Below are 144,179 nucleotides of genomic sequence, written 5' to 3'. Positions count from 1 at the left end.
ACACTGGAGAGGCTATTGGGCACCTCCCCAAAAGGGAGCATCTTAAAGGGCCGGGTCTTTCATTAGAATTACACAGTGCCATCAGTGTGCTCCTCATACTTTGGGCAGAGAGCACAGTAGCTGCTCTCTAAAAGAGGGTGCCTCTTTGGCCTTAGAGCTTAGCTCTCAGGCATCACGGTAAGCTCAGTGGGAGGACCCTCAGTTGGCTTGGATGACTGTCAAGCTTATTGACAGTAATCAAACAGAATCACCTGGAAAAAGATACAGAACAGTCGGTCAAGACTAATCAGACCCATGCAGTCGGCTCTCCCTCTAACAGTATGAAATTACAAATATGAATGTATCACATCGATAATACTATATTAAAGCATGGCAGTAGATAGCAAAGGCTGTGGATGCTGTCTTTCCAAACGGAAATCCCTGGACCAGCTACACTTCCCCTCTATTTCTGATTTCTGTAATTTTGCAGGCCGGAAGACGAAGGTCATCATAGTTGCCATGGCCGGACTGGCCGTAGCAGGCACCGGGCGTTTTCCCGGTGGGCCGGAAGGGTGGGGGCTGGTTTTGCACCGGTGGGGGCCGTTTTTGATACAGAGGGGCGGTTTTGTAGCAGTGCTGCAATATCGGCCCCCTGTACCAAAAGCAGCAGCAGTGTTTTCCATGCGCACCCACACCACCCTCCCTCCCCCTGCAGCCGGTCTGACTCAATTGCCAGGGCCGGTTTGCATTCCCAGTCCGACCCTGATAGTTGCTGTTCACTGCATGGTGAACTTCATGTGGTTCCGGAACTTTTATGGTATTTCATTATCCTGCTCTCCTAGACTCTGAGTCTTCTTTGAAGCCTAATGGGGTTCTCTCATCTTTTGCTGGAGAAAGAAGTTTGGAGGCTGGTAGCATCAGAATTTATGGTCTGGATGAGATAGTTAGGGTCTCTCAGTGGGGGCTCTTTTTTACCTTGGCCAATTTTGCATTTGAGCCACAAGGACCAGGAATAAGCCTGCATAGTGGATCTGGTCACTGGAGTCTTGAAATGGATCAGAATCTCATTATACCAGAAGTGGCAGACATGTTTAATTTCCTCTCATATTTTGTAGAGTTGGGCATGGTGTATCACTTGATGAATACCTTCAGATCTGCAATTTCAGCAGGACGCAAGAGATCACTGGTGGGTGAGCACCCTTTAATGTGTAAGTTATTAAATGGAATTAAACAGGAGAAGTCTTCAGTTGGATAGTATTTTCACATGAAGAATGTTAATAGTTATTTATTTATTTATTATGATAATGTGTTAAACACAAACAGCGACGCCGGGGTGATTTCAGCACGAAGCAAGCCTACTCTAAAGAAGAATAGAAAACCACAAAATAAAGACCAGGACTAATTGAAGATCAGTCCTTAAGTGAGAATGATTAGATATTTTTTTTTTATCTCTAGTGGTACAGTAGCAAGCTTTGGCAATGCTAAAGTAAAATACTCTTCCACTTGTCTGTGTCTTGCGGATTCAGGAGACCTGATAAAGGAGGGAAGAATTTATCTTAAAAATTAGGACAATGGTGGTTTCGATTGTTTTCTGAAGAAAAATGGGTCCCTGATCCAAGACATCTCTATGTCCACCACAAGCCATTTAAACCAGACACATTTCTGGATTGGCTCCCAATGAAGGCTGACCAAATGATGGGAGATAGGCTCCTTCCTATTGAGATGTGGGATAAATCTGGCAGTCAGATTGCAAACAGTCTGAAGTCTAGATAGCAAATACTTGGCATTATGAGTATCCATAATGAGTTCCAATAACCCAAGCATAGAAAAACGTCCTTTAGGATCACTGATTTATGATAATTTGTTGGTGGGGGAGATTTTCCTCAAAATTGTAAGTGTCATGAAGCAGGTGGAAGTGGCTTTAATAACATGAGGGGAATGCAACACCTTTGAGTCAAATTGGACAGCAATGTTCTGCTAATCTTACGGGGAGTGGGAGCTTCTCTGAATTTTTTCAGGCCACCATAATTGTTGTTTTATAACCTCTAACCAGTAGTTCGGTCTTTGACTAGATCAACTGGAGTTCCTTTTCTTCCATCCAGTATGAGACTGCAGTCATGCAGTTTTGAAAATTGTTTGGGTGTGGTCCCAGTTGCTATCTAGTCTAGTGGGCAACCGTGTGTTGTCAGGGTAGCCAATGAAAAGTGATGCCAAAGGAATGAATGAGAATTTGAATTGTCTTCATATACATATCGAAGAGTGACGCTTATGGACAAGCCCTATTGAAAACAACACTTCAACTTTATAAGAGTATATTTAAAGGTGCCAGGCACTAATTGATGTGTACTGTCTTGAATGAAAGGCCTGAAACAATTGCAAGACATTGCCTCAAAGCCCACTTCCTGTAAGCGACACAGAAGAAATGGGTGTGCCACACTGTCAAAGGCAGCCAAAGGTTCCAAGAGGATCAGGAAGACTCTCTTATCCGTGTCTGCTCACAGCTGAAAATTTTCTAGGACAGACGTAAATACTGACAGACAGGTATAAGTACTGATTCCATATAGTGAATAGGTCTAAAGCCCGAATAAGACTAGTTTTAACCATGGATCTACTCCCTTTCTTACTAGTACCAGAGCCACAGGAGCAGACTTCCAATTGGAAGACATCTGGCCACTCCAAAGGGTGCAGATAATGAGATTGGCTAAATTGTAACTAATGGTATTTGTGGTTAAATAAGATGTCATCCTAATACATGGATCTAAAAAAGAACAAGACTAAGTGTGCTCTGTTTGGATTGCCACAGTGGTGAAAGTGACCACCACAAAATGTTCAACGGTGTTATTCTTACAGGGAAAAATAATAGAGTCAGACGGAATATGTGTAGTTTCAGAGGCAGGGTTAAAAGAATCTGATCTTGCTTATTTTTTCATCAACACACACTATTGGTTATCCCTGCACGATAGATATTTCTGAAGAATAGGACATTCAAGTGTAACGTCCTCTGCACTAGAAACAGAAATGTTTCTTTTGTTAGACCCTTGCCCACTCTAGTAGTGGCATGCCTCATCACTGGGTTTCATACTGGTCCCTAAAAACCAGCATGTGCTAGACCATATTCCAGGGAGCACTTTGGATATAAATAGAAGCAGGGGTCTTGTTTTAGAGAATAAAAATACCAGTAGTGTGTGCTGGTGATGTATTAGAGAGAATGTATCTCTTAGCCAAAGATATTCTCTCTTCCCCTCCCTGTGCATCCCCATTGAGATTCTTGTGATTACTATTGTTTTCATCAAAACGTCTGAAAGTTGAGTACAAAATTCCTGAGAAAATGACATTTCAAACCTTTCACAATAAGGAGAAGCAATTTCGTTGATGAAATTCCTGAGAATTCCTAAGAAAATTATGTCTTGTGCCCTGACACAGTGTTTGATCAACTGCCTGAAAATTACCCACACATATAATCACTTATTTTTATATCAGAGGTCCTCCCACAAATGCTAGTAGGTGCTCGGGAGAGAAGCCAGGACAGCACAGGGGACATACCATGAAGGGTGCCGGCAGACAGGCAGATTGTCGACAGGTCAGAGTAAGCCAGGAAACCGTGTGCGCAGGCAGTCTGGGACGGAAAGTATTTTTAGCAGGTAAACAGGCTGTCCAGGTCATTGTTTAATTTGAGCCGGTGGTTTCTGGTGCTCGGCACCGGCACTTAAATGTCAACACAGGGCTTGCAACAGTCTGCCACATGGTGGAGCTGTCTGTCTAATTTAAAGATGAGCACAACAACAGATATTTATTAATTCAATATACATCACAAATTACTATTGACTACCACCCAAACCATTCATATAGCTTTGGGGGCCTGGAATAGGCTGAAGTGTCACACTTGAAGGAGTGTGATGGTTAGTAGTTGTATTGGTACTGTCATCAGCACCGCTGGGAGGGCAATCAATGGTGCTAGCTGAAGTCGCCTCCTGACGAGAGCCCTGGCACTTGTTTTTTTACACATTAAATACTCGTTCAGGTTGGACTTTCTGGGCTGGCTGGGAAACTGGACGCGGAGGTTCAGGATGTTCAGACCAAGTGGTGGGATGGGTAGCTGCTGCTGAGTGGTGCCAGTCTGCCTCTGCCCTGATTTTTAGAAACCACCTGAGGCGCTTACCTGCTGGCCCTTTAAAACAATGTATGCAGAGGTGCGAGGCGTCAAGCTTCATAACTTCCCAGACTTCTGCCGATGATGCAGTCCTCCCATGTACAAGAACCTCTATAGATCCAGGACCCCCTCTCTCTTTCTTTCCTGGTTCCTAAGAACACATGGAGCTGAACGTATTTCCTATGTTACATCAATTTACTTTCGGCATCTTTAAGAACTAGAAAATATTTGGTTACTTTACATCCTCTTCCCAATCAACAAAAAAATTCTCTCTCAACAACATACTTTCAAAAAGCTCTTCTCTATCACCCCGTGGGATGGGTGGGATGTTCGATCAGGTGTCCGTTAAAGAATTCAAAATGACAGCTAAAAAAACTAATTTTTTGTAAAGATCTCCAAACTTTTCATGGTCAGGAGCGTAGTTTTAGGGAAGGAAACCTTTTTAATTACGTTTTACCCACTTAAGACGTGGGGGCAGATTTACAAGCCCCTTGTGACACATTTACGCTGCCGTTGCGGCACTTCTGTGTCGCAGCGGTGGCGTTAACCTTGCGCCATGTTGCACCTTATTTACAACATGGCGCATCTAGGGAGATGCGTCACGTTGTAAAGCCCTGCGCCATATGAAACCTGTATTAGGTTTCATGTGGGCGTTCCGTCGCAGGGTGGGCGTTCCGTCGCAGGAACGCCTCGTAAAAGTGACGCAGTGAAATCTACAAGATTTCACTGAGTCACTTTTCCGAGGTCGCTGCAACAAAACCTCACGCCTGGAGTAGCGCACCACGTTAGGTATGGGCGGCCCCTGTGCATTGCTGGAGTTGCGTCTCCAGCACTGCACCGCCCTTACGCCACAAGATACGACACGCATCTGCCTATCCTTGCGCCACGGTGCGTCGCATTGTAAATGCGACGCATCCGAGGTGGCGCAAGGGGAGACTTGCGTGTCACATCTGTTCTGGCGCATCCCTGCTGATTTGCAGAGATGCGCCAGACATTGTAATTATGCCCCGTAATTTACTGATAGAAAAAGAACATGCCAGCAAAAACCTGCTAACTCTACATGACTTGCTTTTTTGGCAGAGAAATCACTGTTTCCTATAAGTAGTAGATGTTATGTTTGGCTCTGCGTAATCCGAGAGAAAAGGTTTCTGCCAATTATCATCAGATGTGATGAAACCAGGTTGAGGAGACCCCATTGCCAACTTTTTTTCACAACAATCCATTATCTGAAAAAAACGTTCATTTGAATGCACTGATTGTCCCCGGGAAAACACCAACTGTAATGTGGCACACTTCCTTCTAATGCATTTTTATAACACATCTTCCTTTTGCCTACATGTCGATGTTACCACTTTACTGATCTGTGGATTTATTTTTGTGCCATGATGTTTATGATTCATATCACACTCACTCCTCCTTCTAAACTTGCCTCGTTATTATCCCAGCTCATTTTTCATGCTTTCCACTCTTCCAGCCAGGTTTTGCAAGTTTGCATTGTGGTAGACACAGAAGACAGACTAACACAACCCATTGTCTTCTTGTTTCCTCTGAATCCTCCTATCAATCTTTTTTGATGAAATATACTGTAGTTCCTAATAAGTAAGTAATCGAAAAAGTGCTCTTGCTTTCTCTTTGTTTTTCAAAGTGAATTTGCTGAAAAAGCAGAGAAGAGGGATGTCTTGTCATGTAGTTTCCACTCTACTGAAGTAACTGCACGTTTGTGGACAGCATAACCTTTGGGATGGTGCCATGCACCCCTTCAGGATATGTCGTCCTATAGGCCAGCTAGCTCACAGTTCCACCATAAGCCACCCTAACCCTGGGCGGGTAGCAAATGGTTCTGGCAACCACTGAACATGACAACCCTGTTCCCCCAGGAATCATGTAACAGATCTAGAACCCTTTTGCTCAGTCTCATGCTCTCATTCTATAATATACAAGGAATACACAGTGGGACTTTTTCAATATTTATTGAACCAACGTGATTCTTGTATAAAATATATGTGCTGCAACGATCAATGACAGAATCAAATGAAAGTTATTAGAAGTACAAGGACAGTGAACAGAATAAAAAAGTTCCACCATCATGCTGAAACAATATATATAAATGCAATCATACAACACAATATAGAAATCAGGCATACTCCTACTACTCGTCCCCTAACCTAAGTGGTGTCTATGGCGTGTGTGTGTGTTCTGCCAAGAATCCTCGTACTAGATGATCCAACCCCTGTTACCTGAAGGGAAAGAATGTAGGTACCCATCTTGGTCACGAGATGGACACCCTTGTAGAGATATCAACAAGCTGCTGTGCCAAAGCATCAGCATGTGGAGACCTCACAAATGACAGCAAAGTGCTCCTCTGCCAAAACCCGAAATGGATGGTTATTTAGAACAAAAGGAATCCTTGCATTGGGCCGTGATCTTGAACAGGCTGCCACTGTTTGTGTGTTATAGATAGCTATGTCGCCATATGTATGAAAACAACTAGCACATTTGCACAACGTATGTATAAACCTTGTATATAGTGTCAAGGTAGCATGATAGTGTTCTTGCGAAGTTGATTCTGTAAGAAAGTTTAGTTTCCAATAAACTAATCCAGACTGCCATGGAGGCAAATGTATGTCAGGAGTCATCGTGTAAAAGTGAAGTCAACCTTAGGAAGGACCAGTGTATATGTAGAATGGCAGTGTTTCCCTCCAGGCCCAACCAAAAACATGACAGTTTACACCGGTATCTTTGGAGTCAATAGTCTGCTGTGCTTCCTATAAGGAGGTAAGTGTGTGTCTCTGTACTAACAGGGCAAAGCAAAACAGCCCAAAATGACACACCTCAGGGAAATTAAAACTTTTCTACACCCCATTTTATGCATTGCTGTCCATATGCAATAGTAGCAGGTTTATACCACAGATATTCATCCTGCGCTTTGGTAAATGTGGGGTCCTCCTGTACACATGAGAATGCCTGACCTGTTTTATGCATCACTCCTTTTACCATGGTTGATTGTTCAATTTTTTTTTCCATTTAACAGAAGCATGTGAATGGTTCAGGCATGTGTGTAGGCCCAGTCTTTAGTGGAGGTCAGAACTGGTGTACAAGAAAACTACAAAGTCTGGATACTCAAATAAAGGAAGGTGGCGCCTTACACTGGGTCTACTGTCCGGCATTGAGAGGTATGGGCATATCCATTCTGTTCTTCACTATAAATCCTTTCTTTTTAACTTGGGAAGCAACAACAAGAATTTGAGGCACTTCCTGCATCTATTACTTTTTTGCATTGATCAACACATGCACTCTATCATTGGAACGCAGTGTTCACAGAATAAGTTGCTTCTTAACCATGTCTAAAAAGAGGTCATAATTAAGGCCCCCATTTTTCAATTTTAATTGTTTTTTCCAGAAAAATACAGGCAGAAAATCATATATTTCGTTTATTAATTTATTTTTTAATATGCTAAAATACAGAAAATATGTTTTTTGGGGCGATTTTGCATATTGTCAATCAAGAGTGCTCGGTCAGTGGCTATGCAGATAGACAGGCACTGGAGTTCAAGATAAAATATTTCCTAATGAAGCCTAAAAAATGCAGAAATACATCTGTTTAAGCGGAGCAACAATGAAAATGTTTTTAGATGATTATATTATATTGTACATGGCTAAAACCCATTAAACATTCAAACATGAGCATACATTTGTTGGTCAAATGAATGTGGACATACACCCATTGCAGCTTCATTTTTACAGTAAACACACAATTATAGATTCATACAGCTAAAATGAACAAAATATAAATATGGATAAATGCAAATGGAAATGGAAAGAAAGTCAAATAAAACCAGGAGCACTAGTTATAACATACATAAGTGTGTAGTATAGCTATGATGTCCAGAATCTATTAATCTTTTGTTGAATTCGTTCTGATGCCATAATTTGCCCCATGTTAGACAACGATCTTAAAATCAGCATTAATAACTTACTGCACATGACATCCTACGTCACAGAGCACTCGCCATACCTGGCAATGATCAGGCACCATTTTTTTCACAGACTTAGGGGCCGATTACGATCTTGGGCGGAAACTTTGCGCCCGACACTGAATCAGGACCGGCTCACTCCCGGTCGGGGGTTCCGCCTGCCTGATTACGATGCGACTGAACACTGTTCGTTCCGATTCCCATTGTTTCCTATTGGAGCTTGTGTTCCGCCCGACAACACAGACTCCTATTGGGAAATGAGGTGTATGTGTAAAACTCTGCACCCTGTCGCAGGCACCCCACAGTGCCTGCCACACAGGGCAGGGTTTTACAGGGGTGTCCCTTAGGTGCCCCTTCAGTCCCCAACCGGAGGCCTCAGGCTGAAGGGGGCCCTGCTATGGGCCCCCAAAGACACTTCTAGACAGCTTTAGCATGTTGGACAGGCCGACTTGCAAAGGCTGTTGGAAATCGACATCATAATCGCAAGGGTGGAAACGCTGTCCATAGAGGTGTGCGATGCGGTTCCAACCTACATGAATTCTCCGAAAGCCGGACGAAACCGATTCGGAATGACTGCGGGGTTTACCTTCCGACCGCGAACATCGTAATCGGTTGGGCAGTTTATAAACCCACCAAGTTGATCGGAAGGGTTCTGACACGGTTGAGGAGATTACGAGTGTCGGGAGGAGGCTTTCCGCCCGACATCGTAATCAGCCCCTAAGTGTGAGCATTACCTGTTTAGGTGTCTTCACTCGCAGGCCGCATCTATTGTAAGTTGGCAGATGGTTAGCCATGCACTTTCCACACAGATGTGTTGATATTGTCTGGTGTCCTTTCACAATGTTCAATCACCTGTCTGATAATTACCCACTTATAATCACTGAAAGAAACTGGGAAGGTGCTCTTTGCCTGCTGATGACCACTAATTAATTTCTACATCAGGGGTCCCAAGTTTCCACCTCCCGCTACCTATACTGCTGTTCCTGTCACCCCATGTAGGCCACCCACACAAGTGAAGGACCTTTCATGCTCATGCTCCTGTCTTGTGCCCTGGTTAGAGTCACCAAGTCTTGCCATGCTCAAATCGTGTGGCCTGATGCTTAAGATTGGTCTGTTTTGGTGCCATAGAAAGTAGAGAATCCCACCCAGAGTAAAATCCTGTCAATTTTAGGGGTTTAGCTTTGTCATTGTGCTAATTTACTTCCTTGAAGTCTTGTTTGTACTGAGATTCCAAGCTTTGAAGACCAAGAATTAAGAGAAGGCACATTCCACTTGACAGCTGAACAAACGTTTTAGATGAATACTGTATTTCAATCATTTACTCCATACCAAGATGTTTAATAGAAGAAATTAATTGAATTGTAGCATTTCGATAATGTTGTACTACAGGACACATTTACTATTACAAGGGAAGATAAAAACTGTTGATATAATAGACTGCATTACAGTCTATGTTGTTTGCCCAGTGGCCTGCTTATCGTACGACTGTATAGCCTTATGGTTCTACAGATTTACACTGGGGATCACCCAATTTTTGCTTCCCAGTTTTTATCCAGGGGAGTTAGCAATTCCACTGATTAGGCATTTCTACTGATTCAGCCCCCTTGAATGTAAACCAGTAAGTAATACATTACTTCAGAACCTTTTCACTTCTAGTCTCGTGACTCCTGAGCCTATGTTGTTGTAACATTTTGTTGTTGTAAGTTGCAGAACCCACTTCTCTTCTTTTGAAAGTTTCATCAGATGCTAGTGGTAAGTGTTGCCTTAGCAACGCCACGCGGTTAGGACTCTGGCAGAGAAGGGTGGGGTATAGGCCTCCTCTGTGGTTCTGCCCACTTCCTTACACTAGTTTCCTTTCTGCTGGCAGGTTCCTGTCTTGGCTGACATTTTTCAATGCAAGCTTACACACAGACCCAAACACATGCAGGCTGCTGCTCCTGTAAGCAATTCGCAAGATGAGATGCTAAAATTAGCAATTAACCCAGCAACAGTACTGTACATGTCTGAATTAATGGCAAAGAACTGTGTCTGAGATACATTTTATCTTATAGCAAATTAGAATACTCCAAAGTACAAACCTTGCATATAAAAGCAAAATGTGAACAAATGTGTGTGCCAGTGTTATGTTATGTTACGTTATGTTTTGCATTCTGTAGAGCACAGCAAATACACCTAGCGTACTAAAGAAAGGAGAGACACAGCGGAAAGGAAGAGGGCAAGAGAGAACATGTGGAGGGTCGAATGAAAAAGTTGCACGGATTTGCCTAGGTTTTCGTGTCCAGAGTGCCCTGTAAACGTCAAACTTTGGCAAAAATGACTTGCTTATTTTTAGGATTCATCTCTGTGATCTTCTCATGTTATACACCCTCACAAAAGGGCATTGTAACCGAAAAAGAGGACAGCCAACCATTTTAGTTTCGCAAACTGGAAGCGTAGGGCTCCCAAAAGTGTCTGTCAGGAGGCAGAAGGCCTCATTATTATAGGAATTGTAGGAGGAGGAGAGAGTAATGGACATTACTACATGTAATATCATCACTGCATTGTGGACCAGCCACTTTTATAAACTGGGCTGCAGCTCTAGACTTGTTTCTAACATTCTTTATTTAGAGCCACTTGGTATACATCACAATGCTATTGGGTATAAAGCATGGCAGTGAAATCCATGCAATTGTTTGTACTGACATTGGTTCTTAGTTTATCAGTTAAGGAGCTAATGTTCTCTTTATGGTATCAGAGACAATACTTTGTGCCTCTTGGCTTGCCAAGCTCTAAGAACAGTAAACTAGGATGTAAAAGGGCTCTTGTTCTTCTGTCATTGCTTTGAATAATTTTTGTTCATGGTGAACCTTGAACTCTCAGAGGTTTATACCACTATTGTCTCCTACTGGACTAATCTTATCACCTTCAACTTTCAATGACTCTTTTAGGGTGTGAGAATTTCCAATGCTGCTTCCTGACCAACAAAAGCTTTCTGTGTCATCATGAAGATTACTCAGTTTAAAAAAATAAGTTATTGTTCCTGTGTTTGTTACCTTAGTATATAAAAATATGACTTCTTTGTGCTTACTCAGGAAATTGCGTATTCAAAATTATTTTTTTAATACAAGCCCTTTTTTTTATTCCTTCACGATAATTTAGGGTTCAGGTTTGTGCGTATAAGAAAAACACAAATGGTTTAGTTTCCAGTCAGTAATAAAGAGGTGCAGTGTAATGTATTGTACAACTATGTCACCAGTGGTCTGAATTGTGGGGTAAAATGCAATGTGCACATAAGTCTAGGAATACCACAATGATGTCTAATGTCGATTTATTCTCATTTTAGGCAAGTAGCATAAATGGTAGCCTATCTCTATGAAATGCGTTCTCAAAGAATTATAACGAGGGCTACCAGAATTATGCAGCAGTGGAGGGCCATATTATGTGGCAGGGTTGAGCAAATTATGCGCCAAGAAAAGGGGAATTATGCGGCATAACACAGCACATTTTGTAGTAGTATTACTTCTTTTATTTCATCATTTTTAAAGTTGGTAATACTCTCTGGGCATTGGTTGCACCTCATTATTGTCATTTTAACATCCAAATATAGCAGTAAGCAACAGAGAGATGTACAGTCCAACTTTGCAAAGGGCCTTCCACTGCAGGTCAACATATGTCATCGCATTTTAAGTACTTTTTTAACCGTTTGCGAAAGAAACATTTAAAAAAAACGGTAGATTATGCAGCAGATGGATTATGTGGCAAATGCGGCAAATCTATAATTATGTGAAAATCGCAGCACAATCACATAATTCCAGTAGCCCTGATTATAACACAATTTGTCAAGACATTCATTGGCTACCTATAGGGAGGCAATCAATGCTCAAGACATTGTACATTGTTCACATAGCCTCCAATGGAAAAAGAACCACTATATTTACACTGAGTTTTAAACAATGCTTACTGAACTGGACACTGCATTCAAAACTAGCACTGACCTATCGTCATACCCTCATAAGGAAAGAAATTCACAGGAGGTTCTGCATTCTGGGTCCAAGCAGCAAAACTCTGGAACTCCTTGCCCAGAACAAGTGAAAGTCAGAATCATGTACAATTCAGACAAGTGTTGAAAACCTGGCAATTTCGAAGCCAAGATTTTGTACTCCTGGCAGACAGCCTGTAATGACAACTTACTGCCAGCATAACCAATGGCAATCGTGACTTATACAGGTAAGCTACCTGTACTAGAAGCTCCTGCCCGACCGTGTGATACCTACTGAACAAGCAACTAAGGGCCAAAGAACTCTGCCGCACATTTCTGGCCACTGGAGGACTTCAATATAGCCCACACCTGCAGGTCCCGACTAGCTATGTTTTCTATTTATTTATCTATTTATATTTTATGTGTGTGGTCTGCTGTCCTTGTTTGCACATTTTTATGGATTTGCTGCTGTTCTGTGCTTTTATGCAAAGAACCGAATGAAGCTGGTGTGAATTTGAATTTGATATATTCTATGCATGATATATTGTAATTGGGATGCTATAATAAAAGTGATGCAAGGGATGGCTGTCACCTGGTCCATCCAGTCACATGTCTGTCTCTCACCTCCTTCTTTGTGTCACTGATTCGCCCAGATCTTTGTAATCTGAAAAAGTGCCTCTTGCTGTAGTGAGCACTTAAATCTGGACCCTGAATGTTGTGTACTTGTTTTGACTACTTGGGGACACCGTTGTGTCACTTGCTCTTGCGTGTCCCTGCGAGGACACCGTATCATAGTTGTTGACAGCTGTGACATCACCAGCTGGCAGTTGATGACAGTTGACAGCTGGTGATCCACAGCAGCGGATGCATTCTTGCGCTCCACTTGTGGAGCTGTGTTGGCGAATAAAGAACTTATACTTACTCTACAGATCCGCTTTGTTCTTTACAAAGTGGCGACGAGCGCCAACACCGGAACCCACTACCGGTATTTTTTTTTTTATAAAAAAAATAAGAAAAACCGGCGAAAAGGAAATCTGCAGTCCCTGATCAACTACCTTCACGTTGAGGAGTGGACAGACTGTGGAGAAAGCTGTTGTGAGGAAAATACGAAATACAAGAAGAATTCAAGGTGCGTTCAGCGACTGATACGTAAAAGGAAAATAAGGCAACAATAGAAGACGAAAGAAATGTCGAAGGATCTGTGAAGGAAAAGCATCAACGAGCAAAGTGGACACTGTGAGTAACGTTGTGCAACAATTCAAATCGACGTTTTAGATGTCAAACATCGTTATTGACTCTGTCTAAAAGGCTTCTGTGAGGAAAAACGCTTCGCACTCCCCAACGGCAAAAATATGTCAGTTTAACGAAGTAAACTGCCAGCTGACCAAGCGTCACGCATGCAAATTAGGTGTGACGTAGGCTGACGCGCATTGGAATTCTTCAGTACAAGCAGTGACGTACTGCGTGATCAACGTGCGGCCATTTTGGAATTTGGAAAAAGTAAACAAACCAGTGAAACTGAATCTCCTGGGCAACGCGCGTAACGCGCAAAGGAAAAAAACATCGGGAAGCTGACCTGAACTTCAAATCAGCTGCCGGAAGTAATCAAAAGCTGAATTTCGTATGCCAGCAACACTATTTAATAAAAAATATATATATACACCAGTATTCAAAGACACTGTCATCACAGTTACTGCACTGTATTTAAACATAAAAAATAAAAACGAATTAGACACAGAATGTCATCAGGTTATTTGTGGAATCTTGCCCCACCACAATCATTCCTACCTGGCAAAGGAGAACCATTACTAAAATGGGAAGAATGGAGGGAGTATTTTAATAATTATATCTCGCAATTTGATGATGATGACGAATTTACACCAAAGAAGAAATACAAACTCCTGCTACATTGCCTTGGAGCAGGTGGAATAAAAGTGTACAACAGCATCAACAAGAAAGCGAGAGGTGAGGGAGAAGACGACGTTTACGCAAATGCTATAGATGACCTGAATGCGTATTACAAGCCTAATGTGTGTGTTGGTGTGGATAGATATAAATTCTTCCACAGGAAGCAAGGGAAAGAAGAGTCGGTCGATGACTATGTCTCTGCACTAAAGGAGTTGGCTTTGAATTGTCGTTTTGGGAATCTACACGACGAGTTCATTAGAGACCAAATTGTCATGCAGGGGTCAAATGCTGACATACAGGACAGCCTCTGGGCAAAAGGAGAGTATCCACTCCAGAACATTATCGACGTTGCAAGAAAATCTGAATTGACAGTACGCTGTGCAAAAGCAGTGATAGCCGAAAGCAATGGAAAAAAAGATGGCGGAACTGTCAGCAAGGTGTCACGTGTCAAGCAAAACACGAAGGATACATGGAACAAGTCAGCAAAGAAAATAGGCAACAAATCTACGGATAGCGATACAAGGCGTTGCTACAGATGTGGGGACAATACACATTGGAACGACGACAAAAAATGCCCAGCACGGGGAGCAAAATGCACATACTGCGGAGTCATTGGGCATTTCCAGAAGGCATGTCGAAGGCGTAAGGCACGCTCTGTGAAGAACATCTATGAAGCAGAAGAATCAGAGAGTGAAGAATCGGAGGATGACGACGTCAACATGTATGTCCTCAGCATCGAGGAGGAAATGATAAACGAAGTCAGTACAGACGGTGTAAATAAAAAAAAGAAACCAACATGCAACATGGCAATTGGAGGCGTGGATATCAACATTGTTGCCGATTCAGGCTCACCATATACTATAGTGAACAAAAAAGTGTGGGAAGAAAAGTTTACACCACATATTGGCAATCACCTTGAGAAAGCTGACATCCTGATCAAGTCATTTACTGGAGAGGCAATTGACGTGTGTGGCTACAGAAAACTAAATTTCGCCTACAAAGGGAGAGAAGCAGAAGGCAAACTCTATGTATCCGCTGTGGGGCCGTCGGTCTTGGGCTGGATGGACCAGGGGAATTTGAGCATCATCTTGGACCCCAGCAGCTCTGACCCTGTCCTAGTGGTGCAGAACGCGTACGACTACAACAAAACTATTCTAAACAAGTTCCCCGATGTCTTTAAGGAAAAAATTGGTGCACTTAAGGGATACCAGCATAAGATAATCGTCAAACCAAATGCTACACCTGTGGTACACAAGACTCGCAATCTACCTTTTGCAATCAAGGATGAAGTTAAAAGACAAATTGAAAAGCTCCTAAAGGAAGGAATAATTGAACAAGTGGAGGCAAGTGAATGGGTCGCACCTTTGGTGGTAGCCAAACGACCAAATGGAAAATTGAGACTCTGTGTGGACTTGCGGGACCTAAACAAGAGTATAATAATTGAGCAGTTCCCGTTACCTAAAATAAGCGAAATGCTTGCAACAACCAAAGGTGTCAAATGGTTTTCTACAATTGACCTTAAGTCTGCTTACCACCAGGTGCCACTGCACCGCGAGAGCAAACGGCTTACAACGTTCATTACGCCGTTTGGGTGTTACCAATTTACGAGAGTACCCTTTGGATTGGCATCCGCAGCAGCGATGTTTCAGAGACTAATGAACAACATCTTCAAGGGAGTAAAGGGTATTCTGATGTTTCAAGACGATATCCTTGTCATGGGAAAGACAAGGAAAGAACACGATGACAAGGTTGAGCAAGTGCTAAAAATCCTGGAGACGAAGGGACTCACAGCTGAGTACAGTAAATGCAAGTTTGCATGTGAGTCAGTAAACTATCTAGGGCACGAAATCAATGGTAAGGGAATCTACCCGAAGAAAGACTTAATGGAAGCAATTAAAAACTCTCCAGTACCCAAAAACAAAGAAGAGTTGAAGTCTTTCTTAGTCCTTGTAGAATTCTATGCGAAGTTTGTAAAGAATTTTTCGGAAAAAACGTACGATCTACGACAACTGTTAAAAATGAGAAGCGAATTTGTTTGGACCGACACGTGCCAAGCTGCCTTCAACACCATTAAGGAAGACCTGTGCAATGCGATACCCCTTCAAGGATTTGACCCCTCACTCCACAACACCATAACAACGGACGCAAGCTCAAAGGGTCTGGGAGCCGTCTTGACTCAAGGAGATGACAAGGGTCCACAGTACACCATAGCATTTGCATCACGGTCATTGACACCAACGGAGGAAAGATTCTCTGTTATTGAACGTGAAGCATTGGCGTGTGTGTGGGCCTTGGAGCATTTTCGGAACTATGTGTGGGGAAATAAGGTCACACTATGCACGGACCATAAGCCACTCACCAAGGTGTTCACCACTAAGGGACTGTATTCGGCTTCACCAAGGCTGGCGCGTTTATCGGTACGCCTATTTGACTTCAATTATAATATTGAATATGTGCCAGGGGTGAAGAACGTTGTAGCGGACTATTTGAGCAGATTGCCGATAAAAATCGAAAACCAGGAAAATGGAACTGACGAGGTAGAATACTGTATTGCCAGCCTTGACGACAATATCCAGGGAATCTCTAGGGAAGAGTGGCTCACTGAGCAAGAGAAGGACAAGGACATCTGCCAAGTGATTAGAATGTTAGAAGGAGAATGGACACACAAAAATAAACTCACTGAAGCTATGAGACATTTCTATGAAGTGAAACAGGAACTGTCACACGAGAATGACTTACTGTTGAGAGGTTGTAGGGTGATACCCCCAGTCACGTTAAGAAAAAGAATCCTAGATATCTGTCACGAGGGGCATTTAGGCATAGTTAAATGTAAAAGGAGAGTCAAGGAAAGCTACTGGTGGCCCGGGGTAAGCAAGGACATGGAAAGAGTAGTCAGAAACTGCAACATGTGTCAGCAATCAGACAAGACCCAGGTAACTCTTAGACCACCACCACACCCCATTAGTTGTCCGTCTATGCCATGGGAAAGAGTGGGGATTGATATCATGGGCCCCATAGAAGGAAAAGAGGAACAATGGTATATAATAGTACTCATTGACCATTTTACCAAGTGGCCTGAACTCACGTTCACGGTTAAACCTGATTCCAGGGCGGTGGTAGAGTTCCTAGATTCTGTTTTTACGCGAGAAGGGCTCCCCAAACAAATAACCAGTGATAATGGCCCGCAGTTCCTCTCAGACCTGTTTAAAGCCTACACTTCTAGGAACCAAATTGCACACAAAACTACATCAGTGTACCACCCTGCCGGTAACGGAGCGGTGGAACGCTTCAATAGAGTACTCAAAGGCATTATCCAGTTGTCCAACGACAACAGACTGTGTTGGAAGAGTGAGATCCTAAAAACCGTGTGGGCCTACAGGATCACACCGTGCGAATCTACTGGTCACAGCCCCTTCGTACTTATGCGGGGCAGAACGCCTCTCTCAAAGGATAATGTGGGTTGGGCATTAGCTTCAAAGAGTGTACACTGGTCCAGTGACCAAGTAAGAAGGAAGGTTGGGCAGGTTCAGATTAGAACAAAAAAAAGATACGACCACAAACATGGTTGCAAGGATGTACAACTCTCCTTAGGAGAAACCGTTAAGGTAAAGAAAAGTGGCCACATAGCTAAGGGACAGAACAAGTTCTCTCCACCCCTAACGGTTAAAGAGGTGTATTGCAACTCCGCCCTCTTAAGCGACGGTAAGGTGCATCACTTCTCAGCCTTATCTGTGTGCAAGCCTACCATGGGAGTCACTAACGGGGTGCACTGTAAGCCAAAGGATAACAAGCACCACGTTTCCCTATCTGACTCTTCTGACAGTGAAGCCACCCAGTACCCTCTTACTACACATGCTGAAGCTTCTAACCCCGAGACACGCACCCTTAGCGCAGATCCTGGTAGAGTAGTCAGAGTGTTGCCACCCACTCCCAGATATGAAGTGTCAGTACCTTCTAGTACCAGCAGGTGTGGCAGAAGAATAGTACCACCTGCGAAACTTAATGATTACATTTGTGACTAGGTTTTTTCTGTTTAGTTTCGTTAGCCATTGTCACTCCGTTCATAAAGAGGGAAGATGTGTTGTGTACTTGTTTTGACTACTTGGGGACACCGTTGTGTCACTTGCTCTTGCGTGTCCCTGCGAGGACACCGTATCATAGTTGTTGACAGCTGTGACATCACCAGCTGGCAGTTGATGACAGTTGACAGCTGGTGATCCACAGCAGCGGATGCATTCTTGCGCTCCACTTGTGGAGCTGTGTTGGCGAATAAAGAACTTATACTTACTCTACAGATCCGCTTTGTTCTTTACACTGAATATAATGGAATCGAAAACATAACAATGGGACCGGCAGAGCCAATCACAGATGGCAGCACACTCCGAATCATGATCTGGGTGTCTGCCTCTCACCAATAAAACAGCTAGGATAAGAGAAGAAGAGGACCTCACTGGTCCCTCATGCATGTCTAGAAAACACTTCCCACATTGGCTCAGCACAAAGAAAACACTTCAAACCACACATCCCACAGGCTGTAACGTGCATTGTATGTTTAAGCACTTTCACGCCACACATAAGGGTACCTAGCGCTATGTAACTGCTACAAAAAGGCACATTCTAAACTAGATATAAACACAAAGAAATGCTGATTACAAGACCACGCCTTTGAAGATATTCTGGGTGTTTCATTTGTATCGTGTGCTCCTGTTTATTCAGTTACCTGACCTGCAAGGGTGTGAAGGGATGCTCCAGGAGATACATGTGGAAGTGCCTCCTTAAAGTTACACAGATAGTAGAGGGGTACATCCCACATAGCAGTGGTAACCCTGAGACACTTGGTGACTTGAACCTGCTGACACAGATCTGTATTCAGAGTAAGATCCTTCCAATCAAGGCTATATGGGGTGAGTGCAGTATTGAAATGATCTGACTGAGAAGACATGCACATGGCACAGATTCTGACCTGAATACAGTCTTGACGTGGTCTTCCTTAAAAAGCGTTATGGGGATAATAATTATTGATTTACAGGACAGTGATAAGAGTAGGGAATTACGGACAATGCCAAAACATTCACAAAGTTCAGGTGGGAACTACAGTCTGTATATTTTAACCTGCTCTGAAACAAAATCCATATTTCCTTTTCAAGATAGCTAACGCACCATTCACGAATAGGTTCTCCAAATGCAGAGGAAACTACTTGGAAATGCAGAGAAGGGCTGTCTACACTCTGGAAACGTGGATAAACCCATCTGCAAGTATTACCTGAAGTGCAGTGTCTCCTTAGCACTAATAAGGGGGGTCTATCACTCTGTGATTACAAGACTGTGGCATGGAACAGGAAGATGCACTGTGCCTCATGCTGTGTATCAGGCTGCTATGCACATCCCTGTAAGCTTTGCTCACTGATCCGCTTATATGCAAAGTGATGCTTATTAGAAAATAAAGGCATTTAATCGGCCAATCGGCCATCATGGCTACCACCTGACCTGTAATTCGCGGGTCTGGCTTGATAGAGTGTTACTTGTCCCACCATAATCCTCCCATTAAGCCCTTTCGGTTCTCGATTTGTATTCATTTCCCTTTCAGGCACGCGTTCCAAGCTCAAGCCATGTTTTGGTTTGTCAGCCCTGGTTATTTCTGTTGTGGTCCCCGTGGTCCCTCCTGTTCACTTGTGCGTCCATCCTGTCTTTTATCATCCCTCTCTTCCGGCCTCCTTCGTCCTTCTCCTATGGATCAGTTGTGCATGCCAGCGCCTTGTTGGTGACGTGGAAGTGGAGGCCATCTTTGATTCTCATGTTTTTGGGCTCAGCTTAAGTAGCCGATTGACTGGAAGTGCTTCGCTCCTCTGACCCTGACTCATCTGTTATTGGCCTTCGGTTAGCTCATTGTCATTAGTAAGATACTCCGTGGGCCTTTCTGGGGTGGGGATACTGTCAACACATACGCTTGCTCTCCTCATAAGGACTCAGAAAGGCAGCTGTTAGTTCAATGTTGAGTTTGGCGTTGTGGCCACAGACAGCAAGTCTAAGTTAGAGTGCTAGGGATTTGGGGGAGCTGGCACCTGAGTCTGGGATGGTGGTAGAGCAGGTCATTGGGATGCCCTCATTTGGAATCTGCTCAAAGAAGACAGCCTTCTTTCTGTAATACAAAGTCTGTACATAGAGAGATCCCAATCCAATATGGTGCTCAGTATGAGGAACTTGCTCCTTCCTGTTCCAGGTCATAAGTAGCACTGGCAGTGTAAAGGTCCAGGGACAGAGAAGCACATTGGCTAGCAACATTGAGATCTGGTGGGTGTTCTTCTGCTCTCCTAATCATCCAGCTCCTCCCTTGCTGACATTTGTTGTTATCCTCGTACCCCTTCCCTCTGGTTAGTCCTGGCTAGGCTTATTCATTGTGTTTTTTTGGTGCTTGCACTTTATATTTAATTACACTTTCCAGTTTTTCGCATGGGGGCGAGTCCCCTTCAATTACTCTGGGCCACCATTCCCCAGGCCTTGTAGGCGGTGAGCAATATTCAAAAGCCTTTTTTTCTGCGATCATTGCATCATTATTTATATAGCCTGTATTAACTAACACCACATCTCCTGAATGTGTTTCAAGGCTCTGGGATGTACTGCCTGGTCCTGTTTTATTACGCATTTTCTCCTTCTTTTGTTCCCTCCCTTCCCCATGGCCAACCTTTTCTCAGTACACTGTATTTACATATTGTGTCCTGAAGGGCATTCTGGGAAACTGGGAGTAATCTGCTCCGTTCTCTTCCCCTATCCCTGATTCCTGACACCTCCCATCTGGTGTATAATCTATGACAGGTTGTTTGTAGAATTACTTCACACTCTTTGGCGCTAGTACGCAGCAACTGTATAATCAGTAACACATAATCCTCTACTGTTGCTGAAATCACACATGACATGGACATTGTTTTAGCCTCATTGCCTTTGACCCCTATTTTCTGGCCAGACTTGGATCAGATCTTACCCAGGGTTAGCCTAATCCTGTCCCTATTTTTCCATTGCAAGGGAGACACGCCTCACTCTCAGCACAAACAGCTAAATAGGTGAGACTGAATGTTTGGAGCAATGATGGCTACAGCTATATTATTGTATTAAGAATAAAGATTCAGGGTCATTTTTTCTCCTAACCGGACCGGACATGGCTCTACATCGTACAGAGAACAGCCATCCACATATAGAACAAGCATTGGCAAAGCTAATAGGTCTCGCCTATACAAAAGCTATCGGCTTTAGCAATGTGTTTTTGCCATGTTATAGTAGGCAGGTGCGGTATCCTGCTGTGGATGCATTCCCAAATCACTTTCACGGGGGACTTTCGCTCCATTTTTTGCATTTACTGTTGTCTGGTGGTGGACATTTGCTGTTTTCAAATTTCTTCTGTGTAGTGATGGGTACTTCTGATGCTGTTACTGAAACTACGTTTGGTGGGCACTTTCGCTCCATGCTTGCATGTTTGATGTGCAATTTTGCAGTTTTAACCCAGGTTCATGGAAACGTTCGTAGACCAGTTGCCTATTATTCAGCTACTTTAGATCCAGTAGCTTCTGTGTTGCCCGGATGTCTCAAATCCGTTGCTGCAACAGGTGTCAGTATCGAAAGATGTGAGAGCATTGTAATGGGTCACCCGCTTACTGTTTATGTACCACATTCTGTCGAACTGTTGATGACCAGGACTAAAACACAGCACCTCACGAATAATAGGTTGACGCGTTATGAACAAGTCATCCTTGCTGCAGAGAATGTGACGCTGAAGAGGTGTTCTGTTTTAAATTCTGCTGCACTGTTGCCTATTCCAAATGCGGATGATGAAGATTGTGAGGACCATGATTGTCTCGATGTGACTGAATTGTGCACCTAACCGAGACCTGACATTGTCGATGAGCCGCTTCCAGTCTCAGATGAGACTTTCTTTGTGGACGGCTCCTGCTTAAGAGACAGTGCTGGGAGACTGAAAGCAGCGTTTGCTGTATGTACCATCACTGGAGTGGTTGAAGCCGCTTGTTTAGAAGGAGTATACTCTGCACAGGTGGCTGAACTTATTGCTTTGACCCGTGCCTGTTTGGCTGCTGACAAGATCCGTATAACGATTTATACTGATAGTCAGTATGGGTTTGGTGTTGTTCACGACTTCGGACAGCTATGGTCACAGAGAGGGTTTATGACATCTTCTGGTTCGCCCATTAGAAATGGGGATTATGTGAGGCAGTTGTTAGAAGCGTTGCAAGGTCCAGAGGAAATCGCAGTTGTTAAGTGTTCGGCACACACAAAGGGAAATGATTTTGTGTCATTGGGTAATAACTATGCAGATGAAGTTGCTCGATTTTGTGCAGAGCAGGGATGCACATTCACTGAAAGGCATATTGAGGAGAGCCAAGAAAGAGCCAATTTCAACGTGATGCTAGCCATGGCTGATACATGGGAAGAACTGAAACGGTTGCAAGATGAGGTTTCTGATCAAGAACGGGACAGTTGGATGCAAGCTGGATGTGAGAAGGGAGACGTGAATGTGTGGGTTTCGAATGATGGAAGAGCTGTGCTGCCGGAATGTCTGTTGAATACAATGGCAAGACTGATACATGGTGCTGTACATCTTGGCAGAGATGCAATGGTGCGAGTGTTTCGCCAAACATGGTACAATCCAAAGTTTCGTGCAGTAGCTGAAGCTGTGTGTCAGAGATGTGTTACGTGTCAACAAATGAATGTAGGGAAAAGGACCGCGGTGACTCTGAGTAATACTGGGAGGTCAGGTGGGCCTTTCAACAGAATGCAGCTGGATTTCATCGAGCTGCCGAGGTGCAATGGGTTGAGGTACATATTAGTTGTAGTATGTGTCTTTTCTAGATGGGTGGAGGCTTACCCAACTCGTAGATGTGACACACTCACTGTAGCCAAGCTACTACTGAGGGAGCTTATCCCGAGGTTCAGTTTCCCGACCTCTTTTGAATCAGACAGATGAACGCATTTCCATAGTGAGGTTATGAAATTGCTTTGTGCGGCCTAGAATGTGGACCAAAGGTTGCATTGCAGTTATCGACCAGAGGCTTCTGGGATTGTGGAACAAGTTAACGGGACTTTGAAAGCCCGAATGGCTAAACTGTGTTCTTCGACCTCTTTGAAATGGCCAAACGCATTACCCTTGGTTCTCATGAGTCTCCGAAGTGTGCATGATAGGAGGACTGGATTGTCGCCTCATGAGATCCTCCTGGGGAGAGTGCTGCGTTTGCCAGCGATACCTGCCACTGCTTTGATTAACATCACTGATGATTTGATTCTCGACTACTGTAAAGGCCTGGCTGACGTAGTCCGTTCTGTGTCTCAGCAGCTGCAAGCAGCAGCTGTTCCAGCCGCAAGTGACCTGTGCCACGAATTGTGCCCAGGGGATTGGGTACTTGTGCGTAAACACGTGAGGAAGAGTTGCCTGGATGCTTGTTGGCGTGGGCCATACCAGATAATCCTGGTAACGAATACAGCAGTGAAGTGTGGGGGATTGCCGAACTGGGTGCATGCCTCCCATACCCGTAGAGTTCCAGCACCCTTGGAAGATACAGCCCCTCTCGTGAATGAAAATCCAGCTGAGGTGGCAGAGCCATCTGGGAGGGCAAGTCAAGCTGTAAGGGTTGCTGATGCAGTTGGTTGTGCAATAGACAGAGCTGAAAGGGGAAGTGCAAGTCGAAGCCCCGAATCTGACTCAGATGAAGAAAGTGTTGCTGTGGGTGGAGTAGTGTCAAACTCTGCCGAAGAAGAAAATAGTGCACAGGGTATTCGAAGGGAGAGCAGAAGTGTCACAGAAGCAGAAAGAGTTTGGCCCGTGGGTCAGAGGCGGGTGAACTTGCGAGTGGCACCGGGAAGAGATCTTGCCCCAGTTTCTGAAACGTCCGAATCAGAGGAGGTTGACGAAGAGCAAGCTAAAGGTGGCCTGAGAAAGTCGAGGAGAGCAAGAGTGCCGTGTAGAAGGTACGCCTCACCAGAGTGGACATACGCTGTGACTGATGCCAGGCATACCGAGCACGGGGAGACTGAAATACTTGACGCTGGTCAGCAGTTCTCCGAATCTGAGGGTAGAAGTGTTGCTGAAGATTCCAGGATTGGAGATCGAGGGGATATTGACCCTCAATATTCCGAGTCCACCGCTTCTGAGTAAAGTTCGTGAACTGATTTTGGAAACCTTAGCCTTTCCGACTTTTGTTGTCATACCAGCACCTCAGGAGTTGATGACACCTCGGAATTGAAATTCTGCAGGGGGTCCTGGAGCTTTTGGGATCGTATATTGTTATGGACTAATGGTGAACTTTTGTTGTATATAAGTCTGAAAGAAGATAACCTAGACCCGAGTGGAAGTAGAACAAATTTAGGGACCTTTCCGTTAGATAAACGAAAGAAGGCTAGGGAAGTCTTTTTCTGGATTGTGTAAATAAGGAACGGAAAACTGCTAGGGGTTTTCCAGCTTCAGGGTGTGGTGGTTGAACTGATCTGATAAGAGACACTTGAATGAGAAAGAGACTTTTACCTGTTGTCATCGAAGTGAACTCTGAGAACTTTTTGAAAATGGCAGAAGCTGGAAATACTCACCGTAGGGCTAAATTAGTGATAGGTACACTTTTAGGGGTAGTGATAGCTGTTATAGTTGCGGTAGTTGCAGCCTCATATATAGTGTCACACGAGCAGGAGGGGGAGGTATAGGGGACACCTACACCTACCACTTCCAGCCAAAAAGGGGTTTCTGTAGGAGCTCAAAAAGCTTTGACACTTGAAGAAAGTCGTAGATTTCATGTAGACTTATCTAGGGGTGATTTCAAACTTAATGCTTATGCGAAGCTGTTGTATGAGTATGTTGATGCGATGGATGCGAAGGATTGCTATGTGTGTATGCAGTTGCCTTCTTCTGTAAATGAGGGTATTAGATACCATCATCTTCCACTAACATATGGGATTTCTTGCAGCTTATTGCTTAGCCTGTTTTATGAAAGGAAACAGTTAGAGTATTTATTTTCTAATTATGATGCAGTACTTCCTGAAGTTCCGGCATTTAAGCATTTGAATAAGTATGATTATTATAAGTCAGAAGACAGACTTCGGACTTATTTCATACCGACTACAAGTCTAGACACAGCTTATGCGCATAGACATAATTTGACCTGCTTGTTGTTCGAAACTGAAAAGAAGTTTATTGGCCAGATTGAGGATAGATATAGAAAACTAACCCAGACACGAAACGCAGGAGAGAGTCCAGTAGATTGGACTGAGGAGGAGAGATTACACAGATCCAAGGGAAGTTATGGACCTACAGAATTAGATCAAGTGCAGAAGGGGAATTTGTTTGTGGGACGTCCTCAGACCTACTATGATAAGGTTTCAGTGGGACATAGTACGTGTGATCATACCTTTACCATGGAAGATTCCGCTAAGAACTTTTTGCAAGGTCCGGTGCATGTGATTACAAAAGCTTTCGGCTTTAGCAATGTGTTTTTGCCATGTTATAGTAGGTAGGTGCGGTATCCTGCTGTGGATGGATTCCCAAATCACTTTCCCGGGGACTTTCGCTCCATTTTTTGCATTTACTGTTGTCTGGTGGTGGTGCTGTTTTCAAATTTCTTCTGTGTAGTGATGGGTACTTCTGATGCTGTTACTCAAACTACGTTTGGTGGGCACTTTCACTCCATGCTTGCATGTTTGATGTGCAATTCATAGTGGTGGTGGGTTTTTCTTATACTTATACTCAAACCACATTAAGTGAGGTTTTACTGTTGTGCGCATTGCATTGTTCCGGATGTTGGGACACTTCTGAGGGCTCAAACCCACTTGCTTTTATGTTTATTGTGTTGCTTTCTTTATTGCACACATATCTCTTCTGTTGAAAGGGTGTGTGTGTGTGTTTCGTGTCTTTTGACCTGTTTTTTCCTTTCTCTTAACTTATTTGTTCTAACTTCCATCCCTCTTGCCTCTTTATTTGTTATTGTCTCCGTTAGGGAGGGAGGTGTGTGGTATCCTGCTCTCTTCTCTGTCTAGTTCTTTCTCTGTGTTCGGTACTCTGCTGCTCAGCCAGTGTAAGTGATGTCACAGAATGTTCCCTGTGTGTATGAGTAGAATTATGAGTTGCTGTATGTTGGCTGAGCAGCAGGGAATCTGCTCCCGGTGGGGCTGATTTTCCTGATGCTACTTTCAATACTACTACAACCATCTTATCCTCAAATGTTCCTGTCCTGATTGAACTAAAGAATAAATCTACCATTTGGATAAAACCACATCACAGTCTACTTCATTTCTTGAATTTCACAGTAGGTTTGACTGGACTGGAGGGGTGAGTTGGATTGGAGTGGAGTGGATTGATGCAGGGTGGATTGGACTGGAGTGAGGTGTATTGGAGTGTGGTGAGCCATATGCATTGGATTGGGTGGGGTAGGCTGAACTTGGGGTGGATTTGATTGGAATAGAGTTAGTTCCACACACTCCAATCTACTCCACTCCATGGCAGCCCAACCCCCCCCCCCCCCCTGGAGTAGAGTCAGACTGGTTGGACTGCCATGGTGTGGAGTAGATTGGAGTGCGTGGGACTTGATGGGGTGGATTAAAATGGGGTGGGCAGCTTGGGTAGGGTTGGGTGGGGTGGATTGGAGTTGAGCAGACTGGAGTGGTGCAGACTGGAGTGGTGCAGATTGGAGTGGGGCAGATTATTTTGGATTGGCGCTGATTAGAGTTTTGTTTGAGATTTGAGTGGGGAAGATTTTTTGGATTGGAGTGAGGCAGATTATTTTGAATTGGAGTGGGACAGATAGTTTTGGACTGTAGTGCAGAAGATTGTTTTGGACTGGAGTGGGGCAGACTGTTTTGGACTGGAGTGGGGAGATTGATTTGGAGTGGGGCAGATTGCATTGGATTGGATTGGAGTGGGGCAGATTGGAGTGCGGAAGATTAGAGTGGGGGAGATTGTATTGGATTAGAGTGGAGCAGATTGTTTTGAAGCGGGGATGATTGTTTTGGATTGGAGTGGGGCAGATTGGAAAGGGGTGGGTTGGGAAGATTGGAGTATGGTGGATTGGAGTGAATTGGATTGGGGTGAGTACTTTGGATTGGAGAAGGGTGAGGTGGATAGGATTGGTCTAGGGTGGATGGATTGAGTGGGGCGGATTGGTATGGGGTGAAGTGGGCTGGATTGGCATGGATTGGAGTGAGGCAGATTGGGGTGGGTGGATTGGCATGCACGGCACGATTATGTGTTAAAGTATAATTTGAGAAATTACACATTAGAAAGAAAATATGTTGCTTTGTCATGGCACAATTATGTGTTAAAGCATAATTTGAGAAATTACACATTAGAAAGAAAATATGTTGCTTTGCAATAAGATAATCAGCTGTGGACCATCCATTAGGGCGGAAGAGTGCTGCCTCCCCGTCTCCACCCGAAAAATAAAATGATAATAAAAGGGGTTTAAACCCGTTTTACTATCGTTTTATTTTAATCCCCCTGGACCTGTCCCTAGGACTCTGATGAGTCTTGGGGACGAGTCTTGGGGATGACACTGTGGTAGGGGAGTGGTAGTGCACTATCTTGTCCCTTCTCTGCGCATGAGGGTTTGACGGCCATTTCAGGCCCGATTGAACCCGCAGTGAAGCTTTCTCCAGCTCCAGCTGCAGTGGTGGGGCTGGAGAAAGCAGGCATAGACTCCCAGATTGCCTGGGAGCGCAAAGTCCCAGCGCTCAGACCAATCCTGATGCTGCTTTCATGCAGCGTCAGGATTGGCCGCAGTGCATTCTGGGAGCTGTGCCCGGAAAAGCTTGATGCAGCGGAAATCAGCAGCGGTGATCAAATAAGTTATTTTTTTAAATTATTAATTTGTATCCCGATCCCTCCCTCACCCTCCCTCCCCAGCACCCTCCTCCGGCCCGTCCTGCCACTTTGGCAGGGGACGGGCCACTACTGAAGATAATCCTCATCTTTTGAGAACAGCACCCACAAGAAAAACAAATAAAAAACATGAGTGCAAAGCGAGAAAAAAAAACGTTGCAAAATACATGAACCTTAACTATTGAAAAGAACTCTTTGCAATTTTTTTTGTCCTGTTGGACATGTTTATGCCAGTCAAATGTTAAACAGAACAATATAGTACCTCAATCACGTCAGAAACAATGGATGGGCACTGATTAAGTTGGATCAATCAATTCTTGGTCCCTGCTCAACAGAGAGGAACGGAAATTATGTTAGGCCTGCCTTGATGAATTACGAGGCTTTAAAGAAGCCACGCAAGCCAACAAATGGGAAGCAATGGGTGGGCTCCAACCCCTTTTAAATATACAACAGTGTCTTGCAGGCACGACCTCATAAAACCAAGCAGAAGAACTGAGTGAGCTACTGACTCTATGATTTTACAAAACATATTTTTATGTGCAAGGGTAGTGAAAGATATATTTGTAATATTTGATACTTTAACAACATATGACATATATTTGCAGTAAATAATTGCATTTATTAGTAAAGATTTTTATATATCCCTGTCATTAAAATTGTATACAATAGATGTTATGTTATGTTATGTTATGTTACCAGATTTCTAAAGCGCATAGCTGCCCGTAAGCGTCCCAGCGCTGAACAAGTACAGGTGGAGTCAAAAAGAGGAAGCTCACGGGAACAGCCAGGTCTTCAGAGATTTACGAAATGTCAGAAGGTTGGGTTGTGCGCGGAGGTCGAAAGGGAGGGAGTTCTACAATTTGGAAGCATGGTGTGAGAAACGTCGACCTCCTGAGCGTGATCTCTTAATTTTAGGTGGCCGAATAAGGTGGGCATTAGAAGATCGAAGGGATCTAGAGGTGGAGTAGGGAGTCACAAGGTCTTTGAAGATGGAGGGTGCTTTTCCATTGAGAATTTTGTGCGATATACAGAGTGCCTTAAACTGCACTCTTTCCACGACTGGTAGCCAGTGCAGAGCTCTCATGGCTGGTTTGGCCGAAGAGCGGCTCTTAGTGTTGGTCAGAATCCTGGCTGCCGCATTCTGCACAACCTGAAGTTTAGTAGTAACTTTCCGCGGTGCACCCAGATACAATGCGTTTCCATAATCCAACCTTGACAAGATGAGGCCCTGGATCAAAAGTTTCCTTGATTGGAAAGGGAGTAATGGTAGGATTTTCCGGATGGAGCGCAGGAGGCCAAAACAGACTCCAGCCGTTTTCCTAGCTTGGGTATGCATGGTAAGGTTTTGGTCTAGCCATAAACCGAGGCTTTTAATCTCGGTTTTGGGAGTAGGAGGCTTGCCCATGCATGGGGGCCAGAGAGAGTCTGGATGAAAGTGGGCCTGATTCCCCATCACCAGAATCTCCGTCTTGTCGCCGTTAAGCTTCAAGTGAGATCTGTCCATCCAGCTGACTATGTCTCTCAGGCAGGAGTAAAGATCGATGTTGGGATTTTCCTGCTGAGTAAGAGACACCACCAGCTGCGTGTCATCTGCATACGTCAGGAGTTTGATCCCATAAGGGGTAACTATCTTTTCCAGGGGGGACATTTACACGTTGAAGAGCGTGGGGCTCAAAGAAGAGCCCTGTGGCACTCCGCAGCGTATGGGGGTTTCTTTAGATGTATAAATGCCCTCAATCACCTGGAATGAACGGTCCTGAAGGAAAGATTTCAGCCAGGACAGGGCAGTACCTGAGATTCCAAGATCTTTGAGTCACTGGGCTAAGATCTGGTGGTTTACCGTGTCGAAGGCCGCACTTAGGTCCAGGAGGATCACTGCCACTGATCCTCCTGCATCCATGATCTTCCTGGCCTCCTCGACCACCGTAACCATCGCAGTTTCGGTGCCCTGGCCCGGGCGTAAACCTGTCTGTGACGATTTAAGAAGTTCGTTAATTTCGAGGTAATTAGACAGTTGGGAATTGATGAATTTTTCTGCTATCTTGCTGATACATGGGAGAAGGGAAATCGGCCTGAAGTTGGAGAGGTTAAGGGGTCTAAATTTGGTTTTTTAAGTAGGGCCCTGACCTTTGCCTTCTTCCAGCTAAGGGGTACTAGTCCGTTAGTCAGAGAGGCATTGATCACATTAACCATTCGCGTAAGAATGGTAGGTGCTACCTGCTTTAGAATTTTTACTGGGGCGGGGTCCGCTGGTGAACCACTTTTGAGTGAGAGGAGAGTGGAGGAAAGAGTGTCCGGACTAATGGGGGCGAATGTATCAAAACTCGTGTTAAGGTTGTTAACCTGTATTACATACTGCGGTAAAGGGTCCATCGGGAAGAGGGGCAGAAGTTGCTGCAGAATATTTTGTATTTTTTGATCAAAGAACGTGGCCAGCTTATCACAGTGGTTGTCCGAAGGATCAATTGAACCTGTGGGTTCTGGTGATTTTAGAAGTTGTTTTACAATATTGAAGGTCTCCCTGGATGAGCAAGATGCCGCACTAATTTTCTGTTGGAAAAAAACGGTTTGAGCAGTTTTAAGGGCTTTTTTATAGTTACGAATGGACAGCCTGTAGTCCTTTTTGCTATTAGGGTCGAAGTTTTTCCGCCACACTCTTTCCGCCCTTTTACAGAGTTTCTTCAAATGGCGAGTTTCCTGGGTGAACCATGGGGAAGAGGTTTTTTTACGGGAAATCGAATTCGGTTTTTTAGGAAGGATCAAGTTAAGAGAATTTTCAATCCACGAAGAGAACTCCATATCTGCTATAGCAGGATCTATTTCAAGGTTAGGTTTAAGGAGTTCCAGAGCCTGCTTCCATTTCTCAGTGTCCAAATTGGCCCAACGGCGTGTCAGTTTACTGGGGGGATTGTTGGGAGGAGAGATATAAGGAATCTCCCACCTAAAGGGGATGAGCCGATGATCCGACCATGGCAGGGGGATCGGGGCATTAGTTTTCAGATCATCATTATTGCATATGATTGGATCAAGTAAATGACCCAGCGAATGCGTAGGTTGGTCGCTCTGAAGATGGAGATGAAGAGCAGCCAAATCTATAAGTAGTTCTGATGCAGTTTTATCCTCGTTGTTGTCGAAATGGATATTAAGATCCCCTAAAATTAACATGTTGGATAAAGTGCTAGACATGGCCATAGAAAATTCCAAAAGGGAGCTGCAAAATTGACCCAGAGGCCCTGGTGGGCGATAGATGAGGACTCCTGCGAGGGAGTTGCATGGAGACAATTGAATGCTAAAATTTACATTTTCGCAGTCCGATAGGGGATAATCGAGGAATCTACATGGAAATTGGTCTTTGTGGATAATAGCAATCCCTCCTCCCTTTCCCTTCGCCCGGTCCAAGTGTTGTAGGAGGTAGCCCTGTGGTAGTGCCTGTACAATGTCAAAGTCTGAGCCTGGGGTGAGCCATGTTTCAGTGAGAAACAGAATCTCAAATTGCTCCTCTTCTAGTAGCATGTGAATTTCCTGCGCATGTTTAGGCAGAGACCTGCAGTTTAGCAAAGCCATTTTAATGGTTTTTAGAGGTGCTTGGTTCTTCAGTGCAGGAGTAAATTTAAATGGACAATGAGGGAAGTGGGCAGACAAGCTTTCGCCTTTAAAAACAGTAGTACAGGCAGGCTGTAAGGATTGATTCAGTTGGAGAAGGAAGTCTCTGGGATATGACAATCTTACTTGAGTAGAGAGGTCTATAGTCCCTGGCCCTAGGCTCGTCGTGGCGCGGACGGGCGCAGACGGGCTTGCCTTAGGCATGCCTTCGTCGCGCTGACGGCGCGCCCGCTGCGCTCGTCCGCTGCGCTTCCGCCAAAGGCACATATCCATTGGTAGGGGGAGGGCGCTAATGGGGGGTGTAGCCTCGAAGGGGCGTGGCCTCGGTGCACGCCTGCAATGGCGTCAATCAAAGTAGATTGTTGACAGAGACCGCGATCAGCGATGGGATCCGCTGTGCGGGTTGTCAAGTGGGGTGCCAGCCCTAGGAAGTGCCCAAGATGAAGTAAGTTTTAAAAAACAGTCAAATTACAGTGACACTCAAAAGTTAAAAGAATACAATTCCGCTCCCGGCTTCCGCCTCAGGAGTATTTGTTCTGAAGGCACGCTAGTTCTCAGCGCCTTTAAACGTTGGTGGGGGGGTGTGGCCTCGAAGGGGCGTGGCCTCGATGCACGCCCGCAATGGCGTCAGTCAAAGTAGATTGTTGACAGAGACCGCGATCAGCGATGGGATCCGCTGTGCGGGTTGTCAAGTGGGGTGCCAGCCCTAGGATGTGCCCAAGATGAAGTAAGTTTTAAAAAACAGTCAAATTACAGTGACACTCAAAAGTTAAAAGACTACAATTCCGCTCCCGGCTTCCGCCTCAGGAGTATTTGTTCTGAAGGCGCGCTAGTTCTCAGCGCCTTTAAACGTCGGTGGGGGGCGTGGCCTCGAAGGGGCGTGGCCTCGGTGCACGCCTGCAATGGCGTCAGTCAAGGTTGATTGTTGACAGAGACCGCGATCAGCGATGGGATCCGCTGTGCGGGTTGTCAAGTGGGGTGCCAGCCCTAGGAAGTGCCCAAGATGAAGTAAGTTTTAAAAAACAGTCAAATTACAGTGACACTCAAAAGTTAAAAGAATACAATTCCGCTCCCGGCTTCCGCCTCAGGAGTATTTGTTCTGAAGGCGCGCTAGTTCTCAGCGCCTTTAAACGTCGGTGGGGGGCGTGGCCTCGAAGGGGCGTGGCCTCGGTGCACGCCTGCAATGGCGTCAGTCAAAGTAGATTGTTGACAGAGACCGCGATCAGCGATGGGATCCGCTGTGCGGGTTGTCAAGTGGGGTGCCAGCCCTAGGAAGTACCCAAGATGAAGTAAGTTTTAAAAAACAGTCAAATTACAGTGACACTCAAAAGTTAAAAGAATACAATTCCGCTCCCGGCTTCCGCCTCAGGAGTATTTGTTCTTGTTTATTTCTTCTTGTTTATTGAATTGGCATAGAAGTGCTAATCAATTACAGTGAAAGTATTTTATTTACCTTTTACACAAATCCAGTTTAGGCAATCCTCAACAGTTCATCCACTAGTGTGCCAATACCATCGAAAATCTCATGCAGAGGGGCCTTGCACATAAAGGCACATGTAGTTACTATTCTGTTAGCTTCATCCACATGGCATTTATGAACATCTTTACTAGTTTGTTTGGCTCCAATTTGTTCTATAGCTAAAGCAGTCGCAACATCAGGAAACCGTCCATCAACATTCTCATTCTTGCCAATTGTCACTTCACAGCCTGGGAAGATCTTAGCCGCCAATACTGGAGAAATGCAGCACAGTCCAATGGGCTTCTTTGCTTTGTGGAAAGCTTCAAGTGTGGACTTCACTTGGTCATTAACTGTGCATGCATTTCCCTCCACTGCCCAGGAGGACAGGTTCTTTGCCACACCGAAGCCACCAGGGAAGATGACAGCATCAAAGTCATCAATTTTGATGTTCGCTAAATCTTTAAAATCACCACCACTAAAATCACCACGTGCTAGCCTGACACTTTCAACAAGGACGTTTCTCTTCTCTTCTGTAGGACTTCCTTTCAAATGATCGACTACATGCATCTGGTCAATGTTTGGTGCAAATATTTTTAGCCTCCCTGCGGCTGAGGTGCACGAGCACGGCCGACATCTCATGGATTTTGCTGCCATCGAACACGCCGCAGCCAGCCAGCACTACAGCCACGAGCTTCTTCGCTGCCATACTGCCTGCACGAAAAAATAAAAATAAACAATAAAATTGTATACAATGGATTCTTCTTGTTTATTGAATTGCCATTGAAGTGCTAATCAATTGCAGTGTATTTTGTCTCCACTCAGAGGTAAGCTAGTGGGAAATCAGTAGATGTCCTGTTTAGTCAGGCAACCTGTGCACCGGCATGGGCAATATATTGTCGAAGTGAACTGGACGACAGGAAGCTGTGGATATCCTGGCAGGGCAGTCACCGCTTCAGAGTGAATAGATTTGGGTGATTCAGTCATGCAGAACCAAGTCATGAAACTACCACAGCCATTCAGCCTTCAGAGCTGCAGACCTTTGCAAAAATCTTATTTGCTCTTCCTGTATTCCTTCCAGCGTCTGGTCAGATGTGTTCCTCGTCTATTGAGTCTGGACTTCCACAGCACTGTGTGAATGTGTACGGCCAGGCTAGTTTCAGAGTTCCACTGGTCTACACGAGAGACAGTGCATTTTATGATATGTTTGGGCCTCTGAAAGGGCCAATAGGCTTGAGGCCGACAGTCTTATAGTGCCTGGCAGGTGCCAGTCTCAGGCACCAGCCTGCTGACATATTTTTTGATTTTTGTAGAGACCAGAATGCCAATAAAGACAAATGCCACGCCACATGTGAGCTGGTCCAGACTGGCCTAGAGTGGCCTATAGGGAAATTGTTGACTGCCTCTGAACAGACAGCTGCGCTCGAGTAGTAATCTCACAGGCCATATCTGACTGACAGCCTATGCCAAAGTCCGTCTAGACAAATAAATGCTGCAGACGCTGATTGAATTTCTTTATGGGCCACTTCGCCCCTGAAACCTAGCCGGCCGTACGTTTCACTAAAATGTTAAGCATGACCATCAAGTCATTGTGGTGCTTGTGTGAAAGGGGAACAACCTTTACAACGCAACTTTTACAACGCACTACACTTACAACGCATTTTTTACAACGCAAAATCCATTACAACGCACTACACTTACAACGCATGACACTACAACGCATTTTTAAAAACTACCTTTACAACGCATTCTATTACAACGCCTACCATTACAACGCATAATATTACACTACACTATCCAACACTTACCCTACTGTTGCACCCCCTGGAGTTAGAATAGTAATTTTTACCCCTATACTATCCAACACTTACCCTACTGTTGCACCCCCTGGAGTTAGAATAGTAATTTTTACCCCTATACTATCCAACACTTACCCTACTGTTGCACCCCCTGGAGTTAGAATAGTAATTTTTACCCCTATACTATCCACCACTTACCCTACTGTTGCACCCCCTGGAGTTAGAATAGTAATTTTTACCCCTATACTATCCAACACTTACCCTACTGTTGCACCCCCTGGAGTTAGAATAGTAATTTTTACCCCTATACTATCCAACACTTACCCTACTGTTGCACCCCCTGGAGTTAGAATAGCAATTTTTACCCCTATACTATCCAACACTTACCCTACTGTTGCACCCCCTGGAGTTAGAATAGTAATTTCTACCCCTATACTATCCAACACTTACCCTACTGTTGCACCCCCTGGAGTTAGGATAGTAATTTTTACCCCTATACTATCCAACACTTGCCCTACTGTTGCACCCCCTGGAGTTAGAATAGTAATTTTTACCCCTATACTATCCAACACTTACCCTACTGTTGCACCCCCTGGAGTTAGAATAGTAATTTTTACCCCTATACTATCCAACACTTACCCTACTGTTGCACCCCCTGGAGTTACAAAAGTAATTTTTACCCCTATACTATCTAATACTTACCTTAAATGCAATTTAATATTATGCGTTGTAATGGTATGCGTTGTAAAGGTAGTTTTTAAAAATGCGTTGTAGTGTCATGCGTTGTAAGTGTAGTGCGTTGTAATGGATTTTGCGTTGTAAAAAATGCGTTGTAAGTGCATGCGTTGTAAAAGTGTGCGTTGTAACGACATACATCCGTGTGAAATTGTGTAACAAAGAGAGCCAATAATAACATTGCACACATGTATGTCTGCTTTCTTGTAACTGGTGCATTTAATGATCAAGAAATTAACTTTATGGATAATTGGCCGGCTGTGTCTCCCATGACTTTGTTTAAAAGTTCAGTCAAGGAGGTGATTGCAACACTGTGCAACAGAGAACCAAGTTAGAGTGAATTAGGTGGTGTTGGCACACCCTTCATTTCTAATGTGCAAACAATCATCACTTAAGCTACAGCTTCACACTAAGCAGTGTTTGAGGTCTCACATTACAGGCAGCTTTAGGTTTTGGCAGCCCTACAGTAACCAATATACCTAGAGAGGGTTTTGGGTCTGCCGTTTGTTCATGATTACATTTATTTCTTGTCTATTGCAGCTCAATGCACTGAATTGATGGTGTCAAAAGGCAGATGTGGAGACAGAGCTTAAGGTTAGTGATTGGTGAGGCACGGGGCCACCGTGCTCTGACCCGCCAGTATTTTGTTTATTTCTTGGGTAGACAGACTGAAAGTATTCACATACTGTCAGCTTAGCCTGTCAAAGGCTTCATGCATGTGGAGATTCACAACAACACCAACAACATAATTCCATTTCCCAGGAATCCTTGAACTCTCACGATCATGGGGGCCATCTTGGATTATCAGGTATAACTTTACTTGTGTTTCACTGAGTACTAGCTAGGCCATCCTGCTACAAATATTGCCACAGCCAGGACCCTTGCTTTGGATTTGCGATTTGTATTGGGAAAGCAGTTACTTCTTCTGAAGCTAGCTGAAGAACAATTTCAATATAGAGACATATTCTGGAAATCAACTTGTGTTGTAAAGAGAACTTTGAAAGCAACCTTTGAACTATGTTTCTGAACATTTGGCCTTATTTGTAAAAGAGTTCAGAATTTAATTCATTTCATAGACTTTGTTTTTTATTGTAAAGGGACAAAAAGATTTCTTGCTCCAAAGTATCACTGATTATGACATGTTTATATGACTGTGCATTTTTCGAAATACAGATGGATGAAAAGGTTTCAGCAATTGTTCAATGGCCTCAACCTACCACAGTCAAAACTATTCAAAGTTGTTAAAGCTTTGCACATTTTTATAAGAAGTTAATTCATCCAGGTTCGGGAATCATAACACCCATAACCAAGCTACTATGTAAGGGAGCAATTTTTGCTTGGTCAAAAAAAGCTAGTCGCACCTTTGCTTCTTAAAAGAATGTCTTTCTTGTGCTCATATTTAGCAACATCCTAATGCACAACATCCGTGTACTGGGGAAGCAGAAGCTTCCTATAACTCCATGGGAATGAGTGTTTTTTCTCAGAGTAACCTGAACAAGACAGATTCACCTGATAGGTTCATTTTCTTGAACATTCTCACCGGCAGAGTTAAGGTATACTATCGCAGATTGGAGTGGGGCAGGCTGGAGTGATGACGATTGGAGTGGAGCAGATTGTTTTAGATTGGCACTGATTGGAGCTGATTGGAGGGGGCCACCTTGTTTTGGATTTGAGTGGGGCAGGTTGTTTTGGATTGGAGTGGTGCAGATTGGAGATTGGAGTGAGGCAGATTGGAGTGGGGTGTATTGGATTGGAGTGGGCTGGATTGGATTGGAGTGTGGTGGCTTGGGGAGGGAGTGGGGTGGATTGGATTGGGCTGAGGTGGATTGGAGTGGAGTGGGGTAGATTGGTGTGGGGTGAATTGGTGTGGGGTGGATTGGATTGGAATGGGGGAATTGGGATGGAGTAGGTGGATTATGGTGAGGTGGATTGGAGTGCAGTGGTATGAATTGGAGTGGGATGGATTGGAGTGGGTTATTTTGTTTTGCATTGAGTGGGGCAGATTGTTTTGGATTGGAGTGGGGCAAATTGTTTTGGAATTAGAGTGGGGCACATTGTTTTGAATTGGAGTGGGGCAGATTAGAATGGGGCAGATTGTTTTGGATTGGAGTAGGACAGATTGGAGTGGGGCAGTACTGTTTTGGATTGGAGTGGGACAGATTGGAGTGGGGCAGACTTGAGCAGTGCAGATTGGAGTGGAGCTGATTGTTTTGGATTGGCGCTGATTGGAGTGGGGCAGATTGGAGTGGTTAAGGTATATCATCACTGGGAAAGACCTTCAGCTATCATACGATGTTTTGAAGACTTAAGGCATTACCTGTTAGGGGCAAAACACTATAGACAAATCTGAAATTTCTAAAAACAGCTAAAGCATTGGCTCCTTGAAAACTAAGTTGGAAACTTTTGTTTTCTGATTATGTTTTTGTGATAACCTACATACCAAGTCTCAATAATTGTACAATTGGCTCGATATAAAAGAATCAACTAAAACAGTCAGTCAATTAACAGATGATCCACCATTAGTTCTGTCCACAACAATTTCAAATGATCATTCTATTGCTTTGATTAATATGGAATCATTTTTTATTAGAGTATGTTTAGAAAATCAATCTATTGACACAAAGAAGTGTTAAAAGACAGGAAGATAAATATGAAAAAAAAAAAATTGTGTCAAGATAACGCTGTATATTTGACATCAGTTCATTTAAGACAGCAGGCTAAGAACTGGCTTCATGTATCGAAGGTTGCTTGGTGTCCTTGAATAGCTAAGACCCTAGCAGCAGTCAGAAGATATTTTTGGTGGTCACATTTATTCAAGAATATAAGACATTATGTACAACATATTACACTTGTGCCCAGATTAGGATTTCCCATGGTAATTCTATAGTTTTGAAACCATTACTTGTTCTACCTAGACCTAGGTATACTGTGTCAATGGATTTCATTGTAGAATTACCCAAAAGTCCTGGTTGTCATGATTGTATGGTAGTAGTCCTAGTAGATATAGATCAATAGACTAAAATTAGTAAGTTTATATCTTTACAGGATTCCCCAGTATGAAAGAGCTGGTGCAAATTTATGCACAAAACATTGTCTGATTGTGTGCTATTCCACAGTTTCTGATTACTGATATAGGGTCTAGATTTACTTCAAGATCTTTGTTTGCCTTTGTAAGAGTTAGACATGGACGACCATCTGCCCACCAATCCATCAATATTTTAACAGTATTTGAGATGTCAAGTCTTGCAGCAAGGTGAGGACTGAAGTAAGACATAGTTCACAGAAGTAACATGCAAGAATACTGACCATTCATGTATTTGAATGTCTTGGTCTGTATGGCCATCAATGCCAAATATTACATTTGGACTAGTCCTTATGTACATCAGTACCTTCAGAGCAAGAACATTTACATTGAAGGACAGAGGTGTGCACAAGAAGCATTGAAGAAAGCAAAAGCTAGTTACAAATTCTATGGTGATCGTAAAAGAAATCCAGCTCCTCACTATGGTACGGGTGAGGTGTGGTTCCTCGCAAAATATTACATCTTAAGAAATCTTCTAAATTGCAACCCAAAATTGCTAGTTCAATTGCCAATTGATCAACTTGTAAATGCATTTATTATAAGATTGATATTGCATCCTTCTCTGCAAATTCATCCGATAGCCATGTATCTGTTTTGAAATCCTGTTGTCAGGATTGGCCACACTGATTCTGATACAAGACACGCAGTCCCCACTTTCAAAATTAGGCAGGTGTACAGTTCTGGGTACTCACCCCCTTGTTGGAGCCACAGGGTTGCCAAAAGGTTTGCTGCCATAGCTCAGGCTTGAGTTTACTCTCTTTCCCCCCAAAAAAGATACTTTAACATGGAGGTCGCTGAATGCAGGTCAGCGTTCTAGTGTTCCTCTTAGCTTTCTGTAGTGTAGTGTTCAGGAGTATCGCGCGCAGGCACTCTGTGCTCCGCGCACTTCAACGGTCATTTTCCAGGGAAGAGTCGAGTTTTTCTCCTCAGCGCTCAAGGCTTTCCCGGCGATTCAGTTAGCGAGTATTCTCTAGCTCGCTATTTCCAGGTTTTACTTAGCAGTGAATTTACTCGTAATTACTGCCATTCAGGTACAGTCTTTTTGGTTGAATTATTGTTTCCAGTTCGTTCCTGTGATAAGAGGCAGTAGTCATCTTGAGTATTGCTGCATATGGTAATTTCCTCAGTCCTAGCGACTCATCAGCAGTATGTGAAGCAAAACTATTCAGTCAATAGCTATTCTAGTGACGTCCGCCTTGGTAAGCGCTAGACTTTGAATTCCAACTTTTAAGCGCTAAGACTTTGCACACAAACTACAGAGGCGTTAGACTTTGAACTCAATAACTAGACGCTTCTGACCTTTCTTACTTGGTCAATCAGTTTAACAAGTTTAGTCAAGTTACCTACTCTCATAAGGCACGAATTTCTTGCCAGCATTAACCTTCGAGAAAGACTCTTCAAGTAAATACAAATATATATATATATTTCTACTTACCATCTTTACCAGCTGCATCTTCTATTCTGCTGAGGGTACAGAGTCAAGTTGGTATCCTTTTCACAGTTGAGCTCCTTCCATCCTGCAACTAAAGAAAAAGAAAAGGATTTATTTACACTGACTATCTACCTACAAGGTCAGCTAGAGAGAGGCAATTCCACACACACATTAAGGTAACAGGGTTAATTTGGGAAGAGTACAAAGTTGACTTAAGAAGTCTAGAACTGTTTGCTTATATTTTCAGGTGCAGGCATTCCAGTGGCAACACCAGTGTGGCAGTCTCTCTAATATCCCCATTCCCCTTTCCCCCGTGATTCTGGAGTCAGAGAGTCTTCTGGTTCTAGGAGTGCAGGGGAGTTGGGAAATGTTCAGCAAGAGTAGACGTCAGCCATTCGGCTCCTGTGGAGGCACCAGTTCAGGTACTTGATTAACACCTGTTCTGCAAAAACACGCCTTACTCCAGATCCTGTGTTGGTTCAGGTGAATGCCATAATTAAGATTACAAAAGGGGGTGGTGATGGACAGAGCATCAGAAACAATCAAACTCTCACACCCAGTCAACAGATCTGGGTTTGATCCATCACCGTTCTTTAGCCCACTCTGCCACCCCAGTTCAGACATGGCCATATGCAAATCAGTCTGACCCTGTGCCTCATGGGAACAGTCCAACCCGAACTGCCAAGCCATGCATTCCCTGGACCGGAAACAAGCTTCCTAGGACCGGTTTCTGGCATTTCAGCCGTCTTCAGCCAGGCTTGCTTGAATCCAGTGGCAAAGTGAGCAAGGGACTCACGTCTGAGCATACCCTGCCAACTTATGGCAAACAAAGCGGTACAAAAGGGGGTGGTGATGGAGAGAGCATCAGAACCAATCAAACACTCACACCCAGTCAACAGATCTGGGTTTGATCCATCACCGTTCTTTACCCCACTCTGCCAACCCAGTTCAGACATGGCCATATGCAAATCAGTCTGACCCTGTGCCTCATGGGAACAGTCCAGCCCAAACTGCCAAGCCATGCCTTCCCTGGACCGGAAACAAGCTTCCTAGGACAGGTTTCTGGCATTTCAGCCGTCTTCAGCCAGGCTTGCTTGAATCCAGTGGCAAAGTGAGCAAGGGACTCACATCTGAGCATACCCGGCCAACTTATGGCAAACAAAGCGGTACAAAAGGGGGTGGTGATGGACAGAGCATCAGAACCAATCAAACACTCAGACCCAGTCAACAGATCTGGGTTTGATCCATCACCGTTCTTTAGCCCAATCTGCCACCCCAGTTCAGACATGGCCATATGCAAATCAGTCTGACCCTGTGCCTCATGGGAACAGTCCAGCCCGAACTGCCAAGCCATGCCTTCCCTGGACCAGAAACAAGCTTCCTAGGACCGGTTTCTGGCATTCAAGCCGTCTTCAGCCAGGCTTGCTTGAATCCAGTGGCAAAGTGAGCAAGGGACTCACGTCTGAGCGTACCATGCCAACTTATGGCAAACAAAGCGGGACAAAAGGGGGTGGTGATAGACAGAGCATCATAACCAATCAAACACTCACACCCAGTCAACAGATCTGGGTTTGATCCATCACCGTTCTTTAGCCCACTCTGCCACCCCAGTTCAGACATGGCCATATGCAAATCAGTCTGACCCTGTGCCTCATGGGAACAGTCCAGCCCGAACGGCCAAGCCATGCCTTCCCTGGACCAGAAACAAGCTTCCTAGGATCGGTTTCTGGCATTTCAGCCGTCTTCAGCCAGGCTTGCTTGAATCCAGTGGCAAAGTGAGCAAGGGACTCACGTCTGAGCATACCCTGCCAACTTATGGCGAACAAAGCGGTACAAAAGGGGGTGGTGATGGACGGAGCATCAGAACCAATCAAACACTCACACCCAGTCAACAGATCCGGGTATGATCCATCACCGTTCTTTAGCCCACTCTGCCACCCCAGTTCAGACATGGCCATATGCAAATCAGTCTGACCCTGTGCCTCATGGGACAGTCCAGCCCGAACTGCCAAGCCATTGGTTTTGCTATAATTAAGATTAGGCACATAAAAGTTTAGCTGCAAGGGTAGTCAGAAACAATAGAGATTGGAGGGGTTTTGTGCCTGGGAGCAATCATGGCTACCAGTTTCTAAAATTCATGCTCCACATTTATCATGTGAATTTTATATCAGACATCCCGACAAACCAGGAGCACCACTGCAGAGATAGCGTCTTTTAGGAGGCACACCTGGAAACAGGGCTTACCTATGGTGACAACCAGGTGTGGAGTGCCATACTCTTCCACACCAACATTGGGGGATATTCTCAAGAACGTGTGATAACTACCGCCAAATTAGCTTAACGCAACTTTGCCTATCGCAGTCTGTAGCGGGAAAATAACGCTGTGTTAATATGATATCCCCAAGCCGGCGGCACCATGCGATAGTCTCACAATAACGCATCAAATGCCCGCGATAAAGTCAATGCGACGCCGCAAAAATGTGAAACACGAACGCAAAAAAAGCTGCGATGAGGCATATGGCGATACAAAATCCAGCGAAGACCAGCAACAGGCCTGCAATTCTCACGCGTCAGGTGGGGAAATGCACCATAAAAGCAGACTACAAAAACAGTGAGATGACAATGTACGAGCACAAAACCACATCCGTGACGTAGAACCAATGACCATTGTCCCGCATCACATACGCATCTCCTCACAGTCACAACGTACATTGACATGCAGTCTGCATGTAAACTGCTCCAATGCTGAAACATGCATGGAACATGTGAAACCGCATCTCCCCTTCACATCGCCGAGGGACAAGCCACCCCTCCTGCACACAGACGTGTCATGACCATGATCAATCAATTATGACAGCGCGGACGAATGTAGGGGCAGTGACTCCCGCTTACGTACATGTTGCCCATGTTGTGGGACTTGAGTCACAGGGGGCATCCCTGCATCATGGTGGTACATAACTGACCCCAAAAGGAGACCTGTTGTCACCAGAAGGTCACAAATGGCAGCCAAAATGGAATGACCTTGGACACATGTGAAACGCCGAAGAGTGGGATACCCTACTAACTGTGTGATACACAGGACTGGCAGTTCGAATACGTGACACCCCAAACAGCCTCTCTGCACAGAGGTGACACACCCACCATCCATGAACACATCAGAAAATCGTCATCAACACATGTCGCACTCACACTTGTCTGAGTGATGTGCCTGTACAGATGAGTGACATGCACTTAGTGAATGTAATTTTGGAATGCATTTATTTGCACATGCTGTACCTGTGGTCATTCTGTACTGTCAGATGATTTCCAAGGATAGTCACAATGTGATGTGCTCATCTGAAGAAATTTGCAATGATGGTGTCCCTGCGGGCTATTCCTGCATCGTCCGGTGCCTCTGGAACTGGTATCTATGGTGCCGTGCTGCGTACACGTATGTTGTGCAACACACGACATGCAACGATCATCTTGCACACGATGTCTGGGCTGTACAGGAGCCTTCCACCTGTGACATCCAGGCACCTGAAACGTGACTTCAACATGCCAAATGTGCGTTCCACGATTCCCCTGATGCGTTTGTGGGCCACATTGTACTGCTTCTGGGGCTGTGTGTTCGGGGCTCGGAGGGGTATCATCATCCAAGCGCAGAGTGCATATCCTTGGTCACCTGAGACAGTGCAGAGAGACATAAGTCAACAGTTGGTTCTGCATGATGTGTTGGCAGGCTCACTGGTTCATTTGTGTGTAATATGTGTGACTTTGTGATTCCTGTATGACATGTACTGCTTGTTGCAAATGAGCGGCATCAATGTGTAGTACGTAGCCTCACTGCTGCTCCTCCCTCTCCCCGAGCCTATTCACTAGTGTACGCAGCGCGTTGCATCACTTGCACCCCTACGGCATACCATTGCCATGCACGTCTGCGCATGTCCACAAGCCAGACAACGACACTGTGATGTTGTGCGTTGAAGGTGGGTGGCCACGTGTGTGTAGGCCTATGGTGAGGACAGGGTGGACACAGATGTAGAGTACATGCCTGGCTGAACTTGCCCTGCGGTTGAGGGTAGACCTTTGGCTTATGCTGCGGAAATAGCAACACACACAACAGTTGGGAAGTATGATCCTGGACCCCGGGCGTGCTTGCTCACCCTCATGTACCCCTGGCCGAGGCCTAACTCTGTGTGCATGCTACATAGCAACATTGCACAATGTGTGATGGGTGGTGCAGACACCACACCAGAGACACATGCATCAGTTAGCTCTTTGTCAAGGCCTAAACTCAACCACGCCCAGAGCCACGTGTTGAATGACCACACCCCTACGCGGTACTGCCGTATGCCGGCCCACACACTTACGCTCACAGGGGGGTCCCACACAGCCACATGTCCCAGGTCTACACTGCTGCATGAGGTGACAAGGTTGCTCATGCTGTACACAGCACAATGTGATGTGGTATGGCCCGGGGCCCTCATGCATACATAACGACCACACGGACACACTGATATAATTTGTGGAACTGGCTATGGGCACGTGCGCCCGGCACCATTTATTGCTAGGGTCACACGTCCAGTGACGCCTGTGCTGGATGGGTGTTGAGTAGTGTAAGCAACCCCTCAGGGGTTGGTTGGTGCTAGCAACAACTACAACAGTGATCAGACAACCAGAAGTTCAAAGTACAAGCAGCATGGTTGCATGACTTGAGCTGCACAGAGTTAATGGCCCCAGATGCACTGCGGCCGGCACAGGCACACCCGCAAGGGACGGGGACTTGTGGTGCACTGAGATAGAGCCACGAGAGCTGGGCGGGTCCTCGTTGATGTCCAAGGAGAATGTCGCGGAGCGTTACGGGGGACAGTGGAAGGTATCCATCCAGGGCATGATGCAGAGGGTAGAAGCAAGCAGAAACAGGCATCATGGAGGAGATGAATGCTACAGTCTCCTTTTTCCCACCATGTCAGCATCAGCTACATGATGAAGACAACCCCCAGGCCATAGACTAAGACGCCAACAATGATCAACAGGAGACTGCCCATGACTCCCGTGGCACAGAGTCAGTGGCACCAGAGCTGGAAGGGGATGCAGTCTGCGATGAGGCCTGTACAATGATATAAACTCTGCAATGAACAAATCAAGTCTCAGTTCCAATTGTGTATCCTACTCAACTGCAGTGTGTGCCGGAGGCAGCAGTCAGCATGGGGCAACCGCTGTGCAGCCAGCTCCTCCTGGATCTCTGACACACGGCGTTGGAATGGCATGTGGAGAAGATTCCTGGATGTCAGAGGTGGTGGCACCAGGGCAGAGCGGGTGTGCACCCTGCGACGATGCCGTGTCCTGCCTGGGATGGACTGGATTGGATTTGTCTGAGGCCTGCTGAACAGGTGTGTAGGCCTAAGGCAGAAGTCCACAAGGGCCCACAGACATATGTGGTCGGAATGCTATGCACAGAGTTGGTGGCACCACATCGAAGGGAGTATAGGGATTTAAACGATGCCATGAACATGTACTCTGCCATCGTGTAATCAAGACTCAGTTCCAAATGTGTAACCTACTTGTCTGCTGTGTATGCCGGTGGAGTGCGTCAACGGGAAAGGAGTACTGCGGGCCTTGCTCGCGGAGGCCGCAATGGTCTGAGGAGGCTGCCAAGCTTGCAGGCCTCAGGCTTCGAGCTATCACAGGCACATGGTGGGCACTCTTGGAGACACGCCGGTGTCGGCAGGTGAGCAGTGAGGCCTGGATGCGCAGGGGCGGATGAGACTGGTTCGGGGAGCAGAGGCCCGGGCTGCTGCAGGGGCACAGGATCGTAGGCACCGCCGCACACGGCGTCGGCCTCATGGCGGGGTGAGAAGCGCCGCCCTGGCAACCATGTTGGCCATTCCGGAAGAGGCTACGTGCTTTTTATTCACACCCCTACGCTAGCCTAACATACGCCGGGTGAGCCCACTCCGCACACGCTTACAGGGGGGACATAACAAGTTACATTTCCGTGATCTTCCCCACTGTCTGGGGTGACATGGTTGCATCCACTATCCACAACACTACCAACACCAGCATTATACGTTGACATGGATATGTCTGTGGTCTGCATACAGCAGACTGTCCAGCACATCCACGCCACACTTAGCAATGTGTGCATTCTCATTCATGGGTCACTTGCCTCCTTCGCACATGCCTGGTTGCCACCTACCTCCACATTCCGCTATTGTGTGGCTGATGTGCCATGCCATTGGTGGCTCATGTACCTGGCTAGCCCAGGTTGCCACAGTAAGTTATGATGTCGTGTCTGGTGGGTGTGCATGTTGTTTTGCATGTTGTGTGTGGGTTTGTAATGTGTGTATTGCCAGAGTTGTGGGTTGCATGATTGTGGAGTTGAGGTGTGTGTTGTGTCCACTTGGTACTTACCAACGAGCACTGCATTTCCGTAGGTGCCATCCTGGAAGTGTCAGTTGATGATGGACTGTCGGATGATGTATGAGTCATGCACACTGCCTGAGTAGTTGGCGACGACATTGGTGAAGAGTCTGAGGTGGTCCACTAATGCATGCACATTCATGGAATGTGTTGCTTTCTGTTGCGGTAATTGTGTGCAGTGTTGGCAGGGGGCACAAGTAGAACATGTGTGCAGTCAATTGCCCCCAACAAGTGCGGGAATCCAGCTATGGCGTAGAAGCCTTGCTTGGTCTCCAGCTGTTCCTGTGCAGTGTGGGGGAAGTATAGGTACTGGGGTATCAGGCTGATGATGGTATCCAGGACAGGTTTGAGGAACTTGGATAAGGCTGGCTGTAAGACTCCTCCGACTCTGGTGGTTGTTGGTTGGAAGGCCAACAGGTGCAGCAAAGCCAGCAGCTTTGTCTGCGGAGGGATGTTGGTTGTCCGCTGTGTTGGTACCGTCAGCCTGTGGGCAAGGATGTACAGGATGCGGAGAATGGTTGTCCTTTTGAGCCTGTAGTGGGCAATTACATACTCTGGTTTTAAGTCTTTGAGGCTGGTTTGTTTCCCGAAGGTCCGCTGTCTTTGTCTACGTTGCCTCTGTGGTGGTCCGGGGGGGGTGGGGCGGGGGGATCCGGGGGGGGGTGGTGATGGGTGTTGTGGCCCTGTTGGGGCTCCGAGCGGCATGATGAGTAGCTCCATGGCGTCTGTTGTTCTTCAGGTGGGGTTCTGGGCTGAGCTCCCTTTATGCTGCAGATTATCATCCGACTTTGCACCAGGTCAGAGCAGGTGTTAATTTCCTGCTGCTAACGCGTCTTATCGCATGTTTTGTGTTCTTATCGCCGATCTGGCTGGTCGTTGAGAATGTTGGGGTGTGGTATTGCTGCGGCTTTTTGCTTGGAAACGCCTACTCTGCATCTCATTAGCGATAGTTGTCGGGGTCGTCCGTGACGATGTTTTTTGAGAATGCTATCGCCGGAAAACTGGTGATATGGGCTGTTTGCACCAGCTTGTGAATGGGGTGATAAATTTAATGCGACTTTTTCTGCGCTAAAGTGCCGATAACTCGGCGATAGATCCTTGAGAATATGCCCCATTATTTCATGGGAAAGAGGCTGACAGTGTTCACAGAGCAATTTGCTTTCAGTAAACCTTTACGTTCATTCTTACTTTTTGGACGTGTCACCACTGTTCATTAACCCAGCTTGAGTTTATATTGATTTTTATTTTCACTGCTACAGTGGCAGTGACACCAATTTACAATGGCTATTTGTAGAGACTCTCTTTCTAGCTTTACCAAACCCTTCGCTAGAATTACAAGTGATTGGAGGGGCAAATGAAGAGGAAACCCTTAAGCAACTGACAGAGTATACAATCTGGAGGACACTAGTTGTAGATTTGTCTGCACAGAGATGAGTCACAAGACTGGACCTCTGAGCAAGAAGGTAATTTCGGAGATTTTAAGGATTAGCTTATATTTAAAACACCGTTCCTGTCGCCTTCAGTGTTGACACTGTAACACCCATTCTCAGTGGCGGCAGCATGGCTTTCGGGTGGGGAGGACGAGTGCGGGGGTCATGGGTAATGATCGCGCAGGGGAGGGTCGCGAATCTGTGAGGGAGTGCGTATAATAAAAAATAACATAAAAAATAACTTACCTTGCCACTCTCTGCTCCTGCTCACCTGGAACTCGAGGAACAGAAAGCAGGCCCCACTTACCAATCGCAACGCTGCAATGCAGCCTTGTAACTGGTGAGCACCGAGGCTCCCTGACCAATCACAACATTGCACTGCAGTGTTGTGATTGGTCTGAGCGTCCTGTTTGGATGCTAAGCCAGGGAATGGGGGCCTGGGCATGTTCTCCATGCAGGCTGTAATGCAGCCTGCATGGAAAACTAGGAAAGTGCGCATGAATGGTTTGGGCGGCCCAAGAGTGCCGACCAAACAGTCATTGTGCACTGAGGAGTGGGCAAACCACTCCTTCCCTGCCGTGCTCTGAGAGCAGAGCAGCACCGCCCGCCCGCCCGCCCGCAGAGCAGCACGAACATAAAATGATAATAACTGAAAGTTATTATCATTTTATGTTTCTGCTTCTCGCACTCCTTGAAAGCAGTGGGGCGACGCTCCTCCGCCATAGCGGAGGAGCCGTCACTGCCCCTTCTGCAGTTACCTGGAACAGTCAACTAATGTTATCACTTTTCCTGATGTTTTATATAACAATTTGGGTGGTATGTCTGCTCAAAAAGCAGGACAAGTTAATCCTCCTCCTCCAAAACACTGTCATACATTTGCCACTGATGGGCTCACTTTAGATTTTGAGCATAGGAAACTACGAGGCCAAGGGCCTGATGCAATTTGTACGTTGCAAATAAACTAAAAAACATATAGCTGTATGGTCCACAGCGAAACCGGAGACCAGAAATAAATGAAGGGTTGATAAGTTCCAAAAAGAGAGACAGATATAGTAAACATAAGGGACCATTGTAATTATGGTTTTAATTCCTGGCATGCAGAGTGATACTACCCAAAAACACAAGACTGACTAAATATGTCACACGTGACATGAGGTCACTTGCAGCCATGTAGGATGCATGTGTGCCCCTATGGTGCTGTGAATGTTCCTCTATGTTATCGGTGTAAACAGATACCTTTAAGGAATAGAGGGCACATTTATAAGGAGATTGCACCACCGGAACATCACTTATTCCAATGTTCCGGTGGCCAAAGCCCTGCTCTATATTCACAAAGCGGCGTTAAGCCACTTTGCGTGGCTTAATGCCACTTTGTAACTATGGTACCCTTTTACGCAGGATTTTACAAGGATCTGTAAATCTGCTGCAGTACCAAAAATTAACGCCATTGAATAGCAGACGTTAGATTGGTGCAACAAGGAGAAATACTTTGATTTCTTCTTGTTTTTGCTCTTTCAATGTATGCTGCATTCTGCAGCACACATAGAAAGAGCAAATTACCTTTAAAGATTGTTTATATGCAGGAAGGTACATAAACATAATCAATCATCCCTGCAACACAGGCACCCTTACACTAGGTAGGTTTTTTTAGTGCTAAGGCAAGGGAAAACACGGGTGCACCGTGTTCTTGTAAATACGACGCATCCCTGCTTTTTTTAAAGGATGCAGCGCGGCGTTGCTAATTTGCTTGCAGGATCGCATTGCGCCATTTCCTAATAAATATACACCAGAGTATTTCAGATAGGGTTTCTATCCAAAATAAGCTTGCTGCCTCCCCAAATGATTCAATAAAAAGCATTACAAAAACTGGTTGAAATAACCTTGTCTATCAAAAGGTCGGGAAAGAGTATTTTTCTATGCAGATTTCCAGGAGAATTCCTAGAAAAGCTATGTGAATTCCCAATTATGTGCATGCAAAGGCGTTCTGGATGTGCAACTGTAATTGTACATAGTGCACATCTGTGCATGAGAAAATGCTTTTGCATTAGTGCAATTATACTTTAGTTTTCTTTCTCCAGGGAGGAAATATTTTTCCTGTGGTGACGCTCTTTGCCCTACACCCCTCTAAATGTTGAAGTATTATTTTTCCATTATCAGCATGGATGTAGATGTACTCCTGTCCTCAACAAGGAGTGACTCTCAGGTTCCAGGGTGGGAATGGGTTGTAGTGAAAGTTTTTCAAGTTCCCAAACTTTCAGGGCATCCCACCCAGGATTGCCCACACTTCACCCAAATTATTTCTGTATCCTACTATACCGTACTGGGATAATATTATTATTAACCAAATTGAATGGGAACTTGTATACCAAGTCATTGGCATGTGCAAGTTTGACTTGATGCCTTTCTGAAACAGTCACCACACAAATTAAAAATAGAAGTTAAAGTTCAAAGTCAACGCTTAATTGAAATGATGCAGGGCCATTTAAGCTGAACTCAATTACCTTTTTTCTACTGGTTATTCCACATGGCCCCCCTCGCAGCCATCGTCCAACAACATGGCCTCAAAATTGTATCCTTTGCCGACGACACCCAGCTCATCCTCTCCCTCACCAAAGACCCCACCACTGCCAAACTCAACTTCCAGAAAGGAATGCAAGACATCGCAGTTTGGATGACCAACAGCTGCCTGAAGCTCAACGCTGAGAAGACAGAAGTCCTCATCCTCGGTACCACCCCTTCTGCATGGGACAGCACCTGGTGGCCGATTGCCCTCGGAAGCCCACCTACCCCCCAAGAACCTCGGCATCATACTCGATTCATCACTCACCATGAACCGACAAATCAATGCCGTCAACTTCCAACTGCTTCAACACCCTCCGCATCCTCCGCAAGACCTTCAAGTGGATCCCCCCTGAGTCAAGGAAGACAGTCACCCACACACTCATCACTAGCAGACTGGACTATGGAAGTCTCCACTGGCTCCCCATGGAGAAAAGAGACACTTTCAAAATCCTCACTCACGCCTACAAATGTCTACACAACAACGGACCCAAATACCTCAACGACAGAATCAACTTCCACGTACCCAAAATAAACCTCTGATCTTCCAACCTCGCACTGGCCGAAACCCCGCGCATCCACAGAGCCAGAGCAGGCGGAAGATCCTTCTCTCACATTGCAGCCAAGACCTGGAACGAGCTACCGGCAGACATCAGAAGCGCCCCTTCCCTGAACACCTTCAGGAAGACCCTCAAGACCTGGCTCTTCGGCTGAACAGATCTGCGGACCCCCGCACTCCCTCAGCGCCTTGGGACCCTCACAGGTGAGTAGCGCGCTTACAATTCCCTGATTGATTGATTGATTCCCCAGGAAAAGGGACTTTTGTGATCATGGAATGCACAACCTCACCCTTACACTGTACTTATGTTGAATTGAGTTGTGTAGCACCATTATACACATTGTATTTGATGACAGATATTCTGGAGATCAAATGTATCCTTGTTTAAAGAAATGGGGCACAAGGGTGATCCCTGAAAATTTTGAGAATACCCCAAAAGTTGGAAGCTGTGAGCATTAATCAAATTTTCAATTGTTTCATGCCTCCTTTATTGTCAACAAATGATGGAGTAGGTGGGAAGAGTGCATTTGAAAAATATCTAATTACCCCATATTTTCTGGAACTATGGAAATGGCTACCTTCATCTGAAAAATATATATTAGGTGGACATTATAACAAAATAATTTGCAGTACATTTTCACATTGTACTAACCATAAGCCAGGGGCTTTACTGACAGTGGAAAATCCTGTTGTAGGGTACGATGTACACACAGAAATCTATGATTTTCATCTGTTGAGGTGTATGTGCACTGAGGGGGTTGGGGACTCTAAAAGATATAGTAACTGTAGAAGTAAACCTAAGACACGTAAAGTGACTACTTCTTTTGTGAATCGACCTGAAAAAAACAATTTTCCTAGTATCACATAACTTAGTCAGGTGTGGCAGCCAGGATTAATACAAAAACAAGTTGATGGACAGAATACAGAACAAAGTCATACATTCACACCAGTACAGAGATCTTGGCCTAAATCCATCGTTTTCTTTGCTCAACAGGCCATTCCAGTTGAACCCAGCCATATGCAAATCAGTCTTGACCCTGTGCCTCATGGGAACAGTCCAGCCCAAACTGCCAAGCCAGGTCCTCGCTGGACTGGAAACAAGCATCCTAGGACCGGTTTCGGGGTTTCACCCCTTTTCAGCCAGGATAGCTTGATTCCAGAGGCATGGAGAGCAACGTTCACCCTAAGTTGACAGGGTATGCCCAGACGTGTGTCCCTTGCTCACTTTGCCACTGGATTCAAGCTAGCCTGGCTGATGATGGGTGTTACCCAGAAACCAGTCCCAGGATGCTTGTTTCCGGGCCAGTGACGACATGGCTTGGCAGTTCGGGCTGGACTGTTCCTATGAGGGCACAGGGTCAAGACTGATTTGCATATAGCTATGCCTGAACTGGGGTGGCAAAGTGAGCTAAAGAATGATGATGGATTCAACCCAGATCTGTGACTGAGGGTGAGGGTCTGAAAAGTTTCAGCACTCCAGTCCATCATCTCCTTGTGTTTGCTTTGTCAGCCAGGATTAATACTCAAGCCTCCTGATCTGTCAGTACAGACCTCTTGTCCCTTCCTATTATATTACTAAGCAAAGTGCAGAAAGGGGTCTCCTGCTCCGCTTGCCCTGCTTGGAGGTGATGTCATGTTGCTTTTCATGGATAAATAACAGCTGAAGAGCCGGTGACCTATTAAATAAAGTTGTAGAACTTTCCACCTGTTTCCTCTTCTCGTGATGGAATGGCTACTAAGGGTCTTAATGGCAACATGCGGTTATAGACCAATAAACGTGCTATAGTCTTACCCCGTATAGGTCACACTAAATGCCAACGAAATGCCTGCATTTACGATGTTCTCCATTTGCTTCTGTAGGTTGTATTGAGAGTCCAATAAAAACTCACTATCTAAACAGAAAACATGGCAGCTGCTTCTGTGAAATACTCCAGAGACTCCTTTGGGATACGTGGTGTTGCATAGTGGGCAAAATAAACTTGGGCAAGTCCAGCCCTGCCAGTCAACCACCCTAAAATCATTAGCCTTAACGCTCCATAGACTAATATATTCCATGTGCATGAGCGACAATTACAAACTGTGCACTTCGATAAGCCTTATTTGATATTATTGAAAAGACTAAGCCACAATATAAATCATGTGTTAAGAGTATTATATAATCGATAAATAAGAATGCGTTTTGGGAATCACGACAAAAAAAAAATAAGCTTTGAATACAGTCTTTATTTACAGCAGCGAGGATAACGCTCCCTCCCAACCGAGGGCTGGTAAAACATGCATTGTCTTAACGTGGAGCTTTTCTTGAGCCCTCATTACGGGTTGGCCACTAAATGATATGATAATTATCACATCTAATAGTGTTCAGTATTTAGCCGGTGCAATAACTACCTTATATCACGCATTTTTGGGAAATACGAGCATTTTGCTGCTTGCTGTTCCAAAATCCGCATGTTCGTAAATACTGGGCGCCTACCCCCCGAAATATCTGCAGGTGCGATTTGCGGCTATTTATCACAAAAATCATCATAATTCTGATGTCTGTGGTAACCGAAGTTAGTGCACATATCCAAACTTATTGGCCTTTGTCTTTTTTTTAATTTTTAGGACTTGATGTTTGTGAATCTGCACTATGGAGGTACTCAGCCCCATTTTACATATTTGGGGCCTTATTTATGAGGACTTGCGACAGTTTTGCGCTTCCGTTGTGTCACTTTTTATGACGCATCGGTGGCGTAAAACATGCCTACTGTTGCGCCCTATTTATAAAGCAACGCATCTAAGCAGATGCGTCACTTTGTAAACCCCTGTGCTACATTATACCTGCTTCAGGTATAATGTATGCGGGGGGGCGTTCCCATGTAAGTAAGCCTCGTAGAAGTGACGCAGTGAAATCTACAAGATTTCACTGCGCCACTTCTAGGGTGCAAATGCGTCAATATCTTATGCCTGCCTCACAGCAGGCGTAAGACTGACGCAGGTCGTTTCACATGGGGCTTGCCCCATGTGAAAGTACACATTGCTGGAGTTGCGTCACTTTTGTGACACACTCGAGCAATGCGTCACTTTTACGCCTACAGATACGTCAGAAATACTAACGTATCTGTAACTCCTTGCGACATAAGATGTCATACAGTAAATATGACGCATCAATCTTGTCGCAAGGAGGGTGCACTGAGAAGTGACGCGTCGCTGCTTTCACGAAGCGATGCGTCACTTCTCATAAATGAGGGCCTTGGTATTTTGCAGCACCAGAAATCATTATTAGAGCACCGCTGACCACGGTAAAAAGGAAAAGGCGCGAAAAAGAACAACATTTACAATTGGAGAAAATATACCTCTGTGCTAATTAGGACAGACCCAAAATTAGCCACATTATGACTAGTTTGCATAATTTGGCTCTTAACACCACAACTGGCCTGACCCCAAACTGAAATAATGTTCTATCTTCTTGATTATGTTTTTACATAGTCTGCATATTCAGTAGTTGGTTATCTGCCAGTTATCTAGTTCTCTAAGGAAGAATGTGAGCAGTGTGGAAGGCTTGTGGTAACTTGGCACAGTGAACAGGTACTTGGAATACAATATTTTCATTTGAGGGGACGACTTCTTTCAAGGGAGCAGAGGCCTAGTTTTGCAAACTCTCAACTCCATAACAACCAAGACCAGTTTTGAAATTCCATAGTATAGAATAAATAAATACATTTGCCATGCATGTGTTATTCAAAAACAGACAACTCAGTTACAGCATAGGTGTTGCACTGTGTGTGAAATATGATCAGGGAATATGGGTGCAGTGTAAACCTGTCAGTGTACATGCAGTGTTAGTGATTGTAGCAGAGCAGGCAGCTCAGCAAAGAAGGGAAGCAGTACCCCCGAACAGTCAATCAAAGCAAAGTGGCAATCCTTACAGCACAGCAGTTCTTATTCCAGCAGAATTCCTCCCAGGTCAATCAATCAATCAGGGATTTATGGAGCACACTACTCACCTGCAAGGGTCTCAAGGCGCTGTGGGGAGGGCGTTCAGGCAGCTCCGAGGTCATCCGAAGATCCAGGTCTTGAGGCTCTTTCTGACTGCTTGCAGTGTGGGGCTTCATCTGATGCTGAAGGAGAGTTTGTTCCAGGTCTTGGCTGCGATGCAGGAGTAGGAGCTGCCTCTTGTTCTGGCTCTGTGGATGTGGGGGATTTCGGCCAGGGCTAAGTCAGCAGAGCAGAGGTTACTCTTGGGGGTGTGGAAAGAGATTCTTTCGTTGAGGTATTGGGGTCCGGTGTTGTGGAGGGCTTTGTAGGTTTGTGTGAGCAGCTTGAAGGTCACTCTTTTTTCGATAGGGAGCCAGTGAAGGTCTCGGAGGTGCTGGGTGATGTGGTCTTGTCGTGGGATGCTGAGAACAAGTCTGGCTGCGGCGTTGTGGACGGTCTGGAGTTTGTGAAGTAGAGATTTGTTGATTTCGGCCTAGAGGGCATTCCCATAGTCTAGCCTGCTGATGATGCGTGCGTGGGTGACGGTCTTTGTGGATTCGGGGTGGAGGGATCCATTTGAAGGTCTTGCGGAGTATGCGGAGAGTGTTGAAGCAGGTGGAAGATACGGCGTTGATCTGTCAGTTCATGGTGAGGGAGGAGTTGAGTATGATGCGGAAGTTGCGTACATGGTCCGTGGGGGTGGGAGGGTTTCTGAGGGTGTGGGGCCACCAGGTGTTGTCCCACGTGGTGGGTATAGATGAGAGGATGAAGACTTCTGTTTTCTCCGAGTTGAGCTTCAGGCAGCTGCTGCTCATCCAGGATGCAACGTCCTTCATTCCTTCCTGGAAATTGTGCCCAGTGATGTCGGGTTCCTTGGTGAGGGAGAGGATGAGCTGGGTGTTGTCAGCGTTGATTACTATGCTGAGTCCGTGTATTCTGACTATGGTTGCGAGGGGGGCCATGTAGATGTTGAAGAGCGTGAGGCTGAGGGAGGATCCTTGGGGTACTCTTCATTTGATCTCTGTGAGTTTGGAGAGGAAAGAAGAAAGTCTTATTCTTTGTACTCGGCCAGCGAGGAATGAGCGGATCCAGTCTAAGGCAGTACCCTGTATGCCAGCGTCGTGGAGTCTGGTGGCTCGCGTGCGTTGGGAGACGGTGTCAAAGGCTGCTGAGAGGTCTAGTAGAATGAGGGCTGCAGTGTGGCCTTGATCGAGGAGTGTACGGATGTCATACATGGCGGCTAGGAGGGCGGTCTCGGTGCTGTGGTTGCTGCAGAAACCGGAGTGAGAATGGTCGAGGATATCGTTAGATTTCTATGAAGTTCGTTAGCTGGATGTTGACATTTTTCTCAGTGACTTTGGCGGCGAAGGGAGTAGAGAGATGGGCCTGTAGTTCTGAAAGTCCATTGAGGAGGGGTTTTACTTCGGCCAATTTACTATCATCGGGGAAAATGCCAGTTTCGAGGGTGCAGTTGATTGTCCGTCGTAGTTCCGGTTCTGGTGCGATGGCGATGCATCTCTGTGGATGATGTGATTTGGGCAGGGGTCAGTGGGTGCTCCAGAGTGGATGCTCCTCGTAGTCTTTGTGGTATCTTCTGTGGTGACAGGGGTCCAGGCGAGGATGGTCGGTGTGTGGCGTTGCTGGTGGATGGTGTTGGGTCGGTGCCTTGGTCTTGCTTGTCAAAGTTGTCGTAGAGTGTCCTGACCTTGTGGAGGAAGAAGGAGCTAAGTTTGTTGCAGAGGTCCTGGGAGGGAGGGACATCAGAGGTTTCGCTGTGGGGTCTGATGAATTCTTGTATGATGTTGAAGAGTTCCTTGGAATTGCGTGAGTTGGAGAGGATTCTGAACTGGTGAAATTCCCCTTTGTGGATCTGATAAGTTGGTGGTGTACCGTTGTGACGGTCCTATAGGCAGAGCCTACTTCTGGGGTTCTGCTGTTCCTCCTTGCTTTCTCCAGTCTTTGGCACGAGTGCTTGGATTCTTGGAGGTCTGTGGTGAACCAGGTGGCTTTCATAGTGTGTCATCTGTCGTATACTCATTTGGTAGGGTCAGAGCCCCAGTACTTATACCCAAAAGTACCTATGATGTAGGGGGAGACTTAAAAGCAACTCTCTGAAGTGCAAAAGGATTCCTTTCAACCCAGCCCTGCCTGCCAGGCTATCTGTAGTGGGTGAATGAATCAGTGCTTTGTGTGTGGACAGGACACTATCTATAGAAGTGTAAGTGTCAGCCCCTCCCATTCCTCCCTGCCCAGGACGACCCTTCAGAATGCAAATTAATGTAGATGAGTGCTCAGAATGCAGATGAGCCTCACCTTCCTGTGCTTGTGGTTGTATAGAGGGAATGCAGAAAGTGTAGCTGTCACCCAGCTGTATTAGAGACAGGCTGCAGGAACACAGAGCAAAGTTTAGAATAGAGAAATGTCCACTTTCTACGAGTGGAATTCCTAAAATATTAATGTCAAATCCAACTTTACCACTAAAGCAGATTTCTCATTACTATTCCAAAGATATGAAACATGATTTAGCTACTCCTTTGTAATCAGGAATTACAGTTTAAAAGTGTTTTAGGTGTTTTAAGGAATTCCCTGCCCGTAGGGTTACTTAGAGCCTACCTCAGGGGTGACATATGTCATAAGAGGGGAGTTTAATGCTTGGCATGTAGTTTTAAATGCCAAGTTGAAGTGGCAGTAAACTAACACACAGGCACTGCAGTGGCAGGCCTGAGACAGGTTTGAAAGTTTACTTGTGTGCGTGGCACAATCAATGCTGCCGGCCTACTAGTCGCACTTACATTACAGGCCCTGGGTGTATGGTATACCACACTACAAGTGACTTACAGGTAAAGTAAATATGCCAATCAGGGGGCAGATTTATGTTAGACTTGCGCCACTTTTACGCTGCCGTTGCGTCACTTTTGTGACGCAGCGGCGGCGTAAACCCTGCGCCACGTTGCGCCCTATTTACATCGTGACGCATCTATGGAGATGCGTCACGGTGTAAAGCCCTGCGCCACATTAAACCTGCGTCAGGTTTAATGTATGCAGGGTGGGCGTTCCATCGGAAAAAGCCTCGGAAAAGTGACACATTGTAAATGCGGCGCATCTGTGGTGGCGCAAGGGTAAACTTGCGTGACGCATCTTTCCTGGCGCATCCCTGCTGATTTGCAGGGATGCGCCAGGAGGAAACATAAATCTGCCCCCTGGTATATACCAATGTCACCATGTTTTAGGGGAGAAGCACAGGCACTTTAGCTCTGGTTAGCAGTAGTAAAGTGCTCAGAGTCCTAAAGCCAAAAACAAGTTCAGCAAAAAGAGGAGGAGAAGGCAAAAGGTTTGGGGTAACTATGCAAAAAGGGCCATTTCCAACATATGTGAACAATCCAAATCTTGGTGAATTCTGCTTCACAGTGATAGAAGAACAGACATTGAGCAATCAAAAAGGTCTCTCTGAATACTTCCCATTCTATCTGGACTCAACTAGTTACACTGCAGGGGATGTGATATTTTTGCTGCTGGGGTAAGACCAATGAGTTCATAGCACCCACTTAACAAAAGTGATAATCAGTCTCATAAGGTAGCCTGACTGAGTGATGACATTTGGCAAAATAAAGACTGCCAAGAGGTACATGCACTGAACAAGAGCATAGGTCCAAGGATCATTAGCAGGATAGCAGCTCTGGTAAAGTGTGTGCCTTACTGTCTGCTAGTATACAATAAGGATGCAGTATTGCCTTTGGGGTCCTACACTCTCTTGACACATATGATATGCAGGAAGTGCTTCAGGCCAAGGCATAAACAACTCATGACAATCCCACTACCACATCCCAGGAAACTGGGAGCAACCCACACTGAAAATCAGAAGGGATTGACGGGTGCCCACCATGAAGGTATTCGCGATAGTCTACAAAAACCTATAAGCAAGGTATATAGTTAGACCAACGATAACTGGAAGTCTAATTATTGGTCCCAAGATGAAGCTAGAAACATTTATATTAGAGTAATTATCACCTTCATGTTAGAAATGATAACCAGTTATACATAGGATGCCAGAAGACTCAGTTCATTCAGTAGACTCCACAAAGTGTTTAGTTGTTTCGTGATAGCTGTTCTAATGAAGCCCCAAGTGGATGTACAGCACTGCCCTAGTAAATGAGTGCCTTCGGGTCAGGTCAGTATGAAAGAGGAATTTGCCTTATTCATTGACAGAATAAGCAGGAATTGCAGAAGCCGTACTAGCTCCAGGGAGTCTAAGGCGTCTGTAAGTGAAAGAGATCTCAGTACCCAGTAGAGTTCTTAGGAACGGTAAAGGTGCACCTCTGCTAATGGAAATGGGTGGCCACTAAAGCCATTACTTAATAAAAACTTGAAATACAAAGGTTATTACTAAGATGAGCATCCTGTACATGGAGTACATATTATCTGCCAGGTGTCTGAGTACCTTCTATTAAAGACACATAGGACTCACACTGAAGTGTCCCGCTGGCACATGCACACGTTCTACCAGATTTAGCACTGTTTGCACCAGAAAAGACTTAGGATCTCACAAGTTCGGCGGACAGGCTACAAACGTGATAGATATCCTGTCCTCCAACTGCCACTGGATATAAAGCACTTGTAACACGACGGATGGGATATCCATCACGTTTGTGATGGAGTAAGCTATCCGCCAAACTCTAAATCAGGCCCTTTGACTACAAAACAATATTCCTTTCCACTGGTGCACAGTTTATAGGACCCTAACTAGAGCAGCTTCTGTGAGACTGGGTATGATGAAGGGCATGTAGGCAGTGGAAGACTAAATCAGTTTTTTGCCAGTGGTGTAACAAAACTTGAGGGGGCCTCTCTGTAAAGTGCAAGGAGGGGCCCCCTTCCAGAGTTACTCAGGAACTCTCAGGCCAGTGTACTGTGCTTAGGGGGCACCCTTGGAGCACGCACCCCCCCCCCGCATTGCAGAGGCTGCGGGGGCCTTTGTTATGCCACTGTGTTTTACCACTGAAATGGTCCATAAGTTCTAGGTAATGGCCATACAGACTAGAAAATGCAGTTTCACCATCATGTAATTTGGAATGCTCCAGAACATGTTAAACTTTTTTGAGGACCAATCTGTCTATAGATTTTTAGAGAACTCCTTTTGCTTCTTCTTCTAAGTTCTACTGTGTGTTAGCAAAGCAATCTTGTTGATTACTGTGATTGATGAAGCATACAAAAGTGCAAGGAGGGACCCCTTCCGGACTTACTCTGGAACCCGCAGGCCAGTGTATTGTACTGAGGGGGCCCCCTGGAGCTCGAACCCCCCACCCCCGCACTCAGGAGCTGTGGGGGCCTTTGTTACGCCTTTGTTTTTGCCACTGAAATGGTCCATAAATCCTCGGTAATTGCCATACAGACTGGAAAATGCAGAATCACCATCCTGTTATTTGGAATGCTCCAGAACATTCTTAACTTTTTTGAGGACCAATGGGTCCATAGATTTTTAGAGAACTCCTTTTGCTTCTTCTTCTAGGTGCTACTGAGTGTTAGCAAAGCAAAGCAATCTTAATGATTACTGTGGTTGATGAAGCACAAAAACACTTGAAATGAGAAAGAATACCTCAGTACTAATACGCACCCTCGATGCCAACTGGTGGGGATAACAGGGAAGGACTTACATGTGAGAACTCAACAGGTTCAACTTTAAGCCTGGGTGTTGAACTACGCTCCGCTCGCGGAGCTTGCGAAGTTTAGGTAACTTCGCGATTCGCGTAGAGCGCGAAGTTGCAGATTGCTAGGCAATCTTCCGCGTAGCGTAGTAGTTTTGCTTCCTCGCGCGCTCAATATTTATTCTCGCGCGCGCGGTGACATCTTACTGTGATTCTGCATTCGCCAACTTGCTTTTCTGTACGTTCGTGTGCCACACGAGATTTGTAATATGGCCGCCCGAGCCCGCGAGAGTGTGCGAACACGAACACGCCATTCGGGCACGCGAGCTGACTTCCGGCGGCTGTCTTGGTAAGACCAAAAATGCAAAAACTACAATCTGGCGAAGAATATCTCTCGAGCTTCATAAAACCTTCTCTAAAATGATCATTTTGCTCAGAAAAACTCCTCAGATTGTAATTTTGCTGTAGTCTTTTGTGTAAGGAGTCCTTTAATTTATTTACTCTTTTTTTCAAGAGGAAGGAAGTGCCCCTGAGTCTCCAACTTCCTGTTCCTGTCCAGCAGTCTCCTCCCAGTGCTTTGTCCATGTGCTGTTCACTTTCATTTGGATTTGGAGCTGGAAGGATCAGTTTTTGTGTCTGTCTGCTGCATCATACCATTGTATTGAATTTATTTGAGGACTTTTTGATTTGAGATTACAGGTAAGTTGGAGAATTGGTGTGTTTGTTTCATTGGGGCTTGTTTGTACCTACATTTTTCTGGGATTTTCATTGTTTTTAAAAATTATTGCTGTGGGTGGCCTGTACTTTCAATAGGGGCCTAGTTGTTTTTCTTTGCAATTTCAGCCAGTAGGGTACCCATGGGTCCATGTTTCTGTTGGGTCTGTTGAATTTAAACATCATGTAGGGCATGGATGGCATAGGATTGAAATGCTAAATGTGGCTGTGGTGTATTTCACTGTTAGTGTGTGTGTATGTGTGAAATACCTTTGTTGGATGTGTGTGCTTGATGTGTAACTTCTTTTCAATTCTTTCGTAGCCCTGTTGATTTTCATTTTTGTATTAAAGCTGTGTTGTTTAGCAGGCCTCCTTTGTCCGGTCATATATAGGCCTGCTTCAGTTCATTGTTTTCCATGGCCTGTCGTGACTGTGAGTGCCCATGTGGCCTGTGGCAATTTTGTGGTGGTAGTTTAGTAGTGTGTGCTTCTTTTTCCATAAAGGCCTGCATATCTTTTCTTTGTTCCCCTTGGCTTATGCTTGTTGTTGTTGTGTCCTGGCCATGTGTGTGGCGGCCATTTTGTGAAGGCAGGCATTGTGCTTTTGCCATAGGCTTACATTGTCTGTCTTCCATTTCTTGTTGTTGTGGGTGGGTAGCGGCCATTTTGTGGAGCCATCCAAGCAGTGTGCTTGCTTTTGCCATTCTATTTCAAGCTTGTGGCCTAGTCTGCCGGGAGGCCCAGAGGTAGTCATCCTCAAATCATGGGTGCATAAAAACAGTTTGTGTTGTCTGTTGAACTTTTACACCATGGATGGCTTTGGATTGAATTGCAAAAGGTGTTTTTTGGGGTGGAATTGCAGTTTTTGGGTGTGTGTTAAATAAATAGGGCTTTTCAGCCAGTAGGTAACCCTAGGGATTCAGCTCGCGTACTTTTGGCAACTCTGCACAGCGCGCCAACGCGGACGTACAGTTTTTGTCATGTACGCGCTCTCAATATGCGTGTTCGCACACGCGATAATGACTTTTTGTACAGTTCGCGATGCCGAACACGCAGAATTTGCAATCTGGCAAACAATATCTCGCGAGCAACATAAAACCTTCTCGAAAACGCTGATTTTGTGCCTTTTGCTAAAAAAACTCCTCAGGTTGTCATTCTGCTGTAGTTTTGGAGCACGAAGTCAGTTTTATTTTTTTAAAAATATTTTTAGGAGAGGAAGTAAGTTCCACAGAGACTACAACTTCCTGTTCCTGTCCTTTGTAATCACTTTTTTATTATTATTGTGGTGGGTGGCCTGAGCATGTGTGTGGCGGCCATTTTGTGAAGGCAGGCATTGTGCTTTTGACATTGGCTTACATTGTCTGTCTTCCATTTCTTGTTGTTGTGGGTGGGTAGCGGCCATTTTGTGGAGCCATCCAAGCAGTGTGCTTGCTTTTGCCATTCTGTTCCAAGCTTGTGGCCTAGTCTGCCAGTAGGCCCAGAGGTAGTCATCCTCAAATCATGGGTGCATAAAAACAGTTTGTGTTGTCTGTTGAATTTTTACACCGTGGATGGCTTTGGATTGAATTGCAAAAGGTGTTTTTTGGGGTGGAATTGCAGTTTTTGGGTGTGTGTTAAATAAATAGGGCTTTTCAGCCAGTAGGTAACCCTAGGGATTCAGCTCGCGTACTTTTGGCAACTCTGCACAGCGCGACAACGCGGACTTACAGTTTTTGTCATTTTCGCACTCTCAATATGCGTGTTCGCACACGCGATAACGACTTTTTGTACAGTTCGCGATGCCGAACACGCAGAATTTGCAATCAGGCAAACAATATTTCGCGAGCAACATAAAACCTTCTCGAAAACGCTGATTTTGTGCATTTTGCTAAAAAAACTCCTCAGGTTGTCATTCTGCTGTAGTTTTGGAGCACGGAGTCACTTTTATTTTAAAAAAAATATTTTTAGGAGAGTAAGTAAGTTCCACAGAGACTACAACTTCCTGTTCCTGTCCTTTGTAATCACTTTTTGTTATTATTGTGGTGGGTGGCCTGAGCATATGGGTGGTGGCCATTTTGTGATGGCAGGGATTGTGCTTTTGCAATAGGCCTGAATTGTCTGTCTTGTATTCCTGACCTTTTCTTGTTTTTGTGAGTGGCCTGGCCATGTGGCGGCGGACATTTTGTGGGACCAGCCACTGTGCTTTTTCCATAGGCCTCCAAGCTTGTGGCCTAGTCGGACAGTAGGCCCAGGGGTACTACTCATCAATCATCACGGGTGCATGGAAGTTAAACAACTGTTTTTGTGTTGTGCGTTAAATTTCGACATCATGTATGGCTTTGGATTGAATTGTAAAATGTGGGCTTTACTTTTTTCTGGGGTATATTTCACTTTTTGGGTGTTGTAAATAAATGTCTTTAGTTTTGATGTGTATATGTTCGTTGCTGTTGCTCCCTGATGCTGCATCCATCCCATAAGATGCACACATTTTTATTTAGGGCAAACAGGCTACACTACATTTATGTTTTTGTTCTTTGCTATTCTTATTCTTCCTGAGTGTACACAGTACAGTACAAGTACACCAGGAGCCCTGGCCTTGTCAGTCTCATAAATGGCTATACTGTTGTTGTTCACTGACTTAATAAAATTTAATAATTGTGACCACCCACCACACACTAAGAACTTATATATTATATTATTGATCTTTTGACTGATGTTCTTCTGGCTCTTTTGCTTTTAGGTGCACAAAAGACGGAGGAGGTGTGTCATCATCGCCCGTTGTGGTGCCAGACCGACGTCCTGCTGCTGTACACGATGTGACGTGACGTGTGAGTGACCTGACCAGCCATCTCTGCAACTTGTGCAACTGAGCGCTGTTTTGACATCTGAAGAAGATGCCCCCAAAGAAAGCAGGTAGCAGGTCCTCCGGTACCAAGAAAGTTGCCATGGAGAAGAAGGAACAGAAGAAGAAGGAAGTGTCACTTAAGTCTGGTGTGCCTCCCAAAACCTTTTTTGGGACACCAACAAATGACCCCTGCAGCAGCGGTGTCCGGGGGCCAAGCTGGGGGCAGCACCTCCGCATCAGTGGGCCCAACCCACCAACCCAGGCCAAGCAGATGAGTGTGGAAGAGGTAGCCAGCCTAATCGTGGAAAGAAGTGATGCTGAGCCTGAACTAAACTTATCGCTATCTCAAAGTAGTACACAATCAACGCAGGAGGGAACACAGCAGATAAGTGGTCAACAACAACAGCCGCAACCACCGCCCGCAATAGTAGCTGTTGTTCCTCCCGAAGTAGGGGCAGTTCAGGAAATTGAGCCTCATGCAGAGGAAGAAGAGAAAGCCACTCCTTCAGAAGTTCCATTGTCTTCCAAATCCCCAGCAAGGAAAAGGAGGGTTAGTACATCAAGTTCTTCGCCAAGCCCTCCTTCTGATGATCTAGATGCCACTTGGAAGCCACAAACTGAGTCTGAGGGTTAGATACGTCACAAGAGCAGGCATGGGAAAAGGAAGGTTCCAGAAAGCCTTACACTTATGGAGGTTGTTGTAGAAGAGCAGGATGATGATGATGATGATGATGAGCCAGTCATCACGACCATCACTCCCGAGCCTGAGGAGATGGAGACCAACATTTTTACACTATCCAAAATGGCTGCGAGGGATGTAGCACGCATACCTCCAACACAGGTAACACCAACACGACCTCCAGCTTCCATATTTACATTGGCAAAGGGCCGGCAGCGTCCTACATCCAGCACAAGCTCCACCTCAGCAGAAGTAGGTAGTGGTACTGCACATAGTCAAATTCAACACACACCATCCAGTTCATCCGGCATTGGAAGTGGCACCTCCAGCAGGAGACAAAAGTTAAGCTCCCAGTGTGGGACTTCTTTACAGTTAGCGAAAAGGAGGAGAACATTGCTGTATGCTCCGTTTGTCATACCTCTGTTAGTCGTGGTAAGCTTGGTACAAACTATGGTACCGGAGGCCAAATGACCCATCTGAAAAAACACCACGCAATCCAGTGGGAGGAGCACCTTCGTCGCATAAAAACTGGAACCATTGCTGTTGGGGATAAATGAGTAGAAAGTCCGCTCACGGTGGAACAGGAAGAAGAAGAAGAGGGAGACATTCTCTGTGGTAGTGGTACACAAAGTAGCCCTGTCCCCAGCACTGCAGTGGTAACGCTCACATCCTCAGCAACATCTCAGTGGCACAAGAGTAAGAGTCAGCCTGAGACACCAAGGAGTACTGCTTTTAAAAAAAGTGCGACGTTGAGCACAGGAAGGAATACTACGCATCCTACCATTCTTAGCTTGTTTATTAGGCCGGAGGGGCAGTACGAACGCAACCACCATATAGCACGTTTGTACAATGCGAAGCTGGCTAAAATGTCAGCACTGGACCTTCTCCCTTTTTCTTTTGTTGAAGGGGTGGGTTTTCTTGAATTTGTGACCACCATCTGCCCAAAATGGAAGGTTCCCAGCCGCTACTATCTCGCAAGAATTGCTGTTCCAGCACTACATCACGACGTGCTGGTATTGCTTGGAAAAGCCTTAAAACAGAGTGCTGTTCAGAGTATCCACCTGACAACAGACATGTGGACCAGTTGCCAAGCCACTGATTACATGTGCATCACTGCACACTGGGTCTCTTTTTCGGGTGTTAAAGATAAGATATCTGAAGGTGTTGTTGACACCGCTGAGATTTTTTTTTTTTTTTTTGAAAACCTTTATTTACACATCGAATATTCACAGTCATGGGCCTACAACCGCATGGGCCGGCCGCTAAGGTAGAGAAAAGGGAGGAAGACAATAATACAGCAGTCATAAGAGCCGAAGCGAGCCGCACGCATAACGGCGGCAGCCGCCCACAACTGAACATAGCACTACAGAAAGGTTTCTTATTATATATTATAAAGAAAAACAACAAAAAGAAACTTATACCAGGCAAAAGAACTCCATTAACAGGGACTTGCTCTCTCATGGGCGGGGGACAACAGCGACGACGCAGCCAATTACACAGTTATTCGTGTGAAAAAGGGGGAGGGGGGGCCGGGAGAGGATCGGTCATCAATCCCGCAAAGCGACCAGGAACATCAAAGTCAAGGGAACATCGTTACGTCTGGTGCGACCACCGGGGGGGGGGCGCAGATATTCCCCCGATAGGAATTCCAGGGACCCCACATCTTACTCCATGCCCTAGGTTTGCCCCTGGCCACGTAAACCGTCTTCTCTCGGAACATGCACCAATCCATGTTTTCTTTCCATTTCGTAACTGTGGGGGGCCGACCGGACCCCCAGAGCTGCGCAATGTCCCTTTTAGCGACCATGTTGCCCAAAGTCACCCAGCGTTCTTGTGCCACATTGCAGTCAGTCGGTTCCCATACGTTCAACACACATCGCCGAGCCTCAGGGAGCAGCGTCACACCCGTAACCTCCTCCATCACTGCATGTACACCAGTCCAGAAACGTATCACCTTCGGGCACTCCCACAGAATATTAAGAAAAGTGCCAAGCAAGCCACAACCACGCCGACATAAACCATCATCTGTGTAACCCATGCGAAGCAAGCGGGGACCGGTGACATAGACCCTATGTAGTATCTTCAACTGCACAAATCGAAGGCGAGCCGGTATAGCAACCTCCCTCGGTGAGGCTACGGCCGTGACCCAGTCCTCATCATCCAACTCTAGGCCATCAGCGACCCAGACCTCTCGCAAATGTGTGAGGAGGTCCGCTCGAGTATTAATCAGTTTTTTGTAGATCAGGGAGATAGTACTATCTGGCAGGTAACCATCAAGCAAACGATCTTCCAACGGGGAGGCTTCGGGGATAGCTGCAGGATTGGGGAAAGCGGAAAGTAGCGCATGGCGCATCTGCGCATAACGAAAGAACTCCCTATCGCTCAGCTTATATTCCGTCTGAAGAGCTTCAAACGATTTAAAAGCGCCCTTCGTCCAAAAATCCCCCACACGACTAATTCCGATCAAATCCCACTTCTCAAAGCCTTTCGAACGCCATAAACCTCCCAACGCATCCGACGCATACAGTGGAGTCGCACGGGACAGACGGCCTGTCCATCCCGTAGCAGCGGTGGCGCAGTGCCAGGCGCGCACCGCATTTTTCGTAGGACCGGTCAATTTAGTACTTCCCTTCGTAGAATAAAGCGCCCTATTGAAATCTCTGCCCGGCAACAGTAGCTTATCCATCTCGTATGCGGGATTCACCGCCGGGCCGTATGTCCCATGATTTACCGCCACCAACTGGGACGCCCAATAATATCACCTAATATCAGGGAGAGCTATGCCACCGTCATACCACGGTAGGGTCAGTTTAGCGAGAGCAATGCGCGGCCTCCCATCCCAAACTAGCTGCCTCTGTAAGCTCTCTACCTCACTAAAGTATCGGGCGGGCACCACGTCCAGCGTATTCTGCAATGCATACAGAAAGCGTGGAAGAGACATCATTTTGAATAAGGCTGCCCGGCCAAGCGGCGATAGCGGGAGCCTACGCCAACGAGCTACATCGGCCCGCAGCCGCTGGAGCGGGGGCAACAGATTCAGAGCATAACGGACCGCCGGATCGAGGGACACGTGGATACCTAGATATTTAAATCCAGAATGTGAAATCTGAATTGGACAGCCACGCGGGAGAAGAGGGGGGTCGCCAACCAGCACATAAACACAGGATTTCACCCAATTAATGACAAGCCCTGAATTGCAACCAAAGGAGTTCAGTACATCAAATAGCACTATCAACGATTTCCGCGGGGAGGTGAGATAGAGCAAAATATCATCTGCGTAGAGTGATACGCGATCCTCAAACGTCGGTGTCCACCGAATACCCGTCATGGAGGGTTCCCACCGGAGCCACGCCGCCAGGGGCTCCAACGCAAGAGCAAAAAGAAGCGGGGACAGGGGGCAACCCTGCCGCGTGCCCCTGCCAAGCAAAAAGGGGGCAGAGACTCTACCATTCACCACCACCTGCGCCAGTGGTTCCACGTATAACAACTTCACCCATCCAATGAACCCAGGTCCAAAACCAAACCTAGCCAGCGCCGCCCAGAGATACGGCCATTCCAGCGTGTCAAACGCCATCGTGGCGTCCAGTGACGCCAAAATGGCAGGCTCCCGAATAGAGTCAACTCTCGCGAGGACTCCATGGAGGCGCCGCAGGTTCAGCGCGGTATTGCGATGCGGAATAAAACCAGACTGGTCCGGATGTACCAGGTCACCGATGACTTTAATCAGACGATTAGCGAGCACTTTAGCGAGAATCTTAGGTTCAGCGTTTAGGAGTGAGATGGGCCTATAAGACGCACAGCAATCACGCGGCTTGCCCTCTTTATGGAGCACCACAATGGTCGCTAGACGTTGATCACGCGGCAGGGCGCCGGCCTCTCGGAATGCAAGAAACATCTCGCGGAGATGGGGTGCCAACCTATCTGGACGAAGCTTGTAAAGCTCGATCGGAAGGCCGTTAGGGCCGAGAGCCTTTCCTGAACGGACCGAGCGAATCGCCGATGCTATCTCATCGTTTGTAAGCGCCGCGTCCAGCATTTCTTTATCATCGACCGAAAGGCACGGCAATGCACTATCTCGCAGCAATTGACCACAGTCGTCTTCTGGCCTCTCCGAGACCGGAGAGTAGACGTCCCGCAAATGGTCCGCAAAGCAACTCACAATCTCCCTTGGATCCACCGCTGAGATTTTTAAAGTCACTCGCAAACATGCAACTGTAGCCATGTTTGCTATGGAGAAATCTCATACTGCTGCAAACATTTTGGATGAGTTTAACAGCAAGGTGTTTGAGTGGCTGCGACCAAGAGGGCTTAACATTGGTTTTTTTTCCAAGGACAATGGCAGTAATGTAGTTAGGGCCATGAAAGATGGTGGCTATTTCAGGGTCCCGTGTTTGGCATACTGCATTAACATTGTTGTTCAAGACTTTCTGAAAAATGAAAGTAAAGTCAGCAACTTACTGACCACCTGCAGAAGAATATGCACACATTTCAACCATTCTTTTAAAGCCCGGAAGCAGCTGAGGGTCATTCAACGCGAGCATAAAATGCCAGTCAAAGCACTCATCCAGGAGGTGCCAACATGTTGGAACTCAACTTATTACATGCTGGAGCGTCTGTTTGAGCAGTACATACCACTCAATGCTTATGTCATGAAAAGGTCAGGAGATCCTACTGTGAAAGGCATGACCGTTGAGATGGCCCAATGGGACCTCGTTAAATGCCTGACAGAGATGCTACTTCCTTTTGAGGTCTTCACACGTGACGTCAGCAAGGAGGACTGTACTGTGGGCCAAGCTATCCCATTGTTGTACATGCTAGAGCAAGAGCTGAAGGAGGTGTCAGAAATGTACGCAGGTGTGGATGACAAAGTAGACGCATATTATTTGGCAGACACCTTAGCCGTTCGCTTATCTGACAATACAAGGATTCAAAATAACATTGTGTCACATTGACATTACATTACTGCCTCAATTTTGGATCCACGTTACAAATTATTACTGAGCAGTAATGAAGTAATTCCTTTTTCAGAAGTGGATGTTGCCAAGTACAAAACTTTAATAGCTGAAGAAGCCACTGACTTTGAAAACGAATGGATCTTAATTAGAGGCCCGCCACCCCAGGGCAGACAAAGTACTACAGGGCACCCAGAGTCAAGTTCTACTTCAGAGGCTGAGAGCAGTGCGTTTGCCTCCCAGCAGTCAACAACTCTGTCAGCAATAACATCAACAACAGCACCAACAGGATCATCAGCCGCATTTAAAAAAACGGCAGGTGATTGGTTTCTATGGAAAGGGTTTTGTACGTCCCTTACTGATGCAAAGGCAAAAGAGGCCAAGCAAATCGGAGCACCCCTGAACATTGAGCGAATGGTTCAGGCCTATCTAGATGACACAACAGAGGTCTTCATGGAGCAAAGCCCATTGGTGTATTGGTAGGGGAAAAGAAGCCAATGGCCAGTGCTCAGCAGGCTGGCGATAAAGTATGTGGCTTGCCCTGTTGCAAGTGTCTCTTCAGAGCGTGTTTTCAGCGCTGCTGGTGCCATTGTTACTGTGAAAAGGACCAGTCTCTCGCCCAAAAGCGTGGAGAGGTTAACCATGATCAAAATGAATCAGCACTTTATACCACCGGAGTACAAAATACGTGAATCACAGCGGGAAGAGGAGAGCGACTTCGATGACATTAGTAGTGGGTTATTACATGACGTACTTCTGTCCGAACCACCAGAGTTTGAGGACGAGCTCCTCTTCCCTGACAACTAGGCTTTAAAATTGTTCTTTCTTCCTTTATTTGTGTGTGTATCTGTTTTTCTGGTTCAAATCTAATCACAACAAATCCATCAACAGTCTCCTCTTTTTATTTCCCTATTGGAGTTGCACGTCTGTGCATAACTGTCCACTACACTCCTCAGAGTCCTGCTCCATCTTCCTTACTCTCCCTAAATACATTTCAAGCAAGCTAGACATCGGATGGAGATGGACAATAGTACAATACATGTTGCCTCTAACAGTCCCTCAATAAGAAGTGAAACGTGACTACAGCTATATTCCGTTTTGTTTCCAAGCCGAAAGAAACTCATCACTGACTGTCAGAAGGCTAGGCAGGCATCTAATCTGACAGCCAAAGAGAACAGCAAGACAGGTAATGAATGATTATTTTGAATGATGGCATGCATTGCATTGGATGCTTGCTGACTACGAATGAATTTGCATGAAGTCGAACTATACTAGTTTATCTACAAAGTAAAAGTGACTCAGGTGACAGTCAATGTTTCCTTGTTGTTTAATAACCACATTGTACTCCTACCACTGCAGGTGCCGGCCAATATCAGTTGCAATTTTGTAATATGGAATATATTATAAACTTAATCAGTCACTACAGACTGAGTTGGTGTTGGAGAACACGTACCACACGGTCATGATGCTGAGCATACTATCTTTGCACACAGTCAGTCAGTTGGATCGGAGATAATTGATGGAATAACTGCGTTTCATGGACTGCCTTAAAAGGTAAACAGTTTCAACAAGAACCACAGCAGACCTAGGCTACATGTCCGTGTAGTGGTATGGACTGGAGTAGAGTGTAGTGGTATGAGGGACAGTGGCGCATTGATTTAGTCACTTCATTTGGAAAATGCTAGGTTGCTGCAGTGCATATGCCTTTTGTCTGGCTCTGCAAAATTTAAGGTAAATGGGGGTAGGGTGCCTGGCCTGTGCCGTGGTTGGCCTGTTCTGTGGCTGTGCTGGCTCCTGTCCCGTTGTTGTTGTTGTAGCTTAATGCTGTAGAGTAGACACTATGTATCCTATCCAAGCCGCCTCAGTCTGAAAGTGTTCTCTCAAGAGTCTTGTCTTCTCTTCTTGCACTCCACTGTAATTGAGTTTATTTTTTTTAATTTAGTTATTTTTCAATATCCCTTTTGTTTTTCCATCTACACTTACAGGCCGGCCTTTAACCTGTGCTATAGTGGGAGAAACAACTCACACATACCTTACCAATCAGCATCAGGCAGGCAGTGGTACCCAAGATTGATGTCCGGAGTGTCCATGGAAGGGAGGACCAAGAGGAATGACGAGAATGATGCAACTCTACATTTGGACCAGGATAATACAGTAACTTTAGTATCATTCATCATTCGTCTTTAAATTTATTTGATTCCTTTTTTCTCTTCAATCATTACGACTGTGTGTTGTGGTTTGTTTGGTAATTGATCCCTACACCTATTTTTTCATTTCCTTTGCTAGCTTGAAAAATAAAAGTAAATCCAGTACAGCATGTAATTTGGATCGGTCTGAGGGCAGACAGGCAAGGCAAATTTCATATTAATAATTTCTGCCGTGTACTGTCTAATTGTGTAGAAGTAGTTAGTAAGTACAACTCATTATCATTAACCATCAAGTTCTCTTCATCAGCATGCATGCATTTCCTTTTTCTCATTTTATAGATTTCTTTGATAATGGATCATGGTCGTCTTCCAAGATTGTGTTTTACTTTTGTTGTGTCCATGCATACTGTCTGTTTTTCTTTGTCAAACCTTTCCCAAAACCCCCCTTTCCATCCATTCATCAATCCCTAACCCTCTTACCCCGGGCTGTGTGATTTATATTGAGGTGTGATGTGACTACATTAAATGTACACCAACAATTGATCACACGCTTGCTGGGGCAGATGTGGTGAAAGCAACACTAATTGAATTTCAACTAAGGCAGGGCAAGGATCTTCTTCTGCTTGCCCTCCCATGCTGTACTTTACTTTGTTCTACTACTCCTCCCACAGTCTGTCTCAGTCAAGTGACTTTCTCTTTCTTTTTTCAAATGCTATTGCCAGTGTCTACTACTACCACCACAATAATGGCATCTTCTCCATTCATTTGGGAAACCAACCATGCAGCCATCAGTGTGCCGAACTTCATCATCAAAATCACAGGTAAGATACGTTTGGTGGGAGGTATAATGGATTAGGAGGAGAGGCTGACAGTACTAGTATGACAATTAAAAATAACTCAGTGAGGGGTACCGCATCTATCTGTTTGTGTGTTAGAAAATCGGCAGATCTTTTAAATCATACACTGGCTACGGGCATGCAGCAGCAAGGAAACAAAGTAACAAACCATGTGACGTAAATTGAATTCGGAAAACAGTGACCCACCACAAAACATTAACATCGTATGTTTAAGTAAATAATATAAAATGTAATATACCCTAACAAAAATAAACTAGCCCACTCTGACCTAACCCACCCCCCTCCCTAACCCCAACCAATGTCCAAAACGAGAGTCAAAGTCCCAAATGTCTGTAAGTGAAACTCCAACGCCCAAAACCCACCCACCAACAAAAGGAATTTAAAAAGGGGCAAATGACAAGGTCCTATAGTCGGCGGGCCTTCAGGTGTTTATCCACCAGGATTTTTACACACTCCTCCAAGCGGGCCATCCGGCGGAGCAGCTGGCGGCGAAATGCCCTGCAGTTACATGCAGGGTGAGGGGCAGCAGAGGTAGAGATCGAGGCACGGCGGCGGGCGGCTGCCGGACCATGGCGCCGTAAAACTGGAGGCAGGGCTTGACTGGGGCCCGGGGCATTGGAGGAGGCTGCAGCTGCAGCCGCCTCCTCCCCCGCCTGAGCAACCAGCCGGCGATATTCATCACAAATGGCCTCCAGTTTATGGCGCCGGGCCCTTGCTGCCAACTGCTTCCTCGCTGGTTTTGGTGTGGAAGGAGTATCTATATCAAGATAGAAAAAGAACATGTTGTAACCAATACTCTTAGCAAAACAGAAACACTAAATTCATTCAACACATAGTGGCACAGTATCACTAGTAAGCACAGTACATAACATATGTGATTTGGTGGTAAGTATCTATACTCCTACTTCCTCGGACTCTAACATTTGTGGGAGTTTCCGACATTATACTCGTACTATGTACTCCGGTACACACCAGTTGTGTTGTTCTTATCTCTAATTTAGCGCAATTACATAACCTGGCATGCCAGCTCAGTCAGCTAAGCTTGCACCCAAGAGAAACAGATATGAGTCACATGATGCAGACTCACGTTAGTTTTATTTACTACTAATGTCTGCAGGTGGGGAAGCTCATATTTTTGTATTACGGCCGGTGGCACTGGCCATACTCTGTCTGTTACATGAGGGCAAATGATCAATTTCACTTTCTGGGTACTACAAAAAGGCTGATTATTTATCGGATCCAATGATCATTGCTTATGTTATAGATGGTAATACGACATCAGGTCAGTAGCGGTTGGTGGTGGGAGTGCTGCCGGGCGGTGACATGGGAAGGTGCAAGGTGGGGTAGTAAACTATGGATTACGGACAATCACAGGTAATTAAACAATACATATAAATAAATAAAACAAATTTCGTTGCACGCACTGCATCGTATTTGGCGGTGCAGTGCGCACAATGAAAATCATTTTATTTATTTTTATGTTTACTTACCTGTATTTGGACGTAATACATAGTTTACTTACCACCCACCCTGCCCCTCCCCATGTCACCGCCCGCCAGCACTCCCACCACCGACCGCTACTGCATAGGGTACTTTGCTTTCATTGATTGTGTAACCAACAGATAGGCCACCCTTTGCAGGCTGGCTGACCCAATCGAAAATACATTAACATAGGTAAGGAGTGGTCCTCGGAGTCGGAGGAAGGCGCTTCGGCTTGATAATATATATATATATATAAGACGTTCTTGCAAACTACTGCGAGTCAACTGTATTCGGAAAATACTACTTATATTCCCCTCCGCTTTGCTACTCTGGCGCAGTTTCTTTTACATTTTCTTCAAAGTAAGACTCTCCAGTGACAGTCTCCACCTATGCTGTCTATTGATGATAGTACATCCAGGCATACATCCATTAAAGTAAACGTCTATCCTTCTTTTTTATATATCTCTTAACGAACCTTAGTTGGTTTCGCCAACAACCACCCATGCGTCCGCTTCTTCCTTGCTTGCCTTGGAGTTTGAACCAAACACCGCTGATTCTTGCTATCTAGTACTATCCACCCATACTGTGTCGCCCACCCAGGCAGGCATCCTCTTTCACCTTCCACCCATCCTTCAACAACCCATGCATCTGATCTAATTACTATCTGTCACCTATGCATGCTTCCAACATATCCTTCTCTGCCAATCAGCCATATTATTTATCTCGCCCGTCCTTCCACCCTTCTTTCCCTCTTTGTTCAACACATCCATCAAGGTCATCTGATCTGAGTTTGTCTTCTCCATAAAACCTTCACAGCTGATTTGGAGTCAAATAGAAGAGGCCATTGGTTACTCAACTCACGCTGCTAATGCTAAGTAAAGGGTGTCTTCTTCAACCGTTGTACAATGTTCACTACAACCTAATAAGTCGCACAGTACAGTGAAGTAGTGAACACACTTCCATCTAGTAGTAATGTCAAGAAGTAATGAATATAACTTACCACCGCCGGCCACTGCTGCTGGCTACCCCTGTCGCTCCTGTAGGTGCCGCCAGTTCTCCCGCCCCCTCCGGAATGGCCACATCGCCATCGCTGCTGGCCCTGCCGGCACTGGTGTTTGGTAGTATGTCTAGAAAAAACATTACACATTTTTAGATGTCTGGAAACCTCCCCCTATTTTATTAGTGTTCACTTGGAACATTGAAAAAAAAGTTAATACAACATACATCAGCACTAGAGTAGTACAGTCAGTAGACAGACACTAGTAGTGATATGGTTCCTAGGGTCATCTAGTCCTACTCTACTCTTTTGAAAGTTAGCCTGAGCCATGTGTAACCCTTTTAGATTCATCATGTCGACTACTACTCTTTTTGCGCATATTTAATTATACCTGGCAGCTTATTGACATGTGCAGTAGACGCCTTTGAGGTCACATGACGGTTGCGTACAAGTGAAGAGGACGAAAAACAAGCCACTTTGTTATTGAGTTTGGTTAGTCCGTATTGCTTAGCCATCACATACATGTTACACTTTTTGCCATGACTGCAAAATGCTTGCATTCAGCAGTATACTATCTAACGGCTAACTCGCAGCATTTTCTCATATAATAGGCGGAAGATTCCCTTCTACAAACCAGAGATTTACAGAGCCTATGATGCATGATGTAACCAGTATTTCTACGTTCTACGGTGAGGGGTCTTCCAGAATCCAACAGATCTTTTGTCTTGTTCTTGTTGTCATGCACTTGTAAATGTTTACTGTTTTAATGCTTTTTGCTGGCTTTTTGACGATGGCTGTAGTAAATTAAATTTCATATAACGACGTACAGAGCTTGTTACTTGTTTCAAATAAACCTCTTGAACTTACACATAGACTCTGTGGTATTTGGTGTGGTGGGGTGGACTTACACAAGTGAGTGAGCAAAATGGTGTTATGTTCTGGGTTGTCTGTCTCAGTCATCATCATTGTGTATCTTCTTCGTGGGGGGGTCGGGAGTGGGACCCTAATGTGAGACACTATAGCTAGTCGGTCAGGGGATCATGGGTTCTTCGGACTGAGGTGTGATGAGTAAGGTCCAACCTCCCATCACCAACATCCTATTTTGTTGTGCATAGTTCTGTATGTGGCTCTGCAGTATCACTACAACAGTAGTAGTATCATGTACTATCCGATCCAAAATACTAGTCAAATATCTGGTTGGGCATTTTGTTTGTGGGAATTGTCAAAGCCTCAACATTGAGAAGACTAGAAGAGGACAACCCAAAGGACAGGACACAGTGGCTAGAGCTATAGGTCAATCAGAGTTTTATTATTTCAAAGAAAACCTTCAATAAAGAGTGGGCAACTGTGCAAGCTTCGCTACAGACAGAATAATAGTAGTAGTAGTAGTACAGAGAGTCATAGCAGAGGCAGTTAGAAGGAACCTAGTTAGAGGCAGGGATAAACAGAATTTGGAAACAGATAGTCCAGGTCAAAGAAGCTTTTGTAAAAAATAGAATTAGAAAGTGGAACCATTATTTATAGTTCGGAATAAAACGATGCAGTAAAAGTTAGGGAAATATAACTGTTAATATAACCACTGGAGGACTTACTGGGGCCAGCAGCAGGAGCCTCGGTAGAGGAGCGGTCCTTTGGTTCTCCCGCCGACTCGGACCCCATCTTCTTGCCCCTGGGTAGTGCTGATGATCATGTAAAATATAATAAAGAAAGAGACAAACATTAAGGAGTGCTGTGAAACAAATAATAATATATCATTTGGAAAAATAAGTCAAAAAACATTTTAGGAAACAACAATTGCAATAAAATTGACCTATCTAATCAGATGGATCGACTACTGGGCTGCTTGCTGGATTCACGGATCGTCTACTTATTTATGAACACTCCAGTGTTCCATAATCATTCTGATTACAAATACTAACAAAGCCTAGTAAGTACCACCTGACCTACACCACCTATTCCAGACGGACCAATTGTTCACTAAGTCTGCATTTCCTATTTTTTTAGCCATCAAATGCATAGATGAGATGGAGGACACATGCATACATTTGTGCATACATACAACAAATTGTGGGTTGGTTGCATGATTCTGATCTAGTTCTGCTACTGACTGACCATGCTAAGCCTAACACTCAGTAAACAAAGTACAAAAGGTTCTACGGAGGACTGGGGTAAGCAGCACTCAGTGACAGAGGAGGCGTCATGCAGACCGCGTAAAACAATTATTAACTAATACTAACTAAACCTAGTATCCAATATCCATCCACCACTATTTCACAGTAGGACAATGGAAGGACTAGAGTCTCTCTAGCAAATCGCATTACCTAACTTCAGTTCTCTAAAATAAACTCTTACATTAATCAGCACAAGCTAGCGCAAAGTTGCAAACAAGTAAGAGTAGCACCGAGCACCTGGGTCCTACAATCACAGAAGATTTTGATTTTTGGAACGTAATTTACCAGCAACGGGTAGCATGCAGCAGTAATCTTGTTATTCGTCAAAAATGTAATTTATACACAATAAGTTACGCACCAAGCCCAACGACCTCGACACCTAGCAGGTCCAACAGGTCCTGCTCCCGGTTCAGGATGTCGGACCACCGGTGGGCCAGATGATTATGGGTGCGCTGGACCCCTGAGCACCGGAACACTGCCCGGCGCACCTTCGCCCACCGACGGTGACGCTCCTGGGTAGCATACCCGGAGCCGGGCCTGCCGCCTGCTGCCAGGGTCAAGGGGAGGTGGCGCTGAATGAAAAAAACAAGGGCGGCCACCTCCGCCTCCTCAAAAAGTTGCCGGGCCTGCACCCCTGCCGCAAGGCAGGCGGCTCTTGTCCGCAGGTCCCTTGCCCTTTGCGCTAGATGATGTGCCCTTGGCCATGGTTCTGGGGTGGGTGGGAGGCGGAAAAGAAAAGTTAGAAGGGGAAAAAAAAGTTAGGGGGAAGAAGTAAGAAAGAAGTAATAAAAGTAAAAAAAAAAACACGGTAAAAGTAGAAATAAAATGCAAAATATAAACTTAGGGAAAGAGAGAGATAGATGATAACTAAAAAAAGTCAGAAAAAATGTTTTAAATACGAAGGATTATAAAGATTAAGGGAGGATAGAAAAGTAGGCCCAGAACCATAGCATAGAGTGAGAAACAAGATGGCCGCGCCCATTCACGACCGCGTGGGTAAGTTCACACGATATTTCTCGCGAACATGCAATAATCGTGAACAAGTAAAATGCGCTCCCGAACACGACATGCGCATCGCGAACACGTTATCCGCGACCCGGAACAGGAAATAAGGCATCGCGGGCGGGACATTTTGAAAAACAAGATGGCCGTGCCCATTGGCGACCGCATGGGTAAGATCGCGAGATATTATCCCCCGAGCATGCAAACAGCTCCCCGAACACGCTCACCGCGCTCCCGAACAAGAAAAAGGCATTGCGAACGGGCGCCCCAAGCAACTTCGCACGCTCGCGAAGCTACGCGTAGCTCGCGTAGTGCAAGAACATCTTTGCGTAGCTTCGCAAAGCGCGACTACGCGAACTACGCCCAGGCTTATTTAACTTAGAAAGCTGATCCTCAGTAATTTCCATGAAATGGCAGGTCCAGTACACTCAGCTGCATCTCTTGGGAAAGGTAGTGTCATGTGTTCCACCAAAGCTACCACTGGTGATCGACTGTACACTCTACAATCTGTGACCTATACTAGTTATTTGTATCCTTTATACTGATGCTATATTTACTCTACAACACAATTATGTTGAATATGACTGAGGGTTCTGTATGCAGTGATTTTGGCATAATCATTTTTATACGTCAAAATACACTTAATTCTGACTTCATATGTAATTTCATAGGTATTGTGCTAAAAATTCACTATAGGCAGGGCCACTGGAATTATGTGATTAAAATACATTCTTTCTAGCTCAAAAGGATCAAAAGTTACTAAAAACACTGCAACTCCTGCTGCTGTACAATAGAAGACCATTCGCAAAAGTCGACTGGTCACCTTTCAATTGCATATTGCTATAAATGAGCGTTTAACAGTTCCCAATGAAGTGGGAGCTTTGTCCAGACAGTTTTAACATGTGTAAACAAAGTCAGTATAATGCACTGAAGCTGTCTCAAAATGTGCTGCATTATGCCACATAATTTTACTTTTCTTGCTGCATAATGTAGTTAACCCTGCTGCATAATTTGATCCTCTCCTGTTGCATAATTCCAGTGTCCCTGCCGATAGGTGTGTAATTTTGCGACACACATTCTCATGTTACAGCAGAGACCCAGTTTCATACATTTTTTGCCTTCAGCGAGGGATACTAAAAGGGCAAATGCGCTAGACAGCTAATGAGCTCCTTTGTGTAGGGAGCACGGTGACAAAGGACATCTTGCTGCTATCAGCACGTACATCATTAACACTCGTGGGCTGCTACAAAAATGGCGGTTTTCAGCTCAAGCACTCTGCTATCATATTTTGTGGTATGGTGGATTTCTACGGAAATCCCTTCAAGACAAGAAACCTACATGTAGAATAGTTGCAATATTCATTGTGATACTTTTTCACTGCTCACTATTTGCAGTATAAACCTGGCCATTGGTATTATGTCGCTACAGCTGTTTCGTAATATGTTACTATATAATAATACTTGTAGACACTTCACTTGGTTTGTGTGCTAACTTAGGTAACAGGCTGGCTAACACGGATTCCAGGTTCCTTTCATTACAACTCAGGCAGGGCCATGGGACACCCTTTTGTCTCCTCCCCTGCACAAGCATTTTTCTGTGTTTGGATAAACTAGCCCAGAACTAGGCCTAACTTTCATCTTGAATTTTAACGCAGCCATGATGTGTCTTTTTTCATTTTTTATTCTGACACCACGGCACGGGTAACCAAAATGTGCACTGATGTTCAGTATTGACATGCTGTTCTCGGAGAACCCTGGTGGAAGTCTTTTGTTACATTCAAGGCTCTTCCTTCCTCTACCACAGTTTAGAAGACCTCAATTGTTTAAGTAACTAGATTTGTACTACCACCTCCAATGGCATTAGGGTAGAATAGGGCACATTAATATCAATTAGGGGCCAGTGCTAGAATGATGGCATTATGAGACATTGTATAATTCTGTATTGTGATTTGTCAGTTCATTGCTACATATGCTCACCCTGTGCTGACTGTGTGATTTCCATTGACTTTTATGGTAGATATGCTTTTAAAAATGATGAATTCTGGGGGCAAGCCTGTCTTCTGTCTCCCTGACTTTGGACAGATTGTCTCATACTTTGGACACATAATGTATTTACCTTGACTTCATATCATTCTATTGCTGCATTTGATTGAGCCTTATGCTAATTACCTATGAAATATGATAGACTCTTGTTTTTGTCTTCTGGTATGCTCTTAAATTATTCTTAATAAACATTCTTGGTTTATATTTTATTCTTGAGTCGGAGAGCTTATTTATGAAATGCTATTTTAATATTTTGTGTCAGGTGCCATTTAAGGACATTTTTTTTCTTGTTTTTGTTGTCTTTTTTAGAATTTTATATAGCACAAACTTGACCCAAGTCATCGGGTATCAGAGCGCTTTACATGTGAACCAGTTTTGTTACAGATGGACACATTCATTTTTGTTAGGCACGAGAAGATTAAGTGATTTGCCCAGAATCACAGGATGCTGAGCGTCGTTGCCGAGACTCGAACCCGGTTCCCCAGCTTTGAGGTCGATCACTCTAGCCGTAAGACTACATCCTCTTCCCATTGCTTCATCTAGCCTTGAAGTTCAACGCCGAGCCTCCGTAAGTGCTTTTTCTCGATTATATTAGATTATCTGAGATAAAATTGACAATATTCTGCTTGTTAATCCTCAGGGAGGGAAAAATACAATTCAGCTAAAGATGTTTACATCTCATTTTTGTAACCTTCTCAAAAAGCGTTTGCATTGAATTATCGTTGGTAAATGGACTACTTCTGATTCTTGCCAATTGCATCAGTTCAGTACATTAACCTTATTCAGCTTTCAGCGTTAAAAATGATGGATAGTTATTGATAATACAATTTGAATAAAACTTGTAATTTTCATGCAGTATGCTCTAGGTGCAAGTTTTGTAAAATTTGATAATCTTGAGGGAATCTAAAATAGTATTAGTCTATACATATTTTCATAGTTTATGGAGTTCATGACCAACAACATCTCCTTCTCCACGAGTAAAGAAAGACTCAGCAACAAAACTTAGAGATGCATCACACATAGGGCCTCATGTAGGTAAATAAATTTTACCGTTTCGTAAATACCGAGCCGTACCGAATCGGTAAATTAGAATCGGTAAGTTATATGTAGGTAAAAATTCGGTAACAGTTACCGATTCGGTAACATTCGGTAATCACGAATCGGAATTCACCGAATCGGTAAATACCGAGGTGGTATTTACCGAATCGGAAAATACCGAATCGGTATTTACCGAATCGGAAAATACCGAATCGGTATGTACGGAATCGGTAAATAAAATCACATGACTTGACGAAACAGCTAATCCTGTGCAACCACAGCCCACCCAACCAGGAAGTGGCCACACCCAGGCAGGTGTACATAATTAGCCGACCCTGGAGAGGCTTGGAGTGCAGAGGAGAGGCAGGGAGCCGGTGCCTGTGCGAGCGGGAAAACGAACATCATGTCCAGCCAGAGAACACAGAGAGACGGAGGGGAAAGGAGGAGGAAGCTGAAATTTAGCCCCAAGGAACTCCAGGTGCTGGTGGAGGAGGTGGTGAAGCAGCACCAGAAGCTGTTTGGAAGGCAATCCCTGCAAGTGCCTGAGGCTGAAAAGCGCAACATATGGCTGGCCATCCAGGCGCAGGTCAATGCTGTGGGAGTGACCCACAGGGACATAGAGGTCCTAAAGAAGCGCTGGTATGACCTGAGGATTGTAACCAAGAGGAAGATGGGCGACATCCAGAAGGAGGCCAGCCAGACTGGAGGTGGAACCAACAGGGCACCTGCCCTCACCGAACTGGAGGAGCTGGTGGGGGCCACAATCGAGCAAGAGAGCGTCGTGGGTCTTGGGGACGCCGACAGCTCTGCCAGAGCCGCCACACAACAAGGTAAGACGCAAGCACAGCAATGTAGCACCCCCAATCCCTATCCCACATCCCCCATTGTGAAACGAGAATCACACTGCAGTCCACACGTGTCAGTGCAGACAGGCAATGCATTCCGGGAGATGTAGTCAGGGAAACACCAACCATGACGTAAATGTTACAGGGCAACAAGGCATGTCACGCACTCGAGGCACAAGGAGACAGAGGACATTTTGGAATGTGAAATGATTTATTGTGACGCTTTCAATGCAGCCCTTCGGGGACACTGAGCCAATGTTGTATTTCTGTCCACAGATGTGACATCATGCAGGACAGGGCATGCTGCAGGAGAGACGGCACACCGGCCACAAATATCACCTCTAGCCAGCACAAGTTCAGACCAGGGAGCAGGCCCACTGGCAGCCGCACCACCAACACAGGCAGCCTCGCCGCAGCCAGAGCCAGCATCACCTCACCCAGAGCCAGCATCACCTCACCCAGAGCCAGCATCACCTCACCCAGAGCCAGCATCGCCACTCATGTTCGAATCACCGGCCACATCTCCGCTTGCAGGTGTGGGAATGAGGAGGCGTCCAGCAGCCAGGCTACGAGCCTTAGACACCTCGTCAGACGACAGCATGGGCCCTGAAGAACTCACCAGGCCCCAGGAAGGGAGCCATGCCACTGCGCCCCACACCTCACAGGCAGCTCAGACGGGAGCAAGAGGGCGCCGCAGGTCGCGTGTCCAGAGTCCACCAGCAACCATTGACGGCCATGGTGTCTTCTTGGGTCTCGAGGGCCAAATGTTGAAACAACAGCGCCTGCAAACAAAGGCAGTCATGTCAGTCCAGAGGCACATGCGGGTGACGAAAACCACATTAGTCAACATGGACAAGAACATCAGCGGCATGGCTGCGGGCATTCGGGACATGTCCCAGTCAATTCTGCAGTTGTGCAGCAAATTAGATGCTGACCTCGACGCACGGCGCAGGGAACGGCAGAGAAGGGACACTACCAACAGGGCACTCAACCGTCTGGCAACTGCGACTTCTCTACTGTGCCGGCGCTCTGTGACGATGCAGGAGGGACTAACACACTGCTGCAGCGACCTGTCTCGGGGGATGGTGCAGGTGACAAGTGCACTAGGGGTGCTATTAACCAGTCAGGCGTCGACAACTGCTGCAGGGGATGCTGCGGAGAGCATCGACACCAGCAGCAGGAGCAGCATCACACCCCCCGTCCCAGAAGCACGCAGGAGCAGCAGGCGGCTTGGGGTTGGCTCTAGTGAGGATGCACAGGCCGTGCCATCCACCACTGCAGCGCGTATGCGCAAACATTGATGTGGCCCTGCTTAGCCACTTCCCAATGGGTGACGTAACCCTGGACATACTCCTTGTATAGATGGTATATTGCCAGATTGGCTTGTTCATGTGTTCATGGCGTGGTGCCACAACTGGCTGTGTCCCCTTACTTACTCAGAAATAGTTGCATGTGATCTCTGACCGTCTCTCTCTCCCATCGATTGCAGTTGGCACTCTAGCTGCGTTGCCCTGTGGCTGGCCTGACTCATCCTCGTTGTCCTCAAAATATGTTAGTTCCACATCTGTACCTTTTTTCGTGGCAAGGTTGTGCAGCATTGCACAAGTGGCAATAATCTTGCAGCAGGTGATGGGTGTGTACTGGCGTGCGCCTCCGCTCTTGTGGAGGCAGCGGAACCTGCTCTTCAGTAGTCCAAACGTGAGCTCCACCACATTGCGTGTTGTTTTGTGTGCCACGTTGTATCGTCTCTCACTCTGGGTTGCTGGGTGTAGGTAGGGAGTGAGGATGAATGACCGGCATGCATATGCACTGTCGCCTAGATGAGTAAAAGGGAAACATCAGTCACATGCCTCTTTACACTATGATTTGCAGGTCGCAAGGGGCGTCACTGTTACTCACCTAGCAGGTATCCCTCTCCAAATTCTCCGGCACTCAGTCGTGTGTAGATCCCACTATTCTGGAAGATGTACGAGTCGTGGGTGCTCCCTGGAAACTTTGCAACAATATCTGTGATGATGTTCCCTGCATCACAGATCACCTGCACATTGATGGAGTGGGTGGACTTCCTGTTCCTGTAGATGTGCTCTGTGTCAGCTGGTGGACATATTGGGATGTGTGTACCATCAATAAAGCCGATGACATGGGGGAACTGTGCCATGTGATAAAAGTCTGTTTTTGTTTTCTGCAGTGCAGCCTGTGTGTTGGGGAAGCTGATGTAGTGGTGCATTCTCTGCATCATGGCATCCAGGAACTTCCTGAAGAAACGTGACAGGCAACTCTGGGATACACCACCCACCGCAGCTATCACCACCTGATAACTGCCGGATGCCAGCAGATGTAGGCTGCAGAGCACCTGCACATGTGGGGGTATGGCGTGCGCCCTTCTTATTGGCTGGTCCAGGAGTGGGTGAAGGTCCCTGATTAAGTCCATGATGGTTTCGGGGTGTAGCCTGTACCTCTCATGTATCTCTGCATCAGTCAGGTGGAATAGTGTGATGCGCTGTCTGTAGATGCGTTCCTCCCGTCGCCAAACCCTCAGTCCTGCTGCCTGTAGACGTAGGCGCCTTGCTATGACATACATAGCGGCCATGTTGTCCACGCTGTTGCATTTTGGGATTGCTTATGTGCACTGTTGATGGTTACCACCTGCTTTCAATCCGTGTTAATTACCGACTCTTATTTACCGATTTTCTTGGATTTCTTAATTACCGAGTGCTCCTACATGTCATTTTAATTTTTACCACTTCATATTTACCACTTCATATTTACCGATTCGTTAAGTATGTATTCGGTAAATCTGATTCGGTATTTTAGGATTCGGTAAATATGATTCGGTATTTACCGCCTCATATTTACCGAAAAGTCGTTTTTGGACTCCTACATCTCACTTGTCTGAATACCGGTCGGTAACGGCATATTTACCGAAAATCGGCCGTTACCGACCGGTATTTGGCTACCTACATGAGGCCCATAGTGTGCAATTGGCCACTCACCAGACTCTAGACTTCAGTTATGCTGCCCTCTATTAAGCTGCAATTTAAATCATTGAATGTCAAAGCCAACCTAAAATATACATCCTCTGAGATTGTCTTTCTAATGTCTTACTAACATACACTGCAGTGATGTTATGCAAAGAAGTCTAATAATGGAAATTAGGAATTTGGCATGACTGATAATGGGCACAGAGGGTGGTGATTTAGTGCTGTTGCATCAACTAAGAGCTACAGTAATCTCAACATATTGTGTAGGGGTTGAATAGTCCGAGAGATGGGTTTGTTCTTCACCAGCCTGTTTTTGGCGTAAGTCTTCATGGGATGGTTATTCTCCCATATTTTGGTGGGCACCTTTAACATATGTGATTGCAAAGGTGTCTGGAGGGGCATATAGGACCTAATTAGTCTCAGCGACCTAGTGTCTTAGCTCCCTAGTGTCTCCCCCAGTCTCAGCGGGTGAGTGGAGTATCCTCTTTGAATCTCATCCAATCATGTGCTCCAGTTTTAAGTAGAATGTATTAACCTTGCAAATTTATTCAGCCTTTTCACCATCCTCATTAGGATTAGTGTCTGGATCTTCCTGAATGGAGTAAATGGGGCCTGCATGAGTGAGCCAAAGATCAAGAAATTTCTGCAATTAGTTTGGGGGCCAGATTGGACTGCAGTCCAAGAGTGACAGATATCCTTGGAATAGATTGTAAAATTGAATGTGCAACTTCAACGGCAGGTGAAGGGCCTTAAAATGTCCTGTTGTGTTTCTAAATCTGGGGCCTTCTTAATAAATGAATCATAAAGGAATCTGAAGAGGCCAAGTAAATACCTTAGAAAAACATGTTCCTGCAGAGATCATCAGTCCTGCAGGAATATGGCCTGAATGCACAATGACTGGGGTTTGCTGAATCAGTAATTGTTCCTAAAAAAGAGAGGGCACAAGCTGTTAGGAAAAGTGTTTCTTTGTGGGCCATGAGAAAGGTTTGACTCTGCAAAACTCTGGATAGAGTCTATCTGCATGGACCAAAACCCCTAACTTTAATTCATGGTCTGCTCCCCTGACAAGATATGATGAGTGGATTACAATGGCTCAGCAAGGGTGGCTTACATCTGGCAAAACAATAGTACTTGTTGGAATGCTAGCTTGCCCTCTTCAGGGGACACCAGCACCAAAAAGGATTATATATTCTGTTTTTTAGAGTCAGCTGATCAGATGAAATTTTATCAGGGAACACCACATCACAGCTGATAGTTTTTAAGGAGAGGGATTGTGGGAATGATAGTAAATGCATTGCCAATGCTTCTCCAAGACCTTCAAATTGGGATTATGACCACCAGTGCCTATGGTGAACCAAATAGTAACGGACATCTCTTGAGTCAGATTCCGAGCAGGCCTTGTCACTCCCTGAAACCGAGTGAAAGGGGTACATTTTGATTGAGGATTGGCCGTAAGTGAACCCCAATGGGTTGCCTGTCAGTTTCAATTTTAGCCTGAACTGAGACACTCACTTGGAACGAGGGACCATTTAGTACAGATGTGATGTATAAATTGTATATTTATTGCAAGAAGGAACCTTAGATTAACTTGTTCTGGTGAGATTAGGTTGTGAAATCACCTAATGCTGTAACTGGAAGAATTAGACTACAAAGTAGGCTCGGTTTGGGGACCTGTATCATGTATCTTTAGGCAGCAAGGAGAACAAAGCGCATTCTTCAGTGTTAGGCATGTGACGGGCCTACGAGCTTCCCCTAAGTGTAATTGATACAAACCGGGTCTCCAATAACCCTTTCATGACGGTCAGGAGTCAATGCACATTAGAAGAAAGTCTACCAATCAGGGGATGGTTGAACTACATGGCCACTGACCTGAGGACTCTGCAGTCTCTTCTTTCTCCTTTGTCATTTAAATGGAGGGTGAAATCTGAAGTTGATTTAACAGAGCGCTGCAAGAAAAAGAACTGCAGAGTGCACCATCAAGTTAGGGGGATGAGGAGCACCTTGGTAATGTGAGCACTAAATATGCAGGTCAACAGGGCCATAAATTGACATCATGAGAAAAGTGCAAGCCTGGAGATCCATCCCAAAGAGTGTATACACTACAGTCGAAGACCACAAGACCTGAAGCCACATAAAATGTGCTCAAGCTGAAAAACAGGAAAGAGAATTATGAGCCCATGACGAGATCTGGCGAAGGATGTTGTGGTGTACATACAGCCCAGTCCGAAGCTTTTGAATTCGTGACGTGCCAGCTTTGTACAAGTGTTTTTCACTGAGGATTGAGACCCCCCTTGTGTATGGCTACGGTGTGGCAGAATGTACCATTGCATAACCTACATTCAACATAATCAACACACCATTGTAACTAGAAGCAAGGTGGATTATATCTGTACATTTATAGTCACCGGAAGAAACAACAAAAAATTATTACAACATTAATTAATATAGCTTGTTTAATAATAGCTTTAATTTAGAGAAACTCAATTCCACCTATTACCAGGCCCACTTGAACTACAGGGGAACTTGCAATGCGCCTCCTAGTAGTAAATTGAACAATATGTCATTTGGAAGCTATACAAGCTCTTCCAAATAAAGAGATATGTTGTGACTGTACTACTTTATTTTTAATAGTATATGTAGTTATCTCTTTTTTTAAAGATTCACTCAAAGATATAAGGATGATTCTCTTTATTTGCCTCCATTAATTGGCTTGATGTTTTTGTGCAGCTAGTACCAATGAATAAATCCACACTTGCACTGGGTACACCATGCTTCTTCTGTTATGGGTATTACTGGCTAAATAAAGGTTCTGAGTTGTGCTGTAATTCCATGTCCTCTGGGTTTCCTATGGCACATTTTGCTTGGTGGACTATGTTTATGTTTATGTTTATATGTTTCTAAAGCGCTCGCATGCCGAGGCGTCTTGGCGCTGAGGGTGTAATAGCAAGGGACACAGAAAATGATCATTCATATGGTTGCAAAAAGCTGAGTTTTTAAACTTTTCCTGAATACCTGAAGTTCAGGTTGCAATCTCATAGTCTGAGCCAGGTTGTTCCACAGCCTGGCCGCACAGTATGTGATTGTCCGACCGCCCCAGCCTTCTCTTCTGATCTTTGGGACTCTGACAAGACCTTGAGTGGCTGATCTTAAGGGGCGTGAAGGAGCATAGGATACAAAGAAACTTTTCAGGTCCTCAGTAGCACCGCCGTAAATTGCCTTATGCACATATGTAAGCGCCTTGAATTCTATACGCTGTTCTATGGGCAGCCAATGGAGAGATCGTATCACCGCTGAGGTGGGCTGTCCTCTACGTAAACCCAGCAGAAGCCTAGCTGCTGCGTTCTGTAGTGACTGCAGTTTCAACAGTTGATATTTATCGATCCCCAGAAACAAGGCGTTGGCATAATCCAGCTTAGAAAGAAAGAGAGCCACCATCACTGTTGTTTGTAGTTCTAATGGAATGAAAGGGAACATTTTCCTCAATGTCTTCAAGAGGAAAAAGCACAAGGACACAAGACTGTGAACTTGAGCCCCCAGATTGAGTTTATTGTCAAAGAGGACGCCCAAGTTTCTGACCATCTCTACTGGGGTCGGACATTCTCCCGCCTCTGATGGCCACCACGATTTGTTCCACAGGGGCAGGCCTGGCCCAAACTCCATCACTTCTGTTTTATCTGTATTTATCTTTAAATAATTCTGACCCATCCAGGACATGATCTCTGTAAGGCAGGAATGGAATCTGCCCGCTATGGTTCCGAGCTGATTGTTGATTGTAGATAGGAAAAGTTGGGAATCGTCAGCATATGAGACCAAAACGAAGCCATGTTTCCTGACGAGGTCAGCTAGAGGTGTCACGTACAAATTAAACAGGGTAGGAGATAGGGCTGACCCCTGAGGGACTCCGCAAGGAAGGAGAAAGCTATCAGATTTCATACCATCCCAGAACAGCCTCTGCTCCCTGTTTCCAAGAAAGGAGGTCAGAAGAGACAGGGCTGTTCCTCCTATCCCAATCTCCCTCAGCCGCTGCGCCAGAACCGTGCGGCTGACGGTATCGAAAGCAGCTGACAGGTCAAGGAGTACCAAGACCGCCTTCCCACCACCGTCCACAGCTCTACGAATCTCTTCAGCTGCCTTAACTAGAGCTGATTCTGTCGAATGGCGTGGCCGAAAACCATGTTGTGAAGAGTCTAACAAGCCATTAGTGTCTAAGTAAGCTGTTAGGATTTTATTCAGGTACTTCTCCAGAACCTTAGCTGCGAAAGGAAGACCAGCAATGGGGCGATAGTTGTTAAAGTTACCCGGATCCAAACTTGGTTTTTTTAAGAGGGGGGTAACAGCTGCCCGTTTCCGGATAGCGGGATACTGTCCAGATTTTATGATTTGATTTAGAATAGGTGTAAGATATTCGCAGATCGGATCTGCTGCTCGATGCATAAAGGAAGGTGGACAAGGATCGGTCGGGGCCCCTGATTTCAAAGAAAGCAGGATGTTATTGACCACCTCTTTACTCATCGGCGGAAAGCTAGTCAGCCTACTAGAAAGATGTGTGGGGGGCACCATCGTATCCAGAGGTTTTATGATATTCGAGAAATTGCTATAGATTCCTTTGACCTTCTCTTGGAAGTGTTCCGCGAGGGCATTGCAGAAACTTTGATCAGGCTTAAAAATACTGACTTGTTGGGGTTTAACCAACAAGTTAACTGTTTTAAACAGTTCTCTGGTGGAATTACCCGCATCTTTGATTTTAACGTGAAAATTTTTTTTGGCAGCCACTATTGCCTCCTTATATGCTTGAATGGAGTGATTATATAGAGTTTTCTTTAGATTACCATAGTCTGTCCTCCAGAGGCGTTCCGCCTTTCTGCAGGTGATCTTTAAGCTTTTAAGTTCGGGGGTATACCAAGGAGATGATGTCTTCCCTCTCTTTATTTTGACTATCTTTACTGGTGCAGCCTTTTCTGCTGCTGCCAGGAGCCAGTCGTTAAAATGCTGTACTGCAGTGTTATTATCACGGTCTAACACAATAGGGCCTGAACCCAGGGCTGACTCAAAAACTCCCTCCTTAACTTTGTCCCAACGTCTAATAGAGACTTTGGTTAGTCTTGCTTGTGCTGTGGACTGCATCTCAGAAATTTTAAGTTTGAAATAGATAGCCTTGTGGTCAGTCCAGGGCAAGTCCAGTAAGTTGGAGAGAGTAATGTCTAAATCATTAGTAAAGATCCCATCCAACATGTGACCCGCCATGTGGGTGGGACCAATTATTACATGCTTACGGTTAAAAGCCGCAAGGTTGTCTAGAAGTCTGGCGGTATCTAAATTATTGTTTAGTTCCAAATGGTAATTAAAGTCTCCCAGAACCGTAAGGGAATGAGGATCAGTATATGATTCCAGGAGAGTCAGTAACATTTGCGCGAAAGTTCCTCTGGGGCCTGGGGGGCGATATATCAGGATGCCCTGAAAAATCTGCATGGTGTTAAGTTTTATTCGGAACTGCAGCGCCTCTGCTGGAAGAGTAGAAATTGATTCTGTGTGTAATTTGAAATTGGCCCGATAGATGATAGCTATCCCACCACCTTTACCTGATTCTCTGTTCTGAGAAAAATACGCATATCCGTCTGGGACTGCAATATTCCAGTCGGGGCGGAGGAATTATCCGTCCACGTTTCAGTCAAAAAGACGATGTCTGGAGTAGAGAGTTGTATGAGATCTTCAAGCTCATATCTGTGTTTAACCACAGAACGAATATTCACCAAAAGGCATTTAATGTGTTCAGGTGCTGTTCCCTCGGAATTGGCGGTTACTTGCTCCGCGTCTTCCGTAACGGGACCTAGCTTCGTGTTACTATTCTGGGTATTGTCCTCTTCCCTCCCCCTCTGATCTCTTCTCTGTATGTTTAGTTCCAGATTAAAAGTACATTTTGGGCATCCAACAACAGCTCTGGTACCCTGAAGTATGGGTAGATTATGGGGTGCACATAGACTGGACTTTAAATTAAGTAAAGCCTGCCTGTCATATCTAACTGGTCCGTTTGGTCCAGGGGTCCTGGCGCTGGTCGCGCTCCGGGCGCAGACGGGCTTGCCTTTGGCACGACTTCGGTGCGCCACTGGCGCGCCACCGGTGCGCCCGCTGCGCGGACGCTCCAGCGTGACGGGTATAGTGGAGGCGGAGAATACAGCTGGAGCGCCAACACCAGTGCAGTGCGGTTCCCGATGTACTTCCGGGAACCGCGGGGGCCGAGCGCTAAGATATGCTTTAACTAGGGCAATGTAAAATTATGGAAGCGGAGATCGCAAAGTATATTAAAACGGTTAAAAACACACTTCAAACAGGAACTGTTAAAATGAGCAGCTATTTCATGACAAATAAAGTTCAAGGTAACACATGTGCAAATATGCGGCGATTGTCTGCTGGAAGTGGCCTGGAACTGAGGAAAAGCATGCGAGAATCTATGCAGGAACACAGATCTCTGAGGTTAATTCCTAAGTGTCCAACTTGAAATAGGGCAAAAATGCCACATACAGCTGTGTTGTGACTCCCAGGTGCAATGTTACGTCATCAGGATTCCCATGACTTTCGTAATCATGGCTTTGGTGTTTGTATTTGTTATTTGGAGTCTGGACATTACAATGTTATATAGTTGGTATTATCCTGGATACAACAGGGGAAAGCATTCCACAGAAGAGCACTCTCAGTCTGACCCATCAATCTCAACGATCTCTCTGGGAAAATACTTCCTGAAGGCCTTCTAGAGATGCTGGGGCCCATGACCACATCACTCTAAGAGCCAAGCATAAATTCTTAAACTCCACTATCTTCTTTAAGTCTTCTGCAGTCTAGAAAGATGAGCTGTGTAAATTGAAGTACTAGGGGCATTCCATAAGAGGACAGAGAATACATGAATCCGAGAAGGTGAGGGTGTTTTGTGCCAGTTTAAATTGAAATTAGAGCTTTTACAACTGGTGTAATCTGTGAATGCATCACTAACTGATGGCCTAGATGTACTTTCAGGTGCTTAACACAGAGGTGTGTTGGGAGTAGTGCTTCTAGTACTTTCAGCCAGACACACAGCTGGTGATGAAGTAAGAGGGCTCCTAGATGTAAGATGTTTACTTTGTCTCCATTAACGGCTTACAGGCTCCCATGCATCCAACTATGGGTCTCATTAAGGGAGCATGAAGATAATTCTTGCCCATACTCTTCACGTAAAGCTGAACTAGATGTGTGTATCATCTGCAAAAATGTGGAAATCCTGACTAAAATACCTAATTATCCCAACTTATGTTGGCAACATTGACCCATTGAATAAGAGGTGTGCAATGGCTGAGCTTTGCTGAACACAGCTGTGAAGTTTCCTGGCTTGAGACTATAAGGGGCCAGCTTTCACTTCTTTCAAATGTCCATACAGAAAGGACTTAGTCCAGGACTTAGCTGGCCCTCTAAGCCCAAGCACTGGACCCAGCCGTCCCATTACAGTACTGTTATCCTGTGTGCTGAAAGTTGTTGAAGAAACAAATAAAATAAGAACAGCCGGCTGCTCCTATCACAGGCCCAGGTAGATATTCTTTAATTCCCACCAAATGTCATCCTGTTTTTGATCTTGATGAAACCCTGAGTGACCTTTGTTCAGCACCGAGTTAAGGTGTACATGATGCTGATAAATATAAGGCAAACGTAAGAAGATGATGGACAGAGCGCTGACACTTTTCAGACATTCAACCCCAATCACAAGGATCTGGGTTGAATCCATCATCACCGCTACACCACTCCAGTTCAGACCTAGCTATATGCAAATCAGTCTTGACCTTGTGCCTCATGGGAACAGTTCAACCTGAACTGCCAAGCCAGGTCTTTCCTGACCTGAAGCAAGAATCCTAGAACCGGTTTCAGGGTAACACCCCTCATCAGCCAGGCTAGCTTGAATCCAGTGGCAAAGTAAGCAAGGGACCAGCGTCTGGGCATACCTTGCAAACATAGGGCGAACAAAGCAAACACAAGGAAATGATGGACAGAGCGCTGAAACTTTTTGGACTTTCACCGCAGTCACAGATCTGGGTTAAATCCATCATCATTCTTTAGCTCACCTCACCACCCCAGTTTAGACACAGCTATATGCAAATTAGTCTTGACCCTTTGCCTCATGGGAACAATCCAACCTGAACTGCCAAGCCTGGTCTTCCCTGAACCAGAAACTAGCATCCTGGGAGTGGTTTCGGGTTAACACCCCATATCTGCCAGGCTAGCTTGAATCCAGTGGCAAAGTGAGCAAGGAACCAATGTCTGGGCATACCCTGCCAGCTTAAGGCAAACAAAACAAACACAAGTAGATGATGGATGGAGGTGACTGGTGTGAATGGCTGAAACTTTTCAGACATTCACCCCCAGTCACAGATCTGGGTTGAATCCATCATCATTCTTTAGCTCACTTCGCCAACCCAGTTCAGACTCAGCTATATGCAAATCAGTCTTGACCCTGTGCCTCATGGGAACAGTCTAGCCCGAACTGCCAAGCCGGGTCTTCCCTGGACCGGAAACAAGCATCCTGGGACCAGTTTGGGGGTAACACCCCTCATCAGCTCGGTAGAGGATAATGATAGGTACACTGAAATCTGACTAAAGATGGTAAAATCTAAATTAGTTGCCAGTGGTGTGAATGAAGTACATGGACCACTTATAGTACATTGTTCCATTTTCTATCTGCTTATCTCAATCTTTTCTTCACAAATGTGACCTAGTTCATCTGACATTTTTTTTTTAAGGCTGGATCTTGGCAGAAACAAAAGCTGTTGAGTGAACCTGATAAAAATCTTGAAGATGTTGGCCAAGCCATTCCCTATCCATGTCATTTTATTTAAACAGTCTTTCTTTTCTAAATGTCATTACAAACCTCTGTCTGGACATTATGCGAATTTCTTTGCCATCCAGCAAACCTCTCGTCTTCCACTTCAAGGCTTCCTTCTTGCAGATCTGATATAGCCTATGGATATCTGTTTTTACCAGGGACTGATATTGTATTTGACTGATGGGCTCACTGGTTGCACAATGTCTTGAGCTTGTCACCCAGGGCCTTGTTTAAAGGCTTTGAACTTATTCAGGGCGCCATCTAGGAAGGGTAGCAAATATTCTGCTGTTGAAGCTGAAGCAACTTATTGACCTCCACACTGGTCAGGCTTCTCTTTTCAATTGTGTGAGTATGCTGTATTTCTATCTCACTCTCTCTGGTATCTAACCTCAAGTCCCCTACAAAGACAAACAGAACCTTATGTTCTAATTATCCATTCACTTGTGTCTGTACAGGGGTTAGGTTGAATCCCCATTTAATATCCAGTCATAGAATATGCTTCTAGGGCCCTGATTCCAAGTTGCCTAGCACTGGTAAAATTGCATGCAATTTTACCATTACCGCCCAGTAAATTTGCCTCAGTACTCTGGAACTATGAGTAAGACCCCCATGGAATAGGATATTACCAAGTGGATCTGATGTTTCCAGTCATAAAACTAAACAGAATCCCCTACCGCTTGCAGTTTTACCACATACTTTTACCACCTCCTCAAAGCAAATGGTAAATGTATGTGCAGGTCTGTAAGTTGGGGGAATAAAGATGGGGTAGGGGTAAAAGGGTAGGGAAGGGGGAACTTTTTTCTTACTAGAACAGAAAATAAGAAAAAAAATGTTGAGAAAAAAATGCAGGATGTGGCTTGGCTGCTGCAGCCATAGTTTGTGCGATTTTCTGGAATTACCACCTGGAAAAATGTTGTTCAGTTCCCCTACACCAAGTAAAATCATTGGAAGAAAAACTAAACATCTCATAGTTATGCAGAACAAAATGAGTTCAGAATTTTGTTCTACATCCCTCAAACAGTATTACGTAGAATTTGTGGTTATAAAAATCACATGTTCTGCTTACTGCTATAGTTCAATATATTTTGCTGCACTCCACATATTGCTCTTGACATGCTCTATAGGGCTATCTGCACATTTAGGCAGAGACTCACTAAACTTTGACTCAACGCAGCAAGGGAAGTTACTGTGCTGCATGACATCAAAAGGAGAGAGCAGAAATGCACCAAATGTTCCTGCACAAAAAGTGTTCTTATAAGGATATTTCTCCTTGTTGAGCTAACCTCGGATAAGTGGAAATGTTTGGTGCAAAACTGTGGTTACTGACTCCAGTACATATGAGTTGCATCAAAACATGTGGATGAATGCACAGAAATCCCCATGCTCCACCCATGTATTAGGCCTGGGCAGAGTTCCGCGCCGCGAAGTAACAAAAAAACTCCGCCAAGCTACGTGGAGTTCTGCGAGCGGTGGAGTGTATTACCTTGCTGCGTTCCCGGTGACTTTTAGTGTTTGTCCCGTGTTTTAAAATCAGCGCAAACAGCATCAACCGCAGGGCAAGAGGACGCTGCTTCTTTCTGCTGCTCAAGTAGAAGTTCTACTCGAGCTGCAGCTTCCTCAATGCGAACGGAAGGTTTCTCAACACGAGCTGTAACGACCATCCGGGACTGTCCGTCTTGAAAAATCATGTTGGATTTTCCTCGCTCGTGCCGGCCAACTTACCATGAATGGAGCGGAGTTCACCGCCCAGGCCTGCCGTGTATGCCTTCGCAGATTCAAGGAAGCACAAGGCAGCGCTATGCACAGCCTTGCATTACTTTTGGGGTAAAATGCTATGAAAAGTCACTCAAATCATGGCTTTGTAAATCCCAACATGGATTTCACGTTGGGGCTACCCACAATAGTGACGCAACCCTGATGCAAAATCTTAATTAAATCTGGACCCAATATTATGCTGGCTCTTCATCGACACTCTACTATTAGTTACAGGATAACGCGCTAAGAGAGAAAAGCACGCAAATCAAGGTATATTAATAAAACAATACATAACAAACCGATAAACATCTATTAGGAGTGACGTCTGGGTTCCATGAATCCTTTGCTGGTTGCATTGTCTCATTTCCCCAACATAGTGACACAGCTTCTCCCTCCATCAGCAATTTGCTACTTCTGCTTTGTCTGACACATACACCGATACAGGAGTCTGCTGGTTTACACTTTTTGCATCTGGTTGCCCAGTAGAGTAATGCATCCATTCTGGGAATCTGTGCTTGACTACATGGTCACAGAATCTAGGTCTAACAGGCACACTCAGCCTTTCATCCTTCTGAGGTCGCTAACGGGAGTACCATTGACTTGGGTATCAATAAAACTTCTATTTTCAGTGCAAGGATGCCTCTAGTGTAATGTGCATATTACAAAGATATGGCCTAGCATAAACATCAGATCTTTCTGGATTATCATGTTGTCCTCAGCTTAGAATTGACCTTCCAATAAATAGATTTGCACCATCTTGCTGGGGGTGTCTGGTCTGTAGCACCCCTAAACTCTGTTCTTCACGTAGTCCCTTTAGTTAGTGAGCAAGCTTTCACAGGATCTGCATATTTCGCATTCTCCTTCATCAATATTTACCAATTGGCTCTACTCAGATTTACAAAATGTCTTCTGTAGTTTCTCTCTAGGACATGTGACCTATAAACAAGAACCTCATATGATGCTGGTCTGCTCTAGTCTTGCGACCTCTCTTAAGTCAGTGCATCGGCAATGCAGTACTACACCTAGGGCGAGATGTGGCATAATGACAAGAGCTGCTGACTTTAGAAATTGTGGAAGCAGGTTTTAGTCCCAGTGTTGGCTTAACATCCTGTGGCTCTGGACAAAACACTAAATATACCCGTGCCTTCACAAATATGGCTTTATATAACACTCTGGAGTGCATGTAAAACGCTCCAATGCTCTTGGGTCAACTTTGCGCATACAAGACTTCCAATGGATAAAAAAAGGTATTTAGTTGGGGCCACCATCGAGGCCCAGACCATTCTTGCGGGCTCTAAAACGGTAACCCCATTTACCCGGATGAAAACCCTGGGGCAGATTTACAAGCCCCTTGCGTCACTTTAGTGTCACTTTTAACATGGGAAAAGTGACGCAAAAGTGGCGCAAGGGGCTTGTAAATCTGCCCCCCTTTGTCTATCTGTATCTCTGCAGAGCCGTCATGGCATCCAAGTGCTTTAGATGTTCTCAAAGGCACTGAAAGAGTCAAAACATCAACTCATTAGCTTTGTAACTAAATTTAAAATATAGGGGCATATTATCAAGGACGGCGTTAAAATTATCGGCGGTTTGGCAGCAGAAAACTGCCGCTAAAGCGGCGATAATGGGCTTGATAATATGCCACAGAGAATTCCCATAGAAGCCCAGGTTCACACCAGAACATGGGCTTCTATGGGAATTCACTAGGGCATATTATCAAGCCCATTAATTGCCGCTTTAGCGGCAGTTTTCTGCCGCTAAACCGGCGATAATTTTTAACGCCGTCCTTGATAATATGCCCCATAGTACGGTACCTATGAATTAAGTGAAATTGGGCGTGATGGCCTGTGTGGTGTAAGGGGGAAATAAGTGTCAAAGAGGGGGCATTGTTCTGTTTTATGGGGCAAAGAAGCTGGGCTTGCCCTTGCTTCAGTTTTCAGCATCCTGCATGGGGTAGGCACATGAGGACCATTTAAAGCACAGAATAAACAAATAGTGCATGTGTCACAGGAATGACAAAGAAGAGTCTGTTTACAAACATATGCTTACTGCAGAGCTTTCACTTTTTACTGTCAGGGGAGAGGATGTGGTCCGTCGGGTGACAGCCGACTTTGCTGCTGGAAACTGAGGTTCGAACCTCGGGGTCGCGTTCACATCCTGTGAGTCTGGGCAAATTACTTAATCTCCCTGTGCCTACAAAAAAATGAATGCGAACTTGTGTAACGTAACCGGTGCTCATGTAAACCTCTCCAATACCTTCGGTCTAGTTCGCGCTATAAATCTGCAAAAATAAAAGTGATGCATCTAAGTTCCTCTTTTAGGGAATGGATATTCGCTGTGGCGATTCATTGCTTCTGTTATCCACCTCCCAGCAGCTCAAGATGAACACTGCTGTCCTCCTGACCCACTTTACCCTGCTCGCTCCTTTTCCGCTCTTCCTCCTGAGAGTTGTTCCAGTCATGCTTTCACTTTCGTGTTTGAATGAGTACTACCCACACGTGGTGATTGGTTCCTTGTGGTCGCTTCACGTTGGACACACAGAGCCAGTGTATGGCGCTGATGGGATTCCAGTACCAATTTTGTTCAATGTATAGTTTAATTATTATCTTCATTTCCAGTTCGACAGATTAGCATCTGAAGTGTAATGTTATTTATGAAACTCTTTTATAGGTTCTTCCTAAATCCTCTGTAGGGAGTTGCTGTTCTGTCCATAATTTAGACGTGCTTGCCTAGCAACCATCGTCAGAAATATGTCAAAAGAGTTGTGAAATGGGATTTTCTGGAGGTAAAAGCAAATGGTTTCACTGCTGTGTACATTTTTATGGGCTGACAGATAATCAGGCCTTTGAACTTTGCTGGAAATAGTTCATTCTAAGAACTGCTGCTGGAAAGGCCTGGTGCAGGAAAAGTTTTCTGTTCAGAGGATTAGTTTGGCAGATCAGTTAACAAGGTAACCCATTAGCAAAACATGTCCAGCGCAAATGTATGCATTAAAAAGAAAAAAACATTTTCAGAACAATGATTGTAATGGCTTGTTGACTCAGTCCTGCCAAACTATGATATTTTGTTTGGTGTGCAGTCCCATCCATATCTCTGCACATTAAAAATCGTATCTAGGTGACTGTCCTACAAAAGAAAAATGCCATGTACACTGCCAAACCTCTTGTAACTGATATTAAAAAGAGATGGCATTAACTGCGCTAGAAAGTGCGCGAAGATTATAGCAAGGCAAAGACGCGTGCTCTGCATTTAAAAATGCTATACTTTTTATTAAAATGGACATTCCTTAGAGTTTGACCTTACTAATGTGTGATTGAATAATTTAGATACTATGGGCCCTGATAGTTTGGAAGGACTAGATAGAATTGATACCACCGTGAAAAGTAGAGAAAATGAACAGTTAGGTAAGATTCTTCCACTTTTTCTTTCACTAAAGTAACTTTAGGTCCAGGTGACATTTTTACTATGTGGACATAATCTTGCGTAGTTTAGGTACATTTTGTGTTAAGCAAAATTACTGAAATTACTCAATTACCCCAAGTGGAGTAATTAAGTACCACCCCATGTAAATATTTAGAGCAAGCACATGGAACAACTTGAACAATCATAAAGCAATTGGCAGCTGACACCAGACCTACCGATCGCACGACCCTCAAGAACCGGACCCGATCACCTCAGATGTATCCTACTCAAAACACGCTCCCACAAAAGACACGCCATGGAGATTTGGCACCAGCTTCACTCCACCTCCCCAGATGTCACCTTTTTCACAGAAACCTGGATGAACTCCAGCACAGCCCGAACATTGCAACCACCATCCCCAACAGATACTACATCATCCACAAAGACCGCATCAACTGACCGGGAGGAACCATCGCCATCGTACACAAAAACCCCCTCTGCCTAACAACTAGCTCTGACGACCACTTACCCGACATGGAGCACCTCCCCTTCCAGAACCAGACCAACCCAAACGCCACCCTCCACGGCACCCTTGTCTACAGACCTCCCGGACCCCACCACCCTTTCAGCGATGCCATAGCTGAGTTCATCACTCACCACGCTCTCGCCTCAATGGACTACATCCTCCTCTTTGACCTCAATTTCCACCGGGACAACCTCGAAGACCACAACACCTCATCCCTACTGGAAAACATTCGGCACCATCGGACTCAAACAACTGGTCACAACGTCAACCCACCCATCAGGGTACATGCTCAACCCCATTTTCTCCCCAATCAACAAGATCACTATCAGTCACACCTCCAAGCCACACTGGACCAAAATGAGCACTGCATCCACTTCTCCTTCACCACCCACCGTATGCCACCACGCCTACCACGACCATTGCAGAAGCTGGAACAAGGTCACCAAAGACCAGCTCACCACCTCCCTGAGCAACACCCCACCACAGACATCTACGAATGCCAACACCGCAGCTCGCAACCTCCAACCCTGCATCTCTGACTGCTCTAACACACTGGCCCCCCTCAAGAAACCCTCAGGCAATCAGCCCTCCAAGACGGTCAGTTGCTTCTCCTTCGCCCTCCAAGAGTCTAGGCGCACTTGCAGAAGGCTTGAAAAGAGATGGAGGAGCAGCAAGATCTCGTCAGACCATGCAGCCTTCAAATCCGCCATCCCCACACACCACCGCCTCATCATAACAACAAAGAAGGTAGCCATTGAGGAACGCATCAATGCCAACACACACAACCACAAAGAACTCCTTGCCATAGTCAAAGAATTCACCAAGCTCAGCACAGAGAAAGCAGACATCCCCGTCCCAAGACCTCTGTGACAACTTCGCCACCTTCTTGCACAGCAAGATCAAGGAGATCTACGACAGATCCACAACCCAAGACCCACCCACTCCACCAGCAACCACCGCACCCAATGGATCCAGTTCCCAGCAGACCTTGACCAAATGAACTACCCATCACCCCTGATGACACCTTCAGGATCATGAAGAGCATTCACTCCAGAGCCCCATCAGATCCCTGCCCTCACCACATCTTCAACAGGGCCAGCACCTATATCGCTCCCGAACTCTGCAGCACCATCAACTGCTCCATTGAGCCCGCAACTTTGTCTGAAGACTGGAAGAAACCTTTTGCCAACCCGACGGACCTCAAGAACTACAGACCCATCTATCTGCTTCCCTTCCCTGCCAAAGTCATCGAGATAGAGATCAACGCCCAACTCGCCGAAATGAACAACATCCTGGAGATCTCCCATTCGGGCTTCAGAAGCAACCACAGCACTGAGACGGCTCTCCTCGCCGCTACAGATGACATCCACACCCTCCTTGACCGAGGCAAGACTGCAGCCCTTATCCTCCTGGACCTTCGGTCGCCTTCGACACTGTCTCCCACCACTCCAGGATACCGGCATCTGCAACAAAGCCCTTGAATGGATTCACTCCTTCCTCACCCGCGGAACGCAGAGAGTCAGACTTCTACCGTTCAAATCAGAACCCCCACAGATCAGCTGCGGAGTGCCTCAGGGATCCTCCCTGAGCCCACCCTCTTCAACATCTACATGGCCCCGCTTGCAGCCATCGTCAGAAGCCACAGACTAAACATTGTCTCCTATGCAAACGAAACCCAGCTGATTCTCTCCCACACAGATGAACCCACAGCCTCCAAGAGCAACTTCCAAGACGGGATGAAGGCAGTCGTCACCTGGATGAAGGACAGCTGCCTCAAGCTTAACTCAGACAAGACCGAAGTCCTCATCCTGAGCTCCTCTCCCTCCGCATGGGACAACTCTTGGTGACCTGCAGCACTCAGAATCTCCCCAACACCCACGGACCACACACAAAACCTTGGCATCATCCTGGACTCCTCGCTCTCAATGAACCGCCAATCACGTCTGCCTGCTTCCACACACTCTCCCTCCTTCATAAGATCTTCAAGTGGATCCCCACCGAGTCCAGGAAAACAATCATCCATGTGCTCATCAGCAGCAGACTCTACTACGGCAATGCGCTCTATGCCGGCACCACCCAGAAGCTCCAAAAGAAACTGCAGACTAACAGAACGCCTCCGCCAGACTTATCCTGAACATCCCATACTGCAACCATATCACCGGCCACCTTCAGTGGCTACCTGTCAACAAGAGAATCACCTTCAAGCTTCTCACACATGCTTACAAAGCCCTCTACAATGTCGGACCTGCATACCTCAACCTCTGCCTCTCCTTTACACCCCCACCAGACATCTCTGCTCTGCCCAACTGGTCCTGCCACCATCCCACGGATCTGCAAGACCATGGCTGGAGGAAGATCCTTCTTCTACCTCGCTATGAAGACCTGAAACTCCCCATCTCTATGCCTCAAGCAATCACTATCGCTGCCACAATTCAGGAAGGGCCTCAAGACTTGGCTCTTCGTCTGAACTGCAGACCTATCCCCTCCCTCTCAGCACCTTGAGACCCTCACAGATGAGTAGTCGCACTTTATAAGTCCTTGATTGATTGATTTATTATGTTTTATGTGTGCTTTTTTTTAGCATGAAATGCGACCTCTCATCCACTATGGATGCAAGGACACATTGTGTGCTAAAATATATCGGCAGATGCCCCCCTTGCATATTGCGTAATTACGCATAGTTTCATGTAATTTTTCAAAATTATTGCATTAAAAACATTTCACACACCCATACATAACTTTAAACACTTCGAAATCTTTTACTTCATGAACTTTTCAAGAAGTAAAAAGTTGGTCAACAAATCTCCTCTAGTGCAATTCTGATAAACGTGTTTGCTGCGATAAAATCCACAAATAGCGAAGATATAACTAGTTTACCCAGCTTAAATGATCCCAGTCCTTGCCAGTAAAGTAAAGTAAGATTGCTAACTCCAGCACCTGGAGGAAAATACGTTCATAAATAGCACAAGAAAAACTGTAGGTAACAGGGATCAACATTAGTTTCATAACAACTTATTTGTGGTAAAAAACCAACAGCAGTGGTAACCAGGCAGGATCTCCACATTTTATGAGGTAAACTGGTAGTGCAGGATATGGAATTTTTTCCAATAAGTTTGGAGTAATAGAAAGTCTAAAGATAGTTTCTTAAAGAAACAGAATAGCATGCAAATACCAATTCTGGAGGAAATACTTCACCCTTCAAAAACTGATTTGACTCCGAATTAACGCACATCAAATTCAGCCATCCTTGAACAGACTGTGCTGTAGTCACTCCTAGAAAGCAATCAGGCAGATTCATTTTCGAAAAAACAGCACAGCTCACACGTCCTAATTTATACTTTATGCACATTTTAACTTTTGATGTAATTTCCTGTCATAGAGCACTTTATTCCAAGCACCCAGGCACTCCTCTCTTATGCACCCCATTTCACAAACACAATTGCTAAGTCCCCTGGGAGGTGAATACCTGCATATTTATTAGCACAAACAGTTCAGGCGACAGCTAATAGTGATTATTTATTTTAATCATATTCAATAAAACATTATGGTGATGCAATATTCATCACCTTGGACCACATGCTGTGAGAGTCTTTGCCTTTTATCATTTTTGGGTAATCCATTCCTTAGAGATTTGTGCAGAGGCACGGCATGCAACGCATGCATTCACAAGCATGGAGCCATAACCAGGTGGGGTCCTATAGGACAATGGAAGGGCAGGAACTAATTACTGCACCATTTCTCCTTAACAACATAGGTAAGTGCAAGAGGAGGTGCAATTCAAAAGGATACCCTTGAGGAGCTAAAAGCGTGAAGGTCAGTAAGCACCAAACACGGTGACCTCAGTTAATTAGGGTAAGGTCAGGGGTGGCTTTCAAACAGGTAACAGCAGGCCGGTAGGGGTAAATAAGGTTGGGTCAGCCTGACTGACTCAGAAGCTGTACTTACCTGCTGGAGCGCAGTGAGGATTTTACAACCCACCTACACCAAAGGAAGGATTAACCTAAAATAATGTTGCGTTGAATGCTAAGCCGGCATAAGAGCTCAAAGCAATGCATCTAAAGAGCCCCAGGCTTCAAGGGGCACGAAAGGGAAAGAATTGCATAATAATGTTCCTTCTCTTGTTTATGTCTTACAATTAGGGCTCCAATAAACTGTGGCCAGACTACTCCACACAAAGCTGCTTGAGAAAATACTTTCAGGGTACTAGAGACGGCCGGTGGTGTGACTGCATAGGTTAAATGCGTAACTCACTAACCATCAGCTTGACCCTGTTTGCCAGCCTCCTTGGAGGCTTGCACTGTGAGTGGTGATTCTACTTTGGGGGGGGGGTAATAATGATGAAGCAAGGATTCAAAGAAAAGAAACTTGCTCGAATCAACCTCTCGTTAACAAGTATTAACAAGTAGGAATAGAGACTTGAAAGAAAATTAACATACACCCGACATGCATACATGGGAGAAAAAGCTTTCTGCTTGCTTAAATAAGGAAGAATAATGTGCTACATAACTGAAATCCTGCTTGAAACCGAAAACGCTTTGCACATGTGCTAACCCGTCCCACGTAACTAACCACGTGGTTAACCCATGTGAGAAGAAAAGTCTTACGCATGCACAAGGAGTTGCTAACTGTAGGTTTAGAAGTACCGCATGCCTGGCATATGCTCGCCTGGATTTTAAAAGAAGTTTCTTCGCTGCTAATGCTTTGCTTAACAAAGAAGAAAATAACATGGCATAGAGTAGAAGGGGGAGGTAAACAGTGCTAATAACATATTTGAGAAATTAACATGTTTATGATTCTTTCATCAATAGTGAACGTTTTGGGCCTGATGTGCTAAGCCAAAAGAAAATATGGCGGGTGAAACGTAACACAAGTTGAGTCTGCGCACTAAGATCTGGGAATGACCTGCTGACCGGAACATTGATCGGCTGCCAAGAAACAAGGACGTGTACTTGGGAAAGCTCCTCATCTGAAGAATTTATATAAAAATTGTATCTATCTATTTTGTGAAATGCATGTGAAAGAAAGTGTCCTGAAAATGGAATAAATTAAGTGGGAAGGGTTTTCTAAACAAAGAATTAGTTACGAATTTTGGGATGACCGCATGAGGTGATGACAACTCCCCTGCCCCAGCCCAATCACAATTCATGCTTCACAGATATTTGCAAACTTTGAGGGAGGGACATGCAAAAGTAAAGGGTATAACTTGAGTGACTTCAGATTATGATAGAGAGAGCTGCTACGAAGAGACGTTGATGTTGAGTGAGGAGTGGGCGAGAACTGCTACTGGGAAGAACAGACTGAGAAGATTCAATGCTTAAGACAGCCTAATTAGATTGAAGATTTGTGGAAGAACATTGAGGAGGGAGAGAGGGGTGGCTCCGGTGCGTCGGGAGGTCCCCGGGTAGCCATGCTCTTTACAAATGCCCTTTTCATTTAATTTAATTTTCATTTCCGGTGCGTCGGGTCCTAGAGAAGTGTAGTAAGTATAATCCTATCCTGCACCTGTCCTATAGTCTTTGTCTCCTGACTCTTAAATCAGGCGACCTCCACCAATCCTTTTGGACAGGGGTTGGGTTTCCTGTTTTCACCTAGGTAATTATCTTTTATCTTACATTTTACAGTTTCTTTGCAAAGTATGAGTTTATGGTGTCTTTTGTCTCTTCATCTATCACTCCTAATGCTTTGGGATTGTTGGATGTATTTGTGTATTTGAATGTTATTTGATAAATGAATTTTCTCTCCCATGAAAGTTGATGGAGTTTGCACTGTGAATCTGTATAAATGAGCGTTCATTTTCATTGAATTATTATATAAAATCTATTGAATCTTACTTGGAGTCTGCGATCATTTTATTGAAATGTTATGAGATAAATTAATGAATTTGTTAATATCACCATCAACTACTCGACTAATGGTCCATTGACCAGAGGAAGAGTGTTGATCTGTGAAGATTAGTTAGGTATTGACTAATTCAGATCAAAGAAAATAAAACTTGACCCCCAGCGAAACAGTCAGGAAATCTGAATGAGTATATGGGCCCATTGTGAATGATACGTTGATGTGTGAAATGTTTATCCTGGCCTTTCGCTGGATCAATAACACACAGGTTCTTTTCCCACAGGTCCTGCCGATTGGCAGCCCAGGGCCTTTGTGGTTTATGATTGTACTCACTTAGTCCAATTGGTTATGGAGGGGGCGGAGGGGTGGGGACAGGTGACTCTATTTTGTCACTTTGCCAATCATGACCTCATTATCCATTGCTTAGTGTAGGTAGGCGGGAAATTCAGTTGCAGCAAAATGGAGGACTTTTGCCTGCCAGACAGAGGGAAGGGCTTTTCTGTATTCCTCGTTCCTTGTTGTAGGCTGATTAGCTCGTTCGAACTACAATGATCTACTAGCCAATAGTGAAGGGTCTTGACCCCTGTGGCACCCCTCTACCTTGGAGCCCCTGGTTCCTCCCCTCCCCACTTCTGGTTTTCCTTTGGCACACTTTGTGCCCCTTTGTCTTGGATCATACAGACTTCAGGGGGTGTTTTGTGCTCTTTTGTACACCTTGTCCCCAGGCCTTTCGCCAGGCTATGGCTCCGGTCTGCTGATGCTCGCCTTGTGTGCCCTGCAGTCATGGCACGCAAAGCTTTGTTTTGCTGTCAGTGCAAAATTGCCAAGGCTCTCATACGACTGCAAGGCTGGATGAACGCTCTACTATATATAAATAAATACAATATTTATATTTCTGGAAATGTTTGCATAATCAATACCCTACTGGCACCGTGTGCAACATCTACGAGCCATGACTATCTTTAAAGTAACAAGTTTAGATGATTAAGGAATTAGCTTCTAATTGCTCTCTAAAGGGAAAAGTAACTGCAACAGAAGAACTTCCGTTTAGCTTCTGAAATGCCTCAATTTGCTTCAACTGTTAAACCACATGCAGTGGAACAAGAGACCGGAAAATCCAATTTCAAGTTCATATTTATTGAATAAAATCCTTGAGTTCATCCCTGGAAATTCTTACTGACTCTTTACATGTTCATTGCATAGTAATGAATAGCTCACTAACAGGGGGATATTGAGCCCTGAGACCTCAACGAGAGAATCAACTTCCACGTACCCAAAAGAAACCTCTGATCCGCCAACCTCGCGCTGGAAACCCAGTGCATCTACAGAGCTAGAGCAGGCGGAAGATCCTTCTCCCACATTGCAGCCAAAACATGGAACGAGCTACCGACAGTCATCAGGCACGCCCCTCCCTGAACACCTTCAGAAAAACCCTCTTGAAAAATGTTTGAACATTAAACACAACCAATAACTATAACATTGAAAAAATATGTATCCTTTTATAAGATATATGGTATTTAAAAAATGTTTTGTATTTAAATATTTGCACAGACAGCTTCTCCAGTGTTTTGACCTAAAGCACCCAACATTCAACCCATTCATATTACGGCACATGGAGAAAAAAAAACAGTGGGAAGGAAGGAGGTGATAAGGAGCAGTGGAAAGACGAACATATGCACTCATATGGATTGCAGGCATGAAATGAAAACAAGCATGCTTGACATGCCTTCAGCCAGTGTGAGATTATGTGAACAAACACATCGCAAGCGCTGTGCAGGCAAAACATAATAACAAAAGCAAATGAAAACAGTACTTGGGACATGGGACACTGATAAGAGAAACACACGAGGAACAACAGGAAATAGTATGCTACAGCCAATAGAAACAGAGGAAAAGAAATTGGCAAGCACACAGACAAATGAAAAGTAAGGGCGGTATTTAAGCCCCTTTTAAGATTTATATTAAATACAATAGATTTCACTAGCACAGTGCAAGCGCTGGGTAGGCAAAGCCTAATCACAAGCACAGTGCAATCGCTGTGCAGGTGAATCCTAACAAAGTGGTTACATATAGTGCAGCAATGTTTTGCAAATCACTTCTGGTTTTACAAACCAATCTATGGAGGTCGCAGAACGACCTGGCTAATAAAAACTCATTTGGCAAGTCCTTCAATTGGCCACAATCACAGAGATGGTGGCCTGCAAGGGTCAGCAGGCCAACATGTCTGTGACTGTGTTTAAAGAAAACAAATTCAAATGCACCCCATTTTCTTTAAATGAAATGGGACTGTGTTTAAAACATTTTTTTTTCTAAAAGTTTCACTGAGGGTTGGTAGTGGTCTCAGAGACTGCTCTCAACTCTCACTGTAACTTTTCTCAAAGATTCCGAAAAGGACCCCATCCTCTTTGTGGTTCACTTATCTCTCCAATATGGTCACAAAACATTGAAACATCAGGTTCCGAATCGTTATCTAGACGAGATGTACAAAACACCCTCTTCTAAATAGCAGTTCTGAAACCATTTCTAACCCCATGTAGCAATTCGGAAAACCTTCTCCAAATTGCTAATTGGGTTTAGTACATTTGAAAGAAGGTTTTAGAATTCCTAAAACCTCCTATTTGCCAAACCAGAGAGTCTGCAAAAGCTAAAGCCCTTTGTACACAAGGCCCTATGAGATGAAAGTGCATTAGCTGCTCTACAGAATTACCAGTGGAGAAAGTTTAGCAAAGGGTGTATATCTCCAGCTTGGAAGAAATAAAGGGGCATATCAACAACAACCGGCGATAATTATCGCTAAGCGCACTTAGCGCTAGGATAATTATCGCCGGCTAGCGTTGATTTTTATCGCTGAGATAGCGTGCTATTAGCAACGCTTATCTCAATAGCGATAAAAATCCTCACGCTAAGTGGCTAACGTGAGATTATCGCTGGAAACCCAGCGATAATCTCACGTTAGCTTGTTGATAGCCATGATATCCTCCTTCCATAGGATATCATGGCTAAGTCAGAAAAATACCAGACGCAAAAAAGCAGCGTTAACCGCGGTTAGCGCTGCTTTTTTTGTCTCTAACAGGGTTAGCGATATTCTTGATAATAGGAGAAATGTCGCTTAGCGACATTTCTCCTATTATTTTACTCTGGAACGCCCCCTTTGCATCTCATTAGAGATGCAAGGGGAAGCGTAGAGTAAAAGGGTGCTAACATGCAAATTTGCATGCTAGCACCCTGTTGTTGATAGGGTGCTAGTTTTATCTCTGCTTTTTTGGCTTTTAAAGCCAAAAAAGCAGAGATAAAGCCCTTGTTGATATGCCCCATAGAGAGATGAATGCATATAGCTATGCATTTAGTAGCTAAACAGAAACAACTATCAGTAAAATTTACCAGCCGGCCAACATGTACTACCAAAAATTAAAAATGCATCTGAAAAAAAATATATTTTTCTTATAGGGACTGGTCCCCAAAAGGAGAAACAGGTTCAGGTTAAAATAACGTTTATTAAGACAAATCAAGTCTTTAAAATACATACTCAAAAATAATTTGTGAACTAATACATTCACAGAGGAAAACACTTTTACAGGGAACACCTGTGATATATTTTCCCAAGGAAGTGAAAATTGTGTGTGTGGGGGGGAGTGTGGCATTTCTGCACTATTTGAAATCCCAATATATCAATCAATCAATCATGGAACTTATATCGCGCACTACTCACCCGTAAGGGTCTCAAGGCGCTTGGGGAAGGGGGTCTGCTACTGCTCGAACAGCCAGGTCTTGAGCTGTTTCCTGAAGGCCAGGTGGTCCTGGGTCATCCGCAGGTGGACGGGTAGGGAGTTCCAAGTCTTAGCTGCCAGGTAGGAGAATGACCTTCCTCCAGCGGTGGCTCTCTGGATGCGAGGGACGACGGCGAGGGCGAGGTTAGCGGAACGTAGCCGGCGGGTGGGCGTGTAGAAGGTGAGGCGGCTGTTGAGGTACCCTGGGCCTAGGTCGTGGAGGGACTTGTGTGCGTGGGTGAGGAGTCTGAACGTGATCCTCTTGTTGACCGGGAGCCAGTGCAGGTCTCTCAGGTGGCACGAGATGTGGCTGCGTCGGGGGACGTCCAGGATGAGTCGGGCGGAGGCGTTCTGAATACGCTGAAGTCTTTTCTGAAGCTTGGCCGTAGTACCGGCGTAGAGGGTGTTTCCGTAGTCTAGTCTGCTGGTGACGAGAGCGTGGGTGACCGTCTTCCTGGTCTCGGTTGGGATCCATCGGAAGATCTTTCGGAGCATGAGGAGGTTGTGGAAGCAAGCTGAGGAGACGGCGTTGACTTGTCTGGTCATCGATAGGGAGGAGTCCAGTATGACGCCCAAGTTGCGTGCGTGGTCCGTCGGTTCAGGTGCGGTGCCTAGTGCCGGGGGCCACCAGGAGTCGTCCCATGCGGAGGGTGATGGTCCCAGGATGAGGACTTCTGTCTTGTCCGTGTTCAGTTTCAGGCGGCTGATGTTCATCCATTCAGCGACGTCTGTCATCCCTTCGTGCAGGCTGGCTTTGGCGGTGTCGGGGTCTCTGGTGAGGGAGAGAATTAGCTGGGTGTCATCGGCGTAGGAAATGATGTTGAGGTTGTGTTGGCGTGCGATGGCAGCGAGGGGTTTCATGTAGATGTTGAAGAGAGTGGGGCTGAGCGACGATCCTTGCGGGACGCCGCAGATGACTTAGGTGGCCTCGGAGCGGAACGGAGGGAGGCGTACTCTCTGTGTTCTGCCGGAGAGGTATGAGATGATCCATTCCAGAGCCTTCCCTTGGATGCCGGTGTCGTTGAGGCGTTGGACTAGTGTGCGGTGGCAGACAGTGTCAAATGCTGCGGAGAGGTCTAGGAGGATGAGTGCCGCTGTTTCGCCGTTGTCGAGCAGGGCTCGGATGTCGTCGGTGGCTGCGATGAGGGCGGTCTCGGTGCTGTGGTTGGCTCTGAATCCGGACTGTGATGGGTCGAGGGATCCGTTCGTCTCGAGGAAGGCTGCCAGTTGCTTGTTGACGACCTTCTCGATGACTTTGGCGGGGAAAGGAAGGAGCGAGATGGGGCGGAAGTTCTTGAGGTCGGTCGGGTCCGCTGTTGGTTTCTTCAGCAGAGCGCTGAGTTCGGCGTGCTTCCAGCTCTCCGGGAAAGTTGCTGTGTTGAAGGAGGTGTTGATGATGTCTCGGAGGTGGGGTGCGATGGTAGAGGCTGCCTTGTTGAAAACATGATGGGGGCACGGGTCGGTCGGAGATCCGGAGTGGATGGTGTTCATCATGCGTGACGTGTCTTCGGGGGTCACCTCGGTCCATGTCTGGAGGGTGGCGGCGGGGTGCGAAGGTACGACCGATGGGTGCGGGGGTGAAATGTCGAAGCTGTTGTGGATGTTGGCGATCTTGCGGTGGAAGTACGAGGCGAGGGAGTCGCAGAGGTCCTGTGAGGGAGTGATGTCGTTGTTGCCGGTGCTGGGGTTGGAGAACTCCTTGACGATGTTGAAGAGCTCCTTGCTGTCATGGGCGTTCTTGTCCAGTCGTTCCCGCAGAGATTTCTTCTTGGTGGTGCGGATGAGCTGGTGATGTCTGCGAGTGGCGAGTTTCAGTGCTGTTCTGTTGTCGGCGGTCTTGTTGAGGAGCCAGGCCTTCTCGAGGGTGCGGCAGGCCTTCTTGGAGTCCTTAAGTTCGTCGGTGAACCAGGGGGCCTTCTTGCTTCTGGGCCTGGTGAGGGGGTTCTTCAGTGGCGCGAGGTCGTCGGCACAGGAGGTCAGCCACTGCGTGAGGTCGAGGGCAGCTGTGTTAGGGTCCGTGGTCCTGACAGGTGGGCTCTGGCTGAGGGAGGTGGCGAGCTGGTCGGCGGTGATCTTGCTCCAGTTTCTGTGGGGAGCCTGCTTCGGGTGATGGTGGACCGTGTTCTTTCTGAAGCTGAAATGGACGCAGCTGTGGTCGGTCCAGTGAAGTCCGGTGGAGTGGCTGAAGGTGACGTGCTTGCTGGACGAGAAGAGTGGGTCGAGCGTGTGGCCGGCGAAGTGGGTGGGGGTGTTGACCAGTTGCTGAAGTCCGAGGTTGGCGAGGTTATCCAGCAGGGCGGTGGTGTTGCGGTCATTGTTGCTCTCCAGGTGGAAGTTGAGGTCCCCGAGGAGGATGTAGTCGGTGGAGGGGAGGGCGTGAGGGCTGATGAAGTCGGCGATGTCTTCGCAGAACTGTGCGCGTGGTCCCGGGGGTCTGTAGATGAGGGTGCCTCTGAGGGTAGTCTTGGGGTCGGTGTGGATCTGGAAGTGCAGGTATTCGGCGGCGTTGAATACGTCGATGGAGTCAGTCGAGATGCGAATGGTGCTCTTGTGTACGATGGCGATGCCTCCTCCGGTCTGGTTGACGCGATCCTTCCTGATGATCTTGTAGCCGTCCGGGATGGCAATGGCGATGTCGGGGGCTGAAGAGTCGTTCATCCAGGTTTCCGTGAGGAAGGCGACGTCTGGAGATGCAGTGTCGAGGAGGTTCCAGAGTTCCACGGCGTGTCTGTGGACGGAGCGGGTGTTGAGCAGGATGCACTTGAGGTGGTTGCTGTTGTCCGTCTTGGTGGGCGTGGTGCTTGTTTGGAGGCAAGAGAAGTTGCAGGATCGGCAGGCGAAGGGTCCATGGGTGCGTCGCGGGGACGCTCGGTAGCAACCGGGGGCTCGGGCGGTTTTGAGTGCGATGAGCGTAGCGAAGTCGTAGGTCCTGCGGGGGGGCTGGCGGGCGCAGGGACCAGGGGGTCTGGCGCTGGGCGCGGTCCAGGCGAGGACGGGCGCAGACGGGCTTACCTTTGGCGCACCTTCGGCGCTCAGTCGGCGCTCCCGCTGCGCGCGTCCGCTGCGCGGTCGCTGAGGGGGCGTCATAAATAAGGAGCCGGGAGGGAGGGTCAGCGGGAGGCGGGAGCGGGGTGGCCAATGGGCAGGGAGGGGGGGCGGGACTGAAGGAGGAGGCGGGAGTGGGAGTGTGCGCCTGGGGCAGCGGCGCCGAGAAAACGGCGGGAAAATCGGCGGGAAGCGACGGAGCCCAAGGAGTGACCAGGTAAGTGGCGGTGGTCAGCGGGCGTGGGGAGTGAAGGTAGCGGCGTGGGTGGCGACCAGGAAGCAGCAGGCGGTACCTGGGAGGCGGCGGAGGCGAGATGCAGGCAGCGGCGTCAGGTAGGTGGTGAGGAGCGGCAAACAGGCGTCAGGCAGCGGAGGCAGGTAGGTAGCAGCAGTGGGAGGGAGCGTCCGTCTGTGCAGGCACAGGGGGTCACAATGGTAGTCAACATTCCATTTATGCCCAAATTATGATTTACGGCTCAATCAAATGATGTTTAAGTGCTCATTTTATCTACAAATCATGGATTCTCTACAGTGCGATCCAAGACACATGACAGAGTAATGTCATTCAAGTCATATATTTTCACTGAGCACTAGATAAGTAGTTTCAAATCTGAAGCATAGGACTATTTAGCACCAAGTGTTCATTTGAGGGCAGCAATGAAACAAGATTTTCCAACATTACCTTTGGACTTGCTAATGAAAAGCAGTCTTATTCCCAAAGATCATCTCTTCAAAATGATGGCAAAAGGTCCTGGATTGTTGGCAAATGGTACGCAATGAGAGTCACTGGGTGGCCCCCTGAGCAAATTCATATCTCTTACCTGACAGCTAGAAGAGGAGACTGCCACACTTCTGTTGTTAGAGCTATTTACCTTTCTTCCCAGGAAGAGAGAGAAGGGAGTTCTAAATGTCTATTTCTAAATATTTAGGGAGAATTGTTTCTTTTACTAGAGCTCAGATGTTTCCCAAGTGGCCACTCATAATAAAGAATCCTTATTAGGTCATTCAAGTGAGTTACTAACTACTATCAACCTACAAGACGCACACATACATATTCATATCTCATTTATCTCCCTTTAAAGGTGATGATGGTTTCCAAAGGACGATAAAGATGCTTGCGGTTTATATTTGTAGCTTCATTTGGATTTGTAGATTTCAGGCCAAATTTATAGAGCAACTAGAAAATTTTAATCAAAGAGACTGCTAAATACAACCAAACAACAGATAAAATATACTTAATTAGGACTGCGTAAAGGGTCACATGATGCAGAGAAGGTGGGCAGACAATATTTCCAGGCCTGAAATATGAATCCACCCCCATTAATTCACTATTTATCTTGAGTTGGATACATATATTGAGAGAAAGACAGTGTGGGAGAGCCTGTCATTCGAGGTCTGATATGGCCCAGCAGGGCTTTCTTAGATCCATGCATGTTCAGATATTTTCTTCCTTTAGCAAAACAAATTCATTTATCATGATGAGCTTTATTATTAATTTACTGGTAGCATTGTCTTTCCTCAAAATGTGCTGGTGCCTTTCCAGTAGGCTGTCGGTCCTGGCACTTTAATCCCCACATCATCACTGGGGATTTGCCTCTCTTCCCAACTATCCCTTGCTCCTAAACCCTTTGGCGTGCCATCTTGGGTCAATCATACGTTTGGAGAGACTAATTCAATAAGCTTGTCTGCACAAGATCTGATGTTACCCTGCCAAGCAGTCTAAGCATCATGCACATAGTAAATCATTGCTGTAGCAGAAAGATGCGCCCATCATGAGCTGTTTATAAAATGCACATTTTCACTGTGTCTTTCTCCAGAATGTTGTGGGCTTCTCTGGATAGGCATATATCAACTACTTTGTCACCTGCATATTACCTCCTCAACCTCTTCCCTACCAACTGTCATAAACTTCTCTCCCTCCAGCATGCCATCTTGGGTTGATCTCTCAAGCACATCTTAATACTACTATCTCCTCTTAATCCCTTTTCCCAGTGCATCCAGCCTGGGCGTCAGGTAAATGGAGGAGAGGTTGAGGATGTATTCTTGTGAGCCTGGGTATTTAGACAAAAAATCAGAAAAAACATATTGTAATACAAAAATATTGTGTCAAGAATGTCAGGATTGACTGGCAGGAGGCGGCGTCTTCCCCCAGGGTGGTTGGCATCCCGGCGCGTCTCAGACTGGTACAGCTAAAAATCCTTCACCGCGTGTACATTACCAGGCCACGCCTGATCCATATGGGGGTCACTGACAGAGGAGACTGTAGGAGGGGGTGCGGATTGCTGGGAACCTTTTTTCACACCATATGGGAATGTAAGTTTGTTGGCGCTTTTTGGCACAAGGTCCACGACGTATTGTTCACTGTACTACACACCCGTCTCTTACCGGAGGCGAGACGCTGCCTACTTAACATCTGGGAACCCACAGATCTCAACACTCACCAGACACAATGGGCCACCTTGGCATTTATGATTGCCAAACGAAATATCGCGCAATTATGGGGAGCCACCAAACCACCTACGCTGGAGAATTGGGAGAGAGATCTCGACTGGTGTATGTTTAGGGAAAAGACGGTATATGTCGCTAGGGGTTGCCCTAAAAAATGGGCGCGCATTTGGGGCCCTTCGAATAACTATAGAGGAGACATCTGCATGCCACCAGATTGTTCAGAACGAAATGTCCCCCCTACCCCGTGATGTTCCCCTCTCAGTTTGAAACGTGACTTTCTCCCTCCGTATGTCAATATTATTTTCTGGCTATGTATCCTCTGTAATGTTTATATGAACCGATGTTTGTTTCAATAAAAAGTATTATACCAAAAAAAATAAGAAAAAAAAGGGAATGTCAGGATTATAGAAAAATCGCCGATAATAATATCCAGGATAAAAATATAGTTTTTTTGTTGTTTTTAATATTGATGTACAAAATCTTGTGGTATGTAATATTATTTGTAAGTGTTCATCTGTATGTAAACATATGAGAGCCCCTCCATGATAGTTAGGTTAACAAAGCCCCCCCTGATGCTTCTGGGAAGAAGATTACCAGGAACAGAGTATTACAAGTTGTTGAAAACTTGACCTCTGCGCACAGTAGCTATAAGGCTGTTGCTTCTAACTATTATTTACAATTCTATACCAAATTACTATTTCCTTAATAAATCATCAAAATAACACATCACAAAGTTGTTTCAATTTTACTTAACCATTGATCTGTACAAAGTCATACAAAATTCAAATGAATACACTCTTATATATTCATTCATATATCGAGGAGATCTTGTTGTTGCCCTTGAAGAAAACTTTCTTTTCTGTATTTACAATGCCCAATGAATTTCGGGCCAATGTGGCCCTTCTTCAGGGGATTGATTCTCTAAAAAGACACATAAATATGATATTTTCACTCTAATATGCACGGAAGCAATTAGAAATTACTGATAAACATGTATACCAATAATACATAACTGTGACCAAAGTGATACAAATACACATGTTTTGTCAATGTTGCGATGACCCAACAACTCGTTGAACATTGTTGTTACATTCTGAATCAAATAAAATTTAAGAAACATAAGAAATTATTTAGGAAGAAAACACAGAAACAGTGTTCTTAAGGAAACTGCCACCATAAACCAAACACAAACCCAAGTGAGGATTAAACACCAGAAAACAAAACATACAAACCACTCACGAGGGCAGTCTCTTGTGGCGAGCTACCGCACATAAGCTCCTATGAAAAGAATTTAAATAAATCCTTAGTCACTGTGCTGATATGGAATCAAGAAACCGTGAACCAAGCAAACAACCATGCTCTTGCTCAAGAATGACCTTGCAAAAATGCTGCCGTCAGTATGGGGATTAGTTCGCTTCACTCGAATACGAATACCTACAAAGATGGTACAAGAGAATTGTTCTCTCCAGCGAAAAAATCACAAAGATTAACACCTCCAAATCAAACCGCCATCTCAAACCTGATATTCTTACCTCTTCAAAGCTTTGAGCTGCCAGAGTATATCGGCATCTAAAACAATCTTGTCTCCATCTCAAACAATCTCGTAGCTACCATCCTGCGTCGGACGCCATTATATCGCAAGTTCAGTGACGTCTGCACCAATACGTAACTAACATGAAAATAGACATAGGACTACAACGTTGTAGTTCTCCTTTTCAGTACTGATAAAAACTACCTGATTCATGAAGAAAATAAAAGAATAAACCTGACCTAAAGCAAACGTCCTGTATAAGAAAACAAAGTAAACATGAAACAAATGCACCGCGAGTAATCTCTAAGTGAGTTAAATGGAGACACCAAGAAAGAAACAAATATGCCTAGGCAAAAAACGACAAAGTGATCAACAGAGGTTAGTAAGTGGGGACAATAAAAACATAAACGAAGGACATCATAAAAAAGGTTATGCAAAAGTTTTAGCTATAACAACATCAATCCATGAGTAACATGAATAGATCACGTGTTATTTCTACATTCATGTGTATAAAAAAACTCTCCTAACACCCACAGGCGCAATCCATAGTGATGCGCTCACAAAAAGCAGCCTAAATCTACTTTGTCATTAATCCCTTTCGGGTCCTGAGTGTCCAATTTTTTTATCCAGAAAACCTCTCTCTGTAACAAAGTTTTAGTGAGATCTCTACCAGGTATGTGGTCAATCATTTCTATGACCTGGAATTTAATTTGCGCTATTGAATGCCGTGCCTTTAACCAATGAAATGCTAAACTACTGTTGGTGTTGCTATTTCTAATGGTACTTTAATGTTCAGATATGCGGGTCTTTATTTTGCGTTCGGTTTTACCAATATAAAACAGACCGCACGGGCATCAGCTGTTTTGTGGGATCTTCATCTAATGCAAAATAAATCAACTGATCCATAATATGTTCTTTCACCTTCCGATTGTGGAAGGTTTTGTCCATAATTACAATCGCTCCTCCCTTGTCAGCTTTTTGTATCACTATTTGAGAATTTTGTGCTAGAGAATTGAGTGTGTTTCTTTCATGTTTGGAGAGATTGACACTTTTCAAACATTTGGTTTTCACTTTACAAAGGTTGTTTTTCACAAGATTCTCAAAAGCGTTTCTTCAAGCGTTGATCTATTTTGCATTAGATGCAGATCCCACAAAACAGCTGATATCCACTCTTGAGACTATTTTGAATAAAGCAGTAGAAATGGGATGGATTACTAATACCACACAATCTTATCTGACGGAAGTGAACCCAAGAAGACCGGGATTTTATATGCTTCCTAAGATCCACAAGGACCTTAAAGATCCGCCTTTAAGACCCATAGTGACAGGATGTGGGACAATTTTTGAACCTATTGGTCAGTATATTGATCATTTTTTACAACCTTTCATCCAAAAATGGGAATCATATGTTAAAGACACCACTCACTTTCTTCAAAAACTTCAATCAGTGGCTTTGGATAAGGAAGTCATTTTGTGTACACTTGATGTTAAAGCATTAAATACCTCCATTCCTCACCTTGGAGGTATTGAAGCAGTGGAATGGGCTTTTATTAAGACAATCTGCCTTAGGAGCTGACAAGGTATTCATTTTGGAAATACTGCATTTTTGTCTCCATCACAGCTATTTTGAATGGGAGAACAGGTTCTATCTGGAGTTAAAGGGAACTTCGTTGGGGCTTTCTGGGGCCCCGGCATATGCTAATACCTACATGGCAAGATTTGAAGAAACATATCCAAACAGCGACAAAGAATGGACTGATAATATGTCACTTTATTGCAGATATATAGATGACATTTTTTTAATATGGAGTCAAACATGGGAATTACTCGAAAAGAAAATATCCCAATTGAATTCTTTTGACGAACACATTTAATTCACCAGTACCATGAGTGAGCAGTCACTACCTTTTTTAGATGTACTGGTCAAGTGGAAAATCAAACTATCCAAACCGAGGTTTATCACAAAATGACGGACAAGAACAATGCTTTATCATTTCATAGCTTTCATCCTCAAAACTTGATTTACAACCTTCCATTTTCTCAATTTCTACGTGCGAAAAGAATATGCTCTGATGACACTTCACTACAAAAAAACATCTACACACTTAAAAGAAGATATCTGTCGAAAGGGTATCCAGAAAAGATTTTGGATGATTCTATCAAGAAAATGGAAAATAGGTCACGTGTCAGTTTGTTGGAGAACAAACCTAAAACTGAAATGACTAGACAAGTATTTGTCTCTAAATTTTCTACCTGCTCTAGACAATTGAAGAGGATAATCAACAACAGATGTGAAATTTTAGAAAACGAAAGTGATTTGGTAATCTAAGGAAAAACCATTACACGCTTATAAACGCTCCAAAAATCTAAAGGAAATTCCGACATATAAACCTAAAGTACTTCACAAAGAATTCAAGGGCACCCAAAGGTGTTCTAATTGTGTGCACTGCAACAACCTAATATGTGGTAATGTTATCAAACATCCAATGTCAGGGGAAACTATAAAAATTAAAGCATAACGCTGACTGTAATTCCAAAAATCTGATTTATGGTATAAAATGCCTGTGCGGTCTGTTTTATATTGGTAAAACCGAACGCAAAATAAAGACCCACTTATCTGAACATAAAAGTACCATTAGAAATAGCAACACCAAAAGTAGTTTAGCATTTCATTGGTTAAAGGCACGGCATTCAATTGCGCAACTTAAATTCCATGTCATAGAAATGATAGACCACATACCTGGTAGAGATCTCACTAAAACTTTGTTAAAGAGAGAGGTTTTCTGGATAAAAAAATTGGACACTCAGGACCCGAAAGGGAATAATGACAAAGTAGATTTAGGCTGCTTTTTGTGAGTGCATCACTATGGATTGCGCCTGTGGGTGTTAGGAGAGTTTTTTTATACACATGAATGTAGAAATAACACGTGATCTATTCATGTTACTCATGGATTGATGTTGTTACAGCTAAAACTTTTGCATATACTTTTTTATGATGTCCTTCGTTTATGTTTTTATTGTCCCCACATACTAACCTCTGTTGTTCACTTTGTCGTTTTTCGCCTAGGCATATGTGTTTCTTTCTTGGTGTCTCTATTTAACTCACTTAGAGATTACTCGCGGTGCATTTGTTTCATGTTCACTTTGTTTTCTTATACAGGACGTTTGCTTTAGGTCAGGTTTATTCTTTTATTTTCTTCGTGAATCGGGTAGTTTTTATCAGTACTGAAAAGGAGAACTACAACGTTGTAGTCCTATGTCTATTTTCATGTTAGTTACGTATTGGTGCAGACGTCACTGAACTTGCGATATAATGCCGTCCGACGCAGGATGGTAGCTACGAGATTGTTTGAGATGGAGATGAGATTGTTTTAGATGCCAATATACTCTGGCAGCTCAAAGCTTTGAAGAGGTAAGAATATCAGGTTTGAGATGGCGGTTTGATTTGGAGGTGTTAATCGTTGTGATTTTTTTGCTGGAGAGAACAATTCTCTTGTACCATCTTTGTAGGTATTCGTATTCGAGTGAAGCAAACTAATCCCCATACTGACGGCAGCATTTTTGCACGGTCATTCTTGAGCAAGAGCATGGTTGTTTGCTTGGTTCACGGTTTCTTGATTCCATATCAGCACAGTGATTAAGGATTTATTTAAATTCTTTTCATAGGAGCTTGTGTGCGGCAGCTCGCCACATGAGTGGTTTGTATGTTTTGTTTTCTGGCGTTTAATCCTCACTTGCGTTTGTGTTTGGTTTATGGTGGCAGTTTCCTTAAGAACACTGTTTCTGTGTTTTCTTCCTAAATAATTTCTTATGTTTCTTATTTGATTCAGAATGTAACGACAATGTTCAACGATTTGTTGGGTCATCGCAACATTGACAAAACATGTGTATTTGTATCACTTTGGTCAAGGTTATGTATTATTGGTATACATGTTTATCAGTAATTTCTAATTGCTTCCGTGCATATTAGAGTGTAAATATCATATGTATGTGTCTTTTTAGAGAATCAATCCCCTGAAGAAGGGCCACATCGGCCCGAAATGCATTGGGCATTGTAAATACAGAAAAGAAAGTTTTCTTCAAGGTAAACAACAATATCTCCTCGATATATGAATGAATATATAAGAGTGTATTCATTTGAATTTTGTATGACTTTGTACAGATTCAATGGTTGAGTAAAATTGAAACAACTTTGTGATGTGTTATTTTGATGATTTATTAAGAAAATAGTAATTTGGTATAGAATTGTAAATCATAGTTAGTAGCAACAGCCTTTTAGCTACTGTGCGCAGAGGTCAAGTTTTCAACAACTTGTAATACTCTGTTTCTTGTACTGGTATGACCAGACAGCATGCCAGCCCCTGCAGCATGCCAGGACTAAAAATTGTCAACTAAAATTATTACAATTATTGGATAGATAATGAAAATAGAAGTGCCCCTATAGTCTTCTTTTATTTAAAGAAGATTACCAGGAACATGACCCCCAGGGAGAAGAATTCCTCCAACCCGACAATCCAGCAAAGCCAAGCGTGGGCCTCCGTGACACTCTCCAGTATGCACGGGAGACTGAAGGGAGAGCCGCAGTCTGATCCACCGCCCACGGCATTACAGTGAGTACCCCCCCTTCCCCAAGGCCTTTGGCTTATCAGGAAACAGCCAAAAGAAACGCCAGACAAGGACAGGATCATGAACTGAGTCAACATCTTCCCAAAACCTGCCACTAGGTGGATAACCCTTTCAATGGATCAAGAACTGTTCACAGTTCCGAAAGAACCGAGAATCACAAATTTCCTGGACTTCATATTCAGGAACATCATCTTCTAAAACATGGGGTGGACGGGAAAACTCTTGGTGATAGGGATCAGGAAAGTAGGGCTGTAACTGAGAAGTATGAAAAACAGGAGGTACCTTCAAGGAACATGGCAACTGAGGACAGATGGCTACAGTAATCATAAAATGAATAATCCTGAAAGGCCCACATAAATGAGACCTACATTTTCGTAGAAAGTCACACCTTATCAGTCACTTGATAGCAAGGTGACTGACGTCGAAGAGCATCACAGGACTTTTTCATTTTCTGTTTGTCTTCTTGCAAATTAGAGAGGATCTTTTGTCTCTTTGTGGAAATGTGCTTGTTAATGAGCACACCGGTGCAGGGGTCACCCTTCTCTGTCCACGAGTCCGTAGACCAACAAAATAGAGATTGGCACTGAAGCTGGAATTCAAATAACACGTTTATTAATCACTCATGAGTGGGACTACTTCCACACAGCACTCTCAAGTGCTGCCTGAGGTAGTACATTGAATTCACAGACCATGGTGCTTATATACAGAGTTTGTTGCAGAGTAAGCATGTATTTACAAATAGAAGGTACAAACATCCACAGGAATAACTACCGACAAACATTGGCAGATGAGAGATCACTTAGTCAGCAAAGTGGGAGGGGGAACAGCACTGTTTACATCAGCAGAAAACAGTTGACAGTTATATCTTTAGCCAGGTGCATTCTAGCAGCTACAGGCCTTTTCTCAGCACGTACACTGCTTTGGCTCAGTACAGAAGGTGTTAACTAAAGCTGATGACTCCAGCAGAATAGAAAGGCAAGCAACAGTGAAGACACAAGAATTACATAGCTAACAAAATGGATGCCACAAACAAGAAGGCTTCAGCCTATGCTAACGGAAATTATTTCAGGCTTCCACAGACGACGCTTTTAGCATATGCTGAAGACATCTTCCTATGTTTTTGAAGGAATACGAAAAATATCATTAATGTCAATATGCATCATTTCATTAATTTCTTGATCACTTGCTAGTCGGGCATTTACATTCTTAACATTCTGTTTAGTTGGTATACATGAGGTGCAAGTAGATACACATAATGAACAAAGCATCGGGCCGCATTGAATTACAACAAGTAAAAAGAATCGCAAAAATTATACATAGGGCTGACAATAATTTCCAGCCCCATGCAGTAAACATGTTCCATAGCCATCCAGTCAAAGTCCATATCCCTGAATCCTGGTGGATTTCAGTGGCTATTTTATGCATCTTGAAAATTGCATCAAAAACAGAAGAGGCATGGTCAGCAGCTACTCCCAATGATGCGACATGCTCCACCACAGTCAGCCAGGATGACATCAAGGACCATCTTATTTTGGAGTGTCACAATTCTCGCAATTTGTAATTCTTCTGTGATGTTTCCAAGCGCCATTGGTGTCGGATTGGTTACAGCCTCTACAACACGTGTCAAGCGCCTGATCTTTCTGATGTTTAAGGCCGCACCAACAAAGAAGAATAGTCCCAAATTAAAGTCAATATACTCCTGTAGTGCAGTATCAGTTTGAGTCACCTCATCATTGTTTATTGTCCTCTTGAATCGGCTCTTAGATATGTCATTATACAGTTTATAGTCTTTATGGTAGGATGCAGGTGCCAAAAATACAGGTGGAAGCAAAAAGGACACTTAGCAGATGCCGGACCAACCAATAGGTAGATGATAATAACCTTTACTTCCGCAAATGAAATAAGTATTGTGTGAGGACAAAAAACTGCTATGTTCATTCCAATTATATTTAACACTAAAGTACAGTCACTTTTTCCCACAGGGATATTGCCAATACTGGTCACACAGCGATCCGCTCGAGCTCTAGTAACAGTAATAACAGGAGGCCCATTTCCCTTGGTTGTTCGAGTGTTAGGGAATACATAGCGCGCAGAGGAATTTCCTTGACGATGCTCCTCCATCTCCCATACAGTTCCTTTAGCTTGTGGATCTCCTTCCTCATCAGGGTAACAAACTTTATTCAACTGAGCATTATAGTCTTCCTACATCAGCATAAGTAATATTAGCAACTTCAGAGGCCCACAACAATGTAAACCAGGCTCTGCAGGAGCCATTATGTGAAAACGGCAAAGGAATAAAAGGCGTTCCTCCCTTTTTCTGATGAGCTGCCATCATTCCACATACCACTAAGTTAGTAACGTTCTTAGCATTGTGTGTATGGTGCAACATCTGAATGAAAGTGTTATTGAGGTAGGACATTATGTGCATTTGCTCATGTAAAGTAAGAGTAAAGTAGTGGTGTTCAATAGGGACAGGAGTAGTAGCAGTTAGTAGATTTTGGACAGGAGCTACTTCCTCCTCAATCCATATTATTATGGCAACGATAACAATAGTCAAAGGAGGTCCAGTGCAGCAGTTGGTTTCTTCTCCTTAGGCATATTCATTTTGTCGACAAACAACAAAACAGATGGTGCCCTAAGGTCCTGGGCAGGTGTTGATTTCTTCACTAACATTGAGACGAATATTCACAAAAAGGCTACCCTCCCCCCCCCCTTTGAAGTTAGTCTTTAACCACCCAGGACAATGGCTCAAACAGTCTTTTTCAGCAACGAAGTGTCTTTCTTCCTGGGTCGCAGCTGATATCGGGATGTGCCAGGAATCGTGTGGTCCGGGAAGACTTCCTCAGATCCTTCAGGTGACGTGGCTTGTCCTTTCTCAGTGATCAGGATATCGCAGTGATCTGCCAACGCAGCTGGTCTCACTAGGTCTTGCAACACTTTTCGACAGTGTGTCGTATGGACCCAGTTTTTCCGGTTCGACACTCAAACTGCAGTCCCAGTAGCCAATAGTACCTGCTCCGGTCCTCGCCACCTCGGTGCTAGGGAGCTGGTTCTCTGGAAGGATTTTTTTACCACATAATCCCCAGGTCGCAAGCAGTGGCCCTCACCTTGCGACCTGTCTGGAAGAGTCTCCCGAACCTGTTGATAAATAGAAGACAAACTGTCAGTCAACTGAGACAAATAGTCATTCATCAATACATAGGGTACATCATGTATAGGGCGTGGCTTAGGAATCCCCCAAATATTCATTGGCCTTCCAAAAACCACCTCTTACGGTGTGAGGCCAGATCGTGTATGTGGTATCGATCTAATGGATAGCAATGCTAAGGGCAATGCATCAGGCCATTTCAAAGATGTGGAAGGCCGTATCCTAGCCAATTTCAGAGTGGAGTTGTAACGTTCCACTAGTCCTGCTGGTGAAAAGCAGCATGAAACTTCTGCTTAGTTCCCAACCCTTTCATGAGATACTCAACAACTTGCCCAATAAAATGGGGTCCGTTGTCACTCCACAAAATTCAACAAATGCCGAATCGGGGGAAAAACGCCTTTAGGAGCACCTTTGCTGTAGTAAGAGCTGTATTATCTTTCGTAGCGTATGCCTCCACCCATTTACTAAAGGCACAAACCACTACCAAGACATAATTCAGGCTGTTACAGCACTCAAGCTTGATGTAATCCATTTGCAGGACCTCAAAAGGTGCAGTAGGTATTGCAAACCCTCCTGTTGGAGTTTGTGTTCCCTTTCCAGGATTATACTGGAGACAGATCAGACAGGACTGGACTATTTTCTTAGCCATACCGACAATCTCTGGATGATCCCAAACTTGCATAAGTTGCTTTGCTTTTGAGAATGCTCCAACATGTGCCGGCCCATGTGCCATGTGAATCATAGGGTGTAAATGGGCTGTGGGTAGCTTCCATTTTGTCATTTCTTTATTCATCCAACAGTCCTCATCATCCAATGCTCCCTCCTTGGACCATTGGTCTAATTCATCAACAGAGGTAGATTGTTGCATGTCCAGCACCTCTTGCCTGGCATCATGCCAACGTTCAGCCTGTGATTTAACTACATATATAGATGTGGTACTTCGCTGCATTGCAGTCTCTCGAGCTGTGTAATCAGCAAAGGTATTGCCTGCTCCTATTTTATCGGTCACTTTCTTGTTGCGCTACATTTCACAAATGCCACTTTCTTAGGATAGGTCAAGGCAGTAAGGAGATTATGTACTAATTCCCCATGTACTATTTGTGTCCTATGTGAAGTAAGAAAGCCTCTTTCTTTCCAAAGCTGCCCGAAGTTATGAGCCACACCGAAGGCGTATTGGCTATCAGTGTAAATGTTAACAAGCAACCCTGTACTAAGCTCACATGCTCTCATCAGTGCTATCAACTCAGCTGCTTGAGCTGACTTCTGTGGGATACGAGCTGTCTCAACTACTGTCTGAAGTGTTGTAATTGCATAAGCCTCAGATGTAGTGCCATCAGGCAATTTCAGGCCGGATCCATCAACCCACAATTCCCCATCAACACTAGAAAGAGGTGTATCTTGTAGGTCAACATGACCCTTTGTGTGTTCTTCAGTAAGGTATATACAATCATGTTGCTCTTGTGACTGAGACTGGGTAGCTGGAAGTGGCAATAATGTAGCAGGATTCAGAGTCAAACATCTTTTCAGCGTGATATGAGGGGACAAAAGTGTAAATTCCTATCCTGTCAAGCGAGCACTAGTCAGATGCTGTGTCTTTGTTTGATTTAGCAAGGCATCGACTGAATGAGGTACAAACACAAACAATCTATGTGACAAAGCTATTCCCTCACTCTAACGTAGGAACACACCCTTCTCTGTCCATGGGTCCATAGACCAACAAAATAGAAATTGGCACTGAAGCTGGAATTCAAATAACAAATTTATTAATCAGTCATGAGAGGGACTACGTCCACACAGCACTCTCAAGTGTTGCCTGAGGTAGTACATTGAAAACACAGACCATGGTGCTTATATACAGAGTTTGTTGCAGGGTAAGCATGTAGTTACAAATAGGTACAAGCATACACAGGAATAACTACCGACAAACATGGGCAGATGGGAGATCATTTAGTCAGCAAAGTGGGAGGGGGAACAGAAACTGTTTACATCAGCAGAAAACAGTTGACAGTTATATCTTTAGCCAGGTGCATTCTAGCAGCTACAGGCCTTTTCTCAGCACGTACATTGCTTTGGCTCAGTACAGAAGGAGTACTAGTTGGAGATGGCTAGAAAAATATGCAGCTACTGGGACTGAAACAGAGTCTTGTAATCAGAAGGATAGGCTCCGGGGTGTAATCCATACAAACAGAAAAAGAGGTGTAGACTTAGAGGCGCTGTGGACTGCATTATTATAGGAAAATTCGGCTAGGGGCAGATACTCGGTCCAGTCACTTTGAGTTGAATTGCAGAAGCAATGAAGATTGTCCAGACCTTGATTCAGGCGTTCAGTCTGCCCATTGGTTTGTAGGTGAAACCAAGAAGAAAGGGCCACCTTAATGTGTAAGGACTTGCAAAAATGTCTCCAAAACCGAGATATATGCTGAGGACCTCGATCGGAGATTATGATCTGTGGCAAACCATGAAGACGAAAAATCTTCATGCATGAGAGACTTCCCTAACACTTTTGTGGTAGGCAATTTATTTAAGACAGTAAAGTGTGCTATTTTGAAGAACAAATCCACTGTTACCATTATGACTCGGTTGTCTGCGGAGGGAGGCAAAGCAGAAATTAAATCAATGGATACTGCATTCCAAGGCACAGGAGGAGCAGGTAGAGGCTGCAAGAGTCCCAAAGGCCAGGTATGAGAGACCTGAGTCTGTGTACAAACAGGACAAGAGGTCACATATACTTCAATGTCTTCTCGTATCGATGAACACAAAAAAGAGCAAAGGACTAGTTCAAACATGTCTTTAACACCTCGATGACTGGCAACGGGTGAATCATGGGACATTTGAAGGGCCTCTAGCTGTACTTTCTAAGTAGGAATAAATAAAACCTTATCCTTATATCAGTTTTTGTCTCTTTTACAAGTCTTGTTGTTCAAACTGTTCCAATCTTCATTAATTAAGGACGCATATCCTGACTAGACCATGTCTAGAAAGGATTGAGTTGTTCCTATCATAAGTTGGTCTAGAATATTCTGTTGAAGAGAAATTGGACTTTCAGGATATCGTCATGAAAGGGCACCCGCCAGAACGTTATGGGAACCTGGTATATAGGTGATAGTGAAATCATATTGACTAAAAAAGTAGGCCCATCTTGCTTGGTGACTATTCCGACATCGTAGGTTACAAAGACACTGTAGATTCTGATGGTCAGTCCGGATCTCGAAAGGTTTGTTAGTTCAAATTAGGAACTATCTCCACTCACTTCAGGCGAGCTTTATGGCTAAAAGTTCATGCTCAAGAACAGAGTAATTCCTCTCTGAGTCAGATAAGACATGTGATAGATAAAATAAAGGATGTTCACACCCATCATCTTCTTGTAGTTGAAGTAGGACAACTCTCACTGCCCTATCAGAGGCATCAGTTTCGACAATGAATCTTTTGGAGGTATCGGGATACCGTAGGATGGGAGCCTTAGTAAAGGCTGTTTTCAGATTCTGAAAAGCCTTTTCGGCAGCTTCTGTCAACTTGAATCCATGTCCAAGACTATCGTTCTTGAGTGTTTGAGAGATGAGACTGGTCTGACTGGTGACATTTTCAATGAACTGACAATAGAAATTCTCAAGCCTAAGGAAATATTGAGTTTCTTTTATAGAAGATGGAGAAGGCCACTCAAGAATAGCTGACACTTTTTGTGGGTCCATGGTGATTCATGTTTTATTTATGTGGTATCCCAAATATTTCACATCAGACTGATCAAATTCACATTTTTCAGGTTTACAAAAGACGGTTTTGACTTAATCTATCGAGAACTGGATTGACATTATTATGATGGGAAGCAGGATTCAAAGAAAATAAGTTCTGGCGCTGAAGGCGGCAGGGACATCTTAAGGATTTTGGGGGCCCTGGGCCAAACATATTTTGGGGGCCCCTGTTCAGAACAGCTTTGAATTTATGATCCAATTTGAGCCCCTGTTTCCCACGCAGTTTCCGCTTCCTCAGCTGCGTTAGCGATCCAGTTTGCATCATAGGCATTAACCTATATATTCCCGATGTAAACGGACGCGTGCAGCTGACAGTGGTAGGATTTCGTGTTTTCTGCCCTGCTACTAGGTTTTTAATACTTTTAAATTTGTATATGTGTGGCTGAATTACTCTGTGCTTTTTAACAATTTCTCCTACCTACGCGCACTTGCACTTTACTTGATTCTGCTTGCCTACACCTCCTTAGCTGCTCCGATTCGCATCTCGCTTTTCCTCCAGTCCAGGTCCGCCGCAGCTGATACACCGATTGTGCAGAGGGCTGGGGCTACTATCAGGCTCCTCACTTCCACCCATGCAGTTTTTGCTTCCTCAGCTGCGTTAGCGATCCAGTTTGCATCATAGGCATTAGTCTATATATTCCTGATGCAAACGGATACGTGCAGCGGGCACGCCACTGGCGCCCCAAAGTCAGGCCCGTCTGTGCCCGTCAGTATCCCGGAGGCATCTGGCACCGGCCATGCTACCCAGTTCTCCTCCGGTGAGTTTCTTCCACTATATTACAATAGGGAAAAACTGCCTAGCCTTAGGCGGCTACCATTACGTCAGTGTACAGCGGCTGATCCGAGCCTGGAGGTAGACTTTCGATGCAATAAGTGCAACTGGTCCCTCCTCCAGCCCAGGAAACTTGCACCCAAGATCTTTCCACGCAACAATAAGTGTAAAAACAATAAGAAAACAGAGAACTTAAAGGCCACCCTTTTGAATTGTCGCTCTATGCAAAAGCATGAACCACACATGTGTCACCTACTTTTAGACAAACAGCCTGATCCTTTATTTCTCACGGAGACCTGGCTGTCTGAAGCCTCCAACCCTACTATCACCTCGGCCATCCTTACAGGTTATAAAATCCTTAGGAGGGACCGACCGAGTGGTAAGGGAAGGGCGGTGTCGCCATAATTTACAATAAAAAACTAGACTGCTCTCCCATCCCGATGGAAAACATTGAGGGGGCAGAGTCCTTATGCTTCCGCTGTACCTTAGTCCCCCATTATAGCATAGCTGTTTTTCGGATTTACAGACCTCCCGGTGCAATTGGAAAATGTATTACTAAGCTTAAAACAGCCACCACCTCCCTGGCCTTAAAATACAACAACTGCCGTATTCTGGGAGATTTCAATATACATATGGACAATGGAAAAGGCCCTCAAACAATTTCCTTGTTGGAGAAGCTGCAGGCCTGCAACATTTTTTCATCTATTTCTTCGGCCACCCATGAGAAGGGCCATACCCTAAACCAAATCTTTCACAACTTTGACATATCTGTAAGCCTACCTCTTACCATTACCTGGTCTGACGACCTTATATTAAAATGTGTCATTCACAACTCTGCCACAGCCCCTCAGGCTAACGCAGGGCAGAAGGTCCCTAATTACAGGAAGTTCCATAAAATATCCATCCCGATGTTAGCAGATGCCCTTGGTCGTTCCTCAACAGAGCTGTCTGGCTGCCCCGACTCGGATGCCCTCTCAATAGATTCATGGTTCTGAACCAACATTGGTGCAGCGGTACCGGTTGTTTCCCGCTCCTCAAAGAGGTCAGCCCCAACAGCTACATGGCTAAACAATTCCCTCAGATCTAGCAAAACAAATTGTAGAAAAATGGAACGGAAATGGTGTAAATCCTATCGACCCGATGACAAGAAGGTGTATAAAGACACCTTAAAAGATCATTACATTCTCGTGAAGGTAGCCAAGAAAAACTTCTTTCAAACTAAGATAGAAAATGCCCAAAATAGGAGTAAGGAAATCTTTAGCATAGTTAAATCCTTTACATTTACCACCCGAAAGCCAGCACAAAGAAAGGGCCATGCACGGAAGAATGGTATAATCAAATAGCTCAATTCCTCCACAAAAAGATCTCTGTGATCCAACAAGCCTTCACTGACATCTCAGAAGAAGAACTGACCTTAGACCTTAGTTCTTCTAGCAAATTTCACCTCTTGGATCCTCCATCTTTACTAGCTTTCGCTGAGTTTCAGCTTCAAGAGTCACTGACCCTTCTCCAAAGCATTAAGTCTGGCTCTCCTACTGACCCATATCCAGCGAATATCCTGAACCTATTAGTTCCCACCATAAACCCCCTGGTAAACCAGCTCATTAATGTTTCCCTCTCCTCAGGCAACATGCCGAAATTATGGAAGAATGCTAAGATTCTTCCACTGATAAAAAAGGCTAACGCCAAACCGACAGACCCTGCCACCTTCAGGCCAATCTCCCTTCTTCCGGCCCGCTGCAAAGTATCAGAGAAGCATGTAAACAAGGCCCTCCAAAAACACAGTGAAGCTGGGAAGCTCGTTCATGAGTCCCAATCCGGTTTTAGGGCTAACTACAGTACAGAGTACGCTCTGCTGGAAGTGACTGAATTTCTCAAGGGTAAGCTGGACCAGGGAGGCAAGGCTGTTCTGATACTACTCGATCTGTCAGCGCCCATCGATATGGTCCCACATGAGAGGCTCCTGGAAAGACTTGCTAACATCGGCCTGGGGGAGGGACCGCCTTAATGTGGATGTCATCCTTCTTGGCAAATAGATCTCAAGACATCTGGCTCCCCTCTTTCTCATCCCCGGTTCTGGCCATGAATGTAGGTGTCCCTCAGGGCTCCATTCTCAGTACCCTTTTAATATATATCTATCCCCCTTGCATTTCTGGTAGAGGAAGAGGGCACCAAAATAGTTTCCTATGCTGATGACACTCAGCTGATTTTTACATGTAAAAAAGGAACCAACTTTGACGGGGCAATGATTAGGTCTTGCCTCACAAAGGTTTTTAACTGGCTTAAGATCAACCAGCTGAAGTGCAATCTTGACAAAACTGAAGATGTTTTCTTTGGTTATCCAGAAACGCCTGACTGGAGCTCTTTGTGGCCAAAAGAGCTGCCACCCCCACCCGCGGAAAGGGAGAAAGTAAAAAACTTATGAATTGTCATAGACAAGACACTCTCTATGCACTTTCAAATCCAAAAGCTTGCCTAGGCATACTCCGGATGCTAAAAAGAAAATCCTGCCACGGTTACCGCTTGAGAGCAGAACGATCGTGGTGCAAGCCCCGGTGACATCAAAGCTTGACTATGTCAACAGCTTCTACCTCGGTCTTCTCAAATCCCTTATACAGCACTGAAATGTGCAGCTTCGTTGAATAAATCCAAAGGACGAAAAGTAAAGATGTTCTTGAAGCTTTATTTCAGAAAATATATCGACACCACAGGAGTGCATCCTTCCTCTCTGAAGCATGAACGGTTACTGGCCACAGGACTGATCATAGTTCAGGGAGGAGGTTAAACGCACGAGAATGCAAGTTCAATCAATGCTTATTTAAAAATACACACACATAGCATGCGCGTGTGATATCCACACGCGCATGTGATTATCATAGTACAGATAAAGCACGAGCTCAGTGAACCACCATGAGCTCGTGCACATGTTATACCATAAGCTGTCAGCTTTGTAAAACAACAACCAATGTACAGTATACTACATCACCCTCCCCCTTTCATAAACAACAAAACAAAAGATATTAAGAGAAATAATAATCCTTGTATCTTGAGGGAAATGTACAATTGCGAGTAGGTCTACTGTAAATAGGATCAGGCGTCTCAGGAGTAACCATATTTTGAGGTACATTATGTGACAATGAACTTGATGCACAATCAGTAAGGTCTTGTACCGTGCAGTCATTTCTGGATGGAACCAAGGAATTATCAGTGGATAAACCATTGGAGAAATATGAAAAATGTAAATAATCTTGAAAAACATTTTTCTTTTTAACCAAAATTTCACTGGCTTGATCTGGAGTCAATTTGATCAACATTCTTTTACTCCACCAACCTTTATACCCCAGAAACAAGGAACCTTTAGACACTTTGAGAATTTGTACAGGAAGTGAGAATTTTGACCAACCTTTCTGAACCTTTTTTGGAGATTTAATCAACACCCAGTCCCCAATGTTAAACTCATGAGAATAATTGCAAGCTTTAGTATCAAAATTCTTTTTCTGTATAGTTTGTTGGAGTGTCACATTTTTAAGCATGTTTTGTTTATCCTTACAAACCAAACATGAATCATCATTCTTCCTCAGTACTTTAATCCACGATGGGCAGAGTGTTCCATTCGGATCTCTCTTCTTGAGAAGTCTAAAGGGTGAAACCCCAGTCGATGAATGAGGAGTAGTGAGATAAGACCAGATTTTCTTTTTTTTTAAATCATCAACAGGTACATTTATAGCTAAGGCTGATTGAATACCCTCTTTTATGAATCTATTCATTCTTTCTACTAAGCCATTGGCTGCAGGCGAGTATAAAGCAACTCTTAAATGTTTAATGGCATGAGCAGATAAAAAATTCTCCATTAGATTTGATGTAAAATGAGAACCATTATCCGTAACCAACTCCCTTGGGAATCCTTCAGAGAGAAAGACTCTGGAAAGAAAATTAATCACCGATGACGTGTTGGGAGAACAACAAAACTCAAATTCAACCCACTTTGAATAATAGTCTACTAACACTACTATGTACCTTTTGTCTGTCGGAAGAATTTCAAATGGTCCTGCAAAATCCAGAGCTAATTTTGTCCAAGCCTCTTCTGGAATTGGAACATTGTGCAAAGGCGTCTTTATGGTTTTCCAGTGTTTATCAGACACAAGACATGTATCACAAGAATTTACCCACTTTGTGACATCTGAATCTAAACCAGGCCACCAAAAATTTTCCTTCAACCTCCTAGAAGTGGCACCTATACCTAAATGCCCTTCATGTGCAATTTTAAAAATTTTGAAGCGCAACAAAGTTGGGGGAACCGCAAGATCACCACGCATGACCAAGCCTTCAACTAGAGAAAGCTCTTGATTAACCTGTGCAAACGATTTCAGAGGAGAAGGTAAGGAACGTTCCTTGGGCCAGCCTGACACAATTATATTTTTAACTGCCAAAAGAATAGCATCTTCTTCAGATGCTTTAATCCAATCATCTTGAGTAATATGAGGTAAATTTTAATAAAATCCTCAACAGAGGCTACAACACATTCCACATCATCAAATCTGGAAGATGACGAGTTATCCTCCAATGATAACCTGGAAAGGCAATCAGCTCTTGCATTACGACCACCAGGTATGTACTTTATGACAAAGTTATATTCATGTAACCGTGACAGTAAACGAACAAGTCTTGAAGAAGCTTTACCTGTCCCATTCCCATTTAACAAATGTATTAAAGGCTTATGATCAGAAAAAATTTCAAACTCTGACCCCCAAATAAAAGTTTTAAACTTCTCTACTGCCCATGTACAAGCAAGTGCTTCTCGCTCAATTGTGCTGTAGTTGGTTTCTGGAATAGAGAGAGACCTAGACGAAAAAGCCACCGTATTCTCCCTACCGTTGACCCATTGACAGAGAACGGCTCCTAAACCTTTTTGACTCGCATCAACAGATAAAATACATTTGTGTCCAGGTAAAAATGGAGAAAGAGCAGGAGCTTGAAGAATGAGTTTTTTAATTAACTCAAACGCCTGCTGAGCTTCACTTCCCCATGAAAAAGTAGTGTTCTTTTTCAACAGAATGCGTAAAGGTTGCACCACCTGGGCATAATTAGAAATTAATTTGGAGTAATATTCCGTCATGCCCAAAAAGGATCTTAACAAGTCTTTGTTTTTTGGTACAACCACTTCATCAATGGCTTGAGTGAGAGAAAATTTGGGCTTGATTCCTCATGCAGATATGGAATGCCCCAGGTAATCCAGAGATTCAACCATGAACTTGCATTTATCCGTGCCCAAAGTAACTCCAAACTCTTTAAACTTGTTGAGAACCTTCCTAAGAGTAGAAATGTGCTCATGCTTATTTCTTGAAAAAATTAAGACGTCATCCTGATAAGCTTGAACTGACTTAATACCCTCTAACATATGATCCATAAACCTTTGGAATACGCTTGCCGCTGAAGCTAACCCAAAAGGTAATCTGAGAAATGTATAAGCCCCAAAAGGTGTGACAAAAGTGGTTAGTTCAGTGGAGGCCTTGGATAGAGGAATTTGACGATATGCTGACCTTAAATCCAGAATAGTAAAGCAGGTCGCATCAGCAATGTTAGATAACAAATCTTGAATCTTTGGTAATGGGTGACAGTCTATTACAATGTTTTTGTTCAGAGTGCGCAAATCAGCACATAAACGAATCGAATTGTCCTTTTTCCTTACTATTACAATTGGACTGACCCATTCCGAAGATTCTGTGGGTATTATAATGCCTTCATTAACTAATTTACCTAGTAAGGCTTTGAGATCATTTCTAACACTTAATGGAACAGGTCTAGCCTTATGTGAAACTGGTATGGCCTTGTCTTTTAACTTGATGACATGTTCAACCTTTTTAATTCTGCCTATATTCGGGGTAAAAACTTCAGGAAATTCTTTGAACATAGTTTCAGCAATGTTTGTAACATCTGGCACAACGTTATCATGAACAGCAGAAATAGAGATCTCAGTGTTAATCTGAATAGGATTTTCAGAGCCAGGAACTAACTTTAAACCCATTTTTGCTAGATCCTGCCATCCAACAATATTCTTTTCTTTAGGAGCTACATAGACTTTTGTAAAGATTTTTCTATCTAAACAGGTTATAAATTCAGTGAAAAATCCAAGCATATCAATAATATGCCCACCATATGCTTTTGGAATGATGTCTAATGTTTGTAATGGTTTTTTAAAACCCCAATACATATCCAACAGGGTGTCTGATATAATGGTGACAGGTGCTCCAGAGTCAGCCATCATGTCAATTTTAACAAAACCAATAATAACCTCACATAACGGTTCTTTGACCTTCTGTGTAGGAACAGACAAGTCATGGGAATCAATAGAAAGCATAAGTCTCTCAAGGTTGTCCTCAAGTGACTGAGTAGGTTCACCATTGACATTTATAGAACCTTCCTCAGTATCAAGAGTACTGACTCTGACCATCTTTCTGCTTCTACAAACAGTGTAGAAATGCCCCATTTTTCCACATTTTGTACACTTCTTACCCAGTGCCAGACAAATCGGGCTATCACCTAAATGTGATTTCGAGCCACACCTAAAGCAAAAAGAATTATGTCTATTTTGTTTCTGTGGAAAGGATTTCCCAAATTTAGACCTGTAAGAAACATTGTTAATATGCGGATCACTTTGAATCACATTAACAGAAGAAACATTTTCATTACTTAAACACTTTGATGTAACAATAGATCTTTCAATCCCTTTAGCAATGTCAATGACCTCGGATAGGGAAGGATCTCTACAACTAAGCAACCGTTCCTGAATCTTCTTATGAAAGCAGCTGTAGACAAATTGATCTCTTATATACGTATCCAGTTGAGCCCCAAAGTTACAGTTTGCTGCTAAATTCCTTAGAACTGAGATATAATCCTCAATGGATTCATCTGAATTTTGTTTCCTTTTCATAAAGTTAAATCTCTCAAGTAATACACTTGGTTGTTCTAAAAATTTCTTGTTTAATCTGTTAATTGCATCTCTGTAAACGTTCCATCCATCCCCTTCATCTGGTGGTGGAATTGTCACTGGTAAGTTATCAAAGGTTTCACGGCCAGCACTGCCCAGAAAACTGTAAAGAATCGCTAGTTTACGTTTGGCTGAGTAACCTTCAGCATCTATAGCCACCAGATAGTTCTCAAAAGATTTAAACCAAAGTTTCCATGCCTCTTTTGGTTTGCCTTGCCTTGGAAGGAACTGGTCCTACTGACATATTTGTTGAGAAGCCATTGAAAATGTACTTTTAAATGAAAGGCTCAAGGTGCTATTTAAAGTTAATAAAATAAGTATCTTTGCATCTAATTATGCTGCTAAAGAAGTGCAAATCAAAGGTTGCAGGCGTGAAGGGTGTAAAAACTTACTTGCAGTCTTTTAAACGTCAGTTCCGAGTGAGCACCATCAATTTCCCTTCGAGAAATGTGAAGAAAACAACACACGCGCTAAAAGCCAATCAAAATGGGCGTTTTAGCAAGGATAGAGGTTGTGCGTTATTAGAACCAATCAAATAGCACTTCGGTAAAGCCTTCCGTGAGGATTTGTAGTGAGGAGAAGGCGTGGCTCAGGACGAAATAGACGCGTAGAAAGAAATGAGGCTAATCTGGAAACTGAAAGCTTCCTGAAAGCGGAAGCAAAATACGAAGAGAGTTTCCTTAGCCTGAAAACAGAAACAACGTGGCTCTGGAGAGGTAACTTGAACCTTGAAGAAATCCGAGATGAGGGTAGGAGGCACAATTCTTTGTAGTGTTGACAGAAATTAGAAGAAATAGTCGTCGCCAAATGAAATGTGCAGCTTCGTTGAATAAATCCAAAGGACGAAAAGTAAAGATGTTCTTGAAGCTTTATTTCAGAAAATATATCGACACCACGGGAGTGCGTCCTTCCTCTCTGAAGCATGAACGGTCACTGGCCACAGGACTGATCATAGTTCAGGGAGGAGGTTAAACGCACGAGAATGCAAGTTCAATCAATGCTTATTTAAAAATACACACACATAGCATGCGTGTGTGACATCCACACGCGCATGTGATTATCATAGTACAGATAAAGCACGAGCTCAGTGAACCACCATGAGCTCGTGCACACGTTATACCATAAGCTGTCAGCTTTGTAAAACAACAACCAATGTACAGTATACTACAAGCACCTACAAGTGGTACAAAATGCGGCAGCCAAAGCCATCCTGAGACCTAAACACAGATCTAGTATGACCCCTATTCTTAAGTCTCTAAACTGGCCCTCCATAAAAGAACGGATCGACTTCAAAGCGATGACCATCTTCTTTAAAGCTTTCCACGGCTTAGGAGCCGGCTACCTAAATAAGCGTGTTAATCGCTACACAACATCTAGACCCCTAAGATCTTCCAATGCCAACCTGGCCATTATGCCTAAAATATGCTGTGCCCCCACTGGAAGCAGATCCTTCGGCTTTCTAGGTGCAAAATTGTGGAATAGACTCCCTGAGTTTCTGAGAGTAATCACAGACCTACTCTCTTTCAGGAAGAACTTAAAAACCTGCCTTTTTAATAACTGATGGGTCTTTTATGCACGTTTTCCTCCCGCTGTCACTCGCCAGGATACTGTAGTCTGAGTAACTGCACACTTTATTAAATACACTGTTTCATTTCATTAGGTCCCTGACAGTGCAAAGGAACTCTCGTCCAAATTCCAAGTGCCTAATTTATGAGGCCTTGCTTTACTTTTATGCCGCCGGTGCGTCACTTATTGTGACGCACTGGCAGCATAAAAAATGTGCCATGTTGAGCCCTATTTACAAAGTGACGCATCTAGGCCAATGCATCACTTTGTAAACCCCTGCACCACATTATACCAGCGCCAGGTATATTGTATGCAGGGTGGGTGTTCCCCTTCAAAAAGCCTCAGAAATGGTGCATTGAAATCTATGAGAACTCAGTGCACCACTTCTAGGACGCCATTGCGTCAATATCTTACACCTGCCTCATGGCAGGTGTAAGACTGATGCATTCCCTTTCACGTGGGGCTTGCCCCATGTGAAAGGACACATTGCTGGAGTTGCTTCTATTTTCAGACACACCCCAGCAATGCATCACTTATGCGCCGACAGATACGTCAGAAATACTGACGTATCTGTAACTCTTTGCGACATGATGCATCATACAGTAAATATGGTGCATCTCTCATGTTGCAAGGAGGGCGCACTAAGAAGTGACGCATCCCTGTTTTCACACAGCGATGCATCACTTCTCATAAATAAGGCCCTAAATGTGTTTACATCTAATATTCAGGGATAGGTATGTGTGTTTTCAATATTGTAACACAGCAGCAGCTTACCAATGTTACTGCAAATAATCTCTGTGACGCCCTCCCATTTCTTATATGTTAGGCCTTGTTTTGATCTAAAAGAAACTTTTTTATGTATATTGCATGAAACATAAACACAACATTTCTCTGCAAAATGGCTCTCACTAATCAGGTACATAAAAAATAAATGAAAGCAAAACAGTATTTAAAACAATCTGTTTAAGAAATATTCAAAGGTCATTAGGGCAAAACACTGGAGAACAGAGCTGACTCTGTCAGGGGGCCCCCTGAAAGGCTGGGGCCCTGGGCCAGAGCCCACTTTGCCCATGCATTAAAACGTCTCTGGAAGGCGGACCTTTACTACTTGAACCAAATCTCGTTATCCTTACCAAGGATCAACCAATAGGAGGCGTTCCACAGTCTCCTCGCTTTTCCAGAATCACCTCAGCAAACCCACTGAGAGGTTTCTTTAACTCAGACTTCTCAGTCACGGAACTTTCGAGACCTTACGTCAACACCTATCCTGCCCTAAGGCGCTGTAACGTTTTCTTACGTTGCCCTGAAGAAGCCCATGTCTGGGCGAAACGCGTTGGCTGTATTGAATTTTGAGCACATCAAGAATAAAAACAACATAGGAATACAAGCATCAACGTGGACTCATTAATTCTTCATACTTCATGTATATACTGCAGAAATCTTCCAATATATTGCCTCTCATACCCCTGTGAATGTTATTATAATTTATGGTCATTTGGCAGCTGTCCATCTGAGGTGGGCAATATTTTCACCACTTTTCAGTGACTTGTCTTGGCAGTGCAGTGCAGTACTCTATAACCCAGCTGCTTTTTTCTTGTCTCATTACGTCTAATAATTACCTGGAACTCCCCGTATGACATTAATGGTAGCACACTCAGTATCCTTGGCAATGAATGTCTTCTTCAGTTTCCAGTATTCCTCTGTAACATAGCAGAACTGCTGACAAAAGTCAGAAGACAGGGATACGGTTCTTATTTCCCGTTGATGTAAGGATTGTGTCTGACTAGCCAAGGGATTACCAATATCATTATATAGTTTGGAGCAGTAATGAGGTCAAAAGACAAGAACTCATGATGTCTTCCAAAGGTTAACTGCAAAGAAGTCATCATCTATTTAACCAGTCCGGAGACCAATGGAGTTCCATCAACTGTGTGAAATTGTTCAGGGGATTCCTTGGTTGTTTCTCTTGAGCCTACCTATCATGCAGATAGATTCCACTTGTCCTGCAATCTACTAAGGCTAACACATTCTCATCTATTCTATTAGGTAACTATAGACACATAGGTAGGAAAAATAGAGAAGACGCATGTTCCTTTGATGAACAAATATAAGGATTTTCGGACCATCCCTCCCCGTTCACAGAGGACGGGATCTGGCATTCCCCAAGGGCTTCTGTGAGCGTGAAGGACAACTATGAATCAAATAGCCAGAAGAACCACAAAACCCTTGCTTTTTTCTATGTTCTCGTTCGGCCTTAGACAGTGATCCCTAGGTTAGCCCGATCTTCATTGGCTCGTTTCCTGAAGAGGAAGGATTCTCTGAGATGGATGTATCAGCCTTACGGTTATAGAGATGAGTGATTCGAGGGTGTTGCTGAATGCAAATCTTGCGTTTTTCAAACTTGCGTTTACTGAGACAGTGTTCGACAGATAAGGCAAGATCCATTAATTCTGCCATGGTATCAACGTGCGGTGACTGTACCAAATTATAATTTATTTCATATCAACCCCTGCGGAAGAGAATAACCAATGTTCGTTCCACCCACTTAGTCTCTGCAGGTAACTGGCGGAAACAGTTTATGTATTGGAGGACATCTTGATTGCCCTGCTGAATGTCACACAGATCTTCCTCCGCTGATGTCTCCAAACCTAGCAGCTCAAACATCTGTCTGAAAATTGTAAGAATGGCTGCATAGTTAGTAAGGCATAGGTCTTCTGTTGCTACCAGAGTTGTTTCCCATGCTAACTCTGGTCCTGATCAGATACCCCACCTTGGCTTTATGCAATGCAAACTGAGCCGGAGGGAAGGTGAAGAACTCTGTCAAGGAATTCAAAAATTCCTTCAGCTTCTTCGGCTCTCCAGAGAAGCAAGGAGTAGAAGACGATATGGACGGTACATCAGATAATCTGGTTGTAAGTGCTTGAGGTAAGGCACGTTTTAGTTTCAAAATTGCTGCAAGTTTTGAGCCTGTTGTTGAATAGTTTGAACTAGGGTTTGTCCAGGATCCACCAGGTCCCCTTGCGATACTGCCTGGGCAACCTCCATACTTCTGTAAACCGAGCGAGGGTTTAGGTGTTGCAATCTCTCAAGTTGTTCAATGGACTTACTGCTTTTCTTGCTTTTGGTGTGAAGTGAAGTTTCATCCTCCTGGGTCTTGAAGGTTCTGGTCTACCCAAGGTATAGACAACCTTTTCTGGTAGCCATGGTGCTGCTGACAATGAGACACCAGAGCAGACAGTGCCTCTTAGTAGGAGTTCCCAAGAGGAAAAGCCAGAAGGGAAAAAACTTCTGGTGATGACGGAGCCTCCAGAAGGTGGATGATGACTGAGGCAGATGAGACTCCAAGAGAAGAACAGGACTCAGAAGACTGCAGACAGCGAATTCCAGAGGGGAAATAAGGGAACAGGACAGAACACAGGGATTAGGATCAACAGGGACAATAACCTAACAGAACGAAGAATCAAGGAAGAATCAGAATAGGAGCGAGGACACACCAGCAGGAGCGAACAGTGTTGCAACGGAAAGGGCGAAACAGTTCTGACCCTTAAATACCCACAAACAGGAAGTGATGAAAGAGGAAGCAATGAGCTGCCATTTTGGATAGAGAAAGACATAGAGAGAAAACATGAGAGCGTCTCCATGATAGGTAGGTGTAACAGAACCCCTCCTGATGCATTCTGGGAAGAAGATTACAAGAAACATGGCTCCCAGTGAAAAGAATGCCTCCAACCTGACCGCCTAGCAAACCCAAACATGGGCCTCTGTGAAACTCTCTAGGAATCTCCGGACACCAGGAGAGAGCAAGTAGCGTTATGCATAACAAAGTGGGACGCTAAAACAGAAAGTGCAGTTCGTCGCATGCGGCCGTGGCATCCATAGGAGTTGGAGGGGCAAGCTGCAGTCTAATCCACGGCCCGAGGCGCAACACATTTCGGGCAGATGGCCACCACAAATTCTAAAAATCCCACTCCTTCCTCAAAATAAAAAGAAAGGAGGCCCAGCGCTAACATTTTAGCCAGCGTCCTAGTGTGCAAACAAGCCATTGGGTTGTTGCAGTCGTAGAGCTCCTCCTGCCTAAACAGGCCCATAATAATAGCTTGGATTATTTTCTTTTGTGGAGCCACTGATGCAGGTGACTTCCTGAGAGAACCAGGATGTGGTAGACTCAATATACCCTCTTGGGGGAATCACTGTATGTGGTGGTTTTTGTGTCCAAACCTTCTCCAATATGGTTTGATTGGCAGGGGAATAGTAAATATCACCCCTTTACTGTCCAACATCTTCCCCAATATGGTTAGACTGGAGTGGGAATAGTAAATGTCACCCCTTTAGTGTCCAACACCTTATCCGATATGGTTAGATTGGAGTGGGAATAGTAAATGGCACCCCTTTAGTGTCCAACACCTTCCCCAATGTGGTTGGACTGGAGTGGGAATAGTAAATGGTAGCCCTTTAGTGTCCAAACCCTTCTCCAATATGGTTAGATTGGGGTGGGAAGTGTAAATATCACCCCTTTACTATCCAACATCTTCTCCAATATGGTTGGACTGGAGTGGGAATAGTAAATGTCACCCCTTATTGTCCAACCTCTTACCTGATATGGTTAAATTGGAGTGGAAATAGTAAATGTCACCCCTTTACTGTCCAACATCTTCTCCAGTTATTGTTAGACTGGAGTGGGAATAATAAATGTCACCCTTTTACTGTAAAATAAATTTCCCCGATATGGGAATTGTAAATGTCACCCCTTTAGTGCCCAACACCTTTCCCAATATGGTTACGCTGGAGTGGGAATAGTAAATGTCACCATTTTAGTTTGCAACACCTTCCCCGAATTGGTTAGACTGGAGTGGGAATAATAAACGTCACCTCTTCAGTGTTCAACACCTTTCCCAGTATGGTTACACTGGAGTGAGAATAGTAATGTCACCCTCTTTAGTGTTCAACACCTTCCCCAATATGGTTGGATTGGAGTGGGAATAGTAAATGTCACCCCTTTTGTGTCCAACGCCTTCCCCAAATTGGTTTAGATTGGAGCGGGAATAGTAAATGTCAACATTTTAGTGTCTAACCTTTTAAAAAAATGGGTTATGTTGGAGTGTTATTATTTAATTGTATTATTTTAGTCTGAAATGTTTTTCTTTTAATTGTACTTCTATGTAGTAGATATAGCTTGAGCTATTTTATTAATATTGTTGGTGTTTAGAAATATAATAAAATAACATTATTTTATTTGTGTAGGTATTAAAATAGTTAATTAGATTTTGTATAGAATAAAGACATGTAACACATTTTTCTAATTTTATTTAAGGTTTCAAGGTTTATTTATTGAATTAGTGTACAATTTTAAACGTGTGAACAAGACTGTGCATAGAGTCGAAACGTGTAAAAAAAACTAATAAATAATTTCTGACTTTGCAATCCTCTTGAGAGTGCACTTTACTGAATCTGTTGTTGTGAAAGGAATTGGAAGTCCGGCATGTCCCGCCAGCACAGCGCACCACCTCTCATGGGCCCCGGATCACAGAAGGGACATGTGTGTTTTGGGATATATATATACATATATATATATATATATATATATATATATATATATATATATATATATATATACTTTTTAAATAAACATTTATATAAACTTAAGTAAATAAAAATGTTGTATATTTTCCACTTTTCTTAGGAATTTTTTAACAGTTTTTTAACATCTATTACATTGTTGTATATAGATGTTTTCGACATATTTTTCACATATAGTTGTAGTATCTATTAAATTATTAATATCATTTAATTTATAAAAACCTTTTTAGACATGTTTTACATTTTTAACACATTTATTCAACATTTTTACATTATTTCACATACATTTCTTTGTAGTTTTATCAATTTTATTTAGCAGCCATTTTTTCTATTATGCTATCTGTATTATTACTCTATTTTCCTGGAACCATGTTGCGGTAAGGTGCTGCTGTTTGTCAGAACAGGTAAGTCCTTTTTTAAGGATTTTTTTTTTTTTTTTTTAAAGAAACCTTTATTGGACTTCAATGAGTTACAAACATGGGCCTACAACCCTTTGGGCCGGCCGCTAGGTAGCATGAAACTTATCATTCACAGTTATACAAATTGATCAATCCGGGTAGCCCGTCAGTCCATCATCTCACCCAATGAAGGCGAAAGCAACAGTTGAGTGACAGTGTTAAATACGGTTTCAGTTTTCAATTTGAAATTAAGAAACATTACACACAAACAAGGCAATAGACAGTGTAAATAGCAGGACGCGCTCCCCGAGGTAGGGAACCAATGATCAGCAGCAGAGAAGGGAGGGGGGCACGGGAGCAGAGGAAAAACAAACTGTAACACACTCATAACTGAACAGACGAGGAATGCTTGGCTAGGGGGACGAAGAGGCATCCAGCCCAACAGCCAGTGGAGGGGCACAGATGTCTCCGCGATAGGCGTTCCACGGACCCCACACCCCAGTCCATTTCCGCGGCTTGCCTCTCGCTACATACACCGTCTTTTCTCTAAACATGCACCAATCCATATTCTCCTTCCACACCGAGACCGTGGGCGGCCTCTGGGAACCCCATAACTGGGCGATGTTACGTTTGGCCACCATATTTCCCAAAGTCGCCCACCGCGTCTGTGCCACATTATAATCATTTGGCTCCCACACGTTCAGCAGGCACCTCCTAGCTTCTGGAAGCAGCGCAACATGAGTGACCTCCTCCATTATCGCATGCACCCGACGCCAAAAGAGCGCCACCTCAGGGCATTCCCATATAATGTGAAGGAAAGTACCCAGCGAACCACAGCCACGCTTACACATCCCATCCACGGAGAAACCCATGCGCATCAGGTGGGGACCAGTAACGTACACTCTATGGAGTATCTTTAGTTGTACGAACCGAAGGCGGGCCGGAATTGCCACCTCCCGCGGGGAGGCTATTGCCGAGACCCAGTCCTCGTCAT

General features: G+C 44.7%; 1 pseudogene across 1 annotated transcript; it reads right to left on the bottom strand.

Annotated features, from left to right (window-relative positions):
- Positions 1–32,901: 32,901 nt before the first annotated feature.
- On the bottom strand, positions 32,902–136,072 carry LOC146821920 (glutamine amidotransferase-like class 1 domain-containing protein 3, mitochondrial pseudogene; annotated as a pseudogene). The gene is made up of 3 exons (XR_014962785.1): positions 136,037–136,072; positions 39,938–40,025; positions 32,902–33,600 (listed from the first exon to the last, which is right to left on the bottom strand). The product of XR_014962785.1 is annotated as a glutamine amidotransferase-like class 1 domain-containing protein 3, mitochondrial pseudogene (transcript).
- Positions 136,073–144,179: the final 8,107 nt, after the last annotated feature.

Source organism: Triturus cristatus, chromosome 6 (assembly GCF_964204655.1).
Source record: "Triturus cristatus chromosome 6, aTriCri1.1, whole genome shotgun sequence".
Taxonomy (NCBI): domain Eukaryota; kingdom Metazoa; phylum Chordata; class Amphibia; order Caudata; family Salamandridae; genus Triturus; species Triturus cristatus.
Note: the sequence above shows the minus strand (reverse complement) of the source record. Positions and strands in the feature narration are given on the sequence as shown.